The sequence below is a fragment of the Diadema antillarum genome, unplaced genomic scaffold (genome assembly GCF_040938485.1).
Source record: "Diadema antillarum isolate AM-2024a unplaced genomic scaffold, OU_Dant_1.0 scf00000026, whole genome shotgun sequence".
Taxonomy (NCBI): domain Eukaryota; kingdom Metazoa; phylum Echinodermata; class Echinoidea; order Diadematoida; family Diadematidae; genus Diadema; species Diadema antillarum.
In genome coordinates this window covers 2121100-2242995 of record NW_027270915.1, presented here as the reverse complement: position 1 = coordinate 2242995, position 121896 = coordinate 2121100, and the positions used below count along the sequence as shown (strand labels likewise).

The 121896-nt window shown below is 37.9% G+C and overlaps 3 protein-coding genes across 3 annotated transcripts; 2 read left to right on the top strand and 1 right to left on the bottom strand.

Annotated features, from left to right (window-relative positions):
• The first annotated feature begins 1402 nt into the window (after positions 1–1402).
• Positions 1403–4431, top strand: LOC139734414 (transcription and mRNA export factor ENY2-like). Its single transcript, XM_071645204.1, has 4 exons — positions 1403–1534; positions 2104–2174; positions 2747–2821; positions 3458–4431. The coding sequence occupies exons 1-4, from the start codon at positions 1425–1427 to the stop codon at positions 3532–3534; spliced, it is 333 nt and encodes a 110-aa protein (XP_071501305.1). The 5' UTR covers positions 1403–1424; the 3' UTR covers positions 3535–4431.
• A 10558-nt stretch (positions 4432–14989) lies between these two features.
• On the bottom strand, positions 14990–82733 carry LOC139734741 (protein FAN-like). Its single transcript, XM_071645540.1, has 23 exons — positions 82600–82733; positions 76360–76467; positions 75219–75353; positions 68913–69006; positions 68190–68303; positions 67404–67589; positions 65792–65863; positions 63241–63349; positions 61643–61736; positions 60228–60390; positions 59553–59707; positions 58683–58858; positions 58138–58269; positions 32220–32262; positions 28801–29158; positions 26437–26507; positions 25784–25842; positions 24023–24158; positions 23022–23232; positions 22427–22577; positions 20768–20870; positions 18515–18624; positions 14990–15096 (listed from the first exon to the last, which is right to left on the bottom strand). Exons 1-23 carry the CDS (start codon positions 82635–82637, stop codon positions 15005–15007), a joined length of 2910 nt encoding a protein of 969 aa, XP_071501641.1. The 5' UTR covers positions 82638–82733; the 3' UTR covers positions 14990–15004.
• LOC139734731 (UDP-glucuronosyltransferase 2C1-like) lies at positions 34386–36557 on the top strand. The gene has a single exon (XM_071645528.1). It carries the CDS (start codon positions 34812–34814, stop codon positions 36396–36398), a length of 1587 nt encoding a protein of 528 aa, XP_071501629.1. The 5' UTR covers positions 34386–34811; the 3' UTR covers positions 36399–36557.
• Positions 82734–121896: the final 39163 nt, after the last annotated feature.

The window sequence follows — 121896 nt, the reverse complement described above, 5'->3', positions numbered from 1 at the left end:
CCAAAGATTAAATCTGTAAAGTTCTGGTGGCACAAACAGCGTTTTTGTTTTTGTTTTTGTATTGTATACTTCAATATGTTTTATCTGGGAATGGACATTTTGAAGAAAAAAAAGTATTTTGCTGAAACTTGTTGCTATGTTAAAATAACAAACAAGTCAAAACAGTGTTGAGAACAATTAGGCAAGACCCATTTTCATGAACGCATTATAAATGATTGTGGGAGAAAAGCTGAGGTGTGCAGAGTGCAGATTTGCTTTTCTCTCTTTTTTGTTGTTGATGGCTTTAATCATATTAATTGGGCCTTCAAAAATTAAAAAAAAAGAAAATCTTCAAATACTTGGACACCAGGGGAAAAAACAAACAAAAACTGCATTACATCTTTCAATCAAGTCTCACGTCTATTTGCAAAGTATTTAAATGTTTTATGACTGTCAGCAGGAAACAAAAATCCATTGACACTGGCACAATAGTAATGAAATATCTATAGTATGATAAGTGTTGGCGGTATGTAGTCCTACATACCTATAGCCATGTTTGCAGCTTCTCGTATAAACAGTAGTAAATACAAGTACATCTTTACCTCACCAACCTTTCAAGCTTTGAAATTCATCCAAGGTGTGAATTTGCTTCATTCTGATTGTCTTTCATTTATGGTCCTTTTCTCACTTTGTCAAACATTGTAGTGGAACGGGCGTGTAGTATATTTTTTATGACAATAAGGATGACAGGAGTGTATTTTTCTCCACCAAGTAAAACACCTGCCAACAATCCCACGTATATGAAAAGGGAGGAAATATATTCACCTCTAATATCAACATGCATGCATATGTCCTGATAGATACAAAAAGAATACAGACAAAATAAAGTGCTCACCTCATAACATTTTTCCATTGTGACAACGTGGAATTTGATAGATAACAAAAATGAATAATCTATAGTGAAACAAAACAATGTAAATCTATCTATTTTGGATTGAAGTATATTATGCTTCACCTGTTAAATCATTTTTGTTTTACCAAATTGCACCAAAATCACAGAAAAAAAAACTTAACTTATTGCAATCACTCCCTTAAATTTGAACCAAATCAGTTCCCAGGAAGTGCTGATCTTGACGTCAGCTTTCATGTTGACATAAATTTTTCTCACTCATAAAGATGACCAAACTCTTCAGGAGCAATCGTCTGCATGGACAATTCGCAGCTGAGGTAAAATGTAGAAATATTTCATGTTTTGTAACTCACCTGCTGTTTCAGTTTATGAGGAGCATCACTATGAAAGTAAAAGGAGTCCATCGTACATTACTTCTCAGTGCAAAGCACAGCATCTGGCTATGACGACCATTACCAAAAGGTCATGTGCCCAAGCATGGCCAAAAATCAAAATCATTAAACAAAGTTAAAGGGGCAATTAAATTTCACATTTGATGACATTTTATTCCTTTATTTTCCGTAGCTATGGTGACCGGAAGCTCAAAGATGCTCAGATGAGAGCCAACATCAACCAGAAACTCGTTGAGTCAGGAGAGAAAGAAAGGTAAAAAGATATTTGCTAACAGACTGGCAGTCATGGAGATAATCCATTTTCAGGTACATGTGCTGTCATATTTATATACGTGCTATGATTGATCGTGATGATGATCGACAGCATTTGTATGGCGCCATATATCTGTTAAAAAAACATTCAAAGGCACCCAAAAATGTTAGCTGGGAAAGCTTGTGAAGGCTAGGTATTGAATGTTAATACATTTCGAAGGTTGTCCCAATTCCAGTGAGCGTCCTTGGTGGAGAAATACAATGTATGTAGTGGCGGGCCCTAGATTGAGCTAAAGCTTGCCATTTAAGAAAAAGAAATATATATATATATATATATACACATACTTTATGAAATGCCTATGAATGGAAGTTCTCATCCATGTTCACGTAGGCTGATAATTAGTAGAACATGAAATGGAATGAACTGAAATAAAAACTAATGTAAAAATATTAAGATGAAAAAATTGCTTAATGAGTGTATGTTGTGCGCCATCTCTTGTCAGTTGACCTTTTCAGTATTATGGCATGTGCGGTAAAGCTTCTTTCCCATGGTTCTTGAATATCTTGCAGGTTAAAGGAGCTGCTAAGAAACAAACTGATTGAATGTGGCTGGAGAGATGAGCTCAAAGCACATTGTAAAGGTGGGTGATATGTCATAGTATCCCAACACTTGTCAGGAGCCAGTTACCCTGTAATAGGTAACTTTAATTTAACTTGCGCTTGCCAAGCTTCTATTCATTGGCAGTACTTTTCTAGACATCCGCGCCAACTGGCTAAGAAAGCATTCCAGTGCATCTACCAATCGCTGAACGAAGCAAAGTAAGGGTAAACTGTAACTGAATTGGGTGTACATAACATTACAAATTGATACCTCTAGTGCATACAGCACTTATCAGGGGTAGATCCAAGAATTCTGTAAAGGGGGAGAGGGCGCCAAAGATGGCTTCTTTAAAAGATTAAAAAAGGGCTGCCCGCGCCCCCTTTCGTTTTTTTCTATTTATAACTTTTGTTTTAACAAAAAAATAAGGGGGGCATACGCTCCCCCCCCCCCCCCCCCAGATCCGCCACTACTTATTGGTGTAGATCAGGTACCCTGGTATTCACAATGTCGTGCAGGTTTCATCATTTGAAGTACCCTTGAGTGTGCTGCATCTCCACTATGTTCTCTTCCTTTGTATTTGTATACTTATCTCTCCTCCTCTCCTGTTCACAGAGGTTGTGAGGAGGAAAGGCTTAGAGCATGTAACAGTTGACGACTTGGTTGCAGAGATCACTCCAAAAGGGAGAGGTAAGCCGACTCGCAGTGTAGACATCACATACAGCAGCCATATAAGTTTTGGCATTGGGCACTTTTCCGACAATTTCTACACATAATCTCACCATTTCTGTATTTCCTGGAAGTCATTGAAGTCTGGTACTCATTTTAGGCATACGATGTGTTAATAATACAGCTCAAATGTTTTCATGTAAAATTGTACAGTTTTGATAATTTCCTTATGTGGAAATCAGCTTTCTGAAAAATATATTTCTAACAAGCTTCCTGTGGAAAAAAAAAAAAAATTATTTGACTTTAGATTTACACTACACATCAAATCTCGTTACATCCTTTGAAATGTTATCATGTGAACAGCAGCAATGCTGGATGGTAGATACGGGCAATAATATGTTGATGTATTTACTTAGTATAGTGGATTCCCGTTATGGCGAAGACCTACGGATCTGCAGTTTGTCTTTTTTTGTTACATCAAAATATTGTTATTACTGAACAAATAAACAGTTAAAAACAAAAAGCTGATGATGTTGCGACCTGAAGTTTTATTTCGTTGTAGCCAAATTATCATTATAACCATGTTAGTTATAACAGGAGTGCACTGTATCATGAAAACCGAGATTTCCCTCCTTTTCTGCCCATATCTCACCTCAGAGCTGGTGCCAGATGAGGTCAAGCGGGAGCTGCTCCATCGCATCCGCGCATTCCTCACCCAGCAGGCAAACATTTGATGCCGGTATGCGGTGCTGGCCACTAATCAGAGGACTCCGGACTAGCCCCCATGGGCTTAGCAGGAAGATGCACTTGTCTATCTCGGATATGACTGACAAGCTTGATATGAACCATGGGGACCACAGGATACCAGAGTGAAGTTTAAAAGTGAATTGAATTCACAACATACTGTACACTAGTTTTGAATTCATGGTCCTTTCATCCCTTTTTTGTCGTGTGCAAATATTGCTCTTCATTAGGAGACAAAATCAGAAGATTAATGTGGCATGCTCCAATTTGGTGTAGAAGCTATCCATAGACATAGCTCACAATGAACAAAGAAATGTCTTTGTATGGAGTGACAAAAATGCCATTTGAATGCTGTAACTGTGCATTTTATTTGGTGCTTTCTATGTTACGGACACAGAGGATTGGACTGTATGGTTGAGCACATCATTATTTAAGAGCCAAAGACTTTTTAGATTACCATTGGAGGTCGCACTCCGCCCGTTTACGTTTGAAGCAAACAATCTCAGCTTGGAACTCCTGACTGTCCACTGAATGATTTTAGTCATTATGTGTACTGGGTACAGAATTCCCATTTATATTCCCTGGAAATACAGTAGTCTATGCTTTTAAAACCCCAGGCAGATAATAGCTCAATTTCACAGAAAGCTTTGATGATAGTAACTCTTTCTGCAATGGTAAGTGTCATGGTAGTGATAAGAATCCCCCTTCCTTGGTGACTGTTGCTACAGGCAGTTGTCATTCTAGCCAGAGTTGCTGTCATGTCATCTTGGAGATTTTGTGTATGGGTAGGGGGCTAGAATTTGTGCAGAAATATATTGATAGCAACTCTGGCATAAGTGAGCATTCGTATCACCTTGATGTGAAGGACATTCAAGCGAAGAGGTACTCGGGAGAGATGAGTAAAAGTGAACAGATTTCAGGTATAAGTATAATGGTAGATAAACCTTGTTCCTTGCTAACTCACAAGATTGATACATGTATAATAATTATAGCTTTTAATAGTGATTGAAGCAAGCAGAGTCCGATTCCATCTGTAGTTTATGTAAATTAGAGACAAGCCCTGTTAAAACAAACACCGAGCTGATGCAATCAGATTTCATTACGGCGAGAAGATTTTTTCTTCTTCTTTTATTTCTGGTAGAGATTGTCATTAACACTTATCTATGGCACAACTCACGTTATATATTGAGGTAATGTAGGAAACACATAAGATTATTATAGTATAAGAAGATTTCATAACTACAATTTAATGATTATGATAGTTGTTATTTCCCTCATTTGCATTGTGTTTTGCAAGAATGAAGGAAAGGGGGTGGGGGAGATCTACTTTCCAAATCATGCTACGAAACAACAAGGATCCAAAACCAAGTGCACGTCATGTACACATTACACACAGCAATCATCTAGCAAATGCCACATGCTTATCACTCATGAATCTAGAGAGGTATTTTTATAATACTTGTGGTCTGGAGAAAAAACAAAAACATTGTGTGCTAAAATTCTTTGACTTTGCTCACTTTTGTTCAATTTTCCCTCAATTTTGAATGTGTGCATAGAGTACATTTTTTTTTTCTTCTTCACTTCGTCTGAAGAGGCTATACTCTGTGCATTGAGCTTTCTTGCTGGTTGAGATGGCCTCGTATCAACTGTCTATGGAGTTCATTCCATATTACGAATTAAGCTTGACCATACTTTCATGTGACTAAAGAATTGCCTATGCAGTGGTAAGTGAAGACAAATAATTGCAATCCATCATGGACATCAATTTGGAAACACAAATTTGGTTTGTTAATTAAAGCAACTGTCTACCATTGGGACCAGTAATTAAAAAAAATGTTAGAATTGTCACATTTGATGCAAATGTATAGCTCAGTTGTATCATAAAACTTCCTACCATTATTCAAATTTTGCAATAAATCCAGGAGATATCACTGTTTTTTAAAAATAAACCATAACTGTAGATCCAGTAGTTTATTCTAGAAATAATTTTTGTAAAACTATTGTTCACATTTTGTATATTAACAATACTTAACTTTGATTAAACTGATTAACATTTCTAAATTGGTTGTTTCTATCTCTTACACGCATTTTAGAACTATTTTGAAGCACAACCTTAATAGTGGCTTGAAGTCATTTAATGCAAATTTTGACACCCAGAAACCCAGCTGTAATTGAAATGCCATGACTTCATTCAATTCTGCATGCAGGAGTTATGGAACAAAACCAAAAATGATATTTCTTCGTTTTTAAGAAATTTGTGATAAATAACCGAGCTGGCGTGGCACTTGCTGTGTGGAAGTTCAGAAGGTGGTAGATTTCTTTTGTATTCAAGTCCGGGGATTTCACTCACAGCATAGCAGATTGGATGACCTCATGATAGCAACCCTGTGTATTGATTATAGTTCACACGTGATTAAGAAGAAGAGAATGATTCAATAGAAAGGATGAAGTAGGGGGTATGTGCGAACACTTGATTATCATACTTGACGAAAGATCTTTGTAAGAGCTGAAGTTAAGCATTGGTGAAACTGTGAGCTGAAAAGGATGAAAATGATATATGTACAATGACATTTGCGTGGATTTATGCCACTTAATATCTGTTTCAGTTTTGATTGCATGATATTCTTTCATTACCTGATTCCTGTGGTTGAAAACCATGCAAGTGTTCACTTAAACTTGATGCGAGACTCCTTTGTTGAGTCTGATTCTCAGCTCTATGTGTTTTTGGCTTCCTTTCTTTTTCTCATGTCAATATAATCAAGTGATTTTTTTTCCATTGTTCATTACTTTTAGCTAGTTTGATATCAGTGGTAAATGTTAATGTTATCAGCATGTTTCTGTCGGTGCCATTACCCTTCATTGACTTGACAAACTTTCTTACCAAGTTTGACCTTCAACAGAGGCATTACAGACTAAGTAAGGACTTCACTGATGAAATACTTTTGTTATTGTATGCTGTTTTCCCACTACCTGTTTTGTTGATAATGTACATTTGTAAATTTTGTGTTAATAAATTGGTCTTGATATGACAATTCATTTTTGCATGAAAACATTTTTTTTTTCAAAATATTTTACTTGTACATGTATGTATACTGTCTGCAAATCTTTGAGACTCACCCTCATGTTTTGTCACGATTCAGTCTACATCATTGATAAACTCACAGACATCAGGACTAAAAAAACAAACAAACAAACTTTTAACTCACAAGGAAAAATGAGAGGACAAAATGACCCCTGAAATCAACCAAGACTCACAGACATCAGGACTAAAAAAACAAACAAACAAACTTTTAACTCACAAGGAAAAATGAGAGGACAAAATGACCCCTGAAATCAACCAAGAGCACTTAAATTGGATTGTTATGGAGTTTCATTTAGCTGAGCACTTCACTTTGTTGAAGGGTGAAGTTTGCCTGTAGCTGAGAAGTGCCCAAGCCTGCGCTTCACTCCCTGCAATATATTGTATACACTAGTTTGGCATACAGTAACATGTACACACAAACAAATGCACACACACACATACATGTACATACATACACATACATATATACAACATACATACATACATACATACATACTGAACTGAAAATTGAATCTCATGTACATGTACAAGTTGTGGGTGGTGGTGATGGTCAAAATGGAATGTACAAAAACAACTAGATGACTATGAAAAGATGGCATTGTTGCCAGCATTCGTATCATGTTGCACCTTTGGTACACACAAAAGGAGCTGTTGTAGCTCATAATCAGTAGGTAAGACCTTGGATTATCAATCACAAGGTCCCTGGTGCAAGTCGCCTGGCAGCAACAGTTGTGTGCCCCAAGGCAAGGCTTTTTATGCTCATTGAAAAGTCATTTGGCGAAAACTCCAAGCCATCATTACCATGGTTGCTCACTTGTATGGCATTCAATGCTTCCTTGGCAGTCATGTATAAAGCATTTTAAAAATCAATTCTTATGTAGTTGAAATATCAAATATATTATTGTTTCTTTGACAGCTGCATAACAACTATAACCCCTCCCTCTTGCAATTACCAGAAGTATGCACTTACAATACATGTACAATGTACCAAAATAATTTGAGAAATGATGTTGTCAAAGCCTGCAAGAAAACCTGCAGACCTGCAACTGAAATCCCAGAAATACAACACGTATGTTGATTTTGAGGTACAATATCACATATCAAAATGACACAGAGTCTCTAACACTTGAGAACCAAATCCCGAGGGACACACCAAATTGCACAAGAGCAGCACACACTCAAAATCAAGCATCATTACAAACATGTTAAGTGTTAGAAGAGGAATAATATATTTGCTTATAGCATCTATTCATGTGACCCTCATACTCATTAATGGAATGCCATCTAAACCATTTATAATTCTGCAAAGTAAAAACTGATACATTAAATTGGAATTTAACAAACAAACAGCATTAAGTAAATCTCAATTTTACAATGAAGAACACTAAAAACTGTTGGTGAAAAGAAATTATACACGTACAATGTAGCACAATCACAAGCATATGGGAGATGTTGCTGTAACCATTTACACAATGTGTACATTACTGTATCTTCTCATTGAGAATCAACCACTCATTGCACATTCTGAAATCTTTCACCCACTGTGACCCAAAGCAAAAAAGAAAGAAAAAAAGAAAGAAAAGAAAACAGAAAACGGGAAGTCGAATCATATTTGCGTAGTAGACAAGTACACAAATTTGCATAGGTAATTTATAGAGTAGAATTTCATAGCAGGGACATGGTCAACCAAGCATAACATAAGTGTGCCATTGGTCCCTTGAGAGTACACGTTGTACAATTTGTACAAATACGGTGTATGCTGATTTCGCATCTAACACTTTCACGTGCACTTGTTTTGCCTCCAGGCTGACAATTCTGATAATTGTTTGTCCTTTATTTTTTTTTTTTTTTAATTATTATTATTATTATTTTTTTTTTTTGGGGGGGGGGGGGGGTTCCACCATTTTGGTGTAGTGGCATAGTGCAAACAAAACATGTAAAATAAACTGTATTACTGGCACTCTGTACATGACCATGTACCTCTGTACAGAACCATTCCCCTATGCAATCAGGATTTGTTGTGATTGTCTTTCACTATATCAGCTGCTCTGAGAATTAAACACTTAAGAAGGGGGCGTCTTTGCCTCTTGTTCGTCCTGCACATCATTTGTAAGAATATTCTGCAGAGAGGACTGGGAAAGTATGACTGCGAGGTGCAAACTACAGTACGGCTATCAATACCAATGATGAGTTGTTTCTCACATAACTGTGTGTCTACAATCTTCCCATATATGTAATCATCTACTGTACGAGCTGAAATTTTCGTGGTGGTTTTATTTTCGCAAATTTTGCAAATCGCCTTTGAACCGCGAAAATAACAACACGCGAAAATAACAACGCACAAATAGCTAAGTTCAGTTAGACCCTCACAACTGCGAAATTAACAACACGCGAAAATGTCCTCCATGTAGCAATTCGCGAAAATATCTGTACGCGAAAATTTCAGCTCGTACAGTATGACAAATGGTTATCTTAACTCCGCATGAATCTACAAATTTGCATTTCAGCTACATCAAGGTGAACATTATTCTTGGTTTCCTCTATGTTTTCTCTGCTTTGGCATGTCAGAACTAGGGAAAGGTGAAGGGTATGAAGTATTTTCCCCCAGCACCCCTCATACTTGGAGAGTTGGTCATTCTCTGCTAAAAGCTCATTGATTAGTCGATATATCACCAACTCTCATGCAAAACATGCCTGCACATTTTTCCCCCACTACATTTGTTCAAGTTTGCTTCTTTGGAGCAAACCATTGATCAACATGGCTAGAAAAAAAAAAAAGATCAAGGTATTTTCAACATAATTCAAATCAATAGTGGCACACTGTGGATGGATTAGTCATAAATGAAATACCACATGGGTAGTCTCCTCAACTTCTTCTAGATTTAAGCTACGTGTTATATAGGGTAAAGTGATACATTACACCACCACGTATGCATCTTTAATGTTATTTGCCATTGTTATAATCTTTAGCAGCAAATGACTTTGGCTGTCTTTTGATTAATTTCTGTTTCCCTGAATAATATACATCTACATGACAAACCAGAGCACCATAAATGATTCTTGAAAGTTGTATACAGTTATATGCACAAGTATATGCCAAGTTTTCAAAAATATAAAGGAAAACTAAAAAGGAACATAACAGAGATATATATCATTGGACAAACACCAGTCAAAAGAAAGAAACTTAAACATTTACAGAATTACTGCAACTTGAGAAAAATAAATGATCCATAATACACAAACACATACAGATGTGATACGACTAAATACAGGATAACACACAGTTAATCACACTAAGAAAGGGGGAAAAACAGCTTCTGCACTATTGCACTGTGTTTGTACCTAGATTAGGTCCCCAAATGCTACTTGATATTGCCCCCATCTAGGAGCTTGTTTTCTCAAAACATAAAAGTGGATCCAGAGATATTTTCAAATGATTTAAAGTTCCCCCCCCCCAAAAAAAAAAGAAAGAAAGAAAGAAAGAAAGAAAAATGCAACCAAACATCCAAGAATATGGTAACCTAATGTGAGAATGATGAGTTCTACCATGCTTCTATCTATCCATTTTGAAATCTTTATACAATCATTATACAATCTTGTTAGGAACACACATAATCTAATCATCTTTAATAAATAATCCATACATGCAACCTCTGCAAAATAAACAACCACCAGATAGAAAGAAAAAAAAATCACAAAAGCACCAAGGAGTTCTGCCCCATATGCCCACGTAAATTATTGGATACCACCATTAAAAATATTGCAGTAATTCAAATATATACATACAATCATCAAACTCTGCATAAGTGAAAGTGGGATATGCTCAATTTTATCAAAGTCAAATCAAATTTTATCAAAGTCAAACCACACTGTGCAAAATGTGACATTTCCTACTAAAATTTAGAAATAAAAATCAAAATAAATTTTTTTTTATTGGTCCAAACAGATTCTTGTGCTTACTAGATTATACAGTTACCTGTATAATCTAGTAAGCACAAGAGTGGCAGTAATTCCATTGGAAGTGGAACAGCAGAATCTGGCTAAGAAAAAAACGCAAGAAATTTGTAATGCATCATCCAAAAGGCAAGGGAAAAAAATGATAAAGAGATCACTTTATTAAGACATACTGGTAAGCCTGGCTGACGTTGACATTGGTAAGAAGTATTTCTGACAAGATTTAAGGCGCAACACCTACACATATGTATCTCTGAAGGCTTTTGGCAAGTATGACCTTGTAGTTTGTATGAACAATATCTGAGATGCATCCATGAGATTTCTTTTTCTTGTGTCCACTTCAGTCAAGATATATATGAGAACATAATTATTAGGCAGAGAGAGTGAGAGAGGAATAAATAGTGAGATACAAATTAAAACTAATTAGATAATATGTTTGTAAAGAAAGAATTACATATACTTCATTATGGAGGAGTAGCATGATGAACAATACCACACCTAAACCCTTGTATCACAATACCTTCCTTCAGCTATTCAAATTTTTGACACCTTGATGTGAATAGCCTACCACACACATGCAGATAATACAGTCAAAGAGATCCAGTAACCTGTTATGATATTGATTGTTCACAGCATTTGGAACTTTGTAGCAATGATTTATGATAACAACATCTTTGTTGACCTTGTGTCTCATTTTAAAAAAAAAAATTAAGAGTTAAAAAATCCAGCCTTAACATTTTCTATGCAGCTTACAAATAAGATCTTTGTAATATAGAGTAATATGACAGTTAACATGAATAATAACTTGAAAGGGTTAAATGTGCTACCACTGCAGCAGGATTTTGGCTACAAAACTTGTTACCCATCCATGCAATATAACACCCATCCCTGCAATATATAGTAATCAACTGTGGACCTTGCAATTCCTTGTCCATGCATCCGATGTCTAGGATCGCACTACTCCATGACACAGCCCACTGATCGGTATGACGGTCATTAACCCATTCGGACTGTACACAGGCATGCTTGACTTAAGCCTGACCAGACGCTGTGCGCCACGCAACACTTGTGTACAGCGACAGGGTAGTGTATAGTTAGCTTGACTTGCACACTCAAACCACAAAATGTACAATTACACACCATATCTTTAACAAATAGAGTGAAATCAGACAAACAGACTGATGAAGATGTCATCAAAATCAGGGCCGCAAACAAAGCTGCAGAATTTGTACAAAGCTGCACAAATATCAGTGATATTAGTCACACCTGCATGTCCATACTAAAGTCAGCAAAAGTGATGATGTAATCTTCTCACAGGTCCCACACTGAAACTGTACCCAAACCTTCACTAAATTTCCCCCTCTGATTGAAATGAAAAACCAACACATATAACATGTATCCTTTGCACCAAACTATGGGCTGCAGTCGCTAAATCCCTGACCAAAATAATGATTCCAAAGATATCTTTGCATACAAACTAATTGAAAAGTTACAAGGTGATCAGTGAAAATATGTGACATCCTGTAACATTCTCACTTTAAGTTCAAATTTAATGAAACTTCAATTACTGTGTTCATCTGACTTTACTCTATTCATACAGTTAACTTGAGCATGGAGTGAAATTGCATATTAAAAGAAATTGACAAAATGAACTCTATCATAGTGCTTCTGCTTTGTCTACGATGCAACAGTGTTGGCCACTAACTCTTTACTACACAAGCAACTAAGAAGCTTTTGTAACAAAATCATTACTCATTTCAGAGTTGTCTGCCACACTTGTTGAAAACATCCCTGAGTTGATTCGAGCTCTCTTTAAAGATGTTTGGCATCACTGTCAACGAGCAGTCAACAGACCTTGACACATGTGGACCTTGTACGGCTATACACCTGCTGGAATACGTCACTTCTAATCATCACAAGAGAGCAAGAAGGGCATTACTGAGACTGTGTAATATCTGTGGAACTGATGCCCTCTTGCTTGTCAAATGACAATATGCAAATGTCTAAGTGTGACCATCAATTCTGCCACTGTGGTCTCATTTCATGGCTTGAGATGAGACAGGCGCAATCAACTAAATAAACATACAACCTATACAATATACAATATATAACATATCTTGATAAAAAACTTCACCAAACCAGCAATAAAGAAGTCAATTGGAGAACAAAATGCAAATGAGTGTCACAGGAGAAATGTATTTGGTTTTTTGTTTCTATTTTATTAGAATCTATACCAGTGAATAGAGTAGGAACAGTTGCCATTGCTGGTGTAGTATAAGTGCGTTGAAATGTGATGAAGCGCGATTTGTGTTGTAACAAAATAACGAGTGTGTTTTCTATAACCCACTGCAGAAAGCTGTGTGGGGAATGCGATGAGACAAAAGCGATGCGACAAAAGGGTGGAATTTCCACAGGTGCCAGATTCCGCGGACGAGCCGTCCAGGGTTTCTATGTAGTACATTGTGTAGTTTTGTACATGATAGGGTAAGAATATTTTAAGTGTGTGACAGACTGAGCAGGGATGTGGTCGAAGGAGGAGTCGTAGCAGAACCTCGCCAGTTATTAATCCTTTTAAGCCAGTCTGGACCACTTGAAGCCAGGGTTCTTTTTCCTCTCCACGGAGAAGAATACTATCCATACAACCAGCAATGGCAACAGGGTTTCGGGACTTCGCCCCAAAGTCGGCAATGCCATTCAAGATGCGGTGAAGGCTGCTGTCAACTACGATACCGGCCAGTGGAAAACCAGTTCACTGGATGTGCTGAACGTTGGCAAAACTACGCTCTTCAATCCGCCTGTCGACACTTCTGTATGCTTTTTCGCGTCCAGCAACATTGGTGATGTACACTGACAATTGAACACTGGATATTTCATGTACGGTACTAGGAACAGTGGCCAAACAAGTTAACTGGCGATGTTATACGCCCGATTATATTTGAGTTGGCTCATCACTTTGCAATTTGGAGAGGAGTGAGATGTTCATTAGTGCCTATGATACACGTCAACAATATTTTTTTTTTCATCATATATGGTGCGACCGTGAGGTGTTCTTTTTTTGTGGGTGTGCATGACTGACAAGATAAAGGGATAAGAAGCCCGAATGATTATTAGCTCAGCAAGAGCTTGTTGAGTTTATGTCCCTTTCACGTACACGCCTTCCTATGGCGAATTGTGAATGATGTACCTGGAAGTTTGTTTGAGGAACCGTGTATAGTGAGCTCGAGCATTTGATGCTCCATTGTGATGCTCTTTTCGTAGCATTTGGAGAAGGTTGAGTGAATATATATATTTTTTGTTGTTCGATAACATAGATAACTTAGAAGTTAAACACTTAATGATATATCAGTAGGAGGATATTTAGTCGCTTCATGTGTACCACTAGGACCATATAAGTGGGGGTGGTATATAGATGTTAATGGAGTAACGATTACCCGCGTGTATAGTTACAATTATAATTTCTACACCCCCCTTTTTTTGAGGAAGTGTTACAAGTGTTATCGAATATGAGTATACTAGCCCATGTTACTTAGCTAGGTCCCATACTCGCCCTAAGTGAAAGGTGAGTTGCAGAAGTGGTGTAACAACGTACTGCAACAGTTGTAACAGTAGTAAGGGCGACGGAGTGGTTATTGATGTAAAGATATCACGGCAGGTTCATATCAGGAACCTGAGATATCCCATAAGGTACTTGTGTATGGATTTGAGAATCAAAATTCGTGTACACGAATGTGCAACTCAGTTGATGAGATATAAGTTAACGATATTTTGAAGTTGTGAAGTCCTGAGGGTTGTTGTGTTCGAATAAACACTACAGATTGGTTGAGATACTAGATCAGTAAGTGGCATGTGTGATTATATCCGACTCTGGTTTAACCCATGCAAATGTCTAAGTGTGACCATCAATTCTGCCACTGTGGTCTCATTTCATGGCTTGAGATGAGACAGGCGCAATCAACTAAATAAACATACAACCTATACAATATACAATATATAACATATCTTGATAAAAAACTTCACCAAACCAGCAATAAAGAAGTCAATTGGAGAACAAAATGCAAATGAGTCATGCCCATTATAAGGCTACACATGGTTACAATAGCATAAATTGTCTTGTCGAACTTAACCAAAATGCACCACCACAGAAATTTCACTTTCTTCGCATTATTTGAGTCTGTAAATCAACTCATTTATATGCACCTATCTTTCTCTCTTTTGCCTCCTGTTGATCTGTTCATTCTTCTCACGATACAAACAATCATCACCTCACAAAAATGACTACAGCAGATACCAAGCACGCAATGCTTGCTGGCTGTGTGTGACCCTCCGTTGTCAAGGCGACTTCTCCGTTGCCATGGTGAGGCAATGGGGAGAGCAGGGCTCAGTGCAGCATCCGGGCATCGCTTATCATCGCGGGGGAGCGGTCATCACGAACTCTTCCAGACGATGATTTTGGCGTCCTCCCCGGCAGTGATCACAAGGGAGCCATCAGACGATGCCTGGATGCAGTTCACGGCACCTGAGATAGAACAGGTTGAATTTTAATATGTCACTTGTTCCCCTGTCTCTGCACTACCAAAAATTCTCGGTGTCGCCAATACCTAGGTGCCATGCACAGAGCAGCATTTTAGATGCATTATGGGATAGCTCAGGGGACAAACTTACCCCGGTTTTGGCTGCATATGCATTCGGGTCACTTTCTGTCTTTATCTAGGGGTACTTTTTGTTGAAGATTTCTTTGCTTTCCATCATGTGACCAGCACATTGAAGCCTTGCAGTAGTGAACCATGACTCTTGTGACCACAAATCAGTAAAATTTAGAAACTTTCAACTCTTTTAAGGCTGAATTATAGCCAAGGAAAAAGGAGTAACAACGGAAAGACAGACAAATAACTCCATTGAATCGTATGGAAACTGTGACACGTGAGACAACCGGAAGGTACAATGGCACCGACAAATCCCACAGTGCATCTGTGACAGGGCTCTTCAGCATGCGCAGAAGTTTTCTGCACATTGGTGATACCGAGAATTGTTACATTTTCATGCTTCGTAGGTAATGGACCTCCATTCGGATTTCTTTCACCATGATGACCACAGTTCACCCACAGAGGGCATTTCTTCTTAATTTTTATCGAGAGCCAACATTTGTTCTTTGCATATTTCTCTGTATCATTGAGTGCTTCAATGACAAATTAAGCAGTGTAACCTTACATCCTTAAATGGCATGTGCTAATAAATAAGATGCAGCTGTTTCAATGAGACTTTGTTTCTCATTAAAAGCCATGCTAACACTTTGAGAAGTTAAGGTTATTACCTTAAGAACATCTGTCGAGGTCCGAAACCGTAACTTTGGCTTAAACCGTAACTCACTGCCTATGCTACCAGAAATAAAATATCTGCCATTGCGTACGCACGGGCAAGCAGCACATTCGTGTATGCATGTTGAAGAGCTTACACAGCAAGTTACGGAATAAACCAAGTTATGGTTTAAGGGCGCGACAACCATCAGTTATCAAACTATGTCAATCTATTGCAAAACACACTCCTCGGGGGCATTTCATCAACGTTTGTCAGCACTGACAACTGTCAGCGCTGACAATTTCAGCAAAATCCTTGGTTTTGATTGGCTGAGATGCTCTGGTCACTGACTGTTACTATGGTGATTCAAGTTGTCAGCACTGACAAACGTTGTTGAAACACCCCCCTGATTCTTTTCAAATCGTGAAAACCAGACACCAGCCCCTCATTACAGGCCATTAGTGTCTGTTCATACCTTATCTTGCTGTATCCACCATACAAAAGATTACAAAACTTTTTGCCTGTGATCCAGCAAAGGCAGATTATAGAATTAAAAAGGGAAATATGCAAATTTCACAAACCCTTTTACAGTATTGGTATATTATGTAATCTTTGGAGAAAAAGTAATGAGAATATCAACATCAACAATTTATACTCTTGTCAACTGCAGTGTATATCTAGTGTTTGCTACTGAAGGTAGCACACATCTGCACACAGAGCGATACTGATAATGATCACGAAAAATTTTGTACAACGCTGTCAGCGACTACCAGAGTTTGCTTAGCTCTTGACTGAATCCCAACAACATTTTCCAACAGGTAAGTAACACTAATGTAGCCCAAAAACAGGATACAACAAATACGTGGCTTGTTTGATCGAGTCCCAACAAATATCACACACTGAATTAACACATAACATAAGTGCAAGGAGAAAGAAACTACAGACACAGATTATAATGAGAAAAGAATTCCTCTTGTCTTATTAAAAACAACAACAACAAAAATAGCAATCCATCCCTCGCTCTCCCCATGGATTGAAATTGTGACAAAAGACTATCCCTTCACCTCTCTAAACTAATCCAACCCCCCAAAAGGAGAGATTTTCCATGTTGGCAGACAACAATTATATTTTATACAACACCTCAGAATGATGTCGAATTGTGATTGGCCAAGAACATGTCACATGACATTCAATAGAAAATACCTATCAAACTCATTGAGAGTGACAGCCATACAATAGGCCCCTAGCAGGGGCCTATTGCACGGCTCGAAGGTACTATAGCACGGCTTCGCGGGGGGCTACTAATGCATGGCCGCTCACAGAGTTCTGTGGCTCACAGCAGCAAAGCGCCAGCAAACTACATTGTACGTGCTGGCCGGCTGCGCTGCTGCACTGCCGGTAAGTCTCACAGTCGACCAGGCAGGCGCGGCGGAGTACTGCAACGTTATACGTGTACGCACAGCTACTTTACCTAGCTAGTTGTATGTATTGCGGCCTTTATACCTACTGCTGTGTTTTTACTTTTGACTCTGATCCGCTACGTGGACCACAGTGATCCCAAAATCAAGACTTCATTTCAAGTTGAGAAACCGTAATTTGATTATTTTTCTGTGTTTTTATTCAAAATCATTTTCGGAAATAGACAAAGTCTAGACCTACTTAGATCTACCGACATCTCAGATCGGCCTAACAGTCAGGCCTATTTTTAAACTCGATCTAACGTTAGCGTAGAATGGGTATAAACGCTAGACCCTGCGGAGTTTGTGATTCCTGTGACTGTGTGGTCGAATCATGACCAATGTTTGAAAGCAGTACACAGGGTGGTTTACAATTCTCGGCCTAATTGTTACATTTATTTTTTGGCCTTCCTGAGTTGGCAGTCACTAATTTAGTACTGTGATTGTGGACAAGGTGTTGTATAAAACGAATAATTTATGATTTTGTTCGTGCATTGGGGCACGTAATACCACACTCGGCGCGAGATTCGCCACTGGTCTATTCAACGCGGCGCTACGCGCCTTGTTGAATAGACCAGTGGCTTATCTCGCGCCTCGTGCGATATTCGTGCCCTATGCACTCACAACTCATAAATTATTCGTATAATATTGGATGGCTATGAATGGGATACCAGGGGATATTGCATGGGTTAGGGCCAATATTGCACAAATAGAAGATGAGTGCAATATTGGCCCTTACAAGTGCAATATCCCCTGGTATTCCATGAATTAATGCCATCCAATATAATCATCATCATCCATAATCATCATGTAGAGAAAGCATAAACTGCACAAAAGTATCATACTTCTACTCATCGTTGAAGTCGACTCAGCACTGAAAAAGAAGTAGCCCCTAAGCAAGTAACTACATATGTAACAAGTGACTAGCAAGATGTTTGTGCGCTTGTGAATTGTGACAAGATTTTGCACACTCAGCAAGCGCTTGCACAACAGACGAGACAAAATACGGTGTATTATTGAACAGTCAGTAACTACATGTATGGTAGCCTATGGGCAATTAATACATTGGTCTATGCATTTCCAATATGCTCTCATATTGAACGGTAAAAAGTGAGCAGACAACATCACGTGTTTTAATGCGCTGCAAAAACGTCCTATATAGATGATGAACATGAATGTTACCTGAGTGATGGTTGAAGGACGCCACCAGCTGCGCCTTGGCCATGTCCCACGCCAGGAGGTGACCCGACGAGTCTCCAGCCAGCAGTATGTTGTCATGCCAACACAGGCATCTGTGATTGATCCAATCAAAAAGGACGCATAAACTGTGTTAAGAGTATGACTCCACTTCATGACACTACAGAATTCTATTATCAACCCTTTCTCCATCAGGGACTTTGGATGTTATGTACAAGGCTATGGGGTTTCCTGTGCCAATCAGCGCTCAGTGCACACATAGGGTTAAGATATATGTGTCATAACAGCATAATGTCATTCTTGTTGCTATCATTACATACTGGTACAGTGTAAGTCACTCCAGTGCCTTATATCCCCATTTTTTAAAATATATATAGCGGGTATATATATTTCTATCTCTTCCTTGTTCTTCAACTTTCATGTGTACAACTACACAATACAGTTAAACTCGCATAAGTCGATCTTCTCGGGACTGAGCAAAACACATCGACTTAGGCGATTTTCGACTTGTGCGTAAGTCGAAAAAAATCGACTTAACGACAGTTACACCACACGTACATTATGTATAAATGTACATGTATGTTGTCTACTCTGGAGCCGAGAGCTGGAGAGGCGTGCCGCAGCACGGGTCGCCCGGCAGGGCCGCGGCTAACTTTGCATGGACAGTGTATTATTAGTATTGGCACAGGTCCGATTACTTTACACCCTTGTTAAACCTTGGGGAAGTGAATATGAACGATATTTGAGCAGTGATTGATTCCAGTTTACCATACGGTGGCTTGAAATGCGTATAGAGATGTAATTCTGATTTACCTGTGCCCGTAACTTTCCCCCTTCTTTCCGCTTTGAAAACTCAGCAGCTTCATCCATCCACTGCACAGCGCAGACTGCAAACATACACAGACTATACAGCCCAGTCACTGTACGTACGTAGCGCGACAGGGCTGTACCAGCGGACCTCCAAACACGAAGAGAGTTCAACAATCGCATGTGATCGCTTTGAATTTTGATACTTTAGATCATTTTTTGTCGCCTGTCTGGTCGGGCTAGGTCTTATGTAAACAAAAACTGGTGTCTCGTGATTTTGACAGTGATTTATTGCACAATAAAATCTTATTCGACTTAGGCACAGTGAATTTAATGGTTTTTCCGTGAAAGTGTTCTTGGAATTTCATCGACTTAGGCGAGTATTCGACTTACAAAATTTGACTTGTGAGTGAATTAATACATGTAAGTCAATGGGGAAAAATCGGGACTTTTTAAAATCATCGACTTGCGCGATTATTCGACATATGCGATGTCGACTTAGGCGAGTTTAACTGTATATGTTATTCTCTTTATATGTCCCTCTGCACCTCAGAATAGGCTACTAGATCGATGACGCATTACAAACGCTGTACTTATTATTATCTTATTATTTTTTACATTCTACCATTCCCCTTGCTGTTTTGGGTAATCTTCTCCACATTCCTATAACCTATATCTTTTCACTTCACATCAGCCTTGTCACTGTCTGTCTGTCTGTCTATTTGTCTGTTTAGTACTTCCCCAAAACACTTTGGCAGTTTTCCATAGAGACAGACTGTGAGCACCATTTTTAAGAAGTTAACACAGCAGGAGTGTGTCATCTATGATTGTCATATAATACTCTTAATGACTAATGGTGGTCTTCCCTCCTCTCCCATCTCAAACAAAATCGAAACAATCAACGAAAATGAAACTTGCAGTATTCTTGCTCTAAGTTGTTGCAATAAAGGAAATTGAGCCCTCGGACAGACAACTCTGAACTTAAGATCTAAAAGAAACAACAGACAAACAAAACAAAATAAAAACTATGCCCTTCACACGTATGTCTGGTAACTGTCAATAAAATTTATTGACAGTTAGTAACCTAATTCCCGTAAGCCCTGTTTTATCACCATACCTTCCTATTGGACTGAGATACAATCCTACGTCTGGGTGTGCTTTCTAAACTTTACAACTAGGTCAGGTTTGGATGGACTACAAAATGGTGATGAAAAAAAAAAATGGCCAGTCAAGCTAAGTTTAATGTACACAGAGATGGTAAAATCATTTCTAGTACATGTTTCATTTTGTGTTAATCATGGAAGTTATCATTATTTCTTCTTATTATTATTATTTTTTGTTTTGTTTTGTTTTAGTGGCGGTGGCGGTCAGGGTAGGGGAGGTGAGAGGAGAAACATATTTTTATACATTATCCCATTAGTTGGTCCTAACCTGACATCGTGCTCCCCATCCTTGGCGAAGACTTCCGTCCCTGTGTTGACGTCAACCACCCTGATGTAGCAGTCCTGGCCGGCCGAAGCCATCTGCTGCCCGTCTGTCGTACAAAGAAAAGAATCAAGAGCTCATGATGTTACGGATAAGGGCTGTTTTGTGTATATTTGAACAGTTGGTGCGGTTATGGTGTACTGACAGCTGAATTATAAGGATGACAAGTAAAATGGGAGTAGGCAATATCATATTCATCAAAGTGCATATCAACATTGGTTAACTTTAATACCTAGAATGTAAAACCATTATCCTACAATGTACACATTTTGTTAGTGTAATGATGACATGGATATCAGAATTTCACATTAAATTGAAAAAGAAAATATTTCATTCAACAGCCATGTTTTATGAGATAATGGTAGACATTTCAAACATTTTGCTCTGTTTCTTTCTCTAAGAAATCTCCAGATAATGTAAGTAATTAGAATATCATGATGTCAACTCTGCCTTATTAATGAACAATCCCCTGAGTATGCTATTTCACGACATTATCCTCATTCACACGGGTATGAATAAATTCTAAATGAAGGCAACTCCTCTTCAAATCAATCATTCTACCTGAAAATAACATAAATGCTTTTCTGATTTACTCCAACTAGTATTAGATTCTGAGAGAGAGAGAGAGATACAAAATGTATCAAGTAATGCTTAAAGGTATGGAATCCCATTTGCACGCCTTAAATGAAGAGTTGTATAAATACAGTGGTATGTTGAAGAGAATATCATTTTAGAAACTCCCATAAAGTATTGAAAGTGGAAGGTAAAATTTAGTACATTTTTTTGACGGTTAGATTTTGAATTGAATTGTTTTCGGGGCTCACCGTAAATTCCAGTACATTACTAGGCTACCTTTGCAGACCCATGTACTGCATGTGTGTCCATCATGTATATTTTGTGAAGAAAGGTCATCAACACTTACAAACATTTCTATATACATTCTTACCACACACTCTATATGTTATTACATCAGCTCTTGTACTTTTAGATTTGTGTTTATAGATCACAAATACAGAAGAATGCAACAAAAAGGCTTAAGTGTGGCTGACACACAGAACTACTGAGTAGTTGAGTTTTGTGCATTATTCAAATTTTAGATAACTGTTGACTTCCAAATTTCTAAGCAGTGGCCTAAGCAAGTCCCCTGAGGTTCATATTTAATGTTTTGCTGCATTTTGGGAGGTCTGTAAAAGGTATCCCCTACCTTTAACAGATAGCGCTCGCTTCTAACATGCTCGGTACAATTTATTACACACACATGGATGCCAACCTTGTAAACAGCATTGCAATATTCTGACGGCTGAAGAGACACATATTTGGTGGGGAAAAAACAGTATTTTTCATGAAACCTGCATTACTTTGGGGAAAAAAAAAACTGTAAAAAAATGCTGCAAAAGACTAACAGTGGCATCTAGGCACACACCTTCAGCTCCAATGGCAAACGATTCCTTGCGAGACTTATTTACTACAAGATTTCACATTAGTTCCTACTCTAAGTTCCAGAAAACATAGGAAGGTAGCACTTCTGTTGAGGTCTCCCCCACCCCCCCCCCCCCCCAAAAAAAAAAAAAAAACTCTCAAAAGGCCTTGAGGAAGACTACACACCAGGGCTAAAGGTTACAGCGTTGACGGCCCCCGAGTGACTCTGAATGTGCCTCATCACCATCTGGTGCTCCACGCTCCACAGGTTAACGTCGCCCTCTTTAGTCCCCGACAGGAGCAGGGTGCCATCCTGACTCAAGACTGCGCATGTCACCTGTCAGAGAACCATCAACATATTGGAGGAGAAAAAAAAAGAAAAATGGATTTGACATAACGTGTTTGCAACAGAAATGACTATTTACATGTAGATCACACAAGATCTCCCTGTGATACCTATGGATTCAAGATTGGAAGCACAATCAACAACCAAAGTCAGGGAAGTTCTGGGAAGGAAAAAAAAAAGGACTTTAAAGGATTTTACAATATCAAGTAAGAATCATCATCTACAATTTGTATTTGAAGCATGCATGCTACTTTACTCTCAACACCTCCAATCTATCTCTCTCCAACTCCAAAAATTCTTTCAAACCAAAACCTCGAAATACGTCAACAAAATATCACAATTCCAGTAATAGTGACAAAACATGGGGAAGGGATCATAGGCACTCAGACAATTCAAAGATGCCAGCAGGTCGTCGTGGGTAACTGGACTGCTTACACCAGTATCATGGTCCAGTTCCGCCAGGAGCTCCGCCTCGATCCTCTGGCCCCCGTTGGCCAGACCCTGGCAGGACCACATCTTGACCGTCGAGTCCCAGGAGGCGGAGGCGATGATTGGCGTGTTGTGTTGCCAGCAGAGGGCGGAGACTGCGTCGTCGTGGGCGGGAATGACCTCCAGGACACGCCCATAATCCACAGAGTACACATAGCTAACAGGAAATGAAGACAGTGTAACATTGAAATAAGTGAGAGGATTTTGACCTATCCTATATTGCATATTAAATTTTGAAACACTCTTTACAGAGAGGAAACGTTAGTAATGAATACCTTAAAGCTTTTGCAAGGTCATGAGAAATGGCTTAATGCAATATTATTAAATTTTTCACTAACACCATTAGAAACCTTGTACAAAATCTTGATATCTGAACTTGATTAATTGTATAGAAAATATAGAATTGTATATTCAAAATCATTTTGAATTTAAATTGAATTGAATTGAGTACCGATTGTATCTTTACTGTACGAGTGCGGCCATGGTGAATGAGTGGGTAACATTCGTTGAAAAAGACAAAGCCCTCAGTCACACAAGACTTGTATCTTAAATTTGACAGTTGTCTTTGCATGTTATTCATTTTCATCATTGTTTGGGAAGTACCAGTGCGAAGTTAAAACTCTGCATTTTCATCATATTCCAGTGTCACATGAAACCATCACCACTGAAATCTACAGACAATGCTACAGAGCAAGAATGACAGAATGTCCTTTGGCCTAACCGTTACACTTGTCACTGAACATTTCTTCCCTCCTTCTACCTCAACACCAGTCAATGAAACATTCAGGGATAACTTAGCAGGGATATCCATAGTTTGTTTTAAGTCTACAGACTATACACACACACACCAAACAACAACAACAAAAATAGTCCCTCTTGCTCTACGAGTTGAACATTTCAAGCATACATAATCGCACACTATAATTCCCGCATGAAGTGATAATTACATTGAGTTATCCCAGGAAGCGATTACTGCATTCTTGTCGTCGGGGGTAACCAGTACGGCGGACAAGGACATATTTGACAGGCTGACACTGCGCAGCTGCCGCTGGTCTTCCAAGGAGTACATTTTCAGCTGCGTGTCTGAACAGGTCGGAGAAAAGAGAACAAGATTTGGATTGAAACGAAATGTGAGATACGAGAAACTTGTACCCAAGGAGAGAACACAACATGCTGGTACTAAAAATAAAAAGAAAGGGAAAAAATTGTGATTTCATAGGGATATTCCCTATTATATTCCACATACTAAGAATGTTGCAATAGGATTGGTCCAGAGCTGATCACGTGATGAAGCGTAGTTTTGCCCATCACATCACCTGAGAAGAAAAGTTCGTTACACTCTATGTTGATAGTCCCTTATGTTTCGCTGCTCTCCACACAGTCCACACAGTCCTAACGGAAGTCTGAGTACGCGCGAAATAAAAGTGCGTTGCACTGTGGACTATCATGTGACCTAGGTCACTTGATAGTACACAGTGCAACGCACTTTCACTTCGGTGCTGCGCGGTGCATGCAGCAAATACATTGTTTTGTCATCTACGCGCACACGTAGCCTAAGCTCTAAGGATACCTAAAGACAGCTAAAACGGTTTCAGATGTGGAATAAAATGGGACTTTCTAGGACCCTAAATGTGGAATATAAAGCAAATAATCAACTTTTAGTTTCAGGCAATGAGACAAACTATCACTTCCTCGGCGATCTGAATGTGTACGCTATCTTTCCTCAGCTGCGCTTCGGAAAGATAGCTACATCCAGATCGCCTCGGAAGTGATAGTTTGTCCCATCACCTTCACCAACGTTGATTATTTGCTTAACGGCTCCTGTGCATGATAAGTTTTCTTTCACTCTCTTTAATTTTCTGTCAGTTCTTCTCCTCTGTTCCAATGGAGATTATGTATAAACCATATACTCTTGAGACCTCTCCTGTCATAATGGGATGCCAGATATCACCAATGCTGAAAACTCGTACCACTGCTACTTCCGAATGCACCATAGTTTGGATGACTTCATCCTAATTTGGGCAGAAATTTTCCTTGCAAAAATATCTAAATTGTATTTTATTAATCATTTGCATCACATTGTATTACACTTCTTTCCTGCAGGGCTGCACGACCTTCAAGAAATGTCTCCTTTTGGTGACTAGAGAAGATGCATGACTGAAAAGAGCTTCTTTCTTTGTGAAACACGTTTTACTTCCCAGTTCTGTCACAGCTGAAATTACACGGTTTGATTTCAATCCCTATAAAAGTTGCTCAGCGACCTAGATCATGCATCCATATCTAATACATTTCCAAAGATAACACAAATGAGACTGACTTGAATGTAATAATGATAATGATAATAATAATAATAATAATAATAATAATAATGATAATAATAATAATAATAATAATAATAATAATAATAATAATGATAATAATAATGATGATAATAATAATAATAATAATAATGATAATAATAATAATAATAATAATAATAATAATAATAATAATGATAATAATAATGATGATAATAATAATAATAATAATAATAATAATAATAATAATAATAATAATAATAATAATAATAATGAATAACAATAATAAAAGTACATTCATAATGCACCACATCTATCATAACTGACATTCTCGGCGCATGAGATCCTGTAAGATTCAACACATGACATATATTTATACATGTATGACAATATTTATAGGTGTATGAATACCTTTTGACACAGAGAAGACTGTTTTATTGTCACTGGAGAGTTTCAAGTCACATACTGAACTGTAAAGAAAAACAGAGAAACAGGGAAGAAAAGGGTCAAAATATAAACACTTGTACAACACATTTCTTTTATGCTTTGCTTTTATGCACCTCTACACACACTCACACACACGCACAGACACACAAACACACACACACACACACACACATACAGGTGTACAAACACACACACCATTAGTTATCCCAATATGATCAACTTCTGGAAAATGAGAGCTACAGGTTGTAGCTTGATCATTGCTTTAATACCTGGTATATTTCCCAAGCATGGATGTCACAAATCTACCAACAGTACACCTGTTTTTATCATATAGAGCATACCACTGTATGTAATTCTTAAAGATATAGAGACAGCAACATACAAGTGTACGAACACATGATTTTTTTTTCATCAAAACATACTTATGGTTAATGAAAATATCCAGTTATGCCTGTTTAATCTATACATGTATCACATGTGCTTTGACACTTTCACTTTTCTATATCTTTTTCTTTTTTTATATTGGTCAAATGTCTTTATATCATGCAAAAATTCTTGTCTCGTTATAAAAAGACAAACATTACTAAGTAGATTGATTCTGCCTTGGCAAAACTCACTCTTTGTGAAGCTTGTAGTGAAAGCTGGGCTGTAGATGTGTTATCCGTTCCCATGGAGACCGGGGACTCTTCTTTCCTATTTGATTGGAAGACGATTCAGGATCCTGAAGTTGGTCTACAACAGGGTGTAAATCAGTTTCAAAGAATATGAAATATGTTGTATACCTTTAACAGAAGAAAAAAAAAAAGAGTTATGCAATTTCCTTTTATACCTCCAGTGGGGGTGAGAGGGGAGTGAAGGGGAGTTATCAAACAGTTCATGCATGCTCATGTAATTTAATAGCTGCAATATGTAACTACATACCAGAAAGTTTTGTCAAAATTTCCTGGCTTACAGATATACCAGCAAATACAATGTACGTCACTTATAATTGAGCTCAGTCTAGCATCTTTCTTCGTATAAATCATGTCCTCTTGAATTTAATGACCCATCAAAACAAAACAAAACAAAACAAAACAAAAACCCCAACACCAACAAAGAAATGGGCGCCTTTTGCCTGCCATCAGATTTTCATGATCGAATTGATGTGACATCGTACTTGGTTTTTTTGTTTTTGTTTTTGTTTTTAAATTGATACTGTCATAATTATACTGAAATGCTACCTAGATACTGAATTCATCATGGTATCCTCATGACTTTGCATTGGCCAACATTCATTTGGAGCATGACTAGGCAGTTTGTGAATATTATTAGAACTGCTGGCATCTCTATAGTGGCAGTCACACCTCGATGGATAGCGTTACCAGCCACCCGATGGACGGAAAGCAGAATATTAAATCTGACCATCTCCTTTCTCGTCAGTTTGGTGACCTTTGGTGAATGTGTTCCTTGGTCAGGGAAGCTCAATTCAGTTGGGTAGAAAAATTGCATGCAGCCATAAAACTTGAAACTGATTCTGTACTATAGACAAATGCCTCTTTTGGCTGTAATGGTTGTTGTATTCCACGCATGAGAGCACTGGTTAGGAGTGCAGACAACTTTCACCGGCACACAATTTTCTTTCACAAAGTCATTACTAGACGGATGTCCGCTAACGCTATCCGGCAACGCCTGAATACTACTTTAACTTATTAATGCCCTCGCAATCATGAAATAGATGAGAGATGGAGTAATACATATGTAAGTCAGAAACATAACTCTTTTCTGTCTCATCAAAGTGACGGAGCTGATTGTGAGCTTTGGAGTTAATAAATGATAATAGAAGACATAAACAATGCTCTTCACACTATGACACCAATACGTACATTAAAGGGTATTCATATTCATATATACTGGTAGGCCCCACACGGTGATATCAATGGAAGAACCAAATGCACTTTGTAAACGCTCTTTGGCCCCACAGTGATATCAATTGAAGAACCAAATGCACTTTGTAAATGCTCTTTGGCCCCACAGTGATATCAATGGAAGAACCAAATGCACTTTGTAAACAGAGCGTGTGCATAACTATGCATACTATTGCTTCAGAGTAAGTAATATTATCTGTATTTTATTCTGTATTTCATTCTGTATCTTATTTAGCAACATTTGATTTGATCTTGTTCGTTTTAATCGGATCCCCCAGTTATAGTATGGTCTAAAAATATCTGTACTTATGCTTCCCCTAATATGATTCTACCACGGGACCTGCGGCTCTATACAAGCTTGCTTTTACGCAGGCCCCATCATATTTTTCGCATCATGATCTCAGTTTAACTCGCATATGTATACAGACCTTGTGTATACCAAGACAAACTTTTGAACATTCCGGTGAAGTTCTATTTTGAATTATGTTCTGTATAGATTTCGTATCAATTTACTTTATATTGTGATATATGTGAGAAATATGAAAATAAATTGAAATTGAAATTAAAATTAAGAAAAAAAAAAGAAGGCAGGCAAGCAAGTAGTAATGATTTGTATCAGAGTGAATATTCTGGTTTACAAATGCAAGCATTTTCTTTGACCCTTCATGTTTCATTGTGAGAAGCAAAGTATAGCGAAACTAAAATAAATGCTTAAGTTCTTGTCTACACTATATGCATTGAATGCCAGTAGCAATTTGCGAAAATTTCATGCCACCAAAATATCTTGCTGTACAGTATATGTATGTCTTGAACTTGCCATGCTTTTTAATTGGTGTTCATTTCACTTCCCACACTTCATCAAGACAAAGGTTTAATAGAAATACACGCTCAGCAGGAAACAATTTGACAATACAGCAGGAAGTCCATTGTGATGTCATAAAGGATGATCAGGATTGCATAATCCCTCTACAATCTTGGTTGTTTTCCAGACATCCATGTCAAAAAGGTAGAGAAAGCACACTACTACTACACATACAAATCAGCAAACAACGAGCAGTGATACATTATAAGCATGACACATGAATGACTGGGCACAGTATGTACAATGTATTGCCTACCGTCCGCTGGATGGGACTCAAATGACATTCCTTGACTATCATTTGTCCTGCTCTCGCTCAACCCTTCCAACGGTGACCTCGATGACTCCGTGCAAGCGTCCAGACTGGACAGAGGGGGGCCTGCTGATGGGTGACCGCTAGCAGCTTGTGGCTCCTCCTCCTGGGGCACCCCTGTGGCCGCCGTCGCCGCCGTCCCAATGCTGGACGCTGGGGTGGAAAACCTGGCTGGATGGGGTTTAGTGAACAGCTGCTTGGGTGTCTGACCAAATTCCATGATCTGGGCCTGAAGCGAAGCTTTCTCATTCGGATCTGATATACTGGACATACAAAAGTCAGGACAACCCATCAACAGAAATGAATTTTACCACCTCAACACAGCATGAACTGCTATCTGGCATGAATAAAGGTGCCTTATTTTAAAAACTACTGACTCCTTTCATCAAAGACATACTTGAATTTAGATTCATTCATTCATTCATTCATTCATTTATTTCCATATCAAAACATAACATCTACAAATATCAAAATACAATTGCCTTAGAACATTTATACATTTTGAATGGAGGGATCATAGAAAGCACACAAGAGGCTTGTTGGAAACGATCCCCTACAAACAATTATCAATACATTTCAACTAAACAATTATCATACAAATTCATTTGATAAAACAAATGTCAAAGATACAATGAAAACAGAAGAAAAGAGACAGAGGTGGAAACAATGCATACTTATACTTACAGTTTCAGATACATTTCATCAAAAATATGTTTTTTATAAAGCCTTTTAAATTGACGTAAGATCTTGCTACTCTTGAGTGTTGGAGGAAGAGTATTCCAAAGAATAGGGCCATGGTAAAAAATGGAGGATTGAGTTTTTGAAATCCGGTTTAATGGTGTGTGAATATTTTTTGCATTCCTGGTATTATAATTGTGTATAGAACAATTCAAAGTGAAATGGTTGTGAAATACTTCAGAAAAAACATTGTTGGAAACTTTAAACATAAAAATCATACTTTCCAAAGAAATAAATTCTTGAACAGGTAAAATTTTCATCTTAAGAAATAATGGCTTACTGGGAGCTAAATATGAAGAGTTGGTTATCAAACGAATACTGCGTTTCTGTAATTTATGAATACGATCAATATTTTTCTTTGTAGTAAAACCCCAAACAATACTACAATATTTTATGTGAACTGAAACAAACGAATAATACAGCATCTTTAAAATATTCTGTGGAAGAAATTGTAATTTGTACAGAACACCAATACTTTTCGATATTGTTGAACATATATGATTCACATGAGAATTCCAGGACAATTTATCATCAATAAAAACACCCAAAAATTTTATATCATATACTCGTTTAATTTCCTCATCTCTATACATCAATTTCAAATTACTGTCAATTTTAGTTCTTGTTCCAAATAATATATAATTGGTCTTATCAACATTCAAAATCAATTTGTTTACCGACAACCAATTTCTTATACAATCAAGTTGAACATTCATATTATGAAATAATGTCTTTGGGTCTGTGCCTTTACAAAATACACTTGTGTCATCTGCAAATAATATGTAATCTACATCATATGTTGAATACGGCAAATCATTTATATACAATAAAAAAAGAAGAGGCCCAAGAATAGACCCTTGTGGTACTCCACATTTTATTTCTTTAAGATTAGAATGAACACCATTAATATTTGTTAATTGCTTACGATTTGAGAGATAACTTGTAAATAATTTTAATGGAGTGCCCCTCACACCATAATAACATAATTTTTGTAACAAAATGAAATGGTCTATAACATCAAATGCTTTGGTTAAATCAATAAATACCGTTAAAGCATATTCTTTATCATCTATAGCCTGATTTATCTTATTAATCAGTTGTAATATTGCCGTTTCTGTTGAATATCTCTGCCTAAAACCATATTGATTACTAATAAGTATATTATGTTTATTCAAAAATTCTATTAACCTATTATAAATACATTTTTCTAATATTTTCGAAAATATAGGCAATACTGATATTGGACGATAATTATTCACATCAGTTAATTGTCCTTTTTTATGTATTGGTGTGACTCGTGCAATTTTCATTTTTTCAGGGAAAGTACCAGTACGCAAACATTCATTAAAAATAATACATAACGGAACACAAATCAATGAAATAACACATTTTACCACCTTGATATCAATATCATCAATACCAGAGCTGATGTTGTTCTTCATGTTATTAACTATAGTTATTATTTCATCATTTGTTATAGGCTTCAAAAAAAGAGTATTACCATTTGGCATTTTCAAATAATCTTGAAAAGACTTATTCTCATATACATCATTTTTTAAATCTTGCAATTTTGAACCAATATTAACAAAATATTCATTGAATGTGTTCACAATATCTTGACTATTGGTAACTTTTTCATTACCGAAATGAAGAGACTCAATAACAGTATTTTTCTGACTTTTATACAAAATATTATTAATCAATTTCCAAATACTCTTCATATTACCTTTTACTTTATCAAATTTCCTATTAAAATAATCTCTTTTAGCTTGTCGTATCTTCATAGTTACATAATTCCGACATTTTCTATACATTTCCTTTCGATACAAAGTGGGATTCAAAAGATATTTCTTATACAATTGTGATTTTTTATGACAAAGCTTTAATAAATCCTTTGTTAACCATGGTTTTTTATTTCTATTCTTTGGACAAAATAATTTCTTTGGAAAACATTCTTCATAATTTTCTTGAAATATTTGCAAAAGGATACCGTAATTATCATTTACATCATCTTCAACAAAAACATTTTCCCACCGTATATTAATCATCTTCATAAAAAACATCCGTAAATTAGATTCATTAATCAAACGTCTCTGATTTTTACATGGCAACACATTCTTGATATAAGTAGGGTCTGATAGAATAGCAAAAATCGGTAAATGATCACTGATGTCATTTACAAGAATGCCTGACTGTATAGGGATAGTTACATTTGTAAGGATATTATCTAACAAAGAAGCAGATGTTTGGGTGATACAAACAAAACAAAACAAAACAAACAAGAAAGAAAAAAACCTCTATGTCATCCATGACACACATAAATTGTATATTATAAAACGCATTTTGGAATATCATATGCACAAAAGCACACATGCACACACACTCAAACTCACATATACAATATTTTGGTGATATGGATTTAACACCATTGGTCAAACAATCAGGAAAATTTTGTGAGTTTTCCCGAAAGAATAACGAAGTTAGTTTCACAGCTCTCAATTTATACTGAACACAAGGATTTGATGGACTAAATTGTAGCTCTCCTCAAAGAATTGGGACAAGAATACCAATCAAAATGGCTCTTACCTGTCAAGATCAATTGCTCCTTCATACGTCAAGTAGTAGAACACTGAAACAAAGTACAGAGAGGAAATTAAACTTGGTTAATATCTAAAAAGAACAAATGGACAGTCATAATTGCAGACAAGATAAGACTTTACCTGTTCAATCCCCACAACTGAATAGCATTACTAATTAGTGTATGATTATCAAACTATATTATCAAATGTACTATGCCTTGCACTGTACTGTAGGAGTTGAAAGAAAGACACATGGTACATCTGGGCAGGAAGCAATCAGAATTTTTGGGGGTCATGTAGCCAATACACATCCTCTACAATAATGCATCAGTGTTACTTCAATTCAAGAAAAAAGAAATAGAGAAAAATATGGTGAAACACTTTTCTTCACAATGATATATAAAGTGCATGACACGATGAATACATGTAAAGTACACTTATTGTGCATAATATGTTTAAGTGCTACTCATCCCATAACTTTTTCTTTTTTTAATTCTGTTGTCACAAAAGTTCCTTGCATCAAAGCAATGCCATACCTCTGAAACTTAAACCACTGAATTACTTTGCACATTTGAATTCAACAATTACATACTATTCTTTTCACATTAACTGATGTAGGGAAGATGGCATAAAGTGCTCAACATGTTGATGGATTTGTTTTGTCAGGAACAGTGGTCACACATTCAATATCATTTCCTTTCACTTTTCGCGATCTTGTGATTCCTTTCTGATTTTGTTTCACTTTTTTTTTGGGGGGGGGGTGTGCTGGTGTTTCTGGAGCAAGTTAACTTTCACTACACTTAAAGGACAAGTTCACCTTCATTTACACGTGGATTGAGTGAAATAATGCAGTAATACTAAGTAGAACACATCAGTGAAAGTTTGGAGAATATCAGACAATCCATTCAAAAGTTAAGAATTTTTGAAGTTTCAGTGCTGCCATCACTAGATGAGAAGACTACTAATCTCTATAGTTTGTGATGTCACTTGTGTAGAATGATTCAAGAAAATATAAAGAGAATTCCTCCAAATTTCCTATTCTTAAAAAAAAAAGCACACATCCCCTTGACTTATTACTGACTTATGGTAAGGGTAATATTGTTCCCCCTGCCTCATGAAAGGGGCAAGTCAAGAGCACTTTTATCATGCAAGAAAAGTGAAAAATATGCTAAATTTTCTTCATATGTTCTTTATAATGCTGATACTGCATAAGGATGATTTGGTTAACTGAACAGACCACCCCCTCATAGAGTTAATGACTAACTGAGTAATCAACGACAGCCAAGTAAATTTCCTGGAAACTCTTCATTCTAGAAGACTAAATGTACATTCTGGGAACAAAAACACTTGTTTCAGAAAATGGCTGTAATATTCACATGCTGGTATGTCCTCTCAGGCTTACAGTAAAAGTTTACATCAGTAATAAACATAATGACTTTTTAATGCACTTGTGCTGTCTGGCATGCAATGGCTTAGGAGAGTTTCATTTCATTTCATTCTGTTTGTACACAGCATGTATGATTTTGGCCCAGCTTCATCATCCATGCGTGGCCTCGAAGGGAGGCGTGCTGTGTGATTAGTCACTTCCAGGAAGGTCACCATGGCGACACTACTGAATGTGCAACATTTTGTGAGAAGCGCTCTCCAACACACAGACTGGGCAGCTTTGACGCAACATGCGCTGAATCAAAAGAACAAACAGGTGTGGATGAAACCTACATGACTTGTGGTTAACTGAATGGAGCTCTGCAAATGAGTCTATATGAGACACGAATCAATTATTTTTTTGAAATATGCATACTTCCTGGTTAGTTCAAAATGAAAAGAGAAAGACAGATTTGAAATAGCCAAATGATGACAGCCCTTGGACAGCAAGCAAGAGGAAATGGAGAATTAAATTACCTAATTCTCATGGCTTTTGTCCCCCAATGTACAGAGTGAGGGATGTGTATGAGAGGGGAGAAATTGGCTGTAACCTGTGTCTTTGGAGTTCTCACTCGCCTCAAATTAGAAAGAGGAAGTGAAACTTGAGGAGAGTAACGAAGGATAAGAGACTACGCTGTGAGCCAATGGGGACTAATCTAATGTAATATTCCTGTTGAGAGTCGGCTTAGCGAGCTGCGGCATGCTCTGCCTTCACTGCACTTGCTCACTCAGAGTTCACGCACGATACCGAGAGCCGACATTCTGCTGGTGGGAAGGGGCTGGGCAGGAGGATCGCTTGCAGGATTGCTCGTGGCTTAATGCTTGCTGAAACAGAAAACGGACTGGCCTGCTGCGGCAAGTTTGCGACTCTCGACTCGTCTGTCACTCAAGACTGCCAGTCAGGGCACGGTGCTCATGAAAGAGGGATATGCCTGCGAAGGACAGCTCTCAGCCCTTCTTCCGCTAAATCCCCCCCGGCACATGTACGGAGCATTGCACATGCCTGTACCTGCAGATTTTTCAGTGCTTGCTGGATAGACGCCTGCACAGGGAGTGGCAGGCAGGCAGGCAGGCAGCAGAGAGGGTTGCTAAGCACACGTGTGATCGGTGAAGCTGTGGGACTGTGGGAGAGACTTACTCCAAGCCTTCTCTCTCTCAAGGAAATAGTACTAATATGGAAGCGTTCACTTTCTTCTTGGCCATTTGTAGCATTTACGCAAATATTGGACATGCTGCCGGTGCCAAAATACTCATGAACGCCATTTTGGGGAAGGGGAGCCACTACTACATCACCACTGCTATAGGCGAGCAGCTTGTGCACAGGGGTCACAATGTCACCCACTTTGTGAGCGATGCGTACTACGAGCAGGCACGAAGCGGGCCGAATGCTGACCTGTTCAGCTTTGAAGTGTTCAACACGGCCATGCCCAAGAAGGTGGTTTACCAGCTCTACGCCAACTTGAGCAAGGTTGCCTTCCTGTCCTCCCTCAACAGCCAGAACATGGATATCGAGAGCAAGCCTCCGCGGCACCGCTTCATGGATTGTCAGGCTATTCTCGCAGACAAAGAGCTCCTGGAGAGGATACGCAGCGCAAACTATTCGCTCATCATCTATGATATGCTGTGGCCTTGCCTGCCGATCGTCGCTCAAATGCTGGACATTCCACTCGTGGGTATCATATCATTTCCAAATCCCTGCATGGAGACAGAGATAGCGGGATCCAATTTCAATCCATCCTACTTGCCCTGCACGGGTATAGGATTTACGAACAAGATGAATTTTATGCAGCGTTTTTTCAACACCTTCCTCTACGCATTCGTCCCCTGGCTGACGACAGACAAGTACGTATGGTATAATGAGCTTCTGCACACACACAACAGCTCTGTTGAACTGATAGACATTGTGAAAAAAACCCAGCTCTACCTCGCTAACAGTGACTTTGTGGCTGACTATCCATGTGCTCTGACACCGAATGTGGTTCTGGTTGGAGGGCTAACCACCAAGCCTCCAAAGAAACTCTCGCCATCTCTGGAAGACTTCGTGGAGAGTTCTGGGGAGCATGGCGTCATCATCTGCACCTTTGGTTCCTTCCTGTCTTCAGAAGAACTCTTTGCTGCAAACAGTAAGCTCAGCATATTCATCTCCGCTTTCGCAAGGCTTCCTCAAAATGTGATCCTCCAGCTAAGCCACACCCCTCCGTTCCCGTTGCCCGGAAACGTGAAAGTCCTCCCTTGGCTGCCGCAGAACGACCTGCTGGGCCACCCGAAGACCAAGGCCTTTGTGTTCCCCGGAGGAAATAATGGATTCTACGAGGCCATCTACCACGGGGTACCGACCGTGGTCATGCCCCTCCGCGGAGACCAGTTCGACGTCGCCGCCAGGGTCACCTCATCCGGCATTGGAGTTGTGGTCAACAAGCTGACCGTGACGGAGGAGAGCCTGCATCAGGCCATCCGCCAGGTCACCACCACCTCCAGCTTTGCAAACAAGGCCAAGAAGCTCTCTTCAATCTTCAGGGATCGGCCCATGCCCCCTGCCCAGCGGGCCGCCTTCTGGGTGGAGCATGTCATCAAGCACGGGGGCCAGTACCTGCAGTCGACAGCAACCGAACTGAGTCGTATGCAACATATACTCTTGGATGTCATTGCTGTCATGTTTGTCATTTTCATTGTGCTCGGACTTTCACTCTACAAGTGCAGCTCCAAACTCCTGTGGTTCATCTACCGGGTAGTTACCAGAAAACATCTCAAGAACAGCTGATGAGGAAACACTGCTAGGAGTCTTGGTTCACCCACCCAAAAGTATTATTATCCCATTTTTCAGAGCATGGCACTCGCCGATATCTTTGAATCTAGTAACGGAGATTTGGCTGACAAATGTTAAACCATGATTCACTCTTGACAGGTGATGAGCTATCTATGATGCAAAGATAACAAATGCCCAAAAAAATAAACAAAAAACTACACGTAACCGTAAATTAATGTATTGTACTCTTGCCAGTTTTTGATCGTAACTGTCGGGAACCTTTCTTCAAACTTTCACTCACTAAATTTTGCAGCTCTCTGTATTAATGAAACTAGTTTGGAACTATCATGCAGTCGACAAGAAATTGTTGGGCAATGTTTTGCATACAATCCAAACTTAAACTCAGGCATGAAAAACTGCAACCAGAAAAGGAATCATTTCTGCCAAACAAGTGCCTTTAGCATCATTAGTGTGCAAGTAGGGGAAAGAAAAGCCTTGAACTATTTCATTTGAAGATGACACGTAGAATGATGGTATAAGTATCATTATGCTGTAATGTTTCCATCTTATGTTGTTTGGGGCTTTATGACTTCTTACCATATCTACTAACTGTGTCGCTGTGGTAAGTGACAAATGAAGAAATTTACCATCTTGTTAAATGTTGTGGAGTATAACAATGAAGCATTTTGGCGACCAGAATTCTGTGGCTCAACACTTTCTGCAAGATATAGATATTATTGACAAAAGTGTGTGCTAAATGTGCAGACTTCAATACATGCCTTGATTCATGTGTATGTGGATTCCATGTGGAAACAATTTTGCAATTATTTGTATATTTATGTTCGGTATTCATTTCCATTCACATGGATTCAGGGCGATGAAAAGAATAATGAGCATGCTCTCTACCAAGCATTCTTGAATAGGAATGATGTAACACTACACACTGTAAGATGATAATGTAAGGTTGGTGAACAAAGAGACATCCAAATTTGCTATGGTATGCGTACATCCTTCACTGCTTAATCTGCACTGATATCTGAGATTGTCAACTCAAAGATGAGAAAATCTTTCCACTCAGTTTATACCAAATAAGCTCCTGTATTCAGGGCATGTCTGAAATACTGCTCCTGGCCCTTTACTGTGGCAAACTGAAATCATAACGAGTTTTATCCCGTAACAAATTTAACTTATTGTTCTCAAGATGGTATACAATAGTCATTCTTGCAGATCAGTAACATGTGGCATGTCCCATTACTGTTATCAAGTGGGAACCCTTCAAAGTTTAAGGACCCATTGTCAATTTCAGGGGCCTTGGAGTGCAATATTTGTAAGAGTATGTGAGGTATTATTATAGCCATACCCGTGCAACCTCATTCCAATCAGGAACAGCCATTTTGTGTTAACCCGATGAGGACTAGTCCCGTATATACTCGGGTAGGTGTCTATGGGAAACGTGTAATAACAAAAGCAGCTAATCTTCGACGGGTTAATAATACATTGCACTACACTACTACTGGTATACCTGACCTAGAAGTTGATATCATGTCATTTAAATGCAGGTGTTTTATGCAGTGTTCACAGGATTCATACAATCTGATTTTAAAAAACAAACAAACATAATTTACTTTTCAACAGACTGTAACAAATTGTTCCAGTGATCTGGAGGTGAACACACTTATAGATGGGATGTGTATGCACCTTTCATGAACATGGGCCAAAGTGTGTATTGCACTCCATATATATGCAATATTTTGACTTGCGCTACATACCTTTGTAATGATAAACAAACTGATCGATCTATAGATTCATATTTCCAGGATGCTCGTTCCTTTTATTGTTATTACAAGAAGGAATAAGATACATTCTTCTGGGCTCATGTCCTTTATATGAGAAATATCTGGCAAAAATTTGAGATGAATAATTGCTTGTTCTTTTTTAACATTTACTTCAACTCTAATTTCAACAGATCTATTACTTTTCATTGCACTGATTTTATTCAAGGGGATTTTTCTCTTCACTACAAAACGCTTTATTCATATGAAATCTGTAGTTACCTGGCACTCTGCACAGAGCCAAAAACCTTTGACACAAAGCAAAATATACCTTCTTTATACAGGTTCATTGTGCTTTCTACACATAAACTCTGTTCATACTGTGTGTTCATAGTGAGGGAAATGAAGGTAGTTCCTCAAGTGCATAACTTTAGCTGCATGACTCATCCAGACGCTAATGACGCACAGCTGTAGAGCGACAGATAGTTAACCAAGATCCCATCATAGCAGCCTACATGACGAGTGAAGTGTATTGCTAGCCATAGTGGCAATCAGGGGCATAGGAGTACAGATCGTCTGAACTAATCAATCCTTCTTTGCTATTCATACTGGGGCATCAATATTTCACATTAGCATTTATATCACATATTGAAGTTCAAACACAATCATGATGCTATATTCACTGTTCTAGCAACATCATCTTTCCTTGCAGAACAATGTACTGAATTGGCATCTTATATCAAGAACATATTGTCCGCCATCTCAAGTGTGCCTGGCGGAAGAGTGATCGACATTGATATTGACATGTCGGGATGACCTGTTTTTTAGGCTGCTGTGACCACAAAACTGTGCAATAATGCCTCGAATCCCATGGAGGTACATGTAAACTGTGTAGATTTGCGGCATGATCTGAGCAATAATGCTAGTCAATTTGCACACAGTACAGTGTGTACATACAGTAGATACCTGGGTATACAAAATACTACATGTACATACTGTATGATGGCTGATTTGAATTGCTCAGAGGTGAATAAATGGCTTATCTTCTCACAGAGGCACAATTTATTACATTTTTAAATACAAATAGCTGTATTGGATGGACTTATTCAATGGAATACTGGAAGATATTATCCTTGGGTCTAAATATTATCTGGTGCTCCCTTCACTACCACCCACTACAAGAAAAATGCTTTGAAACTAGAAAATTCCACCAGATTTAGGTGGCTTTGTGTAAAAACAAGAAAAAGCATTACCGGTACTGCATACATGTATATTGAATTCAGGTCCTATATAGTTTACTGTTTGATAGTCTTTGTGCACTAATCTTTATAGCTGATGAGAAAGATAACCACTGTATTGTGCATATTGTGGTTGCTTCTTTGTATGTCTATTCTTTTAACAATAAGTATGAGCCCATTTATGAAACTTTTTGAAACAATTTGTAACAAGTTTCTATGGCCTGCAATCAGGTATCATATTTAATCAAGACTGTGACATTATCATGGCACAACGTGACTCCGGATGATCCAGGACGGGATCACGAAGGGAGTTGCGAGGCATTGTTCCTAATAAATTTGATATAAATGATGGTGAATGTTGAGAAATATTTGTGTGTGCAAAGACATAAAATGCTTATAGACTGCTTTTGTGCCAATGACAGTTGCTTACATTTGTAGTTCACATGAATTCATGACAAAAATTGTTGTTCTTCTTCAATGATTCACTAGAAGCTTTTGTGATATGGAATTTTGACGTTTGCTCCTGGTAGCTTTGATATAGAAACATGCGATTCTAATGACAGAGGTTTATTTTTTATGTGTACCCATACATCTGTGTCTTGATGCTGGCAAAGTTGAACACAGAAGTATGAGTCCAAAATGTGAGTAAACTTCTTGAATGGATGACTATGATGGCTATGGACCAGGAATAAAACTTAAAGTTGTCTGACACAAAGGATCAGTAGCGTCAACGTAAATGTATCTTTGACAGTCGCTAAAAGGGTGTTCCTCAGCACATATTTATCTCCCGAGTACAGACAACTTTAAACTGCAGACTGTACCGCATAGGCAAGGTGTAATGTCTGGAGAATTAGTGAAGATAACAACTATCTTTGTATAAAAATGCCAGCAGCTGATTTTTATGTGGAGATTCTGTTCATTACGAGGTATATTTCGCTGTGTTTTTATTTTCACAAATATTGCGAGTCAGCCGATGTTCATGACATCAGCAACTTGCACAGTACATCGGGATATTACCTCCAGTAACAAAAACGTGTTGTACACATTGTCACCAAGGTGGAAAATTAACTCTCCTTTTGAAATGAAAAAAAAAAAAAACTTTTTCATTATTCCATGACATTGACAGATCCCAAACTGCAAAATATCAAACTCGCAGAATACATGGCATCCACAGTTGTAATAGTTTGGGCAATGATTTATGTAGTCAGATAATGTATGCTGCAAAAGCATCATTGGGGAAATTCAGGGGAGGTATTCTGAGGTCGTAATTAAGTCTGTAATTAACTTCGTGATTAAGTCGTGAAGTTAATAGGCCCTTAATCATGGGCAAAATCGGTATTCTGAGGACGTAATTAAGGTATGATTAAGTCCCCTGTAATTATCTTAGGTCCCTCCCATCTAATTGTTATTCCATCCAATCAGACGCGTTGTTAGAAGCCAAAATGATGATTACACGCGCAAATATGCCCTCAATGCGCGCTCCTCCATGCCCCCTGTAATTACAACCCAAGAGCTCCGTGCGCACACTCCGGTATTGACTACAACCCCTCACCTACGCACGCGAAGATCTCAACCTCTTTGCTCACATAAAAGACAAAATTACTCAAAGATCGGCTATATATCTTTTTTTCTCTGAATTCTACGGATACTATGATAACAAAATTCAACCGCTCCTCGGTTACCGAAGACGGTAAGCATTGTTTTGGCAGAGAAAACACGATGTAATGCGTGATATCGGAGTAGTTAATGACACTCTTAGGTATCATTAAGTTTTCCATTAACTTTCATACTTAATTACACCCTCAGAATACCGATTCGTAATTAACTCTGTGATTAAGTCCTCTCAGAGGTGCACGCGCATTGATACTCGCAAACGCGTAGGTCCTTCCCGCCAAAACGCTTGTTGCTATGGTAGTTAATATACCCCCTACTTAATCATGCTCTCAGAATACCAATTCGGTAATTAAGTGCTAATCAGACACTTAATAAGCTCTCAGAATACGGCCCCAGTATTTTGTAGGCCCCTCTCTCTCCCACGTTTCTTTTAAGCATGAGAAAGTGCTTATCTCTCTTACCCACACAATATGCATAAACCTACCACAGAGACCTTTCCAAAGTGTTAGAAGAGAGGTCAACAAACTTTCCCTGTGGGTAGATCTCTACATAATTATCCCAAGAAACTGTCCCAAGACCATCCGGCCCCATGGCAACAAGACGTGCTTGGCACTTGGCTCGGGGTGCGAGGCAGCAGATCCGAAGGTCATACATAGACCTATCCACTGTGAAGTGATTACATGTGACGATGTGTTGCCTGTACGTGTGCGTGGAGACGATTCTGTGTACAAATGTAGTTATGTGGGAATCGCAGCCTGTCTGTTCTTAAGAATTCATGTACGGCTTTCTTGAATACTAGTAGTGAACATCGCTGTGTGGAGTCCAGAGGGGCATTTCATGAAGCGTTTTGGTCGGATATTTTTCTGACAAACTGTTACAAGCTTCTGAAATCCTTTGTCCAACAACTTTGTCGGACAAAATGCTTCATGAAATGCCCCTCAGGGCTGACCATGGTGTTTTTATGTCGGTCATTGTCCTTCCACAGAAAGCTGAGTACTGGCACATGACAAAACATGAGCCTATGTTAATAATGATATAGATTCATAAGTCATTCGATGATGATGATGATGATGATGGTAGGTACATATGAGTAATGATCTGTGTTACATATGAGCTGTTTGTTTCATCTGACATTGTTTGTGTTTATCAAAGCATATCTCCGTAGAAATTGTGCTTGAAAATTTCATGCCAATTGTTATAAACAAAAATCCAAATACTATAAAACCAGAAATCTTTGCATGCATGAAACCATCACAAATTTTCACGACAGTAAAATGCACATGACAGTTTTTGGGTGTTTTTTTTTAATGCCAGTGGCAATATGGAACAGTTTTGTACCACGAAAATGGCCGTCAGCTCCAATTTTTAAAAGTTTAATACTGCAAATATTTCTGGTTTTACAGTATTCAATAAGGCTGCAAACCGATTTGATCTAAATAAAGATTGCGGAGTGGTACTATCCGTGAAAAACGAATAACATCGCTCCTGTGTTTAGTTCACTTTTTATGCTGTCTGTCATATTGTTTGATGAGGGTGTTAAATACTGAATTCATTGCAAGTTGCCTTAAAGATAATAAAAAGTTTTGGTACCTCAAAAGCTTCCCTGAATTTCCTTGTCTTGGTTTGTGTTTCAGGTTAAAGTACGTTGTCTGTGAGAATTACTCACCCCAAAGTGCTCTCATGTCTTAGTAATCATGCAATAATGGTTTCGTACCAGAGCCAACGCAGTACAGCGTCGATAAATATTGTACGAAACCACTGACTGCGACCAGCAGCGTGCAGCCCATTGTACGCATAGCTAACTGCGACCAGCAGTCCATACGCATAGCGTAATGGGGCTTCGCATTGTAGCATTCAGGATCATGACAGAATTAGTATCGCCGGTAAATGTCAACTTAAAATCCAAAAATTTCTTCGATTTGAAGACTTACCAATTAAGTTGAAGTATTGAAAACAGGCTTCGAATAACGTTTGGTTCTGCCAATAGCCCCTTTCTGTTCGAATTGATGACTGAATGTGACTCGGTTGAGAGTACCTTGGGAGAGCTACTAGTACATACACTGGATACCATGGCCAGCGCATGCGCACACAAACATCTTATCCGTTCATGGATTTGAAATTTGTGTGCATGTGATGTGTTCGCATGCACTGGCTGTAGTATTCAGTGTACTGTATGTAGCTCTCCTAAGGTCCTGTCGACCGAGTCACATTCAGTCATCAATTCGAACAGAAAGGGACTATAGGCAGAACCAAACGTTGCCCGAAGCCTGTTTTCAATACTTCAGCTTAATTGGTAAGTCTTCATATTGAAGAATTTATGGGATTTTAAGTTGACATTTACCCTGCGATACTAAATCTGTCATGATCCTGAATGCTACAATGCGAAGCCCGATTACGCTATGCGTATGGGACTGCTGGTCGCTATGCGTATGGGGCTGCTGGTCGCAGTTAATTGCATGATTACTAAGACATGAGAGCACTTTGGGGCGAGTAAGTCTCACAGTGTTAGTTATATGAAAGGTACTTTAACCTGAAACACAAACTAAGACAAGGAAATTCAAGGACACTTTTGAGGTACCAAAACTTTTTATTATCTTTAACTTTTGTAAGTTGTACTTTAATATGCCTATCTTACAATTTACTCATAACAAGGAAATTCAAGGACAATCACACAAGGGTTGAATGCCAGAGGATGTTCTCAAAATGTAGGTGTGATCTCTCTCGTTGGTCAATATACTCTGGTTGCTGACTGATTGCTATTGAACTGCATGCTGTTTGAAATGTTTCAGAGAAGAACTGTGGTGCTATTACAATGAAGGCAGTACCATATGAATGAGATGAACATGAATGAGCAGAAAACTATATTTCTTGAGATTTCCCATTGGAACCAATTATTCTATCGTATTGAGTCTGAAGTCCCCTGAAAATGAAAGTGGCTAGGAAATGTTCCTTAACACACAACAGAAATGAGAAATCACAAGTACATACAAGTAACCTCATGGATCAGTAATTGTTTGCAATTAAATGTCATGTGATTTCCTCAAGCATGCGGGATACGTCATGGGTCATTAACATCAGGCATGACAGCGACAAGTACCATAAAAACAAAACAAAAAATCCCACAGGTATTCATTAATTTCTGCAACGACAAAAAACAACAACAACCCAAGAACAGCAGTGTATATTTGGTGGTTTAGTACGCCTAGTGCATGCAACAGATGACATATCACAGTGATAGCTTAGTATAGTCGGTTTTTCGATTGGGTTCCTTTCTACAACATCGCGCTCAATAATACCAGCGCCAGGTACAATTTATATCAGTACATTATTGCGGTCACTAGGAAACTATCCATAATTACACACTTCATCATGCGGTGCAATCACTCAATCCCCTAGGATAGGGTAGCATTACAGCCAGGTTGACATTTTGGAGCTTACATGCTAAATAATCGATGACGCTAATGCTGGACATCCTATAAAGGGGGTACCCATTTCAGTATGTGGGCAGACGAGAACTTTGTACACAAAATGATGTGCTATTACACAAGATACTGTAAACGTCAATATCTTTGCACAATTATTATTATTTTTGTGTGTGTGTGCTGAGCGCCTCAAAAACATATTTGTGGGTTCTTGAATTTGTGCTGTGTAATTGTCAACCCATTCATGATGTGCAGAGAAAATTGTGAAGATATTTTTTTTTTTTGGTTTTAGAATTTGCACTAGCCAAAAGTAGCGCGAAACATGCAAAAATTAATGTACCATGAAAACTTCCCCATTACAGTATATCAAGAAACTAATGTCATTGAGGAGCAGATATGCATCTGTACCAAAAAATTAAAAAACAACAAAGCATGCGACAATTGAATTGAGAAGTATTAACCTAGGTATTCCCTCACAGTTAATATTTCTATAGCCCTTTTTACACTTGTGTTTCTTAACCCCGTACTTTCTCTGACCCAGGACTATCATTAATCCCAAACCAATTTCTTCAGCTTTGCACATTCGCTAATAAATCCCGTACTAAGCTCTTGTCCCAGGCCAAAGAGAAAACCAACCTTTTTACACTCGTATTTCTTAGTCCCGTACTTTCTGATTGGTAATTGGGGTTCGGGCTTCGTCTCCGTCGCTAAACCCCAGATTATTTCTTTGTTCTGTTTACACTCGCTTGCTTGGCACCACAATTGCGGTGCTAACCCTGCTTTTTTGCAGGGCCAGATACACTGTAGTATGGGATTATCAGTGGGGCTAGCCCACTTTGGCAAAAACAAGCGTAAACAGAAAATGGGCTAAGGAAAGTCCAGTACCAACGGTGGGGCTAAGGCCCCCCCCCCCCCTTAGCCCCACCATTGGTATGGGACTAAGCAAAAATTTACAAGTGTAAAAAACGCTTATTATCACTTTTGTAGTTGTGTGCCTCTGATATTTTATACATAAATCATGTGCATGTGCATGATACTGTGTGTATGTGTACGTGTGCATGTGTACGTCCATGAACATCTCGTGCATGTGCAAAACACCATATATCCAAATTGAATCACTAAATGGGACACATGAAAATCAAGCTTGTGTCAATAACTCATTTCCCTCACCACCATGCCCAGTACCAGGGATGCCAAGTTCAAAAATATTTATGAGTGAGATTTTCATGACTCGGCATCTCGGCATGCGAATGTGCAGGCGAGCGAGGGTGTGGGAGGGGTTTTTCCCCCCTGTGGCCTCCCACAGGAGGGAGCTTTTTCAATTTTTAGCTCTTAATGGTGCGATCAGGTGCATTTTTAAGTGACTACTTCTTACTTATTTTGAAAGACAAAAGAGAAATATACCTTCAATTGCAACTATCACTTTAATCTTTTGAGCTATGCTCATTATTATAGGCCCAAGTTGCAGACTTCGCCCGATGCGTGAGAAAAATGGGTGTCATGCGTGAGACTTGGTAGCTCTGCAGTACAATAATGTATAGTTGAAGCTGCAGCAGCAGTTCTCTCAGGGTTCTATACAGTTTGCTGCATGGTACAAATACAAGATACACGTAGAAACAATTTCGCATGTATTTTAAAACAGGAAATAGGTACATGTGTAGAGTTCCCTGATGATGATTAAAGCCTGTGTAATGTAGTTCTGAACCCACCCCATTCCCCCTCACAAAACAGCATGAGTTAATGCATTGATTGTTTTAAAAAAAAAAAAGTGAAAGAAGCTCTTTTCATTGTATCAGCAACACCTTTCACTCACAAGCTCTTAAAAACTACAATGCGCTATAAGACCAAAGTTGTTACTAAAACCTCACATTTCTATTCAAATCAACTATGCCATGCATTTGTGACAGCCTGCACAAAATTCAGACTGCATGATATAGAATACAATTTCACTGCAATATCTGTGAAAAGTGATCACACATAAAACTATGAACTTAGAATTACTACCAGTAATATTCACCTTTGGTCGAGGATCGAAGTAATTAAAAGACTTTCAGACGTGTCTTTGGTGGAATCAATGCTGGTACCTTTAACTTCTAGTATATTACACTGGAGTGGATAAATTTGTTTAAAAGTTTCCATGCATGCACCGATGACAGTGGAGTTGATGTGACAGATTACTTGGCTGCACACAAATAAACTCAACACAGACAGAAAAAAGAAGAAGAAGAAGAAGAAGAAATGCATACAGGATAGAGAGTAAGACAGAAAGATAGATACATTTGAGTTAACACGCTCTCTTACATACAAAATTCTCCAGAACTATTTTTTTGCCATGCACTCTCTGCTATTAGTAATCAGGATGTGAAGCTAAAGGCTCTCCTTGAGTTTGAATTTGTGGGAGCTGAAACATGCACTGAGGCATTACAAAGCTGAATTCAGATTATGCAAAAATGTGGAGCCCCCTGTAATATTTTGCTCCCGAGTTAACATTTATCCCGAGAAAAGGAAAAAATAGAGTTATGTGCTGTGACTGTGAAGGCAAGTGCTGACTTGAAGTTTGGCATTGAACTAAAGTTTCATAGAGTAAGGGCTCATAAAAACATTCATTCACTAAATATCCACCATATTATGATCTTACTCCTATATATGGCAGGGGAGAAAAATGCTTACTGTAAAATGAGGAATGTTCATGTGCATTTTGATTTCACAAATTTTGCAAGCGACCACGATTCGCGATATTAGAATGCACGTAAAAGTTCTTGTCTACACTATGTGCATTGAATGCCAGTGGCAATTCACGAAAATTTAATGCTGCAAAAAAGGCGTTGGCTCCAATTTGCGAAAATTTCAAGCCGCGAATACGTCATGTTTTATAGTATCTTGCATAAAGATAATTGTCATAGAGTAATAGGGTGTTGTTGCTGTGTGCATGTGCAGTGTTTGTGTTCTTGTGACCTTGCTTGCAGTCTTGTCTGCTCTTTCGAGATGCAGACAATTTAGAGAATAAAGCAAAGCTAGCGACGTCACTAGGGGGCTTGCCCCCCCCCCCCTCACTTTTTGTGCACCATATTATAAAGGAATACATAAGGTACGCGTCATCACTTTGGACCCCACCACCCCCCCCCCCCCCCCCCCACTTTTTTTAACCCGGAAGTATGTAAGTGGCACTAAAAAAAAAAATAGATCTTGAGGTGTGAGCCGGCCCTGTAGATGCGAGGAAAAGCTCACCATAACTTCTGGAGATAAAGAAAAACAAGTTGCAAATGATGTCTGTTTGAATTCTGCAGACAAAAAAAAAATAATGATAACAGTAATTGAATAGGAAATCAGATGAGACAGACTTAGTATCATCACGGCCAAGTCAGACTTGTGCAAGATTGACTCTAACAGGAAATCAACATCTAGCATTCTAATTGATCTACTTGTAGTTCCAGTCATATTCTTTACAAATATTGCTAAATATCTGTCTACACAGAACAGAAGTTTACATGTATCTGCTCCCACCAAGGGAAACTATATAGGGGAATTGCAACTCAATCCCACAAAGTGTGTTATACTAGTTGTCCTTTGCTGCGGTAATCATTAAGACAGCTATTACATGCCAACTTAATATGGTATTAAAGAAGTAGCAAACTGCAGTTTGGACAAACAAATAGAAACTGCATAGTATTAACTTGCTAATACGGAAGAGGATCCCAGCCTTATGCATATACAGTGTAAAGCAAGCACAAGCACACGCATGAGCTTGTTGAGAAAAACATCAAGCTCAAGCAATATTGCTTAAGTGCATATATGCATTAAGGAACCTTTTGCTCATACTTATAAACCTTTCCCTTGCCCTGCACAAGCAAAAGACCATTTCTGTAATCTATCAGTTTATGAATATTTCATTTCCAACAGCCTAGTGTGGAACATTTCATTCACCTGCGCCCGCCCATTTAGTTCGATAGGCATGCAGGTATTCATTTATTGTTGCTAGGTAGGGCAAGCCTCCGGCAAGCTTTGTGGTTGTTGAGGGCAACTTTTGTGAACAAAGCATGCATAGAATAGTGAGTACATTACAGAACCGGTTGATTGCTTACAGTTTCAACAAAAGGGACATCACGCCTGTGTGAACACAAGAAGAAAGGTGGGTTTTATGTATTTGAAAGGACATGTGCATGCAGACACATTTACTGACACAGCAAAAAAAAACAACAACAACAACTATAAAATGACACTCATAAATGCACACAGGCAGACAGACAGACAGACACACACACACACATGCACATACACTGGCTGATTCCCATCTCTTCCCCAACTGATGCTTACGCTGTAGTAGCCCGGATCTACCAGGTTGTGCGTGGAGAGAGGTTTCTATGCTCTCTATAGATGTCAGACATCCTACCTGTTTCTCATCACATTTTGTGTGCTATTACCACTGGACATTCCCCTTGTTGAAACAAAAAAGTTTTTGATACGTCTCCGGAGAAATTTCTTGCTGATTTATACCACTCCTGCACAACTTTAGCCTTTCTTATTTAATTTTCCTACCATAATGAAAGAGCAATTGACTTACCTATTTCAGAAAGCAGAGGAATAATATCACCCTTAATAAAATACAACAACAGGTTAAAGGACTGTGTACTTCTCATTTTTTTTTTAAATATCAAATTTTGTGAAAAACTCTTTACATCTTCTTTATATCGTTGTTCTGGTGCAATTTCACAAGCTATAGTAGTCTTCTCATCCAGCCATAGCAGCACTAAAACCTTTGCAAATCCTAACTTTTGAAAAAATTATATGATTTTCATCAAACATTCACTGACAGATGTGGTTTATTAATATTGCTGCATTCACTCAATCCACATGTGCATACTTGGGTGAGTTTCCCCTTTAAACCATGATTCAGAGGCATTCATACATGTACAGTGTACGTACCACAGAGATGCCTCTTTTTTTTCTTTCTTTCTTTTGAGGACAGCTTTCATTTACTCACTGACACGACCACTGTCAAGAACAAGTGTCCATCCAAAGTCACTGTTTGGAAGCTAGCCAGATTTGTGTTTATGTGCTCTACGCATGAAAAGTGAGTGCCCTTTAGCGTAAGTACGTATGGGGCACCCAGCGCTATTAAATGCCACTCACAACAAGAAGGCAAGGGAAAGTCTGCCCTGGAGCAAAGCTTGGCACTGTCTAAATGTCACATCCCTCACTAAATAGCAGTTCCTGTATTCTTTTTTCTCTCCTACAGCAAGTGGAAATAGGGTTGGTTTTCAAGGAAAGCTCGAGGAAGGAAAATAGAGCGAGAGACAGACAGACAGACCGACAGACAGACAGACAGAGACAGACAGAAGGTGGTTGTGTGTGTGTGTGTGTGTGTGTGTGAAGACCGAGAGGTATTATAAAGTGTTTGCGCATGGAAAAAGTATTCAAAAGTATGAGTGCATGTTTGACTGTGTGTGTATATTTTGATCAAGGAAGAGAGATAGAGAGAGAAAAAGAGGGACAGGAAAAAAAGGAGAGAGAGAGGGAGGGAGGGAGAGGGAAAGGGAGAGGGGAAAAAGAGGGAAGGAGAAAATAGCAAAAAGTTTGGGGTGTGAGGAAATGGGCCAATTGAGTACATGCAATTTATGTTTTATGAAGTGCCTGATTACAGTTAAGTGTTCTATATTTTTGGAAATGAAAAATTAGGAGTATATGAAGTGGCCTATACTGAGCACTCAAATAATTGTGAAACCAACCACATACAGGCTATATTTATGCTAAAATCTACCAATTGAATTTGGTTATATGTTTCCTCATCAACAAAATGACATGGTATTAAAACAGAAGACCACTTTGCTGAATTAGATTCAGCTATTCCTCCTTGGAGAAGACAACACAGACAAGTCTCAATTCTAACAGACTACGTAATTGCAATGCGGAATTACAATTACGATTAGGATTATCATCCGTACACACGACCGAGGAAGGCTTCGTGGATTCTGCGGTTTTGAATTTCAGAGCGAGGAGAGGACGTGTGGCTTGTTTCTAAGTTCCCATGAAACACTCTCTTGAAAAGCACGTAGCATCACTTTGACAACAGTTTGAGCATTTGAGTGCCGTTTTTCTGCAGAAGTGGTAGGCAGGTCACCATAAGCTCCGCCCCCCTGAACGCAATGTGGAGGTCGATCCATACACAGGACTGTTTTGTTTCGTAATTCTGGAGAATTGTGATTGGAAAACACCTCCATAGTGTCATTTGAATCATGATTGGAATTAAGATTTAAATCACCCTCCGCGATTCCATTTCGCATATACACTCGGGCAGAAAACATCATTTCAATCATGATTTTAATGATGCGTCATTAGAATCGTGATTCAGATTACGCACTCTCAGTACATGTAAAAACAGCCTATGATGGATCAGTACTTTGTAAAAATGTTTTCTCTGAGCAATTTCCTTCTTGGTTATAAACCACACAAATAATGACACTTCCTTCTATTATCATGATAATGTGTCATGACACCTCCCTTTATTTGACCATCACAGGAAAAAAAAAAAACTGAAGCTTTACATTCAAAGCATTTTCTCAAAGCTTCTTGAAACCATAATTTGGCTTTCAACTTAAGTATTAAGGCCACTTCTGGGTTATCAAAATAAATCTTGTGATAATATGATGTTGCAAGACACCTGCTTTATTCTATCATGAAAGAAAAAAAAAAAGCAAGTTTCACTTTCGATATTTTTGTTTTCACAGCTTCTTGAAACTATGTATACTCTGTCTTCCATTGTATGTATCAAGACAATTTCTTGATCATTCAAATAAAACCTAATAATCTTATGCTGTCGCAAGACACATGCTTAGATAATTTGGTCTTTAAAGAAGATCAAAGTTTCACTTGCAATATCTTTTTTTCTCACGGATTCTTGAAATCACATTCTGCTTTTCGACCATGAATTAAACGCATGTTGACAGGCTGTTTTATGGCAAATACAATGTAAGCCTACCCTCTCATTTCCTCGTATGAGCTAAGAAAAGATCTGCAACTGATAGTGACAGACGGACTATTCGTTTGTTACATTAATCACAGGACCCCGAAGCTCTGCATTTAAACCAGTCAAGGACGACCTAATCTTTGCTTTAACACACATTTCCCACAAACACCTACCAGAGTGTACTCTGGGCTAGTCTTAAACGGGTAACAGTTCTTGGGGCCTGTTTCACAAAGAGTCACGATTGATCTTATGCTTGATTTATTGAGCATAACTCGTTGAATTGAGCATAAGTACACTATCGAGCATAAGTCCTGTTTCATAAAAACACTTACGCTTGATTTAAAGAAAAATCAAGCATAACTTTCAGTAAATTGAGTGTAACTTGCGATCAAATGCAAAGTTGTTTATGAAATGCAATTTGCGATTGATTGCAACTTAGGCTCAATCTTTATGAAACAGATTCCAGCTGAAGATGATAATAAACATTTATACATCACGAGAGCATTCTAAACGACTGAACTGCAGAAAAACTTGATGAATTTGATTGATTTCATTTAAATTTTTTTCGGGGGGGGGGGGGGGTTGTATCATCTTTCACAGAAGGGGTTAGAAAGCCTGTGGTGGCATGTATGCTCACAGAACCCCAGAGGTGAGAGTGGCTAGGCGTTGAGTCAGACTGAGTCAAACAGACTAGCACTGGTTGTGGGCAGGACCAGCAGGAACAATCCGAGTTTGATTGACGTCGGGATTACTGAGATTATTTACGCATTAAAGCGAACAATCGACAGACGGTTCAAAATCAAGAAAGTTATGATATTTATATCTTGCTTTGAGAACAAAGAGACCCAAAATATTTACGAATACAATATTTGTGAGCCCTATCTTCCTTGGATAATTAGATTTATTTTCAAGAGACACGATTCCGACTTTGGAAGGCATTAGAAGAAATGACATTAAACATCACTCACGTGATATGAATTGGATTTCCATGAGTAAAACCACATTTTGTCAAGAATTGGAAGCAAAATTGAACATTGCTATATGGTATCAGTGTATATATTTGGTTTATTAAATGTTGATCACATACAATTTTATTTCGTAATTCTCGCTTCGAGAATTCATGTGAGATCCCGCTCATGCGCACGCCCAGATGTCATTACGTTCAGCTCAATGGAACTCGTGTGATACATGAGGAGTTTCAAGTACAGCATGGAGCAACGGAAGTGTCCACTTTCCCAAAGGCTAAAATCCAGATGCATGTACACTTATGGGATCCTTTCGCATGAGCATTTAACCTACACCATGTCTTGGATTCATCATTAGCCACTACACACTGCCACGACACCACATGCACACATGCAGACACAGAATGCAACTGTGCCTATACATAGCAGTGATGGTGACTAATTAATCCCCCTCCCCCCCCCCCCAATAAATAAATAAAATAAATAAATAAACAAGAGGGGAAAAAGGCATTAGAATGCCTCACAACCTTTCAATTGTCATCTGACATACCTTCACATGCTACACTGCACTTCATGTCTATCCCATCTATATCTCGCAGCTGCTGTACTCATGGTGAAGTGATTTTTATGCTTTTTTGACGTCAACGATTACGAGCGGCCATTTTGGAACCATTATTCATGCATGGGCTGATGACAGTCATCTACACTACTTAGCTGTGTCAATGCAATTACTGATACGTACCCATCCTTTCTATTTTGTCCTCTATTCATTATGTTTCTATGCTGATTGATACCTTCATACAATGTATGCTATCTCATGGATGTGTGCTAAATATCAGAAGTTAACCTTGACCTATGACCTTTGAACTCAGGGCAAACAATCTAATTAATTCATATTTTCTTAATATGACTTGCATGTACTATATCACGATTTGATAAAAACAGGTTTTCTTTTTAAAATATCAGGATGAAAGGATGAAAGGAAAAGATGGTCAAAAGGCTACTTAAAAATATATATACACAAAAACAAAAATCCAGTACGGCTTTATAATAATAAAAAAAAATACAATGGGAAGGTGTCTCCCTTTTATAAGCTGTTTGAGGAATGGATTGATTTTGTGCTTTATCTACCACACTTTCAGATGATGAGAGTGTGGAGGCCAAAGCAAATGATCACATATCTAAATTTCAAATTTTGTTGTGTTTATTCTCTCTGTCTGTTTGCTAGAATCCTGCTCATAAAATTCCTCCAACTCATAGCCATTCCAATATTTTCCTCACCCCCCCCCCCCCTTATGTGACTGCCCTGTTTGAAACACACAAAAAGTGAGTGACAGATGAGATTCTTTGTAATGGACCAAAATATGTTATTTGGGTTGACTGACTCAAATTTTTTTTAAGTTTGCCAACCTGAGAGAGCAATCTTTTCTCTACCTATTGTCAAAATTTGGTAGCTTAAAGGTGCATGGTCCCGGTGTTTTAGTCAAATGCGTACGCAGGCGCAAATCGCAAGTTTCCTACAGAGACCTACGCTATCGACTCCTCTTTAGCGCTTACGCTTTGGCCTACTTCCCCGAGTCCGAAGAAGTCCGATTCACTGTAGTCAGTGGTCCGATCACAGTTCGGCTCATGATTCCGCTGAGGGGGATGACAGCTCTAGCAAACTTCTTTTGTGATGTCATAATAACAAGCACATATGCACGCAGCCTGGCATTACTGCAGACTGTGCGATGCGCAGAGCAGACACGAAGGCAACGTTACTTAGCAACACCTACGCACTTTACTCTTCATGACAGCTCAACTTCGGTAATCTTCGTATCAATGCTAACGGTGATCGGCAGTATCATCAACAGCGCCCTATACACTATCGGGATCATGCACCTTTAAATCAAAGCCAAAAAATAAGATCTCAGCATTTCTTTTCTGGACCATTTTTTTTTTTTTCATTGATACTTTTGCACAGCACACCTAAGTGACCCTAATCTTTCAATCCTTTTTTCTCCCTTTTCTGTGAAACTGCACCTCCCAACTCTCTCTTATTTCAATGACTTTTTGAATGGGCTAGCATGGTTCAATCTTAACAAGTTACATATCATTTTAAAGCATACAGTAGGAAAGTGGAAATTCATTTTGGCCTATTTTTTTTGTGTGTGGGATTTAAGCTTGGCGTTCATACACTGTATAATGCACATGTCTAATGCTTGCGTCTACTCCTAATGCAATTAATATACTGACTCAAGTCTACACTCTGGGAAAGTTCTCTGGTGGGGTGCAGACAGTGGGTGGAACCCGCACACAAGTTGCACACTGCTTTGCAATAGTTTGTCTGTTCCATTGGGTTCGACTAAGTCTCGCACACCACATCCTGCTAACAATGACATTCCAAATTGGTCTGTCCACCTGTTAATTGCCCCTTCCTCGAAAACACGCAGGAGACTGACACCATTAACTTTGTTCCTCTCCCGTCCCGTCTTGTATGCTTGATTTTCTTGTTGACTTTAACAGTCCTATTAATTCTTGCATGTCACAAAGACTATTTTGTACCACAGCCAAAGAACAAACAAACAAAAAAGAAAGAGAACATTCTACTCGAACCATAAGTATCCGCAAAGGACAAATTATTACATGGTTTTGGTTTTTGCTTTTGTTATTGCAGCCACAAATACCAAAGGCTTCTACAAAAAAAAGAAGCAAACAAAAACACTCACAAAAGACAAAGATTTTAAAAGCAAGTGCAATTACATAAAATTACATATCTGGTATGTATGTATATGTTCACATAGCATGTATTTTCTCTTCTACATAACATGTAACAATTCAGGCTGTTTTATTGGTAAAACAATTGGAACTGTTATCAATGAGTTTCTTACCCTTTTGAATTTTCCTGTTTCATCATATCCTAGTACTAGTATAAAAAACCTATGCTGTAATTTGATCATAACTCCTGTTACATATAAATGTTTATGCAACAATAGTTTTGTAATGAATAAAATGTATGAAAACAGACTGCTCTGAATTAGATTGATGCATCATATCACTGAAGAGTGCCTTGGGATTAAAAAAAAAATGGAGCTTTGAGCTACTAATTAACAGCAGATGAGACAGCAAAACACACCACGCTCTGGTGAAAAGATCAAATTAAAGGAGAGACCGCACTAGCATTAACCCTGCTCCTGTACCTGGTACCAGCTAAAATGAACACTTGCATACATCAGCTGGTATGCCAACTGTATCGACATACACATTACACCGGCAGCTTCTGCAGCAAAGCACTGTAGTTGGTGATACAGGGGTATATGCTGCGAGTGTCCTTTTTACCATTCCTCTTTTTCATATTCCTCAGTCTATGCCTGAAATATTAGACACATCAATCAATCATATTACCAAATTCTAATGCAGACGGACTTGTGGAATAAAATGTGTTATTATGACATTTCTACAAACAAGAGAGGGAAAATAATTCTACGCACTCTGACCAGTAGTAAATATGCCCTCTCTATTAAATATATCTTCAATACATTAACCTCACTAAAACATTCTCACAGGCTCACTCAAAAACCGACAGTCCATTTATAAAAGGTGTTATAGAATCAGTGTCTAAAATGCATCAATCCATTTTCAGGGCTAGCAAGCAAGGGGTAAGAGAGGCAGTGCTAACATCACAAGGAACTTCCTTTAAAAACTAAAGTTCATTGAGGTTTGAGATCCTTCCCACGATCCTTAGCTACCAGCATGAGAGTAGTCTAGACATGATGACATGGACGCAGGAAGCTGTTGCCCTTGAAAACTTGATGAGACGTAACAACCAGGTGTAAAACAAATTGTTTGGTCTATATTGAGACTGAATGAATTCAGCCAATATTCCTTGGGGGAAAAAAATGCTCTTCCTTCAGAAAAATGCAGGGTGACTCAAATAAAAGAAACACATTTTAATGAGAGAAAAGTCTTATTTATGAGGAAAATGCAGGAGGCTATTCAAGCTATGATAACCCATTGAGGAAGAGCTGATTTCGCTATAACACACATTTCCCATAGACATCTGCCTGACCATACTCAGGGCGATTCTTCAACGGGTTAAGCACTACTTATTTGAGCAAGCTTAATGCTTACATGAAGATAGTGGCATTGCCACACTAAACCTTTAAAATGTCATAAAAAATGAAAGGCTATTGTCTTCCGTAGGCCTGTAACTCTTCAATTATTTCACTTGTATCGTGAAATGTTATCTTTACAAAAGTGTAATTACATTGTATAAGAGCAAAGCTGTAAGTTCTTCTCAGTGTTTGACTGACGAGGATATTAAGTGAAAGTATTTGGCCAGTGAGATTACAAGTAAACCAGGAAGTGTGTACACCATTCACATTTCTTTAGGCAATAGTTGAAGCTGTGAGTGTGTTCCCATACCAGCCTATGAGTGCAAAACTGCAAAACTGCATTCAGAGAAAATGGGTAACATGCATAATTTACACACATTGCCCATATTTCATCATGTAGTGCCTTCTGCAATTAGGTCACATTGCTCTGTCCTGGGCAAGGGAATGAAGGGTTGAATGTCGCGGTGCACAGTTCAACTCTGAATATCTACAATTTCTCACATCACTGCCAATTTGTAGAATTATGTGTCTTCGAATCCATTACTGTAAAAGTGGATATTTCGCAGGACTAAGTTTTCGTGCTCAGCCGGGTAAGATAAGTTTTGCATGTTTTTGAATCCCGCATAATCAAGACATCAAGTACTGGAACATATGGCCAGCAAAAATATTTGCATGCTGTTATTTTTGCACTTGTTTCTGGTTGCGCGAAATGCGCAAAAATTTCAACACTGCAAAAATTCCACGTTTACAGTATACAGTAAGTACCATAAACATTACTACGAGAAAAGGTTTCATTCTCAACTACCCACGCATATATCAAGATATATCTCAACTTGATATGATGATTTGCTCATGCTAAGTTACAAAAAGTTCACAAAACTGTTGCCAAATCAGACTTTAAAGCTTTTTTTCAAATAATCCCAATGAAATATTCATTTAGGGAGAAAAGTCTTGACCGTTGGCTACTATATTACTTTATGTATGGTAAGATTAGACATACATTGCTCAGTACACTTGTTTGTGTTGATGTGATTTATTTGGTGAGATGTTATAAGTTTTTTGTGCATTGTGAATAAGAAAGACCAACTTGTCGTCATCATCATTATCATCATCATGACCATCGTCCTAATCATCACCATCGCAATTGTTGTCGTCATCATAAACATCATCACCATCATTGTCATCACCATCACCATCATCATCACCCATATCAACATCATCACCATCACCATCATCATCACCCATATCAACATCATCACCATCAACATCATCACCATCATCATCATCACCACCATCACCATCATCATCATCATCATCATCACTACCACTATCATCATCATCATCATCACCATCATCACCATCACCAGTATCATCATCATCATCACCATCATTATCATCACCATCGTCAGAATCACAAGCATCATTACCATCATAACCAATATAAACATCATCATCACCATCATCACCATCATTACCATTATCACCATCAGCAGCAGCAGCATCATCATCATCATCATCACCATCATCATCATCATCATCATCATCACCATCACCATCATCATCATCACCATCATCATCATCATCATCATCATCACCATCACCATCACCATCATCATCATCACCCATATCAACATCATCATCATCACCACCATCACCTTGTTACTCTATTTCTGCGTGCATCTTACCATTGTCGGCCTTCTCTGCCTCACTGCCTTTCTGCTTGTAGCCAAAGATGAGGTCGATCCATTGGTGGAGGCGATGGGAGACGTGCTCACTCTCCAACGCCTGCCGACACTTCCTGCAGAAGTCCACCTCGTCTGGGGCAGAACCATCCAGATACAATGTCAAACTGAGGCACTAATTTGCCAATTCTCTTACCACTCACTTATTGAAGCAAATAGAAATATCACTGATTATACAATTCACGAATTATTTGAACTTTTAATTGCCCTTATATGTGTTTGTTTCTCTTGCTAATTGTTACTGTTTATTTGGTGTCAATTTCTTGATATTCATTAAACTGTAAAGCACTTCGAAACATTTTTGTAACAGGTGCTTTACGAATCAATCATATTATCATTATTGTAATTATTTTTAGATCTGGGAAGGATGGACAGATAACTGGAAAACACAATGTTACTGTCATCCTTCAGGAGCAAGGGCATAAAAAAACAACCAAATAAACAAACCAAACCAAACCAAACCAAACGAGGGGGGATCAAGAGCTCACCATCAGCCCAGGGGGGCAGGGCTACGTTGGTTACCGTGGAGCCATCCTGGCACGTGCCAAGCTTCAGGCCTTTCCTGTTGATCAGGAAGTCTGCCATCTCGGGCTGGTAGAACTCCGGGATGACTTCCTTCACGTCTGAGGGCAGCGACTGGACGTTGCTCCACGTCTCGGCGACGCTGTCGAAAATCAAGCATGCACTGGGGAGTTGACTCTACAAACGTGCCATGCTTCCCACCCATTAATGCCACATAACAACTTCCATGGCACAAGTAGCTGAATATCACAAAAAACTTCTGAGAACTATCATATCGACTTGCATACTATTCTCATTATTCTCACGGGTAATGATACCTAATAATGACCAAACATATACCAATTCTCCACGACTATGTATGTAAGCAGCCATTACCTTGTAACAATAACAGAAGGGGTGCAAAGACTGAAATGCAAAAGTCCATGGCATCTAACATTCAGCATGGACTCGAAAGTCCATTCTACAAATGTTAATCTGACACACAGAGTGTGTGCCACACAGATAAATCATTGGGAAGACATGGCACCATCTACGAGTGTAGGAGACTCCTAGAATGCAAAGGCCCCTGGATGATGAAGAAACAATCTCAATGAAGGTTTAGCTGCACCATAATTTGACATTACGGAGTGTCACTCATAGCATCATTGAAAAAAAAAAGAGAGTACAAAAGGGCTACATCGGTTGCTACACACACACAGACGCAACATTATCATTCTCCTAGTGGCAGTCCTTATCTTACGTAGCAGTTTACACAAACCTTCCTGGACGGCGGCATTGCATCCTGCCGACTGAATCACAGAGTAGAGGAAGGGTAAGGGGGAAAGAGATAGTGTTACCTCTTGAACAACCTGTCCGGTTGGTCGAACCGACCATTTTGCAGGCAGAGGGCGTGCTCCGGGGCCACCCTGACCAGGTAGTAGAGGACGTAGCCGGGCGTGGAATAGTGCGAACCGTACAGGAATTTGGGCTCCGGCATGTCTTTCCTTCTCTCCTAGATATCCAAATTATAAACAGAATTTACTGAATGGCACCGTCGCTTGTGGGAGCAGCAAACAACATCAGAGTGAGGCGAAGACAGCATAAGACTGGGATATCAAAGAATCAGAAGCTGATAAGACTATCTAACACGACATAACGAGGAATACTTAGGACTGGTTGCAACTAGAATATCATTTAGATATCCCAAAATGCTTGATTCTGACTTGGATGGTTCTGAGTCTTACTATCTTTTCTTCATACCCTTCATCTCTTGCAATAAGACGAACCTTGATTGTAATCATTCTCGACCATGCTCGTATCGTATTATGATATGATCTCAACGCATTAGCACCATGATAAGATTTTGCATCTACATTTTTCGACAAGAGAAGTGACGCACTGTTCTCTTGTAGTATGATTCTAGAGTATATCTTCATTTTCTCTTTTTTTCTACAATGGGGGAGGGACAGCTTCACACAACCAATGAAACAAAGTCTCCACATTGCATAGTAGACTCGATACTAATGGCACACCTTGAAACGTTGAAGTCGTTCGGGGCTAAGGGCACCAATGGGCTTGCTGAGGTCACGGAAGGTCGCGGGGTCGCTGAGGTCAAGTTCAAGGCTGGTGTAGTCCGCTAGGACCCAGGGGAAGACAGGGTACTGGGTGATGTCATTCACGCTGCGGTCCGCTTGACTGATGATGACATCAATGACCAAGGAAAATATGTCAAGTAACGACATACAATCCAATACACTGGAAATCTATTGGTCTTTCACTCCTCACATTTTTATATGACCAGCAGGTGGATTCTACTGATTAGCCAAATGTTGTGGCACCAGAAAACAGAATACTTTGGGATTGCTCATTTTTCCTTGCGGATCCTATGGAGGTCATAAACAGTATTCCTGCATTTTCTAATAATATACATTTTGTATGTGTATTACAAATGATATTACAAATCATTTTTACCCATATTCAGGATATCGTCGCGCACATGTCAGAATGTTGTTAACGCACTTCCCCGCGCATGGCAGAATGTCGTTAACCCTATGCGCACTCCCACAGCCTAGCAACAATCTGCCTTGCGCAGGAGAGAGTGTTAACGACAATCTGCGATGCGCACGTCATCCTCAGAAAGATGATCATAATCAATGAGCCTGCATCATTACTTTCGCTTACTTTTCCTCTGGTACAAAATTTGTTTGTTTCTCTTACATAAACAGTCTGAAGGACCTTTAGCAATCTTTGACCCTTCACGCTGTCAAGGGGCTATGAGGATTTCTGACACTTTTTGTTCTTGTTTTTTTTTTTGTTAGTAGAATAAATGGGAAATTGACACTTGCGGTCAGCATGCCAAAGCACTGAATTCCAAATACAAAGCAAGCTGTCGTTCAACAGCTCACAATTATTTTTCCAAGAACATAGAGGAACAGAAAGCCACTTGATGCAACTACATGTATGACACCAGGGCACCATTTCACGAAAGTTGTCAGCGCTGACAATTACCATAGTAACAGTCAGTGACAAGGGCGTCTCAACCAATCAAACCCAAGGATTTTACTGAAATAGTTAGCGCTGACAACTTGTCAGCGCTGACTATATTGACTAAACACCCCCCAGAGCTGCTATATAACCTCTGCAGATCATGATGCATACTGATGATACACAGAAAAATCATATTCTACAGGCAAAATAAATCAACAAATGCATAAATATGGCTTGTTTTTTTTCTCTTTTTTTTAAAGACTGAGAAGCTTCACATACTGAATGGGCAAAATCACGTTTACATAACTTTTTTTTTTACCTTTTGATACTTAAATCACATCTTTTTCTTGTGGAAGAAAAAAAAAATTATCAACATGGTATAAAAAAGTTACTGGTTGGTAATCCTGCTGCATAACAAGCTTCATACAGCTGCTGGAAATGGGACGAAGCATAAACTCACCTGTTTAAGTACATGAGGTAGTCAAAGTTTGAGATGACCCCGTTCTGCCACAGTAGCATGATATTCTCCCGTCCAGACTCTTGAAGTCTCACGCCTGGTACAAGTATTTACAAGAAGACAAGACACATTGCTGAGTTTATATCTCAGTTTTGCTCAGTTTGAGTTTGCGTTCACGACTACATGGCCACTGAGGGAGTGCTTTCATGCATGCAAGCAAGCAAAAAAGGGGGCTGTCAATGTTTTAAAGTCTCATATGAATGACCAAGTGATGAGGATAATACACCTCGACCACAGGTGTTTCTGATGCTGTCTGCAAACAAACTTGAATCTGTGACTTAATGATACATAGTCAATGGTCTTGACCTCTAGGCCACAATAGCAACATCTCAAAAGTTGCTCAGTTGCAATGAAGTGTTTGCTGTGAATATTTTCCTTCCTTCTCTCATCATGGATGCCCATTCAGCAGTCATAATTGGCCACAGAATATTTAACCCAAGTTATCAGTCCTAGTATGATGCTATTACCATTACCATTTTTTTCCCCACACAGATACATTAGGGAGATTTGATAATAACTTTAAAAATCAAAAGTAATTCTGGGGAAACTAACATACTGGTTTGAACAGAAACATTGAGGACATCTGATGAAAACTTTAATCAAAAGTAATTCTGGGGAAGCTAACATACTGGTTTGACCAATCCCATCACCACAAAATAAAAATTACTTCTACTTACTGACGGAGTTTAAAAATCACCTTTAATCAGAGTGTGTAGGAACCTAAACTTTGGCTTTATGAATTGCAAATGAATAATGCTAATCTCTATTCTCAAAATTTCATGAGTGTTTGAAGTGAAAACAAAAGTGCAATGGATTTTCATGTGGTACTTGTAATTATGCTAAACAAACTCCTCTGGTTGAATGAAAGAATGACCACTTATTTTCATTACTAGGCCCTACACTTTGTATATTGACAAGTTTGTATATCTCAGCATGAATACATTGCAAATGTTGTTTTGCTTTTGTGAGGATTCTATCTTCATAGCATGTGTGTTCCCATCACTGACTGCAGGAGATACGTATGTAGAGGGCGCCATATATGCACAGTGTTTATGTGCAATTGACCGTGCATTGAACTTGCATCCCTTATGTGTAAACTTTTGCAGCCTTACTTACGTTTCACTTGATTTTCAGTTTCTTTTCAAGATATTCGCCAAAGAAAAAAGAACAAAAGGCAAACTCCAGTTGACCATACAGCTAATTTCAAAAGGAAATATGAGCTGCAGGAAAAAACATGCTTTGTAATGACATATAGCTGTCCATTACATTAATACATTCTGCTTTCCCAAAATGACTTTGTGTCATTAATGCTCATGAGAAACCTCACTGTACAATGTTCTGTCCGTGCTCCAAAGCTCTTAAAACTGGAATTATCAGTAATTAATGTGAACAAACACACACACACATAAAAAATTCAACATTTAAAACTATGCACATATATGTGGTTAAAATCTATTGCATTCATTCATGCCTGCCTTCCACTTTTTGTTAATCAGTTTTCACTTTTATAAGTGAACCCTAAGCAGAACAGAATCACTCACCATTTTGCTCAATAATCTTGCTGTACAGAGCATCCCGTTCCTCTGGCTTGGACAGGACGAGGAACATGTCTGACTGAATCGATGTGTCTGAGCAGAAAATTTCCAGACCCTGCAGCGATAAGAATATGAAAGATATTATCATTATCCTCAATTTCAATACAGCATTCAAACTGAGTAAATTGTCTTGTTTTGTTTTGTTTTTTTCCTCTGGCAGAGAGGAACACAAAGTTTACCTGCATCCTTCAACTGAAAAGCATCCTAAGATTTATTAACATAAATATAGATGCAGATTACCATGATGAGGGTCAAGGGCCGCAGTACACAATTTCAAGTTGACATTTATACATACATGGACTTGAGCAACATAAAGAAGATTCATACCACTAACAGTGACCTTGAGGTGATCAATACAGACAGTGTTTAAGCAACAAATGGTGTCTATGCAATTTCAGGAAAATCTAATTTCTTTATTAGAGCAAGTCTAAATATCATACTAAGTATGCACCAGATTGAACATATTTACAGCTGAAAAATGAAAAAAAAAACAAACTCCTTACTACCTTACTACTGTAGGAGGGGTCACTCCCTCCTACATCCTCCCACCACCCCACCTCTACCTCCCCCCCCCCCCCCCCCCACTCTGTTGCTTTGTTTGGCAGTGCTATCACGCCACCAAAAAAAAAAAAAAAAAAAACTCACTCCTAGCTGCTCTCTGCTCTTGGCATTTGTGCAACTCAAAATTTAAGTATTCAATTACAGTCAGTGACAATTGGATACTATGGCATAAACAGCTGTTTACTTTAAATGAAAAAGAGCTCTTCATTCATTCATTGATTTTTTTTTTTTGCATGTCCCACAGAAAGGAGGATGAAGAACTATTGGATAATGCACTGTAGTCAGAGTCCTACAGTTCAGTTTCAGTTTAGCTGAGGAACAAATATCTAATCCTCGCTTTGAAAATGTGGATATCCACATTGGTCTTTCAAGACAACCTCATGTCAAGAGGCAAAGGGAAAAACAGACAAAGAAAAACAATCACAACAAACAACCCTACCAGGAGAAATCATTATTCACTATTCCGTATATGTAAATAGGATTTCAGTGGCATTACAGAAAGTTTTCCAAAAGTATCAGTACAACATTTCCATAGCAATGAAACCACACACCAAACCCAGCAAACTTCCTGGTACATCCCAAAACAAAGAAGATCCTTTGATGATCAGACAGGGGTTCTTGTACTGAATCCCTTATGGTGACTGTGATAGTTTTTATGCTGGAGAGACAGCCAGAAAATTTGAGACCAGGAAGAAGAAGAAAAAAAAAAACACCAGCAGAAAGATGAAGCTATCAGATTATCCTACTTCACAAGATGGAAAAGAAAGGAGTCCACTTCCTACATGCACAAGTCTGCAATCAATCAGCAGCCATGTGGCCAGCCGAAGTCATCACATTAAAGGCATAATTTACCATTTGCAGTTGAAACAAAAATCCAGCATTAGTGCTTCAAAATAGTACTAAAATGTGAGTTAGGGATAGAAACAACCACTGTAAAAATTTGAATCCGTATAATCTATGTAAGTGTCGTTAAATACACAAAATGTGAACAATAGTTATAATAAAAATGTTTCAAGACTAAACCGTGTACAGTTACGCTTTATTGAGAAAAACACTGATATCTCCTTATATTTTAGGCTTTATTGCGAAAATTTTATATGGTAGGATGTTTTGTGATACAACAGACCTACACATATGCATCAAATGTGATATCTTGAACAGTTTTGAAATCACTGCTCCCAAAGGTAAACCGGACCTTTAAAGGGGAAGTCCACACGATTTTCATAATTTCACATCATATAATACATAAATCCATAACACCACGCATAGATTTGTGGAACTTATTGTGGTCCTTGAGCTAAAAAAACCCCCCAAAAAACCCTATACTCTGAACAACCATAAACAAATTATCAGTGAACAAAGATGATGGCATTGGAGGCTCATATATTTCAGAAAAGAATCAATGTAATTCCATTTGCATTACAATACAATTTACGCAGTAAGCCATGTTTTCTACCTTTGTTCTGCTTCTTTGAGCTCCCACTTGTGTTTTCTTATGGCGAAGCTGCTATATCATCCTTGTTCACTGTGATTTGTTATAAATGTTGAAAATATCCTTCTTCCTCATCCCAATCAATACAAATACTGAAACTCTGTGCCCAGTAATACAGTTGTTCAAAGAAATATAAAAGTCTGAGGTCTCGTTTAACTGAAAAAGAGCTCCATCCTAGCAGCTGTGACCTCGAACAATACACATTCTCTTCGATATACAATCCCACTCCCATAAATTCTCATTGAGTGCTATGTATGTCGTCTAGCGGGAGAACTTTGTTCCAACAGTAAGATCTGATGAAGTTTGCAGGTCTCACAAAAAGTATTCTTATACTAATAACTGATTGTGCAAAAATAAACTTTCAAACACCATTTACAATTGCATCTCTCTCTGCAAAAAGGGGGTGAAGAGAAAAACAATGGCTAAAAAAAAGAGAAATCATACTACATGTTTGAGGAGAAATCTTCTTTTGACAAGTCTCTTGATGTCTGACAGTTTGATCTTCATCACTGGCACCTAAGATATGAATGGGGAAAACAAACAAAGGCATCAATGTGTGAGGATCTCCATTAAACACTGAATGTTACACTGTGATACAAATCTCTAATTATGACGTACTGAAAGATCTTACCAGAGATAAATCTCTCTCTTTCTATCTCTGCCTCTAACCTCTCTAACAAAATTTGAACCATCAGCAAAAAAAGAATGATCCTATACAAGTGGCTGCCAAACACTAATTATCTTCTGCACATATACGGATCCATAGACATTTGAAACATGGATGTGTTTCCATGGACATTTTATTCAATGACTAAATAGGAAATCCCTGTCCCCGAATAATTACTTTGAATATTAAAAATTTAGCTTCATGACATAGGCAATTTTCTTTCATTGCTACTCTTTGACTGAAATTCCTGCCTATTTAAGAATCATTTGTTGCATCACATTTGCCACATGCTAATTGTACAAAAGTACTATTTGAAATGCTAACATTCACATGGCTCCAAATATTTGACACTTACTGAGGAGCCTGTGCCTCTATCAAAACTGTTGACTGCGCAATGCAAACCATACATTGAAATCATAATGAATCAACGTGAAACAACTTGATATCTGATTTCTCTCGTTTGTTGCTTCTGATTAGCTAATGTCAACAGTGGGTACTATTTTTCTTTTCTTCTTTTGTTTTATTTTTTTTCAAATGAATGTAGCATAGAAAGCAGGTTGTTCAATTATGTATCAACTAGAGCCACTGAATTGTAGAGTTCTGAAGACCATTCTCCTCTGACTACAGTGCACTATCCAATAATTCTTCATCCTCCTCAAGAAAAGGCACTACACATGTACATTACCTCCTGCACAAAAATTTTCTTGACACATAGTTTGATGATGCATCATAATTTTTTTTGTTTGCATAAATTATCAACATTAACAGGCATACAAGTATTTATAGAAATAGCACTGAATAAGCAAAAAAAAAAGAAAAAAAAAATCATATGACTCAGTCCGATAAATAATTCAACTTATTACTTAAAGCATAGTACAGTTCGACCTCGATTATCCGGCTTCCTTTTATCCAGAAATCTCTATTATCCGGACGCGTTCACGCAGTGAACAACTTTTTTTTTTTCATCCAAAAATTGAGAAAAAACAGTGATTTTAAACTCAATTGAAATTTCTACAAAACTCACACGATTTACCTACAATATTCCCAACAGAACTAATACAAATTCACACCGCATTATCATCGTAATAGTAAGCAGTCATCACCACCGTTGTGGGGTACGCTACCTGCCGAGCTGCCAGTGCACTGGGACGGCAGCTTGGACGGCAGCTATACATTAACATTGTGTCTCCCATATCCGGCCAATTCGCTTGATCCAGATGAGCGCTGGTCCCGACATGGCCAGATAATCGAGGTCGAACTGTTCTATCAACTCCGTGTGGCCAATTTGGTCATATTCTAATCTTTGTAAGCCACCCCCACTGATGCTAGGTAAGAAATCAGTGCCCATCCAAGAAGAAAAAAAAAAAAGACAAGAAAAGTAACACTCACTGGTTCTACATTGTTAAATGGCTGGAAATAGAGTCTATCTGAGGTCACCATGATGCGACCCGGATTCACGACGAGTGGAGTGATGCGTTCCCCCACCATCTCCATGGCGATGGTCTCGTACAGGCTGTCCAGGCGGCTGGTGTCGAAGCTCACACGCTTCTGGCGCGAGAAGACTATTGTTGCAATCTGATTTAAAGAAAACATCCACAAAAATGTGTAAACCTCAACAAGCACATGAGATGACTGACATGCAAAGGTAAGATGGAGCAGTTAGCACAAGCAAATAATTACAGAATTATGTATCTTTTAGTAAATCTTAAAGGGGAACAAAAGGAACATGCAATGATCTTGTTCAGAAATTAAAAGGAATGAAATATCCTTTTCAGTACCAAAAATGTGAGAGATGTTTGAGTAGGTAGTGAAAATTAGAATGTCACATAGTCAACTGGCATCCTTTCATTAATTCATTCACTATTTCTTTGAGCATACATATATATTATAAGTCGTACTGATATTGCTTCAATGTGGTCCACACACTCTCTAACGAGCACTAATTCAAAGGGACCATTTAAAGGAATGAAGCTTCTGATGAATTATTCTTTTTGACACAAATTCTGCCTCACAGGCACTACCTTATTCAGCAATTTGTCACTCTGTCAGCCGCTTTTATCACAGTTTTGAAAGGCTGAACAACTTAAGCAAATAATATTAACTTTATATGTCCAAAATCTATTGCCATGATTACCTAGTGCAAAGGGCAGACAATGCCCTTTACGGTAAACTTACCATAGCATCTTGATCTGCCATAGGGAGAGTGGCTGCTCTGGCCAGCTGGTTTGCGGGGTGCACTACATCCTCAGCAGTGCCAAAGTTGAGGGTGAAATAATGCCAAGTCTCACCCTGGTGAGAAATATTTGGTGGATTGAAGTTTAAACCTTACGACACAGGGCTAAAGCAATGTCAGACAGATGGTGTGATGGAAATATGCATAAATCTCTCTGAATTTAATTTTAATTCCTTTGTGCTACAGTACAAAAATGTCTGTGAAGTTACATCTAAACTTTTCATCCTCTTGCCTGACAGTGTGAGAAAAATGATGCAATACGTGTATGTTTGCTCCGCTTTTATCTCTTAAGACAACATCTGATAGAATTCCATATACTAATGGTAAAAAGCTATTACAAGTAGATTTTCTTTTTCTCAATAACATGGTATATCTTCTTCAAAAGAAGTTCCTGCAATACAAGAATAAGGTAACCTACACAAATACTGCTCTGCATAGCAAGAGCTCTGCTGTGGTTGAAGTCATATAGTATGATACTTGATACCATAAATTTCAGGGCCATTCACACAAAGGTTTGGCGCATTTAATGGAGGACAAGTCATGATGTAAACATGCGACCTTTACTGTTCAAATCTTCAAATCATCCATGCTTTACACAGGATGAACGCAACTTTCCAGGAGGCTTACTGAAGAGTAAGTTGCTTTTATGCTAAGCATTTACGCACCTTTTTGAAGTGGTAGGGTCCAATCTCATTCCCAGCTTTCATCTCAATCGTCTGCTTTGTGTGGATAACCAGTGTATCCCGCTTGGAACCAATTCTGACAAAGAATAAGATGTAAGAACATTATCATTCGCACGTTGCTCAATACTTTTTCAGAGTACAAGATGTAATCCATTATTGATCGTTTGAAGGACACATGCTGTGCCAAGTTGATTCTCTGCAGAAAATGTGATGTTTTTAAAGCAGGATGCAAATACACATTCATATCTAGCAAGTTAGTCTTGCAAGTAGTCTTTTCAAAGGTATTCAACATACATTCAATGTTGTTGGTGTAACTTTTAGGGAAAGATTAGACCAAAACTCCTTGTTTCACAACACACTATTGCAGCAGACTATTTGCACAGCAAGACAATGGTATAGTGTAAATGATTCATGTCTATGATTGCCTTTACTAATTTATATATTTTATATATAGATTTTACACTGAGGAGATTTATACAAAATAATATTGGTTGCCGATTATGCCTCCTACTTGCGACACTCAGACCCTGTATAGACAAAAACAACTCTGTCCACCTTACAAAAGGCTAACTGTTATCATCTCAATTCCTTTACAATTCACCAATATGAAGAACAAGGAGTACTACAGTCTGGTACTGTGCATATTTCATTTACTAGTAACCCATTGAAGACGAGTCTTGTAGCGAAATCAGATTGTCCTTTACAGGTTAAAAGTACTTTTCATATCTGCCTTTGACAGCACATTCCTACTATTGTCACTAAATGTTATCATTTTAATATGGTCAGTTTCACGGTAAAGGGTGTAACTTTCAATTTTTAGCCTTTTGGCCCACCCTGAACACGTAGATTTACAGATCTCAAAGATTTTTTCCCATGTGAGTCACCTTATGAGTAGCCACCTTGGGTAGCATAATCAGGTCCAGGTATTGATGCGTTTTGTTTTGACAGTCACATATGTCCCCTAAAAATGACTATTTTGTAGCATTGAAATTTATATAACATTTTTGAAATGTCAATAATTTTCTACAGCAACTGCAGAGATCTAATTTTTTATGTTAAAAGCATAGTTGTATAGTCAATTGAAATGACCAAATTAGTTTGGTTTGTATCTGGCCCTTTGTTTTAGAATGCTATGACATCAAATTTGAGGTTTCGGAGGCTTCATTTTCCGTTAACATTTGTTTACAAACTTTGATGGACAGTAATGATCAGTGGATGTGTTTTGGTGGTATTACTTTCTTTTATGCTGAAAATAGTAAGGTACAGCTAAACTTTAGACTTACATCAAAGTTTACTTGATTCTAGGGCTATTTGAAATTTTGTGATAATTTTATTCCATCAAGTGAAATTTCCGTTAGCAGTTTTGAAGCCTCCGAAACAAAGTGTTCAGTCAAATAATATGAATATAGATAAGAGAAGCGACCTAATCTATATGTCAAAATGTAGGATATGGGGCCCTAACCTAATAGACCAAAAATAGTTAAGATCCGCCAAACTCTTTGAAAATAGGAGACAATACAAATTTTCCATTAACACGTGAAGCCTCCGAGACGCATTGAAGCCTCCGAAACAGCAAAAACATCTTATTTGACATTTCTGATAAATTCTTTGAGTGTCTGCCCCAAATTATGCCATGAAATAACCAACAGACATGGACAGACAACAAAAATAATAAAAACATTATGATACTGCAATAATTTTTTGAGCTAATACACTTTATAGAGAAAAAGTGGTTTCGGAGGCTTCAAAAGGATGTTAACACTGCATTTTGTGATTTTCTCTGGACAAAATCAAATTAGATTTATTGTTCACCCACGCAATGATCGCTTATGACATATCTAAAGATATTTAATCACATTCTGTTTTCTGGCGGCTTTGTTTACTCACCAATATAGATTTACTATACGATTTACCTATTTTTCTTAAACAGTGCAGACGTGTCACACATAACTCACCTTTTCATTCAGCAATAAAATACTGGCAGATGAGGATGTTGCCCCACAAATATGTTTAAACAGTGTATATCAACCAAAAAAGACACAATTTACCCATCACTTTCTACATAACATACATGATTTTCATAAAAACATATGGCATACCAAATTAATTTTCCAGATGTTTCGGAGGCTTCATTTTATGTTAACAGCATGTAAATGGAATGTTTTGATTACAATTTTGTAATTCTAAGTCTATCAAATAACTGTTTGGACTGAATGAGACTTAATGATTCCCCAAGCAAGGTGTAGATAGTTGTTTAAATGTATGAAAAGCATTTATTTTGTAGGTTTCCTTTTGAAACAATGGAACAGGCTAGATATTGTGAGTAATGAAAGTGACTTCCAGCTCGCGTGCATGCCCACATCATGCAACAGTAGTGCAACAAAGCAAGTAGTTGTGGATACATCAATGTTCTTAAGTTGGATAACTCATTTTTACTCTTGAGAGAAGTTGAAGTGTTGTGACCATATTTGTATCACTCTTTTGACTGGTTAGACTTTGTTAATGAAGATCAAACAATTACTTGATTATTTAGTGTTAAATACACTTTTTTTTAAAGAACTGAACACTATTCCTGTCCTGAAGATTCCAGGACTTTAATAGATGGTTATTCAAGAGGGAAGCATACACTTAACTAAGAAATATATTACTTTTGAATTTAAGGTTGTATCTTTTATGCATGATCAAGAGCAAATGGTGGAATATACTTTTTGGATTTTTACACTTTCGACTCACTATCATCTGAGTGTAATACATTGTAGTTTCGAAACACAATCTTTTACATTAGTGTCCATTTGTAACCCATTGACAAATCCATTCCATTGTTACTCACATGGCATTTGTTTTTGTCATACTAAAATCTTGACTTTTTCAGCTTTCCATTTCTTAACAAGTTCTTTGGCTTTCATTTCCAATACTTATTTGGAGGAAAGTAATTAATCAATAAATTTGTGATTGGATTTGAAAATAGCTAACATCTTGCAGATTATCATTTCTGTGGTGTGACTTGGATCACAGGGTACTGTTTTGGAATTTTGAAATTTGATTACTTCATTCAGACAGGTTTTCATGTCAATCTGTATGTCAGATATGATGCATGCTAGGTGCAACACAATCTTGATACTATACCCTATTTTCCATACTTTATTATGCTGGCAGTGACCACTTGACTATTTTTGATTAAACAAAATGTAACTTGTGTTACAAAACATCTCTTCGCAAACATGTGTGAGACTCTATGACATGTTTGCGGATGTAGTTCTCAGTGCAGTAAATGGACAGTAATGGTTGGGATAGGATTGTTTATAAATGACATATAGACCTCTACTTATAAATAGCCTGTTGCCATGGGGTACATGTAGTTTACATGGGTGGGTGACTGGAGAAGTTATGTTCATGAAGAACAATATTGAAATGATTGAAATCTTTATAATCTGTTTAGTCCTGGCTTTTCTGGAAAAAGTTACAAGCCCCTAACTATTTTGAAATTCAAAGGGTTAAAACTGTAGTCTGTGGGTTTATATACAATTTAAAACAAACTTGTGGGTTTCTAACAAACCTATATATAATCAAACACATTTGCTGCTTTTTAATTTTTTGCTAAAAAGGTTGTCATTTTTAGAAACAGTAAAAGTTCTGTTAGCAATTTCTCAATGCGTACCTTCAAAAACAGGCGTCCTAGCTGTCACAGGAGTCACACAAACTGGAATTTTATAAAATAACTATAAAAAAAGAAGCCTTTGAAGAATTAAAAAAAAATGATATGAAACAGGGGTGACTTGTATACCACAGAAAAAGAAAGTAAAATTCTAACTATCATATATTATAGGGAACTACACATTTGGGGAACATTTTTTTTAATTCAAATTCATACACAGTCATGGGTAGGGTACTGTAAACGTGAAATTTTTCGCGGTACATTAATTTTCGCGGATTTCGCGCTACGCTCGGCTAGCGCGAATTCAAAAACGCGCGAATATATCTTCACAATTTTCTATGCACATTTTGAACGGGATGAATTGTGTGCGCTTCATCGATGATACTGCTACGTAGTACAATGTACAGGCATGTTTACGCTACTAGTAATGTGCGAAGAGACGATACCCTAGATTACTTGCTGTGTACTGTAGCATGCATGTGTGCACCGCACGCATCGATGCTACAGTTCCCCGTGACTACTGTACTAGAGTCACAGCTGTACTACGTATTTGAGTGCTTGTACTCGCAGTCGAGCCACTCGCTACGTCGCTTGTCGTACGCTGGCATAGCAAGCTATGTAGCAGAGGCTTTGGATGAAAGCAGTGAATGTGTACTACAGTAAAGTAACCTGCTGCGGAGCGCGAATTTAAGAACCCGCGAATACGTTTTCGAGCCGCTCAGCGCGAAAAATTAATCGCGCGAAAATATTGACGTTTACAGTATGTACATTTATCTTTTCAACAGGTGATTCAAAAAGATGAATGGGATCTTGACCATTTCAATTTCTATTGAGCTCCATGATAATATCACCAATATATTGATTATTCCAACTCCATTTTGATGATGACAGTTTGATGGTGACCCTTACATGGAATGGCTGATCAGTGTTTAAGATTGCTGTTCAATGACCATGATCACTGCATTTGATAGCTATAGTAGGGGATATCAGGCATGGTCCATATGCAAAAGAATGTTTATAAGCCTTTTTTCCCCTTTCTATCATTCTACAATGCTATGTTGTAATCTAACCGTCATGCCATCACATAGTCTATTTTCTATCCCTTTCTCATCAACAGTTGAAATTGATTTCACATGTATATAAAACAATTATGATGGGTGGTTTATGTCAATATACATCCCACAAACTGCACTTATAAAGCAAGCAAACATAATCTTTGCATTAAGTCTATAGCTACAGTTCTAACTCATTGAAAGTAATTCTTACTGCATTATGATGAAAAGTTTGACAAATGCATACAGCTGTACAAAAATTTTGTACATGTGTGTAGCCTAATCATGTTCTGCATTGCCAAAGTCATGTATATGCAAATACAGTGTATGTATACAACTGAGGATAAAGATTTAAATATTTTCTTTGTCTCTTAACATATATGTTGGAAAGTCTTTTTTCTGCATACAAATAAATACTATTTTACGTGTTACAACATTGTTAGTTATTTGGAAACAATCAGCTGCATTAATGTACTTCATATCACCTTAAAATGGACCATTTTTGCATGTTAACAGTCATGATGAAGCCTCCGAAACATGCGTTGCTGCTAACTTTAAGCCACAAAAAAAAAAGATGTTCCTCATCAGTGTACTTTTATTGCTACTGTTGCAGTTTCCTTAGAATCATATTGCCTCATGTAATGTCATAAATTCGAACTGAACATTGCTCAAAGTGTACACAGTTTGTTATTCACTTTTGTGGAGGCCAATTTCCTTACAATGATACAGTGTCATGTAAGTACCATTTGTATGAAGAGTAAACATTATGCACTGCCATAAAATGTACATCTGTATACTGTTATTCACATTTTATTGATGCCCTGTTGTTATTCTAGCATGTAGTGATAGTTGCTTACTGTAGTTTTATTATTTTAAGTGAATACAGGACTAGAACTTTGTGTTAGCAGTTTTGAAGCCTCCGAAACACACTAGTTTGTTAACTGAAGCCTCCGAAACGCACAAGTCTGAAAATTTCAACTTTGTCAAAAATAATCCAATTTCTTTGGGATTTGGGTTGATAAATGTTTGTTACTAAGAGATAATTTAGGGCTATGTTTAGAGTGGCTCTTGCTTCTAGAACATTCTTTTAACTTAAAAATAGTTTGTCAGGTACCATTTTTACCTTGGAATTTGAAGTTCACATCCAAATAATTGCAAGAGCGAATATCTGTTGGGGGAAAAGTGTTTTGATATTTCAAATATATGTTCACAGCAAATGAAAAGTTGCATTACATCCACCATTTATCTTCATTTGGTTGCTGTGGGTGACCTAAACATTCTTGTTGTTTTTACCTAAATTTATCTAAAATTCTATAATAGTCACTTCATTTTTCATATTTAGCCTAAGAATTAAGCTCTGGAATGACAAAATATTGAAAATATAGACATTCCTATATAAAATAAAGGCAAAGATAGAAATGGAAACTCAACTTTAATTTTTGACCCTTGCCACATCAAAGTTACACCCTTTACTGTGAAACTGACCATATACAATTCACAACATTAAATGTCATGTTCTAAAACATCTAGAGTACATATTTCAAAGTCATTCCATACCATGATGCTACAGAAATTACTTACTTGAATATAAGGGGTGGGGTCCACTCTTCTACCTTGACACAACTTCTCAGGGGAAACTTGATGATGGGATAGGAAACATCTTGAGGGTCAAAGACAATTGACTTGGAACATATCTTCAGTCGTCCTCTGCAACGTCTGGAATTAATGTGGCATCAGAAGAGTTGCGTTTTACCGAACGATTCTAAGTTCTTACAGTAGAAACAAAGATATATATCACCACTGTTTGTTTTTCTTTAAACAATGATAATGATGATAATAACAATCATCATAGACACCAATATCATCACCTTTTCATTCTCCAATGCTTTAAACGCTTTGAACATCTCCGGAATGATCTCTAGGAGATGTATCCAAATTACATATCATACAATGATTTCTTAAGATAGTCATAACAAATTACACTGCTGGGTAACAGGAGAGAGAACAAGCGTTTTATCAAAAGTTTCTTCAATGTACAATTTGACACGATCAATATCAAACATGACTCTAAAGTATTTTAAGGGTCATCTTGGCCTTTAAATAGATATTTTGAAATATGAACTATGACCATGTACATAGCTGTAAAATGTATACTATCTTTTACATTTTTTTTTTCAAATTCCATGAATTTGAGGTAGATCATGCAAATGCCTAATTATCACTCTGTCAGAGTTTTCACCCTACAAGTTATCACTCAGAGACTCTGCAAGGTTTGTACGAGTTCCTGAAAATGTGAGGGCTTAAAGGTCATAGACAATAGAATACAAGCTGCAACTTCAGAGGACTTTATTGGCAATGACTGCCATTAACAACTTAATGGAGAGCAAAACTTTTGATCGAGGACACACCATTTGCTCCTGTGACTATTGCTCTGGTCTATTTCTCTGCGAGGACTAAGCGTTACATGCAGGGTGGTGATAGGGTTTTAATTAGGTTTAGTTTGATGTGAGGATTAGGATTAGGTTTGATTTATGTTTGAGGGTAGAGTTTATGTTTGGCCAAGCATGCAAACGTTTCATGGGAGCAACTGTCATAGGGAGTAAATGTCATGGAACCCTTTTAAACATACACTTTTTGCTTGGACATCCAGGTATTGTATAAATCAAAAGAATCTTAGTAAGCATCTTCTCAACAAACATGTGCATCAAACCTCCAATCTGACCTTTGCATCGCTTCCTCTTCAGACACATCCTTGAGTCCAGTTAGATAGTAGTATACACTGAAGTCTTCAAAATAAATCTCGCCTGGATCCAATAGCAGCAGTGAAAATCTAGAGAGAAATAGGGCCAAGATTCATTTCAATAAAATCATCAGACAAAGGAATGTTCAGCATCTTCTGTACACCAGTACCATGTAAAGACATCTGCGATAAATAGTAGGTTTATCATTAGGGAAATGTAATGTACAAATTAAATTTTTCATTTGTACAGAGGGCACACAAATTGAAGAAAACTCATACAGTACCTCATATCTTCATCATTTTGTTTAATAATCTCTTGCTTTCATTTGATATGCCTTGTCTACCTTGGATGACGTAACATTTATAATGTCAGAATTTTTGAGCTTGGGTATTTGTTCTAAGGTCATTGTGTCACTGCTGGCAACTAGGGATAGTCTGGTGGTAGTGTTACTGCCCGGAAAGCAGTAGATGACAGGTTTGATTTCCACTAGTTCCTTCTTCTTCTTTTTTTTTCATGTTTGTTAAAATTGTAGATCAGCAGTTGCAATCTTACAAATTTCATTTGTACAGAGGGCAGAGAAATTGAAGAAACTCATACCTCAAAGTACATCTTCTCTGGTATATTCAGCATTAGAAAATCTCTTAAGACACTCCAGTCCATGCAAGGGCTGAAATTGTGAACACTCTCCACCTCAGAACTCTTCTTTCATTTAGGGGGTAATTTTGCTACCTTCCCTTCCAAAAACCTGTGATAGGGGGTAATTTTGATGGCTTCCCTTCCAAAAGCCAGAGCCCTAGTTGATCATAATCCCCGACTCCTTTTCATCCCTAGAAAGGGTATCTCTAAGATTCTGGAACAAACCCATAACTGTGTATGGTTGACCACCTGAGTGGGGGGTAGGCATGCGGCAAGGTATTGAGAAAGCATCACAGCACATGTATACGTTTGTACATCATGAATGCAGATGTTCCTAAACACACTTGCTTCTGAGTCCCCAAAGTCTGCTAGAAGACATCTTAGGACACATCGGTACATTTCAGAATAGCTTGAACACTTGAATTGAAAGCTCCGCCCTGTACTCGTCACAGCAGTCAGTCACAGAAAGTACAATACACACATGGTATGGCGCAGTTGTTGGTACACAAACACAATACATGTACACGTACACAGCAGCACTGTAAAATCATTCTAAAATGTGTAAATTGTCAAAATCAATGGCAAATATTTTATTTTTAGCTTACTTTGTGAACTCAGATACAAGTATTCAGGTTGTAAAATTTCTAGGGTTACTTTAGATGCATGATTGAAAATCATAATACGCGATGGTGCAAAACTAAACTAGCGCCTTGCACTAGCTTGCAAAAAAATGCCAATGTGTATAGCAGAGGTTTCAGATAAAAAAAACAGTAGGTTGAAGGAAATCAGATAGTAAGGACCTCCCACATCATCTCTCTGCAAGAATCCAGAAGAGAAACTACTTTCCCTTTTACTTGGCCTAACGATTGAAATGCTATTGTAAATATGTTGATATTTCTCAAATGATTCCAGCACATATCCATATAAGGTCTATTCAAAGTTAATTATTTTTTAAGACATAAGTTCTAGCTATAGCAACAATACAGATGCTGAGCCTTGAGGCCTGAGCTGAAGCACCTGTGTAGGGAAATGCCTAAGTGTGATAGATTGTGGTTAACCAGTGAGGTGCCACCTCCCTGAGCTGGGGTTATTCTAACTGCGACCAGCAGCCCCATACGCATAGCGTACTGGGGCTGCACACTGTAGCATTCAGGATAATGACAGATTAGTATAGAGGACAAATATCAACTTAAAATCGAAAAATTTCTTCAATTTGAAGACTTACAAGTAAAGTTTAAGTATTGACAACAGGGTTCGTGCAACATTTAGTTCTGCCAATGACTCGGTCCGGAGGAACCTTGGAGAACTACACTGAATTGACGGCCAGTGCATGCGCACACAGACATCTTATCCAGTCAATGGATTTGGGTTTGAGCGCATGTGATGTGTGCGCATGCGCTGGCAGTCAATCAGTGTAGCTTTCCCAGGTTCCTCTGGACCGAGTCATGTAAAGTCATCAATTCGAAAAGAAAGGGACTATTGCAGTATTGGCAGAACTAAATGTTGCACGAACCCTGTTATCAATACTTAACTTTACAGCAGGTATCAAGTCTTCAAATTGAAGAAATTTTTCGATTTTAAGTTGATATCTGTCCACTATACTAATCTGTCATGATCCTGAATGTTACAGTGCACAGTCCCATTACGCTATGCGTATGGGGCTGCTGGTGACTTAGGGTTACTGTATTCATGGTTTTACAGCTGGATGATTTGAACACATCATATTTTCATAGAGGAAAGTCTGTGTCATGAATATTGAAACTTTCTGCTACCGTAAATGCTGTGCTAAATTTTACTTAAGTTGTGGTCAAGGGCGTACCGAGGGGGGGTGTTTTGGGTGTTCAAACACCCCCCTTTGCCAAAAGGGGGGTGTTTAAGGTGTTCAAACACCCCCCTTGGGCAAGAGGGAGGTGTTTGAGCTATTCAACACCCCTCTTCAGCAATGCTTAGATGTTGACAAATGAAACAAAAGCTGTCTTTACCGCTTTTATTTCCGTTTTGAATTCCGCATTTCCTTTCTTTTGCGTTCATTTTTTTTCTCTCTCTCTTCCTTGTTTTAATGTTTGTGTGGATGATGATACATTATGGAGTTACATAATATCATACGCACTAAAGAACTCGTGTACAGTACGTGTTAATACTATACGTTACTGCACCGCGCGCGAAGCTGACGCGCAAACAGAAAACCAAATCAAACAAGATAAAAACAAAACATGAATTCCATGTTTTGTAACGCTGAAATATACAAATTTTCGGCTCGCTCACTGCGCCCGCTCGCCAAAATTTATCCAAAAAAAAAAGAAGAACAAAACGTAATGATGACGTGGAAATATAAAAATTTCGGGTCACTCACTCGTAGTAATTTAGAGTATTTTTCCAAGTCCTTAGTTTGTTGGCATAAATCGTTATCTATGAAGCCGTCACTATCCCATCTTGATTAGAATTGTAAGATTTAATAACCAAAAAATGACAAGAATTCCATGTTTTGTAAGGTGAAATACAAAAATTGTCGGAATTGTTGGAACAAATCGTTATCTATAAGGCCGTCACTATGATTAGAATTGTAATTTGAAGATTTAATAACCACAAATGACAAGAATTCCATGTTATGTATAAAGCTGAAATATAAAAATTTTCGGCTCGCTTGCTGCGCTCGCTCGCCAAAATATATCAAAATTTAGGGTTGCCTATTTATACATTTAAATCACCCTCAAAAGACCCCTCTTAAATTTATCAGATTTTATATCACCCTCAAAAAAAAAAAAAAACCTTTTAAGTGCTCGAAAAAAGCATATCAAGTGGACTTTCGCTCGCATTTAATCGTTATGCCATTCTCCTGATGTTACTGCCAGCAACTGCCAGCAGTTGCACCCTGTGCGCCCCCTCCCCTTAATTTCTAAAGCGAAAAAATATAGCTGCCAACGGCAGTTTGGGGACTTAAAATGTCAAAATTTTCAAGCTCGCTCGCTTCGCTCGCTCGCATTTAATCGTTGTGCCCATTCTCCTGATGTTACTGCCAGCAACTGCCAGCAGTTGCACCCGGTGCAAACCCCTTAATTTCCAAAGCAAATATATATATATATATATATATATATATATATATATATATATATAGCTACAAACGGCAGTTTGGGGACTGTAAAATGTCAAAATTTTCAAGCTCGCTGGTCATACCTCCCCCAATCATGAACATAAACCGACACCCTTGACGACCAGTGGCGGATCCAGGGGGCGCACCAGGCGCCCCCTCCCTCCAATGCGAAAAAATATATATATACATGTAGCCACAAACGACAGTTTTTGGACGGTAAAATGTCAAAATTTTAAAGCTCGCTCGCTTCCCTCGCTCGCATTTAACCGTTATATTCCATTCTCCTGATGTTACTGCCAGTAATTGCCAGCAGTTGCGCCCGGTGCGCCCCCCCCCCCCCCCCCCGAATTTCCAAAGCGAAAAAAAATAGCTACAAACGGCAGTTTGGGGACTATAAAAATGTCAAAATTTTCAAGCTCGCTCGCTTCACTCGCTCGCATTTAATCGTTATGCAATTCTCCTGATGTTGCTGTCAGTAATTGCCAGCAGTTGCGCCCGGTGCGCCCCCTCCCCTTAATTTCCAAAGCGAAAAAATATAGCTACAAACGGCAGTTTTGGGAATGTAAAATGTCAAAATTTTCAAGCTCGCTCGCTTTGCTAGCTCGCATTTTATCGTTATGCAATTCTCCTGATGTTGCTGTCAAATTGCCAGCAATTGCGCCCGGTGCGCCCCCTCCCCTTAATTTCTAAGGCGAAAAAATATAGCTACAAACGGCAGTTTTGGGACTGTAAAATGTTAAAATTTTCAAGCTCGCTCGCTTCGCTCGCTCGCATTTAATCGTTATACAATTCTCCTGATGTTGCTGTCAGTAATTACCAGCAGTTGCGCCCGGTGCGCCCCCTCCCCTTAATTTCTAAAGCGAAAAAAATATAGCTGCCAACGGCAGTTTGGGGACTTAAAATGTCAAAGTTTTCAAGCTCGCTCGCTTCGCTCGCTCGCATTTAATCGTTATGCCATTCTCCTGATGTTACTGCCAGCAACTGCCAGCAGTTGCACCCGGTGCAACCCCCTTAATGTCCAAAGCATATATATATATATATATATATATATATATATATATATATACATATATTATTATACATAGCTACAAACGGCAGTTTTGGGACTGTAAAATATCAAAATTTTCAAGCTCGCTTGCTTCGCTCGCTCGCATTTAATCGTTATGCAATTCTCCTGATGTTGCTGTCAGTAATTGCCAGCAGTTGCGCCCGGTGCGCCCCTCCCATTAATTTCTAAAAGCGAAAAAATATAGCTACAAACGGCAGTTTGAGGACTGTAAAATGTCAAAATTTTCAAGCTCGCTCGCTTCGTTCGCTCGCATTTAATCGTTATGCAATTCTCCTGATGTTGCTGTCAGCAATTGCCAGCAGTTGCGCCCGGTGCGCCCCCTCCCCTTAATTTCCAAAGCGAAAAAATATAGCTACAAAGGGCAGTTTTGGGACTGTAAAATGTCAAAATTTTTAAGCTCGCTCGCTTCGCTCGCTCGCATTTTATCGTTATGCAATTCTCCTGATGTTGCTGTCAGTAATTGCCAGCAGTTGCGCCCGGTGCTTCCCCTCCCCTTAATTTCTAAGGCGAAAAAATATAGCTACAAACGGCAGTTTTGGGACTGTAAAATGTCAAAATTTTCAAGCTCGCTCGCTTCGCTCGCTCGCATATGCAATTCTCCTGATGTTGCTGTCAGTAATTACCAGCAGTTGCGCCCAGTGCGCCCCCTCCCCTTAATTTCTAAAGCAAAAAAATATAGCTGCCAACGGCAGTTTGGGGACTTAAAATGTCAAAATTTTCAAGCTCGCTCGCTTCGCTCGCTCGCATTTAATCGTTATGCCATTCTCCTGATGTTACTGCCAGCAACTGCCAGCAGTTGCACCCGGTGCAACCCCCTTAATTTCCAAAGCAAATATATATATATATATATATATATATATTTATATGTGGTATTTATATGTATATATGTATATATGTATTTATGTTAATATATGTATATATATATATATATATATATACATATATTATTATACATAGCTACAAACGGCAGTTTGGGGACTGTAAAATATCAAAATTTTCAAGCTCGCTCGCTCCGCTCGCTCGCATTTAATTGTACAATTATGCAATTCTGATGTTGCTTCCGGCCATGAGGTGCGCCCCCCCCCCAATGTCTTGACCCACGGTACGCCACTGAACACCCCCCTCTAAAAAATCCTGGGTACGCCTATGGTTGTGGTTCATGACTTTTTGTGATGGCACTGAATGTCAAAGCGGCATTATAACAAGCATTGGAGTATACTCTTGGGAGGTTCTGCACAGCACAGGAAGAAGAAGAAGAAGAAGATAAGTTACCGGGACCTTCCAATCTCTTCGATTCCATACGCTACATTAAAAGACTTACATATAAAGAAGTATGTGGGACTATATACGGTCAATTATAGGACTGTTTAGACGCTCTAGCCTTTACTTCTCGAATCGTCATGCACCTTCGTATTTGGTATTTACCTCTCTTTTATGCTGAAGTCCTCATCAACAAATGCCATCGTAGCTGTGGAAGCAGAGGCTGTTTGATTCTTGTAAAATAAAGAAGTTGGTGGTAGGTCCAGGTGGGACGAGCTGTTCACCGATAATGTGATGATGGTAGACTTCCTACGCTGCATGCACATACCCGTAACGCGTACAAAATGAATGGGGATGGGGTCTCCGTCGTCCTGCTTCCGGCAACCCGTGGGTAAGGTGCCCAGGGGCGGGCACGGGGGGCGGGGTACTACCTTACCAAGGGATTCATGAGTGTGTGTGTGTGTTGGGGGAGGGGGGAGGTGGGGGAGGGGTGAACCAGGGATATCGCGATTGACAATCCTTAAACATTAGTATCCATTTGAGCACTCTGAATCACAACAGCTCTAGTAAGGGCGGACGTCCACTTGGGCGCGGACAAGCCCCGGAAGGGTTGCGGAAGCAAATTTTGTTATTTCGGCATCCTGTCCGCGACAGACGCGGAATAACTTTGTGAATCGGCTTGTCCTGGGACATTCCTAGGACTGTCCGCGGACTGTCCGCGGACTGTCCGCGGACTGACTGCGGACAAACCTAGGAATCACTCCGGAAGAGCGCGAAATACCTCGAAATATGCTAATCGTATATCCGGGCAGCGCGGAAACATCTAGGATTACACCAGGAATGAACGCGGACAATCAGGATGCCTTCCGGACAACACAAGTTAGGCATGCGGACAAACTGCGGACAATACCAGGAAAATGGAAAGGTATAAATTTGGCGCTGACTTTGACTTTTCCTCATTTGACTGCTAGCCGTCATTGATGCTCCTTGTTGTGCTTCCGCAGTAGCGGCTGATATTATATTGATATGATTGGTTAATATTATTTGATAATAGAATGTGACCACCAAAAGTCGAAGAATAGGATTGTCTGCATGTCGGCTGACGACTCATTTTTTTTTTTTTTTTTTTGATTTGTCTCATCTGGGAGAACAATTTTTTCTCTGCCTACAGTCACATGGATGATATTCGCAAACTTTTTGAACCATATATATATATCATATACATAAAAATGTAAATGTATATACATATATATATGTATATATAATCATTTTGATAAGGTAGTCCACGTTTGGGCAAGGTAAAAAGATAAGTACCAAAACTGCAACAAAGTTCATGCTGTATTCACCAACGGTTTATTTCTTCACAAGAAATAAACCGTTGGTGAATACAGCATGAACTTTGTTGCAGTTTTGTTACTTATGTATATATATATATATATATATTTCTTTATTCCCTTTTTTTAGAACTGTGCTTTATCCATCGTGAAGTATATACATGTTTTGTCTGATACTTCTGTAGAGCATGCCAAAATGATCCTAATTATTAAATTTGTTTTTCTTTCTCTGATTTTTACCCTTGTGCATCTCCAACCCTCTCTTATTTTGATCACTTTTGAACATTTTCAAGTCCGAGATTTTTTTTTCATGCTTAGAGCTTACTAGCCTATTGTCAATGAAGTGTAAAAATGGGGAAACATTTTTAACCTACTTTAATTTACTTTTTTTTTTGGGGGGGGGGGTTCAGCTGGGCTGTCAAATTGGACAATCGAGTTTATTTGCAACCAAAACAAAAAGAGAAGAAAAAATTATTAGGTAATAACAACTACGAAAATCATTCAGGTAAAGAATATTTCTGAAATGATTTGTGATGCTTAATGTGTACTTTTAACACTCAGCAAAAAAACAAAACAAAAGAAAGACAGAAATTTAATACTGATTTATTGCTATTTCTCTCATTTCACTTGAATTTTGAAGTGACAGAATATTCTTCATTTTCCTCCATCATCTTTAGCTTTCATTGTTATATTACATTGTAATGAGACCACAAGTATATCTTTGCAATTGAATTCATGCTTTTTAATGTGATGAATTTGTCTTTTGTTCTAAAAATTGTATCATTAGAAAGCATTTACGTATGAATAACAACTTGTTCATGCGTTCATGTTCATATAATACATTAACATTTAACCAAAAATTCTATGCTTTTTTTTCTGAGTGTACTTCCACCTACTTTTGTGATTTTTCAGCTGGGCTGTCACATGGGACAACATAGTTTGTTTGCAAATAAAATACGAAAACAACATAAAGGAAAATGTATTATAGTAAGTAATAGGAACCAGGAAAGTCACTCAGATGAAAAATAATTTCTGAAAAGATCAAATCAAAACAAACTTACTAGGAAGTTAGGGGGCTGATTTTACTTCTTTCTGGTTGCTTTTGGCACAGTCTCTACTACCTTCTTCTTTGCCTTCTGGGACCGGAAATTCCTTAGATTTACCTGTTCTCCATCACTAGACGAAAGGTGTGCCTGTGATGGAGATATTTGCATGGGGGCCTCGCCTCCCTTCTTGCTAATTTTGCGTTTCATTGGCATGACGCTCGCGGAAAGTGTCGACATTTTCGTGTCTGGATCACAAAATTTCCGCATAGGTTCCGGACACTTGCATATATAGATCCGCATCGGCTCCGCGCTGTCCTAAAACATTCCTGGTGTCTTCCGCTTTCATTCGGGAAGCTTCCCCACACCGCGGGATTCTTTCCGGAGCGTGTGCGGAAGGAGCGGAAGGGTTCCGGACAAGCGGGACATCCTCAGGACATCGTCAGGACAAGTCGCCGAAGGTGTCAGGAAGTTCATTTCCGCGTCCAAATTTTGGTCTCGATCAAAATTTGGACGCGGAAATTTTTCTCTCTCCCGAAGGTGCGGAAACGCCCGGACATGTTTAGGACAGTGAGCGGACACGTTCAGGAACGTGCGGACAGGTTCCCGAAGGAGTGCGGAATACCAAATTTGCATTCCGGGGCTTGTCCGCGTCTTGTCCGCGCCCTAGTGGACGCCTGGTCTTACTCTCACTCAGGAGCGTCGACCCACTTTTAAAATAAGAAAACGAAAGATTTTTTTTTTTTTTTCGCTGAAAAATTCTCATCATCTACTAGATCTATCTGATGAGATGTGGAATATCATAAAAACAGTGTTGCCGAAAGATGTTTCGGACATGAGTTAAGAATCAGTTACAGGGAGACCCGGAGTAGAGATGAAGATGAATCTGCTGAATTTAATACAGTTTCGCCAATGTTGGTAGAGATTTGGCTGGAAATATTCCGAATGTTCATGAACATTTACAAGATTCGGACAATGTGTATGTACTGGTTGATTTGTTCTCATTGCAACTTGTCACTTAAACTGAATGAAGAGATGCTTAATTCGAGGAATGAAAAATAAGAAATCATCAGGACTTGATGGTATTTCTATGTATTTCTATGTGGTATTTTCTATGTTCAAAATAGCTGCTCCTGTTACAGTGTATTCCCTAACTCATCTGATAAATACTTAGTAGGTCATTGTCCGAAGGCATTATTCCGTTACGATGAAAACTGGCAAAGATCATACCACTAGGCCTATTCAAATCTGTATCTATAATCATTGAAAAAGTCGTTCATAAGCAACTATCCCGTTATATAAAGTTGAATGGTTTATTTTCACCAAACCAGTCGGGCTTTAGAGAAAAGCATGCGATTACCACTTCATTTGTTAAATGACGGATAACTGGTTACTGGTTACAGAGGCAAGTTTACTGCTGGGGCGGTTTTCAATGACATGAAAAAAAAAATGCGTTTGACATCGTGGAGCATTGCACTATGATAAAGAAGCTACACTCAATTGGTGTTTCCGATGAAAGCCTTCGCTGGTTTGAGAAGTACTTGTCTGGTAGACAAATTATCGAACACTAAATTTTGCAGTGGCGGATCCATAGGGGGGCGTGGTCGACAATGTGCAGTGGCGGATCCAAAGGGGGCGCACCGGGAGCGCGCGCCCCAGTGCCGTATATTAAGAGAGTCTGGCCAACTGCTAATTCGGACGCCATGTCGTTACCGCGCGTATTACGCGTTACAAGGTTACCTTTTACGCTCAGACGTAACAAAATAACCAAGCCAAATAAGGGGTTGTTAACAATGGGCACTGCGTATGAGCGCACTTCAGTAACGACATGGCTCCTGTAGATCACGGGACCAGCTTTTGACCAATCACAGGCTTCAAAACACATAAGCCGAAAACCGAGTTGGCCAGACTCTCTTAATATACGGCACTGGCGCGCCCTCTTTATTTTTCTGTTAAGACAAAATAGAGAAAAAGAAAAAAATGGAGGGGAGCGTGCGCCCCCATTGAATTTTGAAAAGGCGCTTCCCTTTACGGAATACCTGGATCTGCCCCTGCTTTTGTAATGCAATGTCGGATCCCCAGGAAGTGTGTTACGGAGTATACCACAAGGTTCCATTTTGGGGCACTACATCGATGACATTGTCAGACAGATTGAAATGTGCAGTCTTCATCTGTATGCAGATGACACTATTCTATGTTTTTCTAATTCTGACATTAATCAAATTGAACGGGCCATCAACATTGACTTGAATGGCATCAGTAGATGGATGTGTTTAAATAAGTTGCAATGTTGATAAAACTGAATGTTTGTTGATATACAGGATCACCCGCAGTGTTAAAAAGATGCAATGTGATAAAATGGTAAGCGTACTCAGTCCAAACAAACAGTGAAATATCTCGGAGTTTTATATTATTGATCAAGAACTAAAATGGAATATTCATATAGAAACGTTGTGTTCGAAGATAAGCAAGTTGATAAGGTTTCTGGGTCTTCTCCGTTAGCAGTTTAAATGATCATAGTATGAAGATAATTTACAACTCTATGACCTTTGTTTAATTATGCAGATGTACTTTATCAGGGGCGGATCCAGGGAGGACCGCAACCGGCGCACGCCCCCCCCCCCCCCTTTATTTTTTGTTGAAACAAAAGAAATAAAAAGAAAAAAATGGGGGAGGGGTGCGTGCGCCCCCCTTTAATTTTGTAAACGCGCCCCCTCTTTACGAAATTCCTGGATCCACCTCTGTTTATGATTCTGCTCATAAGAATAGATACCGATTGATTGCAGTAATCACAGATTAGAGCGGGGAGAATGATCCTGAGAGTCAGTCCGCATAGGTAATATGCATATTTCGAATCAGATTATTCATCAGACACTAAATTTGGAATCCTTAAAAGCACGCTGTTCAAAGCATATTTTGCTCATGGTGGTATTAAAAACTCTTTAATAATTTCAGCGCTCTTTATTTATTGGACCGGTTTGATTTTCTATCTCATCAGATTCTTTACGCTCTTATGGAAGGCTATATCGCTGTCAAAGCCTATAAAGTATTGTAAACGCATGTTCACCTATCGTGCAACGGGGCATCCGTGTACAATACTGTTCCCAACTTCCATTGGATATAATATCCTCACCATCATTCAAGTTCCTTTAAGAAAGCAATAAATGATTATGTTTTAGTACACTGGATGTTATGATATGTTAAGGTATCCCTGTATTATGTTAATGATTATGTTATAATTTATGGGGAAGGCTGTGGGTATAGGGGGTATATTGGCAGTCGGGATGGGAGGGGTAACATTTTCAAAAAAAAATTTTTTTGGTAATGTTGTAGTTTATGTACTGATGTATCAATATTTTGTTTGTATGATATTATTATGTGTAAGTAAGCATGTGTATTAGTTTCATTCTATGGAGTGTGAATTAATGTGACTATTCATGTGAAGTAATTGGACCCCTCGGAAGACCAGCACGACCATAAATGAAGGCCGAGCTGAGCAGGGCAATCCATCCGTTTATCTTTAGTTATATGTTTCAGTTGTATTGTATCATTAATTGCTACTGTGTAATTTCACGGTGAATAAATAAACAAACAAATCCACCCGTGGGAAGGACCAGGGTCAAACACTTTGGCCCTGGATGCGAAAAAAAAAAACCCGAACGCCTACTACATGCACTGTTGGACCGCTTCATCATGTGATTGTATACAGGGTCAACATTAAAGAATGTCAGAATGTCTTCTACGAGCTATACATTATACTTGTAGACTTTGCGTTCCCATTTTCAAAACCACACTACCAGCGGTTTGGCTCTATAAATAGGTGCCTAGGTGTATATTCATTCGATGTCGTATCTAAACCCACGCGAGAAACTCTTACAAATACTTCGGCTATACAATATTATTCATACGGAAGGTTCGTTAAATTTGCACATATGAATTCAGTAAGACTCACTTGTCTTGTGGATCAAGAGGACTTGTGACAGATACCAAGATTCGGCCTTTCACATTGCCATTGAATATTCAATTATCATTATGTATGTTAGGCAAATGCCGATTTCTTTGTTCATGACAATCAATTATTCATGACTATCAATTATTGATAGAGGATAAGTTTACAAAAATATTCTGTAAAGTTACCTTTTTATTATGTATTCAATTTCTGTAAAATATGTATATAATAATGTTTCTGTTAGGGAAATGTGCAAAATACACGAATGAAACTAGAGATTGTAATTTGTCATCACTGACAAATTAAGGTGATCCGATTTTTTTTTAATCAATGATTCGAGGTCTGATCGCAATAGGCAACACCATACAGGTTTCATCTGTGTTTAGAGACATTGGTTGTGTGATGTTTGGATTCTCATTTAGAAAAGGGAGTCAAATCTGTCATCTTTGGTTCCAAATTCTGTATACACTAGATAACGAAGATACAGCAACAAATATATAATTTAGGCATGACCATACAGGTTTCATCTGTGTTTAGGGACATTCGCCGTGTGATATTCGGAATCTCATTTAGAAAAGCGAGTCAGATCTGCCATCTTTGGTACCATATTCCGTATAACACGTCATAATAAAGAGACAGAATGAAGTATATTTGACCACTGACCTCACTTTGCACAGCCAGGATGGCATCTAAGCAAAATGTGGTTATTTTGTAAAATGATTCTTGTAACATGGTCTTTGCGTGTGCAAAATATGGAAGAGACAGGACATGTATTCACTAAGATACAGAATGAAACATTTATGACCTTTGACCCTAATTTACATACCCAAGATGGTGTCTGATCAAGAAGTTGTTATTTTGTGAAATAATGTACGTGACATGAACTAAACATGTGCAAAATTTGAGGGTGATAGATGCTGTTTTTCTTGAGTTATTGCAAAGAAAGTTGCAGAAAGAAAAGAAACATCTCAATACATTGAAGATAAGCTTTAAATTCAACCACGTTTTTTAGCGTGATCCCGACATCGTATGAAAAAAACGAAGGGTAAAATACAATAGCCCAAAGTCTCAGCTACAACATATTAAGATCTGGGAGAAATTCACCGAAGCATAAGTGAGCTATTGCTCGAAAAAGATTGTCATAGCTTCATTCGCAGAAAAACTGCACTCCCATAGAGATAACACGTCATAATGAAGATACAGAAAGAATATATGACCTTTGACCCCACTTTGCACAGACATGATGGCATCTGAGCAAAAAGTGGTTATTTTGTGAAATGATTCTTGTAACATGGTCTTTGTGTGTGCAAAATATGGGAGAGATAGGACATGTATTCACCAAGATACAGGATAAAACATTTATGACCTTTGACCCTAATTTACATACCCAAGATGGTGTCCGATCAAGTAATTGTTATTTTATGAAATAATGTACGTGACATGAACAAAACATGTGCAAAATATGGGATTAATAGCCATTGTTGTTGGTCATCTATTGCACAGAAAGTAGTAGAAAGAAAGAAAAATAAAGAAAAAAATATGTTATTTTTATAGAAATTTGAAGGAGAAGCATGAAAAAATCAGAAAAAGATAAAGTTAGGAAAGGAGATTAAGACTAACTAAAGAAAAAAAAGGGAAAAAAGTGTTAAAAAAAAAACAAACTGGCAGGGGTGAGCATCGAACCAGGGACCTTAGGATTACGAGTCGGATGCGCTATGCAATGACCTATTTCATGCTCCATAGGCCCTGTGTATTAAGCAAAATGACGCTGCATCGAAGCCACATGCAATTTTTCAACCAAGTTTTTCGATGTGATACCAACGTTGTATGAAAAAATGGAGGGCACATTCACGATAGCCCAAAGTCTCAGCTACAACATACTAAAATCTGGGAGAAATTCACCGAAGCATAAGTGAGCTAGTGCTCGAAAAAGAGAGTCATGTCAATTTTCACTGCCAGAAAAACTGCACTCCCATAGAGATAACACGTAAACTGGTGAAATTTTACAAGGATACTTTCAATCCATTTTTACGAGGTGATGACGTTATCCAATCAAAATGTTGTTATCACATTAATGAAAGAACATTTCATAAGCTACAACATACTGAAATCTGGGTGAAAATTGGCGAAATTTAAGTGAGATACGCTCGAGTGAATTTGAAATTTGATGACGTCATTTGGAAAATTTACTTTGTTTACTTTATTAAGAAATTTGATATCTTTTAATCATTTTTTCAGTATCGTCAACCCATGAAATGACATGTACAACTCATCAGCTTTTAGAATATGTCAAGAAAATGGGGGGTCATCGTCCATCCTGACGAGTAAAATCCGATTTAAAATTGGCGGTTTTTTGGCATAGTTGCACAGTGTATCCCCATTGACGCACGCGCGGAATTTTGAATTTGACGGGCCCGTATGATGTCATATTGAGTCGGATCGACTTGAAACTTGATAGAAATATTTCTTGACATTGTGGACATCCGATCCGTGTGAAAAAACTGAAAATTTCTATTGCATATGAGCTGTGCGTGCGTATATGCGCGCGCGCGTACGCGTCCGTCCGATTTTTTCAATTTTTCAAAAAATGCTCTAAATGGTCTGAAACGTGTGCAAAAAAATTTGAGCTCGATTTGAGCATACAAATATTTCAACGCGCGCGTACGCGCACGTACCAAGAGAAAATGTGAATTTTGAGAATATGAGTAGAATGCGCATAACTTGAAATAAATGTGACGTGAATTTCATTGAAAAACTTCATTCCATTAATGAGATATGATTGAGAATGTGTTTTCATATAATGACGTCATAGTGACGTCACGGTCGACTGATCACTTTGATTTTAGTTCGATTGCCGTCTTTGGGACACGATACATACATGGTATAAGTTTGAACTTGATAGGCATAGTACTTTCTGAGCTAACCTCTGCACAACTTTTGGGGAGAAATAAAGAAAGAAGAAGACTAGAGATTGTAATTTGTCATCACTGACAAATTAAGGTGATCCGATCTTTTTTTTTAAATCAATGATTCGAGTCCTGATATTGCAAAGTCTCAGCTACAACATATTAAAATCTGAGAGAAATTCACCGAAGCATAAGTAAGATAGTGCTCGATAAAGAGAGTCATGTCAATTTTCACATCTAAAAAATTCCCTCCCATAGAGATAACACGTCATAGCAAAGATAGAAAAAGAAGTACATATGACCTTTGACCCCACTTTGCACAGACAAGATGGCATCTGAGCAAAAAGTGGTTATTTTATGAAATGATCCCTGTAACATGGTCTTTACGTGTGCAAAATATGGGAAAGATAGGACATGTATTCACCAAGATACAGGATGAAACATCTATGACATTTGACCCTAATTTACATACCCAAGATGGCGTCTGATCAAGTAGTTGTAATTTTATGAAATAATTTTCGTGACATGAACTAAACATGTGCAAAATATGAAGGTGATAGGGGCTGTTTTTCTTGAGTTATTGCAAAGAAAGTTGCAAAAAGAAAGAAATATTTCAATACATCGAAGATAAACTTTAATTTCAACGAAGTTTTTTCACGTGATCCCGACAACGTATGAAAAAACGAAGGGCACACTCACGATAGCCCTACATCTCAGCTACAACATATTAAAATCTTAGAGAAATTCACCGAAGCATAAGTGAGCTAGTGCTCGATAAAGATAGTCATGTCAATTTTCATTTCCATAAAAATTGCACTCCCATAGAGATTACACGTAAACTGGTCAAATTTGACAAGGTTACCTTCAATCCATTTTTTCGAGGTGATGTCGTCATCAGATCAAAATTGTTTTATTACATTTATGAAAGAACATTTCATAAGCTACAACATATTGAAATTTGTGTGAAAATTGGCAAAGGATTAGTGAGATACGCTCGAGTAAACTTGAAATTTGATGACGTCATTTTGAAAATTTACTTTTTTTACTTTATTAAGAAATTTGATATCTTTTAATCATTTTATCAGCATAGCCAGCCCATGAAATGACATGTACAACTCATCACCTTTCAGAATATGTAAAGAAAATGGGGGGTCACCGTCCATCCTGACGAGTAAAATCCGATTTAAAATTGGCGGTTTTTTGGCATAGTTGCACTGTGTATCCCCATTGACGCACGCGCGGAATTTTGAATTTGACGGGCCCGTATGACGTCATATTGAGTCGGATCGACTTGAAACTTGGTAGAAATATTCCTTGAAATTTCGGACATCCGATCCGTGTGAAAAAATTGAAAATTTCTATTTCATATTAGCTGTGCGTGCGTATATGTGCGCGCGCGTACGCGTCCGTCCAATTTTTTCAATTTTTCAAAAAATGCTCCAAATGGTCTGAAACGTGTGCAAAAAAAATTTGAGCTGGATTTGAGCATACAAATATTTCAACGCGCGCGTACGCGCGCGTTTTGAGATAAAAATGAATTTTGAGAATATGAGTAGAATGCGCTTGACTTGAAATATATGTGACGTAAATTTCATTGAAATATTCCATTCCATTAATGAGATATGCATGAAAATGTGTTTTCATATAATGACGTCATAGTGACGTCACGGTCGACTGATCACTATGATTTTACTTGCGCTGTCGTCTTTGCGACATGATACATATATGGTATAAGTCTGACATTGAGAGGCAATGCACTTTCTGAGCTAACCTCTGCACAACTTTTGAGGAGAAATAAAGAAGAAGAAAAAAGAATCCGTACAGATACAGAAGGTGATCCGAGAGGATACTCGGATCACCTAACTAGAGATTGTAATTTGTCATTACTGACAAATTAAGGTGATCCGATTTTTTTTTTCATCAATGATTCGAGTCCTGATCGCAATAGGCACGACCATACAGGTTTCGTCTGTTGTTAAAAACGTTGGCCGTGTGATGTTTGAATTCTCGTTTAGAAAAGGGAGTCATATCTGCCATCTTTGGTACCAAATTCCGTATACACTAGATAACGAAGATACAACAACAAATACATATGACCTTTGACCCACCTTTACACTCCCAAGATGGCATCTGAGGAAAAAGTGGTTATTTTGTGAAATGATTCTTGCGACATCGTCTATACGTGTGCAAAATATGGAAAAGATAGGACAGGTATTCGCCAAGATACAAGATGAAACATTTATGACCTTTGACCCTAATTTACATACCCAAGATGTTGTCCGATCAAGTAGTTGTTATTTTATGAAATAATATACGTGACATGAACTAAACATGTGCAGAATATGGGGGTGATAGGGCGTGTTTTTCTTGAGTTATTGCAAAGAAAGTTGCAGAAAGAAAGAAATATCTCAATACATAGAAGATAAGCTTTAATTTCAACCAAGTTTTTTATCGTGATCCCGACATCGTATGAAAAAACAAAATGAAAGCTAACGATAGCGCAAAGTCTCAGCTACAACATATTAAAATCTAGGAGAAATTCACCGAAGGATAAGTGAGCTAGTGCTCGATAAAGACAATCATGTCAATTTTCACATTAAAAAATATTCCCTCCCATAGAGATAACACGTCATTACGAAGATACAAAAAGAAGTACATATGACCTTTGACCTCAATTTGCACAGACAAGATGGCATCTGAGTAAAAAGTAGTTATTTTGTGAAATGATCCTTGTAACATGGTCTTTGCGTTTGCAAAATATGGGAAAGATAGGACATGTATTCACTAAGATACAGGCTGAAACACTTATGACCTTTGACCCTAATTTACATACCCAAGATGGTGTCCGATCAAGTAGTTGTTATTTTATGAAATAATGTACGTGACATGAAGTAAACATGTGCAAAATATAGAAGTGATAGGGCGTGTTTTTCTTGAGTTATTGCAAAGAAAGTTGCAGAAAGAAAGAAATATCTCAATACATCGAAGATAAGCCTGAATTTCAACCAAAATTTTTGACGTGATCCCGACATCGTATGAAAAAACGAAGGGCACACTTACGGTAGCGTAAAGTCTCAGCTACAACATATCACAATCTGGGAGAAATTTACCGAAGGGTAAGTGAGCTAGTGCTCGATAAAGATAGTCATGTCAATTTTCATTTCCACAAAAACTGCACTCCCATAGAGATAACACGTAAACTGGTCAAATTTGACAAGGTTACTTTCAATCCATTTTTACGAGGTGATACCGTTATCCAATCAAAATTTTGTAATTTATGTTTGAAAGAACATTAAATAATCTACAATATACTGAAATCTGGGTGAAAATTGACAAAGGACTAGTGAGATACGCTCGAATGAACTTGATATTTGATGACGTCATTTTGAAAATTTACTTTTTTTACTTTATTAAGAAATTTGCTATCTTTTGATCATTTTGTCAGCATTGCCACCCCATGAAATGACATGTACAACTCATCAGGTTTTAAAATATGTAAAGAAAATGGGGGGTCACCGTCCATCCTGACGAGTAAAATCGAATTTAAAATTAGCAGTTTTTTGGCATAGTTGCACTGTATATCGCCATTGACGCGCGCGCGGAATTTCAACTTTGACGGGCCCGTATGACGTCATATTGAGTCGCATTGATTTGAAACTTGGTATAAATATTCCTTGACATTTCAGACAGCCGATAAGTGTGAAAAAACGGGAAATTTCTATTGCATATGAGCTGTGCGTGCGTATATGTGCGCGCGCGTACGCGTCCGTTCAATTTTTTCAATTTTTCAAAAAATGCTCCAAATGACCTGAAACGTGTGCAAAAAAAATTTGAGCTCGATTGGAGCATGTCAACATTTTAACGCGCGCGTACGCGCACGGTTTGAGTGTAAACTGAAATGTGAGAAAATGTGTAGAATACGCTTGATTTGAACTATATGTGACGTAAATTTCATGGAAAAATTCCTTTCCATTAATGAGATATTAATGAAAATGTGTTTTCATATAATGACGTCATAGTGACGTCACGGTCCATTGATCACAATGATTTTACAAAATCTGTCGTCTTTGTGACATGATACATATATGGTATAATTTTCAAATTGATAGGCAGAGGACTTTCTGAGTTAATCTCTGCACAACTTTTGTCCAGAAATAAAGAATCAGTACAGATACAATAGGTGATCCGAAGGATACTCGGATCACCTAACTAGAGATTGTAATTTGTCATTACTGACAAATTAAGGTGATCCGATTTTTTTTTCATCAATGATTCGAGACCTGATCGCAATAGGCATGACCATACAGGTTTCGTCTGTTGTTAAAAACGTTGGCCGTGTGATGTTTGAATTCTCGTTTAGAAAAGGGAGTCATATCTGCCATCTTTGGTACCAAATTCCGTATACACTAGATAACGAAGATACAACAACAAATACATACGACCTTTGACCCACCTTTACACTCCCAAGATGGCATCTGAGGAAAAAGTGGTTATTTTGTGAAATGATTCTTGCGACATCGTCTATACGTGTGCAAAATATGGGAAAGATAGGACAGGTATTCGCCAAGATACAAGATGAAACATTTATGACCTTTGACCCTAATTTACATACCCAAGATGTTGTCCGATCAAGTAGTTGTTATTTTATGAAATAATGTACGTGACATGAACTAAACATGTGCAGAATATGGGGGTGATAGGGCGTGTTTTTCTTGAGTTATTGCAAAGAAAGTTGCAGAAAGAAAGAAATATCTCAATACATAGAAGATAAGCTTTAATTTCAACCAAGTTTTTTATCGTGATCCCGACATCCTATGAAATAACAAAATGAAATAGCGCAAAGTCTCAGCTACAACATATTAAAATCTGGGAGAAATTTACCGAAGGGTATGTGAGCTAGTGCTCGATAAAGACAATCATGTCAATTTTCACATTTAAAAAAATTCCCTCCCATAGAGATAACACGTCATAACGAAGAAACAAAAAGAAGTACATATGACCTTTGACCTCAATTTGCACAGACAAGATGGCATCTGAGTAAAAAGTGGTTATTTTGTGAAATGATCCTTGTAACATGGTCTTTGCGTTTGCAAAATATGGGAAAGATAAGACATGTATTCACTAAGATATAGGATGAAACACTTATGACCTTTGACCCTAATTTACATACCCAAGATGGTGTCCGATCAAGTAGTTGTTATTTTATGAAATAATGTACGTGACATGAACTAAACATGTGCAAAATATAGAAGTGATAGGGCGTGTTTTTCTTGAGTTATTGCAAAGAAAGTTGCAGAAAGAAAGAAATATCTCAATACATCGAAGATAAGCCTGAATTTCAACCAAAATTTTTGACGTGATCCCGACATCGTATGAAAAAACGAAGGGCACACTTACGGTAGCGTAAAGTCTCAGCTACAACATATCGAAATCTGGGAGAAATTTACCGAAGGGTAAGTGAGCTAGTGCTCGATAAAGATAGTCATGTCAATTTTCATTTCCAGAAAAACTGCACTCCCATAGAGATAACACGTAAACTGGTCAAATTTAACAAGGTTACTTTCAATCCATTTTTACGAGGTGATACCGTTATTCAATCAAAATGTTGTAATTTTATGTTTGAAAGAACATTAAATAAGCTACAACATACTGAAATCTGGGTGAAAATTGACAAAGGACTAGTGAGATACGCTCAAATAAACTTGAAATTTGATGACGTCATTTTGAAAATTTACTTTTTTTACTTTATTAAGAAATTTGCTATCTTTTAATCATTTTGTCAGCATTGCCACCCCATGAAATGACATGTACAACTCATCAGGTTTTAAAATATGTAAAGAAAATGGGGGGTCACCGTCCATCCTGACGAGTAAAATCGAATTTAAAATTAGCAGTTTTTTGGCATAGTTGCACTGTATATCGCCATTGACGCGCGCGCAGAATTTCAACTTTGACGGGCCCGTATGACGTCATATTGGGTCGCATTGATTTGAAACTTGGTATAAATATTCCTTAACATTTCAGACATCCGATCAAAGTGAAAAAACTGGAAATTTCAATTGCACATGAGCTGTGCGTGCGTATATGCGCGCGCGCGTACGCGTCCGTCCGATTTTTTCAATTTTTCAAAAAATGCTCTAAATGGTCTGAAACGTGTGCAAAAAAATTTTGAGCTCGATTGGAGCATACAAATATTTCAACGCGCGCGTACGCGCACGTTTTAAGAGAAAATATGAATTTTGAGAACATGAGTAGAATGCGCATAATTTGAAATATATGTGACGTAAATTTCATTGAAAAATTTCATTCCATTAATGAGATGATTGAGAATGTGTTTTCATATAATGACGTCATAGTGACGTCACGGTCGACTGATCACAATGATACATTAGATTTTTCGTCTTTGGGACATGATGCATACATGGTATAATTTTGAAATTGATAGCCAGCGGACTTTCTGAGCTAACCTCTGCACAACTTTTGCGGAGAAATAAAGAAACAAAGAAGAAGAAAGAATCCGTACAGATACAGAAGGTGATCCGAAGGATACTCGGATCACCTAAAGAAGAAGAACGAGAGATTGTAATTTGTCATCACTGACAAATTAAGGTGATCCGATTTTTTTTAATCAATGATTCGAGTCCTGATCGCAATAGGCATGACCATGCAAGTTTCATCTGTGTTTAGAGACATTGGCCGTGTGATGTTTGGATTCTCATTTAGCAAAGGGTGTCATATCTGCCATGTTTGGTACCAAATTTTATACACTATAACGAACAAACAGCAACAAGTACATATAACCTTTGACCCACCTTTGCACTCCCAAGATGGCATCTGATGAAATAGTGGTTGTAATTTGTCATTACTGACTAATTAAGGTGATTCGATTTTTTTTTTAAATCAATGATTCGAGTCCTGATCGCAATAGGTATGACCAAACAGGTTTCATCTGTGTTTAGAGACATTGACCGTGTGATGTTTGGATTCTCATTTTGAAAAGTGAGTCATGTCTGCCACCTTTGGTGCTGATTCTGTATACACTAGATAACGATGATACAGCAACAAATACATATGATCTTTGACCCACCTTTACACTCCCAAAATGGCATCTGAGGAAAAGGGGGTTATTTTGTGAAATGATTCTCGCGACATCGTCTATAAGTGTGCAAAATATGGGAAAGATAGAACAGGTATTCACCAAGATACAAGATGAAACATTTATGACCTTTGACCCTAATTTACATAACCAAGATGGTGTCCGATCAAGTAGTTGTTACCTTATAAACTAATGTACGTGACATGAACAAAACATGTGCAAAATATGGGGGTACTAGGGAATGTCTTTCATGTGTTATTGCAAAGAAATTAGCAAAAAGAAAGAAATATGAAAATACATCGAAGCTAAGCTTTCATTTAAGAGAAGTTTGTCGATGTGATTTCGACGTCGTTTGAAAAAACGGAGGAAACATTGCCGATAGCGCAAAGTCTCAGCTACAATTCATATTAAAATCTGGGAGAAATTCACCGTAGGATAAGTGAGATAGTGCTCGATAAAGACATTCATGTTAATTTTCTTTTCAAGAAAAACTGCACGCCTATAGAGATAACTCGCAAATGGGTCAAATTTTACAAGGTTACCTTCAATCTATTTTTACGAGGTGAAGACTTCATCAAGCGAAAAATTTGATTGATTAAAACTTATAGAGCATTAAATAAACTACAGCATACTGAAATCTGGGTGAAAATTGGCCAAGGATAAGTGAGATACGCTCGAGTAAACTTGAAATTTGATGACGTCATTTTGAAAATTTACTTTTTTTACTTTATTAAGAAATTTGACATCTGTTAATCATTTTGCCAGCATAGCCATCCCATGAAATGACATGTACAACTCATCAGCTTTCAAAATTAGTAAAGTAAATGGGGGGTCATCGTCCATCCTGACGAGTAAAATCGGATTTAAAATTGGTGGTTTTTTGGCATAGTTGCACTGTATATCGCCATTGACGCGCGCGCGGAATTTCAACTTTGACGGGCCCGTATGACGTCATATTGAGTCGGATTGACTTGAAACTTGGTAGAAATATTCCTTGACATTTCATACATTGGATCCGCGTAAAAAAACGGGAAATTTTCATTGTATATGAGCTGTGCGTGCGTATATGTGCGCGCACGTGCGCGTCCGTCAATTTTTTTTTGAAATACTTTAAATGACCTGAAACGTGTGCAAAACAATTTTGAGGTTGATTGGAGCATGTTAAAATTTCAACGCGCGCGTACGCGCTCGTTTAATATGAACGTGAGTACATTTTATGAAATATATCAATAGAACTTGACTTGAACTATATGATATATAAATTTCATTGACAAATTCCATTCCGTTAATGAGATATATATGTAAACGTGATTTTAGATAATGACGTCATAATGACGTCACGGTTGACTGATCACAATGATGCATTAGATCTGTCGTCCTTATGACATGATACATACATGGTATGAGTTTGAATGTGATAGGCGAAGGACTTTTTGAGTTAACCTCTGCACAACATTTGAGGAGATATAAAGAAAGAATCAGTACAGATACATAAGGTGATCCGAGAGGATACTCGGATCACCTAACTAGAGATTGTAATTTGTCATCACTGACAAATTAAGGTGATCCGATTTTTTTTATCAATGATTCGAGTCCTGATCGCAATAGGCATGACCATACAAGTTTCATCTGTGTTTAGAGACATTGGCCGTGTGATGTTTGCATTCTCATTTAGCAAAGGGAGTCATATCTGCCATGTTAGGTACCAAATATTGTATACACTATAACGAAGAAACAGCAACAAGTACATATGACCGTTGACCCACCTTTGCACTCCTAAGATTGCATCTGATGAAATAGTGGTTATTTTGTGAAATGATTCTCGCGACATCGTCTATACGTGTGAAAAATATGGGAAAGATAGGACAGGTATTCACTAAGATACAAGATGAAACATTTATGACCTTTGACCCTAATTTACATACCCAAGATGTTGTCCGATCTAGTATTTGTTATTTTACGAAATAATGTACGAGCCATGAACTAAACATGTGCAAAATATGGGGGTGATAGGGCGTGTTTTTCTTGAGTTATTGCAAAGAAAGTTGCAGAAAGAAAGAAATATCTCAATACATAGAAGATAAGCTTTAATTTCAACCAAGTTTTTTTATCGTAATTCCGACATCGTATGAAAAAAACGAATGGCACATAACGATAGCGCAAAGTCTCAGCTACAACATATTAAAATCTGGGAGAACTTCACCGAAGGGTAAGTGAGCTAGTGCTCGATAAAGACAATCATGTCAATTTTCACATTTAAAAAAATTCCCTCCCATAGAGATAACACGTCATAACGAAGATACAAAAAGAAGTACATATGACCTTTGACCTCAATTTGCACAGACAAGATGGCATCTGAGTAAAAAGTGGTTATTTTGTGTAATGATCCTTGTAACATGGTCTTTGCGTGTGCAAAATATGGGAAAGATAGGACATGTATTCACTAAGATACAGGGTGAAACACTTATGACCTTTGACCCTAATTTACATACCCAAGATGGTGTCCGATCAAGTAGTTGTTATTTCATGAAATAATTCACGTGACATGAACTAAACATGTGCAAAATATGGAAGTGATAGAGGCCGTTTTTCTTGAGTTATTGCAAAGAAAGTTGCAGAAAGAAAGAAATATCTCAATACATCGAAGATAAGCCTGAATTTCAACCCAATTTTTTGACGTGATTCTGACATCGTATGAAAAAACAAAGGGCACACTTACGGTAGCGTAAAGTCTCAGCTACAACATATTAAAATCTGGGAGAAATTTACCGAAGCTTAAGTGAGCTAATGCTCGATAAAGATAGTAATGTCAATTTTCATTTCCAGAAAAACTGCACTCCCATAGAGATAACACGTAAACTGGTCAAATTTGACAAGATTACATTCAATCCATTTTTACGAGGTGATATCGTTATCCAATCAAAATTTTGTTATTTTATGTTTGAAAGAACATTAAATAAGCTACATCATACTGAAATCTGGGTGAAAATTGCCAAAGGACTAGTGACATACGCTCGAATGAACTTGAAATTTGATGACGTCATTTTGAAAATTTACTTTTTTTACTTTATTAAGAAATTTGATATCTTTTAATCATTTTGTCAGCATTGCCACCCCATGAAATGACATGTACAACTCATCAGCTTTCAAAATATGTACAGAAAATGGGGGGTCACCGTCCATCCTGACGAGTAAAATCGGATTTAAAATTGGCGGTTTTTTGGCATAGTTGCACTGTATATCGCCATTGACGCGCGCGCGGAATTTCAACTTTGACGGGCCCGTATGACGTCATATTGAGTCGGATTGAATTGAAACTTGGTAGAAATATTCCTTGACATTTCAGACAGCCGATAAGTGTGAAAAAACGGGAAATTTCTATTGCATATGAGCTGTGCGTGCGTATATGTGCGCGCGCGTACGCGTCCGTCCAATTTTTTCAATTTTTCAAAAAATGCTCCAAATGACCTGAAACGTGTGCAAAAAAAAATTGAGCTCGATTGGAGCATGTCAACATTTTAACGCGCGCGTACGCGCACGGTTTGAGTGTAAACTGAAATGTGAGAAAATGTGTAGAATACGCTTGATTTGAACTATATGTGACGTAAATTTCATGGAAAAATTCCTTTCCATTAATGAGATATTAATGAAAATGTGTTTTCATATAATGACGTCATTGTGACGTCACGGTCCATTGATCACAATGATTTTACAAAATCTGTCGTCTTTGTGACATGATACATATATGGTATAATTTTGAAATTGATAGGCAGAGGACTTTCTGAGTTAATCTCTGCACAACTTTTGTCCAGAAATAAAGAATCAGTACAGATACAATAGGTGATCCGAAGGATACTCGGATCACCTAACTAGAGATTGTAATTTGTCATTACTGACAAATTAAGGTGATCCGATTTTTTTTTTAATCAATGATTCGAGGTCTGATCGCAATAGGCATGACCATACAGGTTTCATCTGTGTTTAGAGACATTGGCCGTGTGATGTTTGGATTCTCATTTAGAAAAGGGAGTCATATCTGTCATCTTTGGTACCAAATTCTGTATACACTAGATAACGAAGATACAGCAACAAATACATAATTTAGGCATGACCATACAGGTTTCATCTGTGTTTAGGGACATTCGCCGTGTGATATTTGGAATCTCATTTAGAAAAGCGAGTCAGACCTGCCATCTTTGGTACCAAATTCCGTATACACTGTAACGAAGATACAGAATGAAGTATATTTGACCATTGACCCCACTTTGCACAGCCAGGATGGCATCTAAGCAAAAAGTGGTTATTTCGTAAAATGATTCTTGTAACATGGTCTTTGCGTGTGCAAAATATAGAAGAGATAGGACATGTATTCACTAAGATACAGAATGAAGCATTTATCACCTTTGACCCTAATTTACATACCCAAGATGGTGTCTGATCAAGAAGTTGTTATTTTATGAAATAATGTACGTGACATGAACTAAACATGTGCAAAATTTGAGGGTGATAGACGCTGTTTTTCTTGAGTTATTGCAAAGAAAGTTGCAGAAAGAAAAGAAACATCTCAATACATTGAAGATAAACTTTAAATTCAACCACGTTTTTTAACGTGATCCCGACATCGTATGAAAAAGACGAAGGGTAAAATACGATAGCCCAAAGTCTCAGCTACAACATATTAAGATCTGGGAGAAATTCACCGAAGCATAAGTGAGCTATTGCTCGAAAAAGATAGTCATGTCAAATTTCATTTGCAGAAAAACTGCACTCCCATAGAGATAACACGTCATAATTCAGTTCAGTTCAGTTCAGTTTTTATTTCTGCATTTCAAAATCAATACTGCAATACTGCATTTCAAAATCAATAATGAAGATACAGAAAGAAGAATATATGACCTTTGACCGCACTTTTCACAGACATGATGGCATCTGAGCAAAAAGTGGTTATTTTGTGAAATGATTCTTGTAACATGGTCTTTGCGTGTGCAAAATATGGGAGAGATAGGACATGTATTCACCAAGATACAGGATGAAACATTTATGACCTTTCACCCTAATTTACATACCCAAGATGGTGTCCGATCAAGTAATTGTTATTTTATGAAATAATGTACGTGACATGAACAAAACATGTGCAAAATATGGGATTAATAGCCATTGTTGTTGTTCATCTATTGCACAGAAAGTAGTAGAAAGAAAGAAAAATAAAGAAAAAATTATGTTATTTTTATAGAAATTTGAAGGAGAAGCATGAAAAAAATCAGAAAAAGATAAAGTTAGGAAAGGAGATTAAGACTAACTAAAGAAAAAGAAGAAAAAATAGTGTTTAAAAAATTTAAAAACAACTGGCAGGGGTGAGCATCGAACCAGGGACCTTAGGATTACGAGTCGGATGCGCTATGCAATGACCTATTTCATGCTCCATAGGCCCTGTGTATTAAGCAAAATGACGCTGCATCGAAGCCACATGCAATTTTCAACCAAATTTTTCGACGTGATGCCGACGTCGTATGAAAAAATGGAGGGCACAGTTACGATAGCCCAAAGTCTCAGCTACAACATACTAAAATCTGGCAAAAATTCACCGAAGCATAAGTGAGCTAGTGCTCGAAAAAGATAGTCATGTCAATTTTCACTGCCAGAAAAACTGCTCTCCCATAGAGATAACACGTAAACTGGTCAAATTTTACAAGGATACTTTCAATCCATTTTTACGAGGTGATGACGTTATCCAATCATAATGTTGTTTTTACATTAATGAAAGAAGATTTCATAAGCTACAACATACTGAAATCTGGGTGAAAATTGGCGAAATTTAAGTGAGATACGCTCGAGTGAATTTGAAATTTGATGACGTCATTTTGAAAATTTACTTTGTTTACTTTATTAAGAAATGTGATATGTTTTAATCATTTTTTCAGTATCGCCAACCCATGAAATGACATTACAACTCATCAGCTTTTAGAATATATCAAGAAAATGGGGGGTCACCGTCCATCCTGACGAGTAAAATCCGATTTAAAATTGGCGGTTTTTTGGCATAGTTGCACTGTGCATCCCCATTGACGCACGCGCGGAATTTTTAATTTGACGGGCCCGTATGACGTCATATTGAGTCGGATCGACTTGAAACTTGATAGAAATATTCCTTGACATTTTGGACATCCGATCCGTGTGAAAAAACTGAAAATTTCTATTGCATATGAGCTGTGCGTGCGTATATGCGCGCGCGCGTACGCGTCCGTCCGATTTTTTCAATTTTTCAAAAAATGCTCCAAATGGTCTGAAACGTGTGCAAAAAAATTTGAGCTCGATTTGAGCATACAAATATTTCAACGCGCGCGTACGCGCACGTATCAAGAGAAAATGTGAATTTTGAGAATATGAGTAAAATGCGCATAACTTGAAATATCTGTGACGTAAATTTCATTGAAAAACTTCATTCCATTAATGAGATATGATTGAGAATGTGTTTTCATATAATGACGTCATAGTGACGTCACGGTCGACTGATCACTTTGATTTTAGTTCGATTGCCGTCTTTGGGACACGATACATACATGGTATAAGTTTGAACTTGATAGACATAGCACTTTCTGAGCTAACCTCTGCACAACTTTTGGGGAGAAATAAAGAAAGAAGAACTAGAGATTGTAATTTGTCATTACTGACAAATTAAGGTGATCCGACTTCTTTTTTTATCAATGATTCGAGTCCTGATCGCAATAGGCATGACCATACAGGTTTCATCTGTGTTTAGAGACATTGGCCGTGTGATGTTTGGATTATCATTTAGAAAAGGGAGTCATGTCTGCCATCTTTGGTACTAATTCTGTATACACTAGATAACGATGATACAGCAACAAATACATGTGGCCTTTAACCCACCTTTACACTCCCAAGATGGCATCTGAGCAAAAAGTGGTTATTTTGTGAAATGATTCTTGTAACTTGGTCTTTGCGTGTGCAAAATATCGGAAAGATAGGACATGTATTCACCAAGACACAGGATGAAACATCTATGACCTTTGACCCTAATTTACATACCCAAGATGGTGTCCGATCAAGTAGTTGTTATTTTATGAAATAATGCACGTGACATGAACTAAACATGTGCAAAATATCGGGGTGATAGAGGCTATTTTTCCTGAGTTATTGCAAAGAAAGTTGCAGAAAGAAAGAAATATCTCAATACATCAAAGATAAGCTTTAATTTCAACCAAATTTTTTGACGTGATCCTGACATCGTATGAAAAAACGAAGGGCACACTTACGGTAGCGTAAAATCTCAGCTACAACATATTAAAATCTGGGAGAAATTCACCGAAGGGTAAGGGAGCTAGTGCTCGATAAGGATAGTCATGTCAATTTTCATTTCCAGAAAAACTGCATTCCCATAGAGATAACACGTAAACTGGTCAAATTTGACAAGATTACTTTCAATCCATTTTTACGAGGTGATGCTGTCATCCAATCAAAATGTTGTTATTACATTAATGAAAGAGCATTTCATAAGCTACAACATACTGAAATCTCGGTGAAAATTAGCAAAGGGTTAGTGAGATACGCTCGAATGAACTTGAAATTTGATGATGTCATTTTGAAAATTTGCTTTTTTTACTTTTTTAAGAAATTTGATATCTTTCAATCATTTTGCCAGCATTGCCACCGCATGAAATGACATGTACAACTCATTAGCTTTCAGAATATGTAAAGAAAATGGGGGGTCACCGTCCATTCTGACAAGTAAATTCGGATTTATAATTGGCGGTTTTTTTGGCATAGTTGCACTGTATATCGCCATTGACGCGCGCGCGGAATTTCAACTTTGACTGGCCCGTATGATGTCATATTGAGTCGGATTGACTTGAAACTTGGTAGAATTATTCCTTGACATTTTAAACATCCGATCCGTATGAAAAACTGAGAAATTTATATTGCATATGAGTTGTGCGTGCGTATATGCGCGCGCGCGTACGCGTCCGTCCAATTTTTTCAATTTTTCAAAAAATGCTGCAAATGGTCTGAAACGGATGCAAAAAAATTCTGAGCTCGATTTGAGCATACAAATATTTCAACGCGCGCGTACGCGCACGTCTTAAGGTGTAGATGATTTTTGAGAATATGGGTAGAATCCGCTTGACATGAAATATATGTGACGTAAATTTCATTCAAAAATTCCGTTCCATTAATGAGATATTAATGAGAATGTGTTTTCATATAATGACGTCATAGTGACGTCACGGTCGACTGATCACTATGATTTTATTAGATCTGTCGTCTTTGTGACATGATACATATATGATATAATTTTGAAATTGATAGGTGCAGCACTTTCTGAGCTAATCGCTGCACAACTTTTGTCCAGAAATAAATAAAGAATCCGTACAGATACAATAGGTGATCCGAAGGATACTCGGATCACCTAACTAGAGATTGTAATTTGTCATTACTGACAAATTAAGGCGATCCGATTTTTTTTTTTCATCAATGATTCGAGTCCTGATCGCAATAGGTATGACCATACAGGTTTCGTCTGTTGTTAAAAACGTTGGCCGTGTGATGTTTGAATTCTCGTTTAGAAAAGGGAGTCATATCTGCCATCTTTGGTACCAAATTCCGTATACACTAGATAACGAAGATACAACAACAAATACATATGACCTTTGACCCACCTTTACACTCCCAAGATGGCATCTGAGGAAAAAGTGGTTATTTTGTGAAATGATTCTTGCGACATCGTCTATACGTGTGCAAAATATGGAAAAGATAGGACAGGTATTCGCCAAGATACAAGATGAAACATTTATGACCTTTGACCCTAATTTACATACCCAAGATGTTGTCCGATCAAGTAGTTGTTATTTTATGAAATAATGTACGTGACATGAACTAAACATATGCAGAATATGGGGGTGATAGGGCGTGTTTTTCTTGAGTTATTGCAAAGAAAGTTGCAGAAAGAAAGAAATATCTCAATACATAGAAGATAAGCTTTAATTTCAACCAAGTTTTTTATCGTGATCCCGACATCGTATGAAAAAACGAAATCAAAATTAACGATAGCGTAAAGTCTCAGCTACAACATATTAAAATCTAGGAGAAATTCACCGAAGGATAAGTGAGCTAGTGATCGATAAAGACAATCATGTCAATTTTCACATTAAAAAAAATTCCCTCCCATAGAGATAACACGTCATAACGAAGATACAAAAAGAAGTACATATGACCTTTGACCTCAATTTGCACAGACAAGATGGCATCTGAGTAAAAAGTGGTTATTTTGTGAAATGATCCTTGTAACATGGTCTTTGCGTTTGCAAAATATGGGAAAGATAGGATATGTATTCACTAAGATACAGGATGAAACACTTATGACCTTTGACCCTAATTTACATACCCAAGATGGTGTCCGATCAAGTAGTTGTTATTTTATGAAATAATGTACGTGACATGAACTAAACATGTGCAAAATATAGAAGTGATAGGGCGTGTTTTTCTTGAGTTATTGCAAAGAAAGTTGCAAAAAGAAAGAAATATCTCAATACATCGAAGATAAGCCTGAATTTCAACCAAAATTTTTGACGTGATCCCGACATCGTATGAAAAAACAAAGGGCACATTTCCGGTAGCGTAAAGTCTCAGCTACAACATATCAAAATCTGGGAGAAATTTACCGAAGGGTAAGTGAGCTAGTGCTCGATAAAGATAGTCATGTCAATTTTCATTTCCAGAAAAACTGCACTCCCATAGAGATAACACGTAAACTGGTCAAATTTGACAAGGTTACTTTCAATCCATTTTTACGAGGTGATACCGTTATCCAATCAAAATTTTGTAAGTTTATGTTTGAAAGAACATTAAATAAGCTACAACATACTGAATTCTGGGTGAAAATTGACAAAGGACTAGTGAGATACACTCGAATGAACTTGATATTTGATGACGTCATTTTGAAAATTTACTTTTTTTACTTTATTAAGAAATTTGCTATCTTTTGATCATTTTGTCAGCATTGCCACCCCATGAAATGACATGTACAACTCATCAGGTTTTAAAATATGTAAAGAAAATGGGGGGTCACCGTCCATCCTGACGAGTAAAATCGAATTTAAAATTAGCAGTTTTTTGGCATAGTTGCACTGTATATCGCCATTGACGCGCGCGCGGAATTTCAACTTTGACGGGCCCGTATGACATCATATTGAGTCGCATTGATTTGAAACTTGGTATAAATATTCCTTGACATTTCAGACAGCCGATAAGTGTGAAAAAACGGGAAATTTCTATTGCATATGAGCTGTGCGTGCATATATGTGCGCGCGCGTACGCGTCCGTCCAATTTTTTCAATTTTTCAAAAAATGCTCCAAATGACCTGAAACGTGTGCAAAAAAAATTTGAGCTCGATTAGAGCATGTCAACATTTTAACGCGCGCGTACGCGCACGGTTTGAGTGTAAACTGAAATGTGAGAAAATGTGTAGAATACGCTTGATTTGAACTATATGTGACGTAAATTTCATGGAAAAATTCCTTTCCATTAATGAGATATTAATGAAAATGTGTTTTCATATAATGACGTCATAGTGACGTCACGGTCCATTGATCACAATGATTTTACAAAATCTGTCGTCTTTGTGACATGATACATATATGGTATAATTTTCAAATTGATAGGCAGAGGACTTTCTGAGTTAATCTCTGCACAACTTTTGTCCAGAAATAAAGAATCAGTACAGATACAATAGGTGATCCGAAGGATACTCGGATCACCTAACTAGACCCGGAATTTGTCAAGACTGACAAATTAGGTGATCCGATTTTTTTTAAATCAATGATTCGAGTTTTCACCTGAGATTAGGGACATTGGTCGTGTGATGTTTGGATTCTCATTTTGAAAAGGGAGTCAGACCTGCCATATTGGGTACCGAATTCCGTATACACTATCAAAGATGCAGAATGAAGTATATTTGACCTTTGACCCCACTTTGCACCCCCAAGATGGCATCTGAGCAAAAAATGGTTATTTTGTGAAATGATTCTTGTAACATGGTCTTTCCGTGTGCAAAATATGGGAAAGATAAGACATTTATTCACCAAGATACAGGATGAAACATTTATGACCTTTGACCCTAGTTTTGACCCTAGTTTACATACCCAAGATGGTGTCTGATCAAGTAGTTGTTATTTTATGAAATAATGTACGTAACATTAACTAAACATGTGCAAAATATGGGGTTGATAGGGGCTATTTTTCTTGAGTTATTGCAAAGAGAATTGGAAAAAGAAAGAAATATGAAAATACATCGAAGATAACCTTTAATTTTAACCACGTTTTTGGACGTGATCCCGACACCATATGAACGAGACATGAAAACTCGTCACATTGAGGACGAGTTAGGTGATACGCTTGTGGTCATGAGATGACAGTCATCTGTGATCGACAAAGAAAAGAATGTGATATAGGCACCTTGAAGTTATATTGAGCGTGCATGCGAAACCGTATCTGTAACCACTCGACCACGGGTCATCCACGGAAATGGTAAGACAAAAAAACAACAACAATGTATAGATATAACGGGGGGAAAGTCAATGCCCACTCAACTAACGTGGCCGTGTGAACATCTATTGCATTGCTAGACGGAAAAGCGGCCTTGTAACGACTGAGGTCGCTATGCCATTTCTGGCAACTTGGGAAAAATACGTCCCGCAGACATAAAACCTATAATCGGCTGGTTTTGATACCTTGCCTTTAATCACAATTTTCAGTGTAATGACGTCATCAAATTACAAAACAATGACATGGTCTTGAAAGAAAATTGTTCAAAGTACAACACCTCAGTCGTCGTCATTACATACTATGATCGGTTTGACAAAGTCAACCTGCAAAATGTTGCTGCAGTCGAAGCAATGTGGTCTCCAACACACAAAAAAGAGGGATATGGCGTGTGTGTGTGTCTGTGTGTGTGTATAGGTGCGTTTATATACGAACGTGATTTCTACATGGACGAATATGTAATACAAAATTGAAGAAAAAAAAACAGTAAAGTAGCTAATTATTTTGTTTCGTGATCTTGTGGGGTTCGAACCCGCAACCTCAAGTCTCTGAGACGTCGCCTTTAACCACTCGGCGACACGTCTCGACGGGAAAATATGGGGAACGTTATGGACTTGAAAGACAGTTGTTCAATATATAACACATTCATCGTACGTTGTCAGTTTGCTATTGACATGACGATCTATCATTTGAATATGAGGCAGGCATTAGTACCTGTATGAAATTATTATAGGCATGGTTATCAAATTGCCCTAAAATATCCTTATAATTGCCTTATTTTTACACACAGTTACGCTATCCCTTTAAACTCGTCACAGTTTAATCAGAATCATTAACATCATACATTAGTACCATATTCAGTTCCATAGCTGATCACGTTTGCTAATCAATTAAGAGTAATTGTCTAGCATGTGTCATATGGCCAACCTGTATACACACGTATATACACACACACAATGCTAAATGTATGTATCAAACATCTGTAACACAGCTTTGAACTAACTATAGGAATTATCGCTGCACTTATCATCCATACTTTTTATCACTATCTGAAACTCCACAAAAACCACTAATTGACAAATAATCATCAATACAGAAGACTGAATACCTTTTTTACAATGTATAGCTTGTTACATGTATAAATCAGCACAAAGTAACCACGACTACATTGTGTTACTGAATTAATATGAACAAATTTCATGTTGTGACAGTATACTATATCAGTTTGAAAAGCCCAACCTGCAAAACTATAATTTTGCAGCAGTCGAAGTAATGCAGTCTCCAACGCAAAACAAAGGTATACTGTGTGAGTGTGTGCGTATAGGTGTGTTTACATGCAAACGTGATTTCTACATGGACGAAGGTGTAGTACTCTATTGAAGAAAAAAAGTAAAAAAAAATATATTATTTTCTTTCGTGCTCTTGTGAGGATCGAACCCGTACGTGTGCAACCTCACGTTTCTAAGACGACGCCTCTAACCACTCGACCATACGTCTCGACGAGAAAATTAGAGGAACGTAAGCTTATGTACGTGAAAGATGAATCAGGAATCGTTTGGTCCGCATTCCATTCTCATTTTCAGTTTTAAATTGCAAAATTGTCAACCTCATGAGGAGATTTCAAAGAATAAAATGCATGATTACTGCAGCTTATTGTCACAGCTACAACATAAATAAGTTTCAGAGGAAATGAAGCAAAATCAGCTGAGATAAAGGTGCTTAAACGTTGTCAAGTCAATGCATGGTTTCTAAAAAAATCACCTCCCATAGACATAACACGTAAACTTGTCCGATTTTGCGTCTTTACCTTTAAACACAATTTAAAGCATGATGACGTCATCAAATTTCAAAACCATGACATGGACTTGAAAGGCAAATGTTCAAAGTACAACATATCTGAATTTGGGATAATATTGAGCTTAAACAACAGAGATACGAGCAAATGAATGTCAGAAACAGTACCTCAAAAAAAATAATTCCACTTTTTTGATTTCAGATGACGATATGATGACGTCATAATGTAATTATGGAAATAATGATACTTGAAACGTCATGTCCAATTTATATGCTTTTGTAATATGCAATAAAAACATAGGGTCACCTGACGTTTTAAAGAGCTATGGCGAAATAAACAAAGACATGTTTTTTCACTATATTTGCACATAGACGCGCACGCGAAATTTGAACTTTGACGCAAGTGCATTGCTTTGTTATTTGTAGGAATCGATTAGAAATCAATGGATATTGTTGCTCAAAGTATCAGGAATCCAAATCTGTCAAAAAAAGTGTATTTTCATGTTGCTGACGCGCTGTGCGCGCGAAAATGCGCGGACGGACGCGCACGCGCAAAATTGTTTGAAACGCATAAAATTGTCTGAAACTTCGAGATTTCCCATTGGAAAGTTGTTTTGAGCCTTTTAAAATTTTGACGCGCGCTTACGCGCACTTAATGATGTCCTAGGTAATTAGCATCAAAAGAAGTAAGATAGAACGTGACCTGAACTTTATGTCCACAAAAAATGATACAGAAATGACCTTTAGTTATGAAGTTATGATCGATCATGTAACATGGTCCAAAAATCACAAAATGGCGCCTAGACGACGTCATAGATATGTTACTGTCATGAAAACCTTATTGTGGCTAGATATTGTCATGAGACATGTTCCCTGAAAATGTCATGTTATTCCGTAATGTCATTCTTGAGATATTGATGACACAAAATTGTCCAGAAAGAAAGAAGAATAAAAAGAAACTAGACTCGGAATTTGTCAACACTGACAAATTAGGTGATCCGATCTCTTCGAAAGTCAATGATTTGAGTCCTGATCCCAATAGGCATGACCGTAAAGGTTCATCTGTGGTTATGGACATTGGCCGTGTGATGTTTGGATTCTCATTTAAAAAAAAGGGAGTCGGGTTTGCCATCTTTGGTACCATATTCCGTATACACTATAACGAAGATACAGAATAAAGTATATTTGACCATTGACCCCACTTTGCACAGCCAAGATGGCATCTGAGAAAGAAATGGTTATTTTGTGAAATGATCCTGGTAACGTGATCTTTGTGTGTGCAAAATATTGGAAAGATAGGACATGTATTCACCAAGATACAGGATGAAACATTTATGACCTTTGACCCTAATTTACATACCCAAGATGGTGTCTGATCAAGAAGTTGTTATTTTATGAAATAATGTAGGTGACATGAACTAAACATGTGCAAAATATGGGATTGATAACCATTGTTGTTCTTCATCTATTGCACAGAATGTAGTAGAAAGAAAGAAAAATAAAGAAAAAATTATGTTATTTTATAGAAATTTGAAGGAGAAGCATTAAAAAATCAGAAAAAGATAAAAATAGGAAGGGAGATTAAGACTAAATAAAGAAAAAGAAGAAAAAAAGAGTTTGAAAAAAAAAATATTGGCAAGGGTGAGGCTCGAACCAGGGACCTTAGGATTACGAGTCGGATGCGCTATGCAATGACCTATTTCATGCTCCATAGGCCCTGTGTATTAAGCAAAATGACGCTGCATCGAAGCCACGTGCCATTTTCAACCAAGTTTTTCGACGTGATGCCGGCCTCGTATGAAAAAATGGAGGGCACATTAACGATAGCCCAAAGTCTCAGCTACAACATACTAAAATCTGGGAAAAATTCACCGAAGCATAAGTGAGCTAATGCTCGAAAAAGATAGTCATGTCAATTTTCACTGCCAGAAAAACTGCTCTCCCATAGAGATAACACGTAAACTGGTCAAATTTGACAAGATTACATTTAATCCATTTTTACGAGGTGATGCCGCCATCCAATCAAAATGTTGTAATAACATTAATGAAAGAACATTTAATAAGCTACAACATACTGAAATCTGGGTGAAAATTGGCAAAGGATAAGTGAGATACGCCCAAGTAAACTTGAAAATTGATGACGTCATTTTGAAAATTTACTTTTTTTACTTTATTAAGAAATTTGATATCTTTGAATCACTTTTTCAGTATCGCCAACCCATAAACTGACATGTACAACTCATCAGCTTTCAGAATATGTAAAGAAAATTGGGGGTCACCGTCCATCCTGACGAGTAAAATCGGATTTAAAATTGGCGGTTTTGGGGCATTGTTGTACTGTATATCGCCATTGACGCGCGCGCGGAATTTCAACTTTGACAGTCCCGTATGACGTCATATTGAGTCGGATTGACTTGAAACTTGCTAGAAATATTCCTTGACTTTTCAGACATCCGATAAATGTAAAAAATCGGGAAATTTCTGTTGCATATGAGCTGTACGTGCGTATATGTGCGCGCGCGTACGCGTCCGTCCAATTTTTTCAATTTTTCAAAAAATGCTCCAAATGGTCTGAAACGTATGCAAAAAAAATTTGAGCTTGATTGGAGCATACAAATATTTCAACGCGCGCGTACGCGCACGTCTTTACGATGCGAGGAATTCTGAAAATATGGGTAGAATTCCCTTGAATTGAAATTTATGTGACGTAAATTTCATTGAGAAATTCCACTCCATTAATGAGATATGATTGAAAATGTGTTTTCATATAATGACGTCATAGTGACGTCACGGTCGACTGATCACTACGATTTTACTTGACATGTCGTCTTTGGGACATGATACACATATGGTATAAGTTTGACATTCATAGGCAATGCACTTTCTGAGCTAGTCTCTACACAACTTTTGCGGAGAAATAAAGAAGAAGAAGAAGAAGAAGAAGAACAAAGAATCAGTACAGATACAGAAGGTGATCCGAGAGGATTCTCGGATCACCTAATAAAGAGAGATTTTGACAATCACAATAGGTGATACGCTGATAGCGTATCACCTAACGAGACATGAAAACTCGTCACATTGAGGACGAGTTAGGTGATACGCTTGTGGTCATCAGATGACAGTCATCTGTGATCGACAAAGAAAAGAATGTGATATAGGCACCTTGAAGTTATATTGAGCGTGCATGCGAAACCGTTTCTGTAACCACTCGGCCACGGGTCATCCACGGAAATGGTAAGACAGAAAAACAACAACAATGTATAGATATAACGGGGGGAAAGTCAATGCCCACTCAACTAACGCGGCCGTGTGAACATCTATTGCATTGCTAGACGGAAAAGCGGCCTTGTAACGACTGAGGTCGCTATACCATTTCTGGCAACTTGGGAAAAATACGTCCCGCAGACATAAAACCTATAATCGGCTGGTTTTGATACCTTGCCTTTAATCACAATTTTCAGTGTAATGACGTCATCAAATTACAAAACAATGACATGGTCTTGAAAGAAAATTGTTCAAAGTACAACACCTCAGTCGTCGTCATTACATACTATGATCGGTTTGACAAAGTCAACCTGCAAAATTTTGCTGCAGTCGAAGCAATGTGGTCTCCAACACACAAAAAAGAGGGATATGGCGTGTGTGTGTGTCTGTGTGTGTGTATAGGTGCGTTTATATACGAACGTGATTTCTACATGGACGAATATGTAATACAAAATTGAAGAAAAAAAAACAGTAAAGTAGCTAAGTATTTTGTTTCGTGATCTTGTGAGGTTCGAACCCGCAACCTCACGTCTCTGAGACGTCGCCTTTAACCACTCGGCGACACGTCTCGACGGGAAAATATGGGGAACGTTATGGACTTGAAAGACAGTTGTTCAATATATAACACATTCATCATACGTTGTCAGTTTGCTATTGACATGACGATCTATCACATGAATATGAGGGAGGCATTAGTACCTGTATGAAATTATTATAGGCATGGTTATCAAATTGCCCTAAAATATCCTTATAATTGCCTTATTTTTACACACAGTTACGCTATCCCTTTAAACTCGTCACAGTTTAATTAGAATCATTAACATCATACATTAGTACCATATTCAGTTCCATAGCTGATCACGTTTGCTAATCAATTAAGAGTAATTGTCTAGAATGTGTCATATGGCCAACCTGTATACACACGTATATACACACACACAATGCTAAATGTATGTATCAAACATCTGTAACACAGCTTTGAACTAACTATAGGAATTATCGCTGCACTTATCATCCATACTTTTTATCACTATCTGAAACTCCACAAAAACCACTAATTGACAAATAATCATCAATACAGAAGACTGAATACCTTTTTTACAATGTATAGCTTGTTACATGTATAAATCAGCACAAAGTAACCACGACTACATTGTGTTACTGAATTGATATGAACAAATTTCATTTTGTTACAGTATACTGTATCAGTTTGAAAAGCCCAACCTGCAAAACTATAATTTTGCAGCAGACGAAGTAATGCAGTCTCCAACGCAAAACAAAGGTATACTGTGTGAGTGTGTGCGTATAGGTGTGTTTACATGCAAACGTGATTTCTACATGGACGAAGGTGTAGTACTCCATTGAAGAAAAAAAGTTAAAAAAAATTATTATTTTCTTTCGTGCTCTTGTGAGGATCGAACCCGTACGTGTGCAACCTCACGTTTCTAAGACGACGCCTCTAACCACTCGGCCATACGTCTCGACGAGAAAATTAGAGGAACGTAAGCTTATGTACGTGAAAGATGAATCACGAATCGTTTGGTCCGCATTCCATTCTCATTTTCAGTTTTAAATTGCAAAATTGTCAACCTCATGAGGAGATTTCAAAGAATAAAATGCATGATTACTGCAGCTTATTGTCACATCTACAACATAAATAAGTTTCAGAGGAAATGAAGCAAAATCAGCTGAGATAAAGGTGCTTAAACGTTGTCAAGTCAATGCATGGTTTCTAAAAAAATCACCTCCCATAGACAATACACGTAAACTTGTCCGATTTTGCGTCTTTACCTTTAAACACAATTTAAAGCATGATGACGTCATCAAATTTCAAAACCATGACATGGACTTGAAAGGCAAATGTTCAAAGTACAACATATCTGAATTTGGGATAATATTGAGCTTAAACAACAGAGATACGAGCAAATGAATGTCAGAAACAGTACCTCAAAAAAATTAATTCCACTTTTTTGATTTCAGATGACGATATGATGACGTCATAATGTAATTATGGAAATAATGATACTTGAAACGTCAAGTCCAATTTATATGCTTTTGTAATATGCAATAAAAACATAGGGTCACCTGACGTTTTAAAGAGCTATGGCGAAATAAACAAAGACATGTTTTTTCACTATATTTGCACATAGACGCGCACGCGAAATTTGAACTTTGACGCAAGTGCATTGCTTTGTTATTTGTAGGAATCGATTAGAAATCAATGGATATTGTTGCTCAAAGTATCAGGAATCCAAATCTGTCAAAAAAAGTGTATTTTCATGTTGCTGACGCGCTGTGCGCGCGAAAATGCGCGGACGGACGCGCACGCGCAAAATTGTTTGAAACGCATAAAATTGTCTGAAACTTCGAGATTTCCCATTGGAAAGTTGTTTTGAGCCTTTTAAAATTTTGACGCGCGCTTACGCGCACTTAATGATGTCCTAGGTAATTAGCATCGAAAGAAGTAAGATAGAACGTGACCTGAACTTTATGTCCACAAAAAATGATACAGAAATGACCTTTAGTTATGAAGTTATGATCGATCATGTAACATGGTCCAAAAATCACAAAATGGCGCCTAGACGACGTCATAGATATGTTACTGTCATGAAAACCTTATTGTGGCTAGATATTGTCATGAGACATGTTCCCTGAAAATGTCATGTTATTCCGTAATGTCATTCTTGAGATATTGATGACACAAAATTGTCCAGAAAGAAAGAAGAATAAAAAGAAATAAAGAGAGATTTTGACAATCACAATAGGTGATACGCTGATAGCGTATCACCTAATAAAAAGAAATAAAGAGAGATTTTGACAATCACAATAGGTGATACGCTGATAGCGTATCACCTAAAAAGAAATAAAGAGAGATTTTGACAATCACAATAGGTGATACGCTGATAGCGTATCACCTAAAAACAAAGGGATTTTGTACGATAGCGCAAAGTCTGACCTACAACATATTAAAATCTGGGAGAAATTCACTGAAGGATAAGTGAGCTAGTGCTCGATAAAGACAATCATGTCAATTTTCACATCTAAAAAAATTCCCTCCCATAGAGATAACACGTCATAACGAAGATAAAGAAAGAAGTACATATGACCTTTGACCCCGATCTGCACAGACAAGATGGCATCTGAGCAAAAAGTGGTTATTTTGTGAAATAATCCTTGTAACACGGTCTTTACGTGCGCAAAATATGGGGAAGATAGAACATGTATTCACCAAGATACAGGATGAAACATTTATGACCTTTGACCCTAATTTACATACCCAAGATGGCGTCTGATGAAGTAGTTGTTATTTTATGAAATAATGTACGTGACATGAACTAAACATGTGCAAAATATAGTGGTGATGGGGTATGTTTTTCTTGAGTTATTGCAAAGAAAGTTGGAAAAAGAAAGAAATATGAAAATACATCGAAGATAGGCTTTGATTTCAACCAAGTTTTTGGACGTGATCCCGATACCGTATGAAAAAATGAAGGGCACACTTACGATAGACCAAAGTCTCAGCTACAACATATTAAAATCTTAGAGAAATTCACCGAAGCATAGGTGAGCTAGTGCTCGAAAAAGATAGTCATGTCAATTTTCATTTCCAGAAAAACTGCACTCCCATTAAGATAACACGTAAACTGGTCAAATTTGACAAGATTACTCTCTATCCAATATTACGAGGTGATGCCGTCATCTAATCAAAATGTTGTTATTATATTAATGAAAGAACATTTAGTAAGCTACAACATACTGAAATCTGGGTGAAAATTGGCAAAGGATAAGTGAGATACGCTCGAGTAAACTTGTAATTTGATGACGTCATTTTGAAAATTTCCTTGTTTTACTTTATTAAGAAATTTGATATCTTTTAATCATTTTTCCAGCATCGCCAACCCATGAAATGACATGTACAACTCATCAGCTTTCAGAATATGTAAAAAAAAATGGGGAATCACCGTCCATCCTGACGAGTAATATCGGATTTAAAATTGGCGGTTTTTTGGCATTGTTGCACTGTATATCGCCATTGACGCGCGCGCGGAATTTCAACTTTGACGGGCTCGTACGACGTCATATTGAGTCGGATTGACTTGAAACTTGGTAGACATATTCCCTGACATTTCAGGCAGGCGATAAGTGTGAAAAAATGGGAAATTTCTATTGCATATGAGCTGTGCGTGCGTATATGCGCGCGCGCGTACGCGTCCGTAAATTTTTTTCAATTTTTCAAAAAATGCTCTAAATGGTCTGAAACGTGTGCAAAAAAAATTTGAGCTCGATTTGAGCATACAAATATTTCAACGCGCGCGTACGCGCACGTTTTAAGGTATAGATGAATTTTGAGAATATGAATAGAATGCGCTTGACTTGAAATATATGTGACGTAAATTTCATTGAAAAATTCCATTCCATTAATGAGATATGATTGAGAATGTGTTTTCATATAATGACGTCATAGTGACGTCACGGTCGACTGATCACTTTGATTTTAGTTCGATTGCCGTCTTTGGGAGACGATACATATATGGTATAAGTTTGAAATTGATAGGAAGAGGACTTTCTGAGCTAATCGATGCACAACTTTTGGGGAGAAATAAGAAGAACTAGAGATTGTAATTTGTCATCACTGACAAATTAAGGTGATCCGATTTTTTTTATCAATGATTAGAGTCCTGATTGCAATAGGCATGACCATACAAGTTCCATCTGTGTTTAGAGACATTGGCCGTGTGAGCTAGTGCTCGATAAAGACAATCATGTCAATTTTCACATTTAAAAAAATTCCCTCCCATAGAGATAACACGTCATAACGAAGATACAAAAAGAAGTACATATGACCTTTGACCTCAATTTGCACAGACAAGATGGCATCTGAGTAAAAAGTAGTTATTTTGTGAAATGAGCCTTGTAACATGGTCTTTGCGTGTGCAAAATATGGGAAAGATAGTACAGGTATTCACTAAGATACAGGATGAAACACTTATGACCTTTGACCCTAATTTACATACCCAAGATGGTGTCTGATCAAGTAGTTGTTATTTTATGAAATAATTTACGTGACATGAACTTAACATGTGCAAAATATGGAAGTGATAGAGGCCGTTTTTCTTGAGTTATTGCAAAGAAAGTTGCAGAAAGAAAGAAATATCTCAATACATCGAAGATAAGCTTGAATTTCAACCAAAATCTTTGACGTGATCTCGACAGCGTATGAAAAAATGAAGGGCACACTTACGGTAGCGTTAAGTCTCAGCTACAACATATTAAAATCTGGGAGAAATTTACCGAAGGGTAAGTGAGCTAGTGCTCGATAAAGATAGTCATGTCAATTTTCATTTCCAGAAAAACTGCACTCCCGTAGAGATAACACGTAAACTGGTCAAATTTGACAAGATTACTTTCAATCCATTTTTACGAGGTGATACCGTTATCCAATCAAAACTTTGTAATTTTGTGTTTGTAAGAACATTAAATAAGCTACAATATACTTAAATCTGGGTGAAAATTGACAAAGGACTAGTGAGATATGCTCGAATAAACTTGAAATTTGATGACGTCATTTTGAAAATTCACTTTTTTTACTTTATTAAGAAATTTGATATCTTTTGATCATTTTGTCAACATTACCACCCCATGAAATGACATGTACAACTCATCAGCTTTCAAAATATGTAAAGAAAATGGGGGGTCACCGTCCATCCTGACGAGTAAAATCGGATTTAAAATTGGCGGTTTTTTGGCATAGTTGCACTGTATATCGCCATTGACGCGCGCGCGGAATTTAAACTTTGATTGGCCCGTATGACGTCATATTGAGTCGGATCGACTTGAAACTTGGTAGAAATATTCCTTGACATTTCAGACATTCGATCCGTGCGATAAGACGGGAAATTTCTATTGCATATGAGCTGTGCGTGCGTATATGCGCGCGCGCGTACGCGTCCGTCGATTTTTTTTGAAATGCTGTAAATGACCTGAAACGTGTGCAAAACAATTTTGAGGTTGATTAGAGCATGTTTAAATTTCAACGCGCGCGTACGCGCTCGTTTACTATGAACGTGACCAAATTTTATGAAATATATCAATAGACCTTGACTTGAACCATATGATATCTTAATTTCATTCAAAAATTCCGTTCCATTAATGAGATATTGATGTAAACGTGATTTCAGATAATGACGTCATAATGACGTCACGGTCAACTGATCACATTGATACACTAGATCTGTCGTCCTTAGGACATGATACATGCATGGTATAAGTTTGAAAGTGATAGGTAGGGGACTTTTTGAGTTAACCGCTGCACAAGATTTGAGGAGAAAGAAATAAAGAAGAAGAAGAAGAAGAAAGAATCCGTACAGATACAATAGGTGATCCGAGAGGATACTCGGATCACCTAACTAGACCCGGAATTTGTCAAGACTGACAAATTAGGTGATCCGATCTCTTCCAAAATCAATGATTTGAGTCCTGATCTAAATGTTCATGACCATACAGGTTTCATCTGTGTTG

Coding starts and splice junctions, on each gene's coding strand:
- LOC139734414 (XM_071645204.1), top strand. CDS start 1,425: ATGACATTTTATTCCTTTATTTTCCGTAGCTATGGTGACCGGAAGCTC. Junction 2,175..2,746: donor GCTCAAAGCACATTGTAAAG/GTGGGTGATATG, acceptor TCCTGTTCACAG/AGGTTGTGAGGAGGAAAGGC. Junction 2,822..3,457: donor GATCACTCCAAAAGGGAGAG/GTAAGCCGACTC, acceptor ATCTCACCTCAG/AGCTGGTGCCAGATGAGGTC.
- LOC139734731 (XM_071645528.1), top strand. CDS start 34,812: ATGGAAGCGTTCACTTTCTTCTTGGCCATTTGTAGCATTTACGCAAAT.
- LOC139734741 (XM_071645540.1), bottom strand. CDS start 82,637: ATGGCATTTGTTGATGAGGACTTCAGCATAAAAGAGAG. Junction 32,263..58,137: donor GGCAGAGAAGGCCGACAATG/GTAAGATGCACG, acceptor ACTTTGTTTCAG/TGTTCTACTACTTGACGTAT. Junction 22,578..23,021: donor AACTGGACCATGATACTGGT/GTAAGCAGTCCA, acceptor GTTCTCTGACAG/GTGACATGCGCAGTCTTGAG.